Below are 121,896 nucleotides of genomic sequence, written 5' to 3'. Positions count from 1 at the left end.
AAGCATACAAGGGGTTTATTAGAGTTTTTTCAGTGGAAACCAAGTGACAAACTCCGGGGAAGATGAAGCAGAAATGCAGTTCTGCAAATGACCACTAGAGGCTTGCTTCAAAAGTGAGTCAATCCCCATAGACTCCCGTGTTATAATGTCTAACTTCACAGCACAAAACACATGTTTACAGCCTGGTACAAAAACAGTTTTGGTCTCCACAGATAATTTCTCCATTTATGCCAACTGTACAGGAGATAAATATTTATACAACTCTCTTGTTTAAATTGTATTAAGGCTTAAAGTTGGGTATAATTCATTGGCTAACTGCTTTGCATGATAGGTGAGTGACATTACAGGACATCCATCGTCCAGCTGCATGGTCCACCTCAGCTCCAAACAGTCCACTTCTGGTTCATTTTTGGATTAGCTGGGCGATAGGAGCAGTCAGGCACTGCCAAGATGGAGAGAACCGGAGCTTCAAAATCGCTGTTCGTACATCTTTATATACAGTCAGTGGTGGAAACTGTTGCTTGCTACTTAAAATGATGCTGATGAAAGTGGTAAAAGTGAACGAAGACATACAGATCATGAAAAAGTAAGCACATCTTACTTCGGATTTTTTTTCCGAGCAAATATTCAGTCTATTTTGGAACAACACCTAAGGTCAAAGGTGACATGCTTGGACAACATCACAAAAAAAATTTGGTGTAATATTTTTCTGTGGAAAAAGAAACTTGGCCTTAGGAGCTATTGTGTGGGGGAAAAAGCTCTTCAAATCAAATCAAATCAAACTTTATTTATAGAGCACTTTTCATACAGTTAAAAATGCAACGCAAAGTGCTTTACAACATTAAAAACATTAAAAACCCGTCCCTCCCTCCCTCCCTCCATATATACATATATGCACACAACTGCAGAAGCACGCACACGTACGCACGTCCACACACACATACATACACACACACCCATACATACACAGACACACACACGCCCACAGACACACACTCCCACCACTGACAGTAGGGAGACATGGCATGGCACTGACGATTGTGGAAAACGCCTCCAATTGGGGTCGTCCACACTGGGAGGAGTCGCAGGCCATGACCACTGGGGGCGCTGGCACCCAGACCCACAGACCCCCTGACCCCGACAGACAGGGGGACCCCCACACTGAGGTGGGGAGCCCCCCAACCAGCTGGGCCGAGGGGACTCATGGACAGCAACCCCAGCAGCAGACCAGATACAGGACCCAGTGTGGAGGACCTCTGAGGAAACACTGGAGTTAAATAACCAAAAATTTAAAACTACAAGATAGAATAAAAGACCTGTAAGATAAATAAAAAGGTGAAAGGTTAAAAAAAGGTGGTATGTGTTCTGCAGAATTGTTCACCATTTCTGACATCTCTGAAATTTTTCAACTCTCTTCCAGGCAAAATTCTTTCAGTTGCAAGATGTTTGAAGGGCGTCTTGCATGTGGTGCCCATTTCAAATCACCCTACAACATTTCAGTGGCTTCATAACTGGGCTGTGACTATCTATAACCTTCTTCTTTGTGAGCCATTTCTCGGTGGATTTGCGTGTGCATTTAGAACCATTATCCTGTTGAAAGATCCACATCTGCTTCAGCCTTCAGACAGATGGCTTCACACTATCTCCATCACTCTTTGATATGACGCAGGGTTCCTCATTGAATCAATGACTGTATGCTGTCCAGTCCCTGAGGCGTTTCCACCACCATGCTTCACAGCTGACTCTTCTCCTGAGAAGCTGTCCTGGGTCGGCACCAAACGCCTGCTGGTCCTGTGGTCAAACAGCTCTGTCTTTGAGTTGTCTGTCCAGAGCTCATTGTTCCAAAAGGCCTCCTCTTTGCCTATATGTTCACTGGCAAACTGTGGTGTTGCTCTAATGTTCTTTTTGGACAACACAGCCTTTTTCCTGGCTGGCTTTAGATGAGGGTCAAATTTGTGCAATGTCTTCCTGATTATAGACAATGCATTATGACAGTTTCAGAGTTACCTACATATCCTGTGAGGAAATTACTCTCTTTTTTTTGGAAACTTCTTCTTGCAGTAAACGTTCTGCTCTTGGACTGAATTTGCTGGGGTGGACAGTCCTGGACAAATTGGAAGTTGTTTGAAACCTACATCATTTGTAGATGATTTTTCTTGCAGTAGAATAAATTTTTTTGTCAGATAAATTGGAGATCTTTTAAAATTCTTTGCCAGACTCACAGACATCCACAACCTTTTTATCTAAAGACAGTGACAAAGAGACTTCCACAGCAAAGAGAACACCAGACCTTTCATGTGAAAGGCTTAAATAACACAGGTTCTCTCCCTAATGAGGTTCAAATCATTGGCACCTGATATGGAAACCGTGATTCTAGTTTTATGGATTTCAAGGTACAATAGTAAATGTATTTACTTTTCTCATGTGACTGGTCTTGTTAATTATTTAAATGAAATAATGATGGTTGAGGAAGCTGTGGCGAACTGTAGAGTTTATCACTATAAACACCTCTTTGTACAAAAGAGTCTTTTATCCCCATTGATGATAAGAAATAGTGATTTAATACAGTCACAGCATGACCTTTTTTTATAAGACATTTTTTCTCACAGTGAATTTCCCTACCTCAGTTTAATTATATTAACATAAAAGCTATAATACTGGCTATAGATGTATATGCGGTAAAAGAAATCCCATAAAAACCTGTTCAAATCTGACAGCAAGGAGGGCAGAGAAAATATGGCAACGAACCATTAAATAATAACATAAAAAAATAATTTAAAAAAGTGACAATAACTACAAATACAAAAAATAATGATTTTTTTTAGCTGATCTAAATACAGTAAAACAGTGTAATTTTACAGCCAGACATTGTAAAAGAATAAACTGCGATTCGTGGCAGCACTGATACAGTCTAGGGCTGTTGTTTTGTTTATAGTCAAAGTATAAATTAATGTTTTTTCCTGTTAATATACTAGATACTATCTGTTTTAAGAAACCTAAAAAATCTGTAAAATAACTTTTTAGAAATGTATTTACCTTTCTTCAGTCTATAAAATACTTGCACATATCTGTAAAATAACAATGTTTTTGGCTGATTTCAATAGTTTTTTTTGCAGTGAAATGTTACAAAAAAGTGAATTACTATTTGTAAAAATACAGATTTTTGATGTTAATATTTACTGTTTAGGCCTCTTTTGTCAGTGAAAATGTAGATTGATTTTTTTTTTTCCCCTGTGATTTTACTTATCTGGAATCTACAAAAACGGGGAAATTCTGTAAAATAACAGCAAAGTCGTCAAAAATGTAGAATTAAAAACTTTTAGAAACATGTTTTACAGCGCATAAACAAAAGGCACAAACAGCTCTCTAGAAAGGACACAGGGTCTAAAAAGTACCTCCGGGTGAGGACATTAAAACAGCGATACTTGGCTATAAATATGAAGGTTCACATCATCATCTCTTTAGATTCACTGGGTATCGTACTCTTTTGATCTGCATAGTTAAGATAATGTGCAAACTGTGGGATAAGCGTGTTGTGAACGCACCCATCCCATGTGCAGGAAAAGCATTGGTTCCCCACTGGTGTGCTTCATTGTGCCACTTTCCCAATCAGAAGAGCAGGCAGCAGCATCCTGCTTTAGCTGCCCCTGAGACCTGTCAAAAAGCCCAGAGGCAACCCCACTGTCACTCTGTTTATCTGACCTTTCACCTGGTGGGAGGAAACAGGACGTCAGTGCTCTTGTGTGTTTGTGAAGATAACCGAGGGGCCGCCTATTCTTGCTGTTTAAGTGTCAGAGATGGCTCATGCATTCAGAAAGTCCCAGTCCAGGTGCAGCAGAGTCAACAACCCTCCGCTGTCGCTCCTGTTAAATGATTTTGGACTCCCATCAACCACAGCGCTCACAGTCGTCTGATCCGCTTTGATGATGCTTAATAACATCCTTGATTATTTCAAGTAGGGTCGACTTTAAAGCTCCCCGGGTCTCTGAAGTCTGCAGTGTCACAGCTGCAGAAAAAAAATCAAAGACATTGTTTGTTTAAGATAGAAATACAGTTTATTGTTGGCATCAGCAGGTTTTACAATAATTGAATTTTTATAAGGAAACGATTGAAAACGTCCGTGCATAAATCTAAGACATGTACAGACAACAATGTAAAATGCATAGCGCAGACTGAAGATTACTAAAACTAAAAAAAAAAAAATGCACATGTTCAAATTCAGGCACGTAATTCATTTAAAAAAACAATGAGAATCAAGGCCAAAGTTACATTTGATTGCAACATAATCAGAAATCCCATCCAAGAGAAAAGTTAACAATCAATACCTTTATTTAAAACATAAAGAAGCATTTAATCAAGTGTAAAATCTCACAGTGACGTGCTGATTAACAAACCGTTTCACTTATAAGTGAGCCTAGGGACAGTCTCACTTGATCAGAGATAATTATTTAATTCGTAACTTGAAACATCTACTATCTCCATACAGATATCAGCTACAGAACTCGTATATCATAACATGTATTTTAATGCACTGAAGCTCGAATATGGCGTTTTTATACTATATTTCAGCAGATTGGTCCTGCACATTGAATGAGCCTCTCTAGAATGATTGGAAAAACATAATGGGCCCATTTCAAGGCTTTTAAGGTTCATTTGAGACAGAAAATAGAACAAAAAACTGTTATGAATACCTGGAAGGTATGAGAAAAGCCTCTGAGTTTAAACTTTCATGATATGGCACACTAAATGCTCACGATCTTTGGTCAATATATGAATGCAAAGCACTGACTGACTGCAGTCAAGTTAGCCCGAAAGTGCGACAGGAGGGTAACAGAGAAGCTTTAAAGGCTGTGGTTTGTGACCTCTGTCATTAATGCAGGGGCTGAAGAAGGGGAACACCTTCCCCCTCAGCACGCTGGTGAACGAGTAGAGCAGACTCATATCATCTGCGTTGTAGAAAGACACCTTCCTCTCGTCGCAGTCTAAGAAAACGCCGATCCTCTGGGGGAAGGATCCCAGCTGCAGCCTCGTCCACGGCTGCGTCCCGGCAGAGTATTCGTTGCCGTTACGCAGCCGCAGAGTCCAGTAGCCGCTTTCTGGGCTCAGCTTGATCCGAGCGTGACGGTCCACAGCCTCGGAGGCGACGCCCAGGTCCCACTTAGGGTTGTAGCCCACGTCGACCTCCCAGTAGTGCCGACCCGACTGGAAGCCCTGCGTGGCCAGAATGTTGACGCACTGGGTGAAACGCTTGCTGTGGTTCAGATGTTGGCTCATCACACCACATTCGACCGCCAAGGTTTTGTCCCTGGAGACGTGGATGCTTGGGTGCGCCGTGTCGACATCAAACGTTAATGGGGAAGGACCTTCGGGGTGAAATCATCCATTAAATGATAACAATTTCAGTCATAAAATTCAGCTTTTAAAATAAAACACATCCGTTCAGAGGAACAATGGTGTCACTACTGCCATTCTGTCGCCACTTCAGCGTCTTCATACATCGCTCCCTTCATTTTCTCATAATTACTGTCATTGTTGAGGCAGAACCATTTTTCTGCTTGAGTCTTCATGTGTCTAATGAAGCACATCAGAGGGGAAATTACCTGGCTTCAAAGATTTGAACATCTTCCTCCATGTGATGTACTGTAATGGGGCCATGTATTTGTTGCTGAAAGCATTTATATCAAACTCAGGGGCGATATCCACCTGCACACATGGTCTGTGGAAAAAGTACAAGGGGAAAAATGTATTTAGTTCAGTAAATTAAGTAGAAATCACAAAGAAGATGACAGGTGCAACAACGCTACAAGCAAGTAATTAGTTTTGACAGCGAAATGAACTCTTACCTCAGCTGTGGGAGCTAGCGAGGCGGGGAAAAAAATCAAAGAGACATTACATTAAGAGCTTGTTTGTCTGAAAAACTGAAGTCACAAATTAGATTACACTGTAGGTTTTATTTAAGGCTTAGACACGGTGTACAATTTTATCAAATTAACAGCTACTTTAAAGCAAGTTCTCATCTAACCACTTAATATTCACCCTTATTTTTAGTCAAAAAAAGCTGGTGCAGCACATAGTGATTCAACATGTTTGTGCCTCCATAGAAGACTGTGAAGCTAAGAGGCCATTAATGAAGCGCTTTTCCATGACCTGGATGACTCAATCTACGCAGATGTAAGAAATTTTCGTTTTTGTTTTTTTTTTTGTGGCCGCATTCTCATTCTAAAGTAAGTAACTACTCCTGGTGCTGCTGCTATTATACCTGTATGATACAGTCAGTTATGTGGTTTGTATCATGAGGTTCTAAGCTTACAAAAGATGTAGAAATGGGACTAAAAATACTGCAGGAGAACCTTCACTCTGCGAGAAGCCCTCACCTCAGTTAGCACGATATCCTCAGTGGCAGCACTAGCCTGTTGCAGCGCCTTTAAATTGTCCTCCAGATCCCTTACGGCCAGCTCCGCGGCCTCCAGGTGGCGCTGGACCTTCTGCATCTCCTCCTCCTCCTCCCTCCTTAGCTGCTCCAGCATAGAGGTTTCCTCGTCGTGCAGGATCTGATGAAGAGCTCTGAAATCCCCTTTGACACGAGCCTGCAGATCTGCCCCGACTCTCTAAGGCGAGCAGGAACAGTTCACGTTACAGCCAAGGACACAATGTGGCATTTTCAACGCTGCGCCACGATTTTATTGACCCATTTCTAAGAGTTACTTAGGTTGCCAAGTGACTCGGTCCATTAAAGCTGTGAAGAACTCGCAAAAGCACACACATCTAGAAAAATACAAACAAGCGGTAATGAAGCTACAATTAGCATCAGAGGTCTATGTGTCAAACAAGAGAGCGTACAGAGTGTTTAAGCAAGGAACGATTTCCTTTTCATCATCTCAGCCTCGCGTGCACAGCTAAAGTCAAGCTCTTATCTCCCATCTGTCTCATGCACTTTAAATGTGTTTTTGTTTCTGTCGCCCCTGCCAGAGCACAGCTGGTCACATGGCTTGATGCATCTGTCTGCTGAGGTAAATATGGAAGAGCTGCTGTCAAGAATGAGACTGTAAAGGAGCAAACATTTACTCCTCACAATATATACACAATTAAATCAGTTTTGAAAGGCCATTACGTTTTACATATCAAAGCACAAACTGTCACTTCCCACAACAGCAAACAATGCTAAATATGCACACTGACATACTGCAAACAGCCATTAGGGAGGGACATGGGCATGCTTATCTTTTAAGTGCTGCCATCCCTTTGCATCTCCACATGAGTGTACCTTTATGATATTCATCTTTTCTTTGTCTCTGTGAATGCTGTTGATAAATTCCTCCTTCCTCAGACGATGGCTCTCCAAGGTCTCTTTCAGTTGTTTCTGTGAAGCGATATGCAAATCAAATCAGTGTGAGGACAGAAACATTAAAACAAAGAGAGACTGGGTCGAGAATCAGAGAAGTCATTAACAACTGTACTGCAGCAACAACTCTCGCCTGAAAGAGTTCTATTTTTCGCTCAGACTTGTATTGTCACTATTTGCGTGTTGACACTAACTTTCTGAGGGTGCACGTTGTCGTGTTGTTGAATTAAACTGCATTACATTCAAAAGGTAGTTCTAATATTGTGTGCAACTTATGAAACACTTTGAGGAGTGAAAACGTCTACAATAGCTTATAATTTAATGACGTCTGGCAGTACAAATTACAGCCTTGAAGGAAGCGTTGTACATTTTAATACGTTTTTGTGTGTGTGTGTGTGTGTGTGTGTGCGTGTGTGTGTGTGTGTGTGCCTTCCTGATATCTTTTGTCATGACTATGAAGTTGCCAGGCAACCCACAAAGAGTGCAGGAAGCCACTGCGCCCTTCCAAGAAAATGAGCCCCAATAGCACTGCAGCTTGTCATTAAACTTCTTCGGATTTTGTACCAATTAAACAAAAAAAGGTATGGCACATTGATGGATAATCTTTAGAGGTTTTGGTAGATGAGTTTTATTATCAGCGAGCTGTTTCCTCTTGTTTGTGGTTGTCATGCTTAGCTATGCTAAAAACCTGCAGGCCTCTTACTTCCTGTAGATGCCAGTTTTCTTATCTGACTCTTGGCAAGAAAGCAGATAAATGTACTTTCCAATATAAAAAAAACCAAAAGAAATAAACAGCACCAGTGTGATAAAAGTATAGTTTATAACAGGTATTTTGGATTGGATTGCCTTGAAGACATTAAGGTGGTTTTATTATTTTGGTAGAAATTGGTCCTCATGCTGTGGTTTGGCTTAATATCCTGTCATACGGTGATATAAAAGGGAGTGGAGAGTGAACTTTGGCCCAAGCAATTCAAACAAGATTTGTTCAGGGTGAAAGTACAGGAAAAGAAACACAGATGTGGACTGAAACAATAAATGCAACTGTATTGAACTTGTTACAGAGTGCTCATAAGTAATCGATCGGTTTACTTTTGAGCTGAATTATTATTTGTCTTAGATTAACAAGCAGTTAATGATGCTTCCCAGATGTCCAAGAGTGAATGCATGGAAGACAGCCAGCAGGATATCGGTTAAACACACAGCGGAGGTGACATAAAAAGCAGTGAACTCACCTCCAGGCTCTTGACGAAAGTGTCCGAGGTGGTGGCCCGGACCTTCTCCACCATGGCTGCCACGAGGTAGTTAGTCTGAAACTGCTTGGAGCTGAACTCCTTGCGGCACTGCGGGCAGGTTACAGGCCCCTGCGCTCCTCTCCAGTACCTGGAGATGCAATGTCTGCAGAAATGGTGCATGCAGGCCAACATGACGGGCTCCCTGAACAGGTCACAGCATATGGCACACGTCAGGTCCTCCCTCAGGCTGGCTTTGGCGGATGGGGCAGCAGCAGCCATGATGGAGGCTTCTGTCTTCTCCAGGAAATGAAAGCAAGAGTCTGAAGTGAAACGGGGAGCAAGGCACTGCCCCTTCCTGCAGGCAGTAAACGAACAAAAAAGCACATCCACGTTAAATCAGCTATTGAGTGTCTAAAATTAGCTCCAGCTGCAACACTGAGAGCAAATAGGTGCATAAAGCTGCAGTTTCGTCTGCTCTTGCTTGCTATAACATGATCGTGGTGACCAGCAGTGGACATCAGCTGATCGATCACGGGGCTGTGTAAGCCAGCTGGTGGTGTGTGTTTGGTTTCAGCACTGTCTGAAGCCTGCTAGCGTTTAGCTGCGACCGGATACACAACACAAACAGTTAACTGACTCACTAATTAACTCTAATAAACACTTTGACGACTCTTTGATGAACTTACGTGGTCTGCCGCGGTGGGAAATTGGAGGCAAACACTTGAAAGTTGCTCCCACTGTTCTCTGATCCCTCTGCTGCTGCTGTTTGGGGACAGGACGTACGAGTGTTGTGCGCATGTGCAGACCGCAGTCCCACCTGTGATTGGTCCTCACGTTTCACCTCAAACAGCAGCTTGTAAACACACGTGACTTCTGGTCTCCTCCACGTGTTCGATGTTTGACAAACGTTCATCTCTGCACAAGTTTAAACTTTCAGTATTTATCATTCAGCCATTCATTTCCTTCTCTGTGTTTTGCCAAATGCAGGGAAGGTGGACTAAGTCAAGATTTTAAAAAATGGAATAGAATAGCTTTATTGCCACCATGCATGACGAAAATGCAGAGTCCAAACCTCATTCTCAGAGGAAATTGCCCCTTCATTGTTTTTTGCTCATTCTAAATAATACATTGTTACAGTACCATTCTTCAGTTTTCAGGCCATTTCCGATAATGATGTAATTCTGGTGAAGACACTCAATCCCTTAAAATAATGTGATTACATTGGATTGCCACTGGGGCTGCACAGTGACATAGTGGTTAGCACTTTCACCCTGCAGCAAGAAGATCCCTGGTTCGTGTCCCCCCCCCCCCCCCCCCCCATGTTCTCCCTGTGCATGCAAGGGTTCTCTCCAGGTTCTCCGGCTTCCTCCCACAGTCCAAAAACATGCTGAGGTTAAATGGTGATTCTAAATTGCCTGTAGGTGTGAATGTGAGTGTGATTGTTTGTCTGTATATGTAGCCCTGCGATGGACTGGCGACCTGTCCAGGTGTCCCCTGCCTTCACCCTAAGTCACCCTGGAGTCTATCCCAGGGGTGGGATAGGCTCCAGGCCCCGCAACCCTAATGAGGATCAAGCAGTGTATAGATGATGGATGGATGGATGGATTGCCACTATTCTCCAGCAATGTATGTTGTACTTTCAAAAAGTTGGCATATTTACAAGAGGCATGTCTTGTAAAAAAAATAAATAAATAAATAAATAAAAAAAGCAGTGAGGCTACACTGTTTTTGTTTTTTGTTTTGTTTTGTTTTTTTAAGCACAAATTTGCCTACACTAATCAGCATTTTATGGGACAGAACAAATGCTGGGTTGGTTATTACAGATGAAGATTTTCTGTATAAATGTAAATGTGTGAATGAGCAGGAATTTGTCACTTTAGGTTATGTTAATAAAACTGACAAGATGTAATTTGCAACTCATGGAACCACCTAATAATCATTCTACCTTAAAAAAAAAATGTCATCAAAAGAACAAAGGTAGTCTACCTGTAGGAAAAGATCCATCTGGGAGCACATTTCATTTCAGTCATCATATTGTTAAAGTCACATAAATTAAATATAATGAACAGTCTTCCAATGATGAATAGGTTTATTTCATAAACTCTGAAAGCAGCAGTCTTTTTACTGAGTTAGCTTCTCCTTATAACACACCATCTGCCAGCTGCAAGCATACCCGGAATGATCAAATAATTTAGAATTTGACAAAACTCCACAACAGTTTTACAATTACTTAACCTATTTAAACTATTGTTTTTTGCAGGGTATCCTTAGCTCCCACTTTTCTGACATCCTCCTGGTAGAATTCAGCATCAATAATGAATACAGTGTATAGTAAGTTGTAATTTTAACAATTCCCAATCACAAATGACTGTCTTGTTTTAAATCACTTTTGCTTGTTGTTTGTTTTTTAATCCTAAAAGCACTATGCCCCCATACGTTCATAACGTTACACCAAACTGTGTGTAACATGTATGAATATTACTTACAAATGTTGAAGCATATAGGCATAGCTTTTTTTTTTTTTTAATCAAAAACTAGCTTGTAAACATCTTGTAAAAAACTGGTAACACCCCACCTCAGTTATCACAGACTGTACTTTTTTTACATTGAAGTTCTGCTATTACCACACCTTATTAAGACATATTATGCATAGTAAAGTATGCACATTAGTGATCACGTTACATGAAATGCTACAATCCTGCAATTTCATTTTGCAGATGCTTTCGTCCAAAGCGATGTACATCTAAGAGTAGATCCAACACATGCAAGGATCTAGTCAGGAGAAAAAAACCTGGATAAGAGCCATAAAACAAGTTCTGGTGTGATAATAGGACCATGGTATCTACAGACAGTGTAGACATAATAGATTTTTTCTGTCAAGTGCAAAGAGGGGTTCAGTGAAGAGCTGGGGTTTTTGTCTTTTCTTAAAGACTGAGAAAGACTTTGCAGATCGAACAGAGTTTGGCAACTTGTTTCACCAGCAGGGAACCACACAGGAGAAGGGTCTAGCTATTGACCTTGGGCCCTGCTGTGGTGGTTGTGGTGGTTGGATCAGGAGCCTTTTGTTGGCTGAGCGTAGCGAGCTGGAGGGAGTGTAGACCTGAATGAGATAGTTCAGGTAGGAGGGAGCTTTTTGTCATTGTAGTTTTGAATGCAAGTGTCAGACTTTTGTATTTTAAGCGGGCAGTAACTGGAAGTGAAATGCTGACTTAAAGAACCAACAGCTGCAGATTAGTGCAACCTGCTGACCCACTCTGAATGAATCCTTTGCAATCCCTTTGACCTAACATGAGCAACCCACCAGTGTGTTTTCACAGGAAGCCTTTTTTGATTGCAGGCTCCTGTAGAGGTCAAGAAAACAAAACACTTCATCTTGCATTTCTTATAATCAAAATGTCTTTCATTGGAACCTTCTACCAAGGACATGATCATGTCTTACATTCCCAGACCGTAAAAATAGATTTTTTATGCTGCACGTTTTCCAAGCTCAAAGTAAGAGAACCGTGATCAGGGTCATTTTTTCAGACTTTTGAAAAGCAGCTTCAGAGCCTCAGAAGACACTGTAAATGGATGTCACAGGCTGGGTAGTACTTTCAGTAACCAGTGAACTTAACTTGATGTTCACTTGATCAGTAGATAAGAATTCAGTTTTCCTGATATCCACTATCTAGAAAATGTTTGTACAGTAATGGTATAATATAAACTCTCTCTCAAGTTGTTCAAACTTTTAAATGTGCGTAAACAATATTAAGGAGATGATCTTTGGTCCTCAGTGGTAGAAGCTGCACATTTATAACCTGTGCTTGCTGGCTGCACTAACCTCCCAAGTGATGATTGTCCTCGTATGCATTTTTTTGTCTGATTTCAGTCTGCTATTCATTCCTGTCACCCCTTTATCCTCACCCCAACCAGCCGAGGAGGACACCTGCCCTCCCTGAGCCTGGTTCCACCAAAGATTTCTTTCTGCTAAAGGGGAGCTTTTTCTTCCCACCGTTGCCAAGTGCTTACACAAAGGAAGATTTTGGGTTTGATGGGATTCCTTCCATAATTTTTTCACCTTATTATGTACAATGCCTCTGGAAGACATATGCTCTGAATAGACTGGTAGCTACAGGCATGTATACAAAGAATGTGCTAAATTCTTGTTTAATGGGACAGAGACAGAAAAAAAGCCTTGAGAAAGAAAGAGAAACAGAAACAGTTTTGCCACCCTTCACCTACTGGCCAAGTCTTACGTATAACAGCCAAGTTCACCAGGAGGCATAATTGGACCCTCCCACATAAATGTTTACCTCAGGAATCCAGTTTGCAAACTTCACAGACTCTCCATCATTACAAATCAATATTATTAATCACTGAGGATTACAAAAGACATCATTTGCATTACACAGTTCCCAAATGTGAAGTGTAACCTCCGTGAGAAACAAGAAAACAAGAGCAAAAGGAAACCTAATGGAATGGGCTTTTCTCTGATTGTGTGTCCTCTACTCTCACATTCATTAATTCACACAGCCTGCACCTAAAGACAGGCAGAGAGATGCAGCAACAACCATTGTGTGTGTTGTGCAACGTGAGGACGCCACAGTCTGTGATTGTGTCATCGGATCAGTGGCACTGGAGGAGATGGACTGAGGCAGCAACCAGATGGAGGCCAGTAAGTGCAGCAACCTCAGCCATGTGGAGGTGAATCCTAAAGAGCTCACAAACAGGGTACATGAAGATGGATATCAGCCCAGGTTGGTTAACATCACAGCAAAGACACCCATGAAACAAGTAGGGAAAGTGAAAGTAAATGACAATTTACTGCACCACCACACCGCAAAACTTCCTCACCACTTTTTCTGTAACCTGTTGGAGATAAACAAGTTTGTCATCAGTGATGTACACAAGCCAAGCAACTGAAAGAAAGTGTCAGCCTTGACTGCAGTGACCCAGTGCATGTGGAGGCAGGGGGATGGCTCTTATAATTGAAAGAATAAATTGAGGTGGAGAAGCAGTCTGCCTGAAATCAATAAGGCTAACCTCTGTTTCCAAGACAATCAAGGCACCAATTATTCCATGATCAAATAAAGTCCCGCCGAGAAGATTCAAGGATTTCGTACAGTGCTGCAGCCTGGACGCTTAATTTGGGCTGAAATGGTGAAAAGCAACTCTCAGCAGCTCCTAGGACAATACAGAAACAAGCTCCAAGAGAGGTGTACACAATGCTCTCCTACCTGATGGAAATAAGTTTGAACCTGGTCAAAGCTCCTTTGTTAAATTTCATTACATGATCTGATCAGGCGGCCTCATTTCAAACAATCAAGTGGGCTGCAAGTGCTGCAAGTTCCTAAAACAGTTCGATATATTTCAAGAATTTCTGAATCCCATTTGCTCCAGGGTAAATTTATTTCAATCTCTTCACAGACCTTATTTAATGCAATGTGCAGATTGTCACTTTTTTCCAATATAATAATATCAGCCCTAAGAAATTTCATGATATCCAGCCTCCTTTTCAGAAACACCTTCTGGCTTTGCTACACTACATGAAAGAAAATGTCTCTGGGCGCACAACAATGTGACCCCATTCATTCAAACCACACAAGAATTGAAATCATTCGGGTGAATGACACACTCTGAATACTAAAATAATGATTGAAATTCCACACCAAACTCTATTCAAATGTACTACAATTCAGTCTCCATCCCCCCCAGTGATCTGACCCTCAGTCATGCCACTGCATGTGTGTAGTTTTAACTAAAAATAACAGTGCAGAGCAACAACTTTTATCTGTTTTAAGAAGTCACGGGCGCTCAAATAAATGACACTGTCAGAGGTTTGTGTCTATTGTTTTCCAGGGAAATCAACTAAATGTGATTTCATGCAGTTAACCAACACTGACTTGCTGCATAATAAGATTTCATATATCACAGGGCACTTTTGCTGTTTATTGGAGAGCAGAAATGAGCAACAATGATGTGAAGAATCAAATAAAGCAATATAAGGATTTGCTTTACAGCCCTGCAGCTTCCAAAGTCCATTAAAATTGTACACGTAAATAAGAGGAGGAAAATAAAAATCTTTAAGGAAGGAACCGCAATGCTTTTCCTGAGAGAAAGTGAATCATAAATGCAGATAAAACTGCAAAATGCAATCAGCTCAGTCTGCTATGGCACTCTAAAGGATTTTCTGTGATATTTAGCTACAATTTTCACTGTATAATGCAGCTGACATGAAAAAACTCAGATGTCCCACTTTAAAAATGTGATCTTCAAAGCGGAGTCCCTGCGCGGATCTGCACTGACGGTCCCTGGCACAGATGTGGACGCTCACGCTGAATCCTGTAAACCTGAACGCACTGTCGAGCCACAAGATGCGCACTGGACGCTACAGGCTGGGAGGAGCTTCAGGATTTTTCCCACTTGTTTCACGCCACTCTCGGGTGAAGACTCGTTTGCAGAAGGAGATACAGGGAAAAGGTGAGTCCATTAGCACTCATTTGTACTCTAAATCAATATTGCGAGGGTGGTTTTATGACAAAAATGTATCCCTGAGGTGCAAGATATGAATCTCGCTGCTCCTTTGGGGAGAGCGTAACCTGTAGTTACTGGAGTGTTATAGGTGCGTAATTTGGATATGGCAAAAACCTTTTACAAAACCAAGGTGAAGAAGTGTCCAAATGACAGGGGAGATATTTGTGCTGGAGGCAAACGATTTTGCACTTGTCTGTTCGGAAACTGTGAGAGCGCAGTTGGATATCTTTGAATGCTGAGTAAGTTGAACAAATGGCCACAAATTACGCATCAGTGCGTCGTTGATTAGCAGTGAGTTGCCTCATCATAATCTAATGGCAGTGCGTTTCCTTTTTCGCTAGAATCCGGATTGTGTGTTTTTCCTTGCTTCAGGAGGTGTGTGTTTACAGATTGATCAGCCTCAAAATGAAAAATTGTGCTTTGACAAATTACTGATGTTGTGTAAAGTGCAAATGTCGCCTGCAGCCTGATATATCCACGCTCAGTGCGGTTGTACAGCTGTGATCTGGTGACAGAGGCTCCAGGCAGTGTGTACATGCTTTTTGGGTTATTGGCACTGCACCACTTTAGTTGTCATCACCACATGTGGTCCCTATAGATTATAATAATCCTCATGGCACACAGTGTGTTCAGTGTCCTTCGTACCTTTCTCTCTTTTAGGCCTCACACTTGATATTTTTTGTCCTGTGCCTAAATCCAAAGTGATTTTCTTTTCAGGGAATGGCGCAGCAGCTTAGAAGGTCACACACACATTTGCACACACACTTGTTGTCTAAACCTTTGGTGTTAGGTCAGCAGGAGAGAGAGCAATCTGATTAGTCTACAATCTAGTGCCTGTATACTTAAAATATGACTTTAGAGCACATTCTGCTGCACTCCTCAAGTTCAGTCTGAGTAAGATCCCTGGAAAGCAATGATGCCAGCAAACTATAGTGTTTCCAGTGGTTTGTCAAGAAATGGGCTGGATCCCCAGAGCAGTCAAAGAGTGTCTGTCACCAAAGAGGTGACCTCTCACTAAATGGTGTCTTGGTTTGTCTCAGTGATCCAATAAAGAAAAAGTGGAAAGTCGAAAAAATGTGCACGGTCAGTTCAGGTCTGTAAACAGACAAAAGCTAAAAATATCCGATTTTTACCACCAAAAAGTAAATATCAAAATGTTGCAGACATTTCGAAAGCACCTTGCTGGGTTTAATGGTACCTGATGCAATTAAAATTGAGCTGCTAAACAAGAATGCAGAGACTGTTCCATTATTCAAGAGTCAAACAGAGGCAGTAGTTGTTATCAGTGCCATAGCCAGATGTACTCTTTGTTCAGTGGGAGCTCACAGTGTTCCTTACATAAATTGGCAAAAATTACATCGGAGTAAACCACCAAATTTTTTTCTCATTCAAATAGTGTTGTTTAATATTAGATATATGACACAATATCCCCTTTATGAGATTGAGACTGTGCATACCACCAACACCCTGCAGCTCTAACGATGTACCATTGAACTGCCTGTCTCGTCCTGATCACACTGCTTCCTCCGTCATTTTTCTTTTGCCTTTACAGTGACACAAGTGATCGTGTCTCTTGGAAAAGGTGCAAGTTTCAAAGAATCCAAGAATGCAACCTGTAGAACATGGACAAAGAAGTTTTCAGTAGGGACTGGAACAAGTCTGATGATTTTCTATTGATAATCATCTGTTACTGAGCCAGTGTTTCATTATCTTGGCCTTTTCAGAACATCCACCTCCTCAGTGCAATCGTGGACAGTTGTTCAGATAATTAGGCTGCATGCATTAGAGAATTCTCTTATTTTCTAAATTGCAGTGTTTCATCGCTCTTTATACTTGACAGCTTTAATATCAGTGTAATATTTGCATGCATGCTACCCTGTCAGGGTGGTATAAAGAGACTAATGACATAATTGTATATCAGCTCCGTTCGGTTCTATTCCATTACGAAGTTGGTTTGCAGTTTTTCGATGCTGAGGAGGTAATGACCCTGAAAATAAATGATATGGTTTTAACTATATAAATAGTGCTGCTAAGTTGCTGTGCTACACATGCCGACAGGAGCGTCTACAGCTCATTTCTATAATGGAGGGTGATTTGTGGTCAATGAAAGGGGAGCAAATGGGTTAGAGGATGTTATACACCTAGTTCAAGCACTGGCCCACATCCAAAGAGATCAGATTCACGACACGGTAATATTTGGCAATGGGAAGCCAGTGAGAGATCATGCTGCATCATTAACTTTATTGTTTCAGTTGGGTAGGTGTTTCGGAGAAGATAGATAGACTGATCGGTGTTACATCCCTCCATCGACTAGAATCACAAATCGGTGGTGCAAACTGGGGAGAAAAGTGATAAAAAATAAATAAACCCATTGACGGCTTCACTGTCATTTGTTGAAAATCATGTTCTGTCTGACTTGTCTTAAAGACTTATATTGCACTTTATGTTTCCTCTCCTCAGGTGTCGGCCCAGTCTCGAGCATCTCCTGCTAAAATGAGCCCACCAGACACATCCAACAGCACAGGAGAAGGGGAGGCTGGTGACACCGATCCCTTGGTTCTGCTCAACGACAGCATGGGTTTACACCCACCAGGTTTTCACACCGACATCACCAAGCACCTTGGAGTCCAGATCACCCTGATCACAGCTTATTCCCTGATCATCCTGCTGGGCCTGCTGGGGAACGCTCTCGTTATCTACATGATCATTCGCTACAGAAACATGCGAACGGTGACCAACTTCTTCATAGCTAACCTGGCCCTGGCAGACCTTCTTGTGAACACCCTCTGCTTGCCTTTCACTCTGGTTTACACTCTGCTGGATGAGTGGAAGTTTGGGGCCCTGTTGTGCCACATGGTGCCCTTTGCCCAGGCCCTGAGTGTGCACGTGTCCATCCTGACTCTGACTGTTATTGCTCTGGAGCGCTACCGCTGCATCGTCTTCCACCTCGGTCGACGCCTCACATGGCACTCCAGCTTCCTGATCATGGCATTCACCTGGACTGTGTCTGCTGTCCTAGCAGCTCCTCTGGCAATCTTCAGAGAGTACCGCAATGAGGAGATCCCCTCCATCAACCTGCGCATCGCCGTCTGCTCTGAGAAATGGCCCCACGGAACCAGCAGGGATGGAGTCATCTACAGCCTCTCAATGCTGCTCCTACAGTACATTATTCCTTTAGCCATCATCAGCTACGCTTACATATGCATCTGGGTCAAACTGAAGAATCACGTCAGCCCATCCACCCGCAATGACAGCATCAATCGCCGCAAAAACACCACAAAGATGTTGGCACTGGTGGTGGTGGTGTTTGCAATCTGCTGGCTACCATTCCACGTGTTCCAGTTGGCCAGCGATCTGGACCTGGTGCTCAGGTTCAAGGAGTACAAACTGATATACACTGTGTTCCATATCGTGGCTATGTGTTCAACTTTTGCCAACCCTCTCCTGTATGGGTGGATGAACAAGAACTACAGAAATGGCTTCCTCATGGTTTTCCGCTGCGAGGATAAACCAGAATCTTTCCACCCAGAGGGCTCGTTCAGGACTCGCTCTCTGAGAGGACTGACTCTTAATGGTCGTAATGGTGGACAGCCTCCCACTGCTGTATGAGGCTTAGACAGTTTAAAACGCCTGTAGAATATGAACACATAATGTGCACCTCTGCTTTGTGGTGCTTGCGATTCGGCATTTGACTTGAACGGTCTGATCTCGAGTATCTATGTCACTGGAGTGGGCCCAAAGCTTTGCATGCAAATCGCTTAATGTAAAGCTCTTCTTTACTTTGTGAACGGTACTAGTGATATACATTTGTCAAACCTAATTCCAAAATGTGTTTCTGATGTTTATATAGGTGTTATTTAACTTGCTTCAGTGTGCAATGTGTTTTCCTGTAAATGTAGAAACTCTTGTTGGTAAGTAATGTCAAATTTATTATACTCACTGAAGGGAAGATTATTGTGACTGTGAGAATTTTTAATTTTTCACACTTGCTTTTCAATTACTGTAGTTGGCTGTTCAAAATATTTGGATGATTTTCACCTCATTAATCCAAATGATGTGTTTTGGATTAATTACAACGTTCTAGCACAGTAACATTCAATCCTCGTCCAAGACAGCCAAAGGAGGGTATCGCTAATTTTCTACCCTGACAGGAATTTAATTGTCTGCACCTAGCAACCAGATGTTCATGATTAAATGGAGCAGCAGGACTCCAGGTTTCCAGAAGAATCGTATTGAAAGCCAGTGACTTGTGTGTAGAGAGATCAACAAGTTATTGATATCTTCATCACAGAATGGGAGGCAGCTGCTTTAAGGACATGTAAAAAAAAAAAAAAACGGGCATAGAATGCACAATTCTACTTTCATTACACTGCAGCTTAAGTGTCCTTATGTTGATGGGTTTTAAATGAACACAGGAACATTCATCAATCACAGGGCCTCTGGAAACAAAAATCCCAGATCTGATTCTAACCAGCAGGAGAGATTATGCTTTTGTGCCTCCATGTCAAATAAAGAGACCTTGACTTGGATAGGAATTGCACTGCACAAAAGATATAAACACAGCATGCAAATGGGTTTCTGACTAAAAGAAAAATCTCATTTCTTTCACGATGTTAAATTTAGCCAGCAGTGTGGAAAAAATCAAGTAATTGCACAGGTGACAAATTCTCAACCATTGAGTTAATCAATACTCCAGTCTTGTGTGGCTTTTAAGGACAATGATCAGATAGTGTGACCAGCACACAGCACAATCTTTGACCAGTGGCTTAAAAAAGGCCACCTTAAAATGTGGCTTTATTTAAATGACACAATGCCACAGATGAAAAGAAGAGGGACGAGAATGGGATGTCAGTTAGGACCGTTTCCAGACACTTGAATGTCAACAACTCCATCATTTGTTATCAAAGAAATAGTTTCAGACAGCTCTGGATGGACATGTCTGACAGCATGATCAGGTCTGCCAACTTTATCAAGCCCTTCACACATAATGGGACTTCATTCTGCACATCAACATAGACAGCTTCATTAACTCTGTGCGTCACAAATGTGTGACTTGTTATTGACTCTCTGTTCTATGACCCCATTCTCCGTCTCCCCATCATCATTTCCAATATAGTAGCACACTTCATGACATCAGTTCTGTTGTAGAGATGCTTTGTGCTAGAGCCACAAATACATAAGAATAGATAGAATATCATAAAAATATTCCAAACTATGTTCATATTTTCATCCAGTACATAGTTAAGTATGCCAGAAGAATAGCAAATGCCTGTTAGGTTCCTCTGGATGGATTGCAAAACTGAAAACACAGGCATAATGTAAAAATATGTTGATCACCGTACACTGACTCAATATGTTTGGGTGCACATACACTCTATATTTAAAATATACAGGAAACATACTGTGACTATCTGAATCTGTCAGCTGAAAAATCCATCTGAGCATTAAAAAAAGAAGGAAAGAAGTAAACAAATCTAAGCTTTATCAAAGTACACATAAATTTTTCGACTTAATTTAGAAAAAAAAAGTGGGTCAAAGTTAATCCAATAAAGCGTTTAATTAGCAAGAAGACAAATGTGGCCTACAGTGTGATTCATTTTACAGCAGATAAAATACCTATGTGTATTTCTGACACCCACACCACTGTTCTCATGGTTTAGCCTATATTCATTTACAGTATTATAGAAGCTCTATTGGGATGACATTAATCTTAGATCCTTGGCATGAGATCCACTAGGGCATTACACTGGATGTCTGAAAATAGAATAAAAATAAAATGCCAAGGTCAGATTCACAAGAATATTTCGAAGACAAATTGTTGCATGATTTTTTAATCAGCCTGTTGTAGCTGCTTTGACAACATCACAAGAAATTTGATCCCAAATCTTATGAAAAGTGAGATTTCACAAGAGGTCATGGGGGATTTTTGCGGTCCACTGCCGCCCTCTAGTGTTCTGATCTGGCATCACAGCTGCAGCTAACCGGATGTGACGTACTGTTTGACCTTCCCCCAGTCCGTTTGACGTGATTTGTCGTCGGCTGTATCATGAACTTCACCACCGCTGGAGTCTAAAAATGCAAATTCTGACCCTTTAAAAGCTGTCGCCGAGCAGGTAACCGCCTCTGCCTCTGCCTCTGGAATAACCTGGAAATGTGATTGTTGAACACTGGCGGGAGAAGTTTCCGGAGCTCGTAGCGAGTCATTCATTCATGCGGTTAGCCACATGCTAGGCTAGCTCTGGTTAAGCAGGAAGCTAAGAGAGTGCGGACGTGACAAATGTGACGGTAACGTTTTTAAGTCATGTTAGCTTCTCGTTGTCGAACGCTTTATCAGTTTGTGATCTTAAAAAGAGCTATACGGTGAGTTGTGAGTAACATCAGGAGACACAGTGTTAGATTTGTGAAGCTATGAGTGTGTTTTATGTGTCTTTGACTGACATCTGTCAAGTAGTTAGCTAGAAACATCTGCTGCGGTGACGGTGTTACAGTTTAACTGGAGATCAGGTTAACTGGTGATAGGTGCCGTCTCCAGATGTTTAGTCCGCAGATTTGTCACGATCAGACCTGGCTGTGCGTGAAAAAAAAGATACTAGATAAAGAAGATCTGCCGGAAAACGTCGGCATCACTACTTGATAAAGTCTATTCCATGTAAATATCACCTATAGACAGTAAAAAGAAATGTGCTATTCGAAATAAAAAACACGTACTTTTCAAGAATTGTGAGAGGATTTGAAACCACGTTATCCAGAGATAAAATTAGAGACCACAGTCTGACTCATCATGCCACCGATCAGTCCTGTAAACATCCCTCTTCATCCACATAGAGATCTATGTGGATGAACACCTGGTGATTGTTCAGGAAACACGTCCAGGATAACTGGGGATAGTCACAACTTAACACAGGCTGCCTGGTTAATAAGGAGCCACAGAACTAATTATTGTGTCACCAAGAAACCCACAACATAGAAGCACTGCTGTGTTAGTCTGATTTCAGTGGAGCAGAACTTCAGGTTTAACTCGGGTTTGTTCTCAGAAGCACTCCGACCCTCAGGGTTCACAGAAACTGTTAATCATAGAATAACGTGGTTTCAAATCCTTTCACCATTCTTGAAAAACATGTGTTTTTTATTTTGAATAGCACATTTCTTTTTACTGTCTGTAGATGATATTTACATGGATATAGACTTTATCAAGTAGTGATGTCGACGTTTCTCGGCGAGGTCTTCTTTATCTAGTATCTTTATTTCACGCACAGCCAGGTCTGATTGTGACGGATCTGTGGACTAAACATCTGAAGCCAGCAACTATCGCCAGTTAACCTGGTCACCAGTTAAACTGGAACAACGGTCATCATGTAATTCAAAATATCCGCAAATATGCCTGTTACTAAGTCGTGATATTTTTTGTAAATCACTTGTCTTGAAAATTGGCACACTTCTCGACTTTTCTTCCAGTTCTGTCGTTTTAAATGTGGTTGCACAAACCTGGTAAACTGACACGTTTTTTTTTTTTTGTTCTGTTTCTGCACAGGGTTGTGCCAAAGTAAACGAAGGGAACAATGGTGAAATATTTCTGCTGCGCAGGTTTGCTAAAAAACACCTGGGACCAAGTTTGCGTTGCTTACTGGCAACGATATCCCAACCCTTACAGGTAAAACTTCCTCTTCTTTATCCAGTTGTGCAGAGATGTAGAGATAGTTTGGATCGTGAATTAACATCTGTATACAGAGGGGGTTAAACAGTAGTAGAAACAGCATGTATACTCGAGTAGTATACGGTACTGGGAAACTTCCACACACTTGTACTCGCGTTTCTATAATTACACATATACCTGATAGTAAATTGTATATTTTTAGAAGCTGGACTCTTAGTTAACCTAAACAAACAATCAGAATAAGTTTGTTTTTTCAGTATCTGTTGCCATGTAACTGTTCAAATTTTCACTTGGTTAGTTGATACGCAGTTGTCTGAACTCCTGCATTAACCCTCTCAACTCCAAACCGTCACAGTGAGGCTCGTTTTCACTGCAAAATAAAGTCCTGCACCTCTCTGGAAACAGCACAACCACTGCTAGAAGCAGAGAGAACTTAGAATCGTCTTGTGTTAAAATCATAGTCCCATAAATGATAAGAACAGAAACACAAAAGTTGAATTTCTGCTGTTATTAATTTTACAAAAATGAAAAGAAAACTGGAATAAACATACTCAGCAGTTTTTTTTAGGTGCCTCCAAATGTTACCAATACTTAGAAAAAAATGGTGCCTCTACATGCAATAGATGTTTTACTACCTATATTTTAACCTGTTTCCTAGTCTCTTATCTGCTCTGTATAAACATGGCCTTCAGTTCAGCCCAGTTCAACTGGAAAATGTAGAATTCTTGTGATGTAACTGTTGGTCAAAGTGAAGTCACTAATGGTCACCTGACTACAGCAAGGAGTGCAGAGGTTTTTTTTTTTTTGTTTTTTTACAGGATTTGATTAATGCAAACTATTTATTTTTGACAATTTTTATATGACGCATGTAGAATAAAGTGAAATGAAATATCTCAGTGTTAAGTTTTAGTTAATGTTGCCAGCATAAATATTTAATTCAAGGACCTGCAGAAAGTTGCAAATCTGATGATTCTCTCTGTGTACAGTTTCTAGCTCAGATAAACGGTGCCATTTTGTAGTGTTTTATTTTTAAATGAGTGCTTTGTTTCTGTATCTGGTCATTTACACAACCCACCCCTTGCAGGATTGTTCAGACACAATGGCAGCATACCAAACAAATAAAGCATGTGAACCACCATCATCTAACATCATCGTCTTTCACACAGACAGACATTTTTCTTTGCAGCTGATTTATTCCAAAGTCTTACAAAGCTAAAATACAAAACAGTTGAGAATTAATCATTTTTAATAATGTGTTTGTAGTGAGGACTGGCAGAAAAATAGGCAAAATTAAATTTTTGGCCTTTATTATAGAATACAGTGAAGAGAGAGACAGGAAACGTGGGTAAAGAGTAGGGGAAAGACATGCAGTAAATGCTGCGTCGGGAACTATAGCCCCTGTTTATGGGTTCCCAGCTCAGTCAGTTGAGCTACCTGGGTGCCCAAACAATAAGTTTTTTTTGTAATTACTTTGAGTACAGCCACTTTAGACTATTTTTCAAAGTACACGTGATAATGTTGATAATAATGTGATAAACAGACACAAATAAATGTATTACACACATAAGAAAAATGAAGTGATCTCATTTTGATTCACATTAGTTATGGATAGAGAGTGTAGCCCAGAGCCGTATGGACGGCAACTAAGGCAAAGCTGGCCAGGACTCAGTATCACTGGATGGGAACCTTACACCGGCCTCCATGCGCACCCTGACGTCAAGTCCGACAGTCTTCAGAGCAGGGAGTGTGTCACTTAGGTGGAGGTGGTTGGGGGAGAGGGAGTTGTGGGTGGTTTTACGCTGCAAAGCCTATCTTTCATTGCAAAAACTGGTCCCAGTGAAAAGAGATTTAGGCAGCTGTGGAGTAGCGGGAGTAGGAAAGCCAACAGGGAGCGTGATGGAGGGCCAAAGGTCTGTATTATTGAAGAATATGATAGACTCTTTATGAGCCAGGGAGAGAGCACTCTAACCCTAACCCGTTTTTATGGCCGTTTGCATTTAAGTGAAACTGTCAAACACTCTATAGTACAACTTTCCTATTCCTGTTGATAATGTGTCCATCGTATCATGTACACATCAGTTGTTTATCACCCAGACCTTCTAAACTATATTATCTAATTGAAACAGATAACAGACTAAAGTGTTTATAATGAACCCAGTCATTAGATGTAGCCCTACCCAGAAGTTTTGTGTTGTTTTCATCTATCTGCACCTTTTATCTTCTTTCACAGCAATCATGTCTTGACTGAGGATATAGTTTTCCGAGAGGTTACTCCAACCAACTGCCTCATTTCCAGACGTCTGTTGACCAAAACCAGTCGTGCACCTCGCTGGATGGAGCGATATCTTCCAAAGCACATGGCCAGCTCAGCGTACATCATTGAGGACTCCATTGTGGACCCTCAGAAAAGGACCATGACCACACTAACATGGAACATCAGCCACGCTCGCCTCATGGTGCTTATATGTTTGCTTCTATAAACACTCGGCATACAACATAATACCATGGTTTCATGTTTGTTTTTTGTTGGTTTGTTTTTTGCTGTTTGCCCCAGTCCGTGGAGGAGCGATGTGAATACCGAATTAACCCTGAGAATGGCAGCTGGACTGAGATTAAAAGAGAAGCTTGGATCTCTTCCAATGTCTATGGGCTCTCAAGAGCAATTCAGGTCAGTAGAGTAAAGTGGAGCGCCACACTATGTAACAGGGAAAGTAGTGTGGGCCAGCCAAGAGGGAGGCTCACACACCTATCTTTCATTCTGTAATTAGTAACATAATACACAGGGTTAAGATGGAACAGCTGAGCACTTGGAGCTGTCTGCCAGGGTGCGAATGACTGGATGATTTATGACGGTGAATCATAAAATACCTGTACTGCTGCCAGACTCTGGACTGACGGTGAACAAGTGACGATGAGTTATATGTTGTTATGTAGTTCAACAATCTTTTTCGGTCGTGGTTGACATTGTCTCTTCTCTTTCCAGGAATTTGGTCTCGCGAGGTTCAAGACCAGCGTTACAAAGACCATGAAAGGCTTTGAATATGTGCTCGCCAAAATGCAAGGTAAATTATCATTAAAATTAATAATTCTGTGTTTCCAACATTTAATGAACATTTGCAGTTGATGTGGATATAAAACTACAAGTGGGTTTTAAAACAGGAGTGTGATTTTGATCCCATCAGTAATTAAGAGATGTCCCTATCTAATCTCAAAGGTCAGAATCGGGGTTGGTCAGGGCTTTTTTAAAAACATTTTTAAGCTAATTGGTATTAGCCAGAACCTAAGCCCAAACTTCTGTTTGCATCTGCTGTCACACATCACAAGGACATTTGGTCAGGGCTAATAGTGCTGTTATAGTCAACAGCTACATAGTATGGTCTGCAAAGGTGGTTTTCTTAAAAATGCTACTGTGACTATGGAATACTTTCTGAGGCCTTGTCCACACGTAGCAGGGTTTTTGTAAAACCGAATGTCCTGCCCCCTCCGTCTAGAAAAAAAACTTACGTACACACCACCTCGTTTTTAGAAAAAAACTTCATCCACACCTAACCGCATAAGTGCGTTTTTAAGCACATTCATAAGCATGCCGGACCTTTAGGTGGCAGTAGTTCCCCAAATCCTATCCAATCAGAGTAAACTTCGTCTCTAATGTCACTTCCACGAAATATGAAACATGGCGGCAGGCTCGTTCGTGTGGACCGATAAGGAGGCAGAATTGCTCTTAAACGTAGTTTTGGAATATAAAGTCAACAAGTTACAAGAAAGCAGTATCTGGGCTTGTAAAAACAAGCAAGTAAAAAGTGCCTGTACAAGAAACGGCACCCAAAACCTTGTGAGAGCATCCATACTGTTACTGAATGTAAACACAGGTCGCATATGTGACGTAAGAACATATTTTGTCGCAGGCGGTGACGTTTCGAAACGCAAAACCCCGGTTACTGATGTCCACATGCAGACGCATAAAATGGAGAATTCACAAATCTTCACTTTGGTCGGAGTTTTTAAAAAGAATCGTTTTTGATGACGTAAATCTGCGTTTTTGTGTGGATGATAGGTCGAATCGTAGAAAAATATCTTTGTTTTGTGAGATGCCCAGCTACGTGTGGACAAGGCCTTAGTCAATCCCAGACTTTTGTACACCAGAGCACCATTAAGGATCACAGAAATCTTTGTGGCCTATTGTTACCTGAACCTCCATAATGCTATTTGCTTGCCAACACTAAACCGCCTCTAGTGTGGGACGCCTCCTCTGACCGCTGCAGTATTAACCCTCGTGTCGTTCTGCGGGTCAAAATTAACTCGTTTTAAAGTTTGAAAATGTGGGAAAAAAAATTATTTTCACAGTGAAACTTCTGATGTCCACATTTTCAACATTTTTGGAAATCTTTGAACATTTTTTGGTGGAAAAAAAAAAGAAATGTTAAAAATGTTTCTTAAGGACGTTCACAAAAATATTAACCAAAATCCAGCGAAATTCGCTGGATTTTGGTTGATATTTTTGTGAATGTTCTTAAAGAAAATATCAGAAGTTTTACTGATATATACGTAATCACTTTAGATATTTTTAGGATTTTTTTGGAAGATTTTTACTCATATTTTTGAAAATTTGTGGGATTTTTTATTTCTTTATTTTTTTTAAATAAAACTTTTAAGGGAAACTTTTAAGGAATTATTGGAATTTTCTTCCTGAAGGTTTTGGAAATTTTTACAAATTTGGGGAATTTTTTTGCTGAATTTTTGGATCTTTTTCAGACAAGGAAACAATATTTTTGGTGCCCATAAATGAGGACAGCAGGAGGGTTAAACAGTAAGAGGCTCCATCTGGTGGTAGAACCAGCTAATGCAGTTAATCTGCTGTACATTTTCTGGCATGCATGTGAAGAATACAGGTTTTCACCATCTTTTGGAGCTTGTGGAGACAGGGGATACCTTATTGCCACTACATTTCAGACTGTGCCCTTCAGCTTGGATGGAAAAATGCGGTTTTTAACTCACTGCATTTGAGAGCTACTCAGTTGTCAAGTGTATAGATTGACTTCATTTTAATAACTCTAATGTACTTGAAGCATTTGCATCAAGGAAAATGGCATTAGATTACGGCTCAGTATCAGCAGACACTAATTATTGAATTACTTGAAATGGATTGGAGGCAAAAACGCTTGATCAGGATGTTCGTAGTAGTTATTAGTGCTTTGGATTGCATTAATTGTTTATTGTTTATCTTATTTGTAATTCTTTAGATTTTTCTGCTATGACAAGTCATATAATGTGCTCTGATAAAGAGAAGATAAAGGAGAAGAGGTGCTCTTATAGTGGCAAGAAAATGAAGGTTTAGCTAACAGTGAATAATCTACTGTTGAATTTGATGAAATTCGGTAATTTCAGTGAAACAGTTACTTTGACAGCAATTGCTAAATAATGAGAAAGTTTTATCAATTTAGCACAAGAGATTTTTTTTATGTGTATAGCAACTTAGGTAGTTTGACTAAACTTGCTATCCAAGGTAAAATCATACCCCTTTTTATTAGAAAGTTAGTTTGACTGCATTCTTAAACCTGTTAATTCATCTACAGATGTGTGTGAAACTATTATTTGATAACTTGACTCCCTCATTAGACATTTTAATGTGTGCTGAATTGTACAAATTGTCAGTTTTCAGTCATTGCTGGGATAGTTGAACCTAAACAAAGGAAAGGTGTTAATTATACATGTAAAATATGCTTTTTTGACATTTCGAGTGCATCCATCTTTAACTGTATCCTGTTGAAACCCTTCTGACTGACACTAAAAGCTCTGTTATGATTTTTTTTTGTCCTTTAATGTTGCTGGGAAACAGATAAGCTGAAAGCCAGGGCAGTTTTAAGTGCCAGTGGCATTTCACATCTATTATGGAACAGAACCGGGTTTCTGAAATTATATAAAAACTTAATTATTATCTAAATGTTGTTGTTTTGTAGGCGAGACTCCGTCAAGAACCTTAGCAGAAACAGCGACAGAGCGGGCAAGAGAAACAGCACTGGCAGCTAAAGAGAAAGCCAAAGACCTCGCCTCACAGGCTCAGAAGAAACAATATGTGTGACAAGCTACGTGAATCACTAATGCTGGGACAGATTTATAATTACCCCCTCTCTCATTGTTCCGTCAAGCACTGGGGTACGACAAACCGGTCCCAGTCACGGGTGGACACCTCTGTGAGGACACATCCCAACTGAAGTGGTGGGTGGACCATAAAAGGCCTGAGCTGGGTTCAGGAGCCTGTTCCAGCCTCCCTGCTCATGTCACTCTGAGTATATTATACCTCTGCATCATTTCAGTGTTCACCAGAGATCTTAGAGAGGAATGGCCGAGTGTAGCTCTGAGTGCCATAAAATGATGATGGCCAACTCTGAAAGTGTTCCTCAGATGACCAATGTTTGCTTTCTGCTCCGTTCTTTTGAGTACGCCACGTCATTTTGTAATTCTTTACAGCTTCTTGTCTTGTCGGTAGTTAAACAGAATTCATGATGAGTGCGTTCTTGTTCATGATTTGTTTCTGTTGTGTTAATCTCGCATACAATCATGTTGTCTGTTAATTCTGTGTTCAATGTTACCTTAATCATTCTAATAAGACTGATCATCTCATTGCTTTGAGTAGAAGCGCATTTATTGAAGAAGAGTTCGTAGTGTTGGCAGTCAAAGTTTAATTAAAAATATCTACTTGGCCCCTCTGATACTGCAGTAACAGATGGTTGCAGTGGATAGAATTGTTTTGATTTCATCTAAAAATCAGTTAAAAAGGCATAAAGAATGCCTTGCAATGTACTTTGAGCTTAGGCCTGGTGGTGCAAAGATGTATCTCCCTCTATGAACAGACTATGAGCTTGTCAATAAATGCACATTTTCTAATCATAAGGCTGTGACACTTGGAATTGTGTTTTTGTGTACTAGTTTTGATTCATTCAGCTCATTAGGATGATTGAGACACTTAATGAAGAGCACGACCAGAAAGGAAAAAAAAGTCAGCTGCTCTTCCTGTCTCTACGAATTACTAAAATACGTTAAAGAAAAAAATCCTCTACTTTGGGAACAAACAGAACAGACCACAGACAGCACATAAATATAGAAAATATTTATTCATTTAAAAAAAGCTTACACCAGTACAAAAATGCTACATAATATTACTGGGCGGAGAGAAAAAATAAAAAGTAATAAGGCATCTTGCATATACAAAAGTGAAGGGAAAAAAGCACCTTCAGTTATTAAATACATAGAAATGAATATGATACTTGTAATACAGCATAAATTGCATCATCATTACAAGGAGACATTGCCTGTCTGACTGGTGAATTTGTTGTATGCATAATTAGCATCGTAAGTGACAAATGCACAAGCGTTGAAGTGTACAGTTTGGATAGCCAACACCTCTAAGAAACATATCAGTTAATATATTAGCAGTGAATAACTGTCATTAGACCTGTGCAAAAAGCTCCTTAATGCTTTTCATTTCTCTTTAGCACAGGCATCAAGATCCTTGCACACACTGAATTGTGTACGAATACATCAAATTGATATTCGGCAGTGTTACTTAATGGCCAAATATCATTGTGCAAATATGACCAGTTAGTTATTGTCATCTGGATACACCCGAAACCTTTTGAAACACAAGTGCAACGTGTGGACGTTATGTGCAACAGAATAAGAAGAGTGAAATAAATGACTGAACTTAGATAATAGGACAGAACATAGCACAGATTAATGTTTAAGTGCATGCTAAACAAGATGTTACTGATATATAAACTTAGTGCTATGGAAAAGCGGTATAGAATACTAGACCAAATCAGAATTAAGGCAGAATTCAGGATTGACATACTGTAGTAAAGTTTGGAATTAAAAAGCCCTTATTTTGAGTTTACAGGGCCTATAAAACTAACTGCTTGACATCTCATCGCTTTTTTTTTGAGGAAAAAAATGCCACTAATGGTTGTCGTCAGAAAACATACAGTATATGTAGCGTCCATCCCAGCCCAGTGATTTTTACTGCTATTCAGTGCAAATGGACACTCATCACTCATGTTTAGCTTGTAGTCCAACAAATGGTAGTCCTTCTGTAAAGTTTAAAAAAAGTAACATTTTCCTCCTTTTTTCTTCCTCCTTGTTTTTTTTTTGGAATGTTTTCTCCTCTTCCCGTCCACCAGGCGACATTAAACACGGTATATTTGCTGCTGTCATAGCCAGGCCTTGTTCATGCTGGAGTAGCAGTGATCTGCACCAGTGTGCGTAATGCTCAGTCCGTCAGAATCCACGCAGTCAAACACAATGCTTTCCACGTCAACTTCCACATCCTCTGTAACGGAACACAGATCACAGCCATTAGCAGAAGGAAAGATTAGAAATTACAAACTAGGGTTGGGGGATATAATTGGAAAAAACCCAACTCCAAGTAATTTTGTTGCAGTAAGACACGTTGCAGCAGACGCACAAGACTCTTCAATAGTGTAAAATAAAAGTCATTTTGCTAAATAAATGATGAAAGAGCATCACAAGTTAAAAAAAATGTGTCAACTACAAGTTAGGACACCTGGGGAGCTGGTAGGATTCAGTTTTTTACAGAGATGCTTCCTAGTACAAAAGCTCAGGTGAGACCTACCTCTGGCAGAAATGTAAATTCATCAAGTCATAATGTACATGTCCATATATAATATATAAATTCATCATGCCTTGTATATTGTCTTTATTATGTCTTTATTTTTAGCCTTATTGTACTTTGTCTATTTTTGTCATGCCTTATCTGGAACTAGATGGTGTAACATGGAAATCTTACCAGTGAGGGATCAGAAAAGTTTACCTTAAATCTCACTTGCTCTCAGAAAAACTGCTAGCAGGTGTAGTGTAAAAAAAAAAGGATCATCTGCCAGAAACTGGAGCAATATTCAATATTAAAAGCCATATGAAATCAATATATATGGCTGTGAAATAAATTCTGAATAAATAAATAAAAGTAGTCACATATAAATGTATTTATTGAATTATTCCATGTATTTATATATCTCTGACCTCATTTATTTATTCATTATATTTTTTCACAGGAATATTCATTTATGTATTTACATTGTTCCTATGATGAGGTGTAGTTGCTCTTTTCAAGGTTGCACTTTTTTTTTTCTGTTTTATTTCTTTAACTTCATTTAACTTTTATAAAACATCTATTCATTAATAGAATTACTAATTTTGTTGCAAATCGCAATGACAATACAGATATTTTATTCTATGTCTATTCTATTATCTATTTATTTAACAGAAAACAGCATTCCATGGTATGCATTATAACCAGTCATACAGTTGTTCTTTTTTTTCAGTGGTTGAAATAGTTTTAAACCACCAATTCAACTCTTATTATACAGTTTTTCACTTTGCAAATTGTGATTGGGAAACATCCCACTTGGGAATCTTTAACTGCACAAGGCATAGAAAGAGCCTATATTGAATCAGTCCAAATGCTAAAATAATACATTTAGGAAGGAACAGGTATGTACATACATGTTTTAAAACTTCAAATCAGACAAAGCAGCTTTAAGTTGATAATAGACCCAGAAATGTTAGGAGTAACGTACAGCACAAGAACCAACATAACTAGCAACTAATACACTAAATCAGGGCTTGTTTGAAGAACATACTTGAGGAAATACTGCCAGTGATTGAAAAGTACATACATTTAAGAAAGAGCACTAAGATGTGACCCACCTCTGTCGGAGTCGGACCTCTCTGAGGACATAGTGGAGCCCTGGCTGTCGTTCCTCGACCTCTCGGTTCCTCTCTGCAGCTGCTCCAGCCGAACCCTCAGCTCCCTCTGCTCCCAGAGCAGGCGTCCCTTCATCTGCTCGGCGCGTTCGTCCTGCTCCTGCAGCTTCTGAAATGATCCAGCCGAGAGGCAACCAAAGTGAGCAGCAGACCACAGCTCAGACACAGCAGAGACAGCAGCATGACAAGGCGCTACACTGAAAAAAATCCCCCTCTCAAAACAAGAAAAAACTTATTTCAAGGAACTTTTACTTTGAAATAAGTGAAAAAATCTGCCAATAGAACCAGTGAAAATGACTTGGTAAGATTTCTTGAAATAAGATACGATATTTAGAATATTGAGACCTGAAAATTAGCTGGGAAAACTTATTTTAAGCTGTATTTTACCAGGATTGTCAAACTTAGGTGTCTTAAAATAAGCCAGACATGCTTAAAAAAAAATTGCAGTTTTTCACTCAAAAATAGATTTTCGCTTTCATGTAACCTCCTAATTTGAGATGTATTAACCCTCCTGTTGTCTTCATTTACAGGCACCAAAAAATATTGTGTCCTTGTCCGAAAAAAAAATCCAAAAAAATCTGAAAAAATTCCCCAAATTTCTGAAAATTTGCAAAACCTTCAGGAAGAAAATTCCAAGAATTCCTTAAAAATTTCCCTTAAAAGTTATTTAAAAAAAAAAAAATCCCCCAAATTTAGCAAGAAAATTCTTGTAAATATTTGCAAAAAATGAGTAAAAATCTTCAAAAAAAACCTAAAAATATCTAAAGTGATTCCATATATACCAGTAAAACTTCTAATATTTTCTTTAAGAACATTCACAAAAATATCAACCAAAACCCAGCAAAATTCACTGGATTTTGGTTGATTTTTATGTGAATGCTTTTAAGAAACATTGTTAACGTTTCTTTTTTTCCACCAAAAAATGTTCAAAGATTTCCCAAAAATGTTGAAAATGTGGACATCAGAAGTTTCACTGTGAAAATATATTTTTTTCCCACATTTTCAAACTTTAAAACGGGTTAATTTGACCCACAGGACGACACGAGGATTAAACTTATTTTGAGTTTTCTTGTAAAATTCAACTCAAAACAAGATAATTTCAAGATTGTTTGACTTAACAAGATATTTAAGATGCATTGTCTTAAAACAAGTCCCTCTACGTTGCTGAAATGTCTCTTGTTAAGTTTATTTATCTTAAATCAAGTGAGTTGAGACATTTTGACTAAAAATAAGACAAATAGACTTGGTAAGATTTAGAGTTTTTGTAGAAGCTGCATTCTTTGCTGGCAGCTTGAAGGGTTTTGATGCAGAGGTACCACCACACACGGACTTTAACATGGACCTCTGTGAACTAGGCCATTTTGCACTCTGCAATTTATATCTACCATGATATATTCTGTATCTACCTCATTTCCATATTGCACCTACTTTTCATTCATATTTGCACTATGTAAGACATATTTGCACTAGTATTTTACTACAGGGTTTCTGCAGATATCAGCCAGTCAGATTTTATGCTTTTTAATGCCATTTTAATGCTAGACTGTAAAAATTTTAATGCCACGACCGTGAACTCAACAAATTACACAGGTTTGGTTTTTTGTACAAGATGATTTTTATATGAAAACTGTCCCTTTCACTATTTCTGAATCCAGAAACCACCTCTGACCACCAACAGGCTGCAGTCATTCTCTGAATTCCACGTTTTCTAGCCATTTTTGCTGTAATTTGCATTTCCCCATTTCTCAGTTCTCCACTTTCCAAACATGCAGTTTTTGGCAATTGTACCGGACCGGCCGGAACAATTATTGCAATGCTTTGGCATGTTTACGCAGATGCACATATCTAACGAATCGCAGTCTACAATTATATATTATTATTATCAAATATTTTTCTTGAAAACCGCAGAAAGAATTTTTAATGCCACTGAGAATCAAATTTAATGATTTTAATGCCATTTAAGGCCTTAATTTTTGCTCAATCAATTTAATGACAATTAATGCTTTTTAATGCCCTGCAGAAACCCTGTACTAAGCTGTGTTTTTTGTCTTATTTCTCTCTTTTTTATTTTATTCCTATATTACTTGCTCTAGATTTTTTATATATATTTATCCCTATTTCTTTATTACATCATTGTTGCACTGCCTGCTCCTTTGTAATTGCCCCTGGGGACAAATAGAGTTTTCTGAATCTGAATGTGCTCCTACCTTGATGTGGAGCTGGGCTCGTCTCAGCAGGTTGAGTGTGGTGTTCCTCATAGAGTCTGACGACAGAGGAACCTGCTTCTTGAGCTGCTCCAGGCAGTGCTTCAGCTGAGCTCGTCTAGGAAGCACAAAAAACGCACAATAATACAGAATTATTCACTTCAGACAACATTAAAACAGCCTCTTATTTTAATGAAAAAATGTCCATTACCTGTTTTTTTCCAACTCATTGTGGACAGACCTGCAGTTACAGAAAAGACAATTCAGTTAGGGTTGCAAATGATAATTAATTATGCTTTGCAAAGACAGTGTGTGGGAGGTGTTCATGTCTAACAGTGTCAAAACTGAAACTCAGACTGACAGCCACACCCTCTTGTCAGTTGTCTGTTATGTAATATACTCACCTATTGCCACCAGCAGATATCTTCTTGCTCTTCTGTTTGCTTCTCTTATCGGACTGACCTGGACTGAGAGGCTGGACTGAAGCATAGCCATGTTCTGCCTCTGTGCAGGAAACACACCAGACAATAGACTGAGCACAAAGGCAGCAGTGGTAAATAGAAAGTCTAGTCACAGTGTTAAGTGTGAATCCTGGTGCTGTAAATACACATGCACTGCGGTGCGTCTGTGCTGTAAGATGAGATCAGTGTTGCAGGGAAATGACTGGGACACAAACAGTCCTGCTGTCATCAGCTGGACGTTTTGCTTTTGGTTTTTGGCGCCATCAACCCGGCAGCTCTCTGCTGTTATGAAACCCGTTTTGCAGCTTCTCGAGTAAAAACAGCGAACGTTCAGTCTGCGCTGCGAAATGAGTGCATGAATCATGTAGTTAGTGTGTTTTGCAGCCTCCCTTTCATTCAGTGGGGACGGCTCTGCACCGCCCGGATTCGTTTTCAAACGAGCCCAGATTGGCGCCTTTGAGTACAATGATGAGACCGATATGTAGGTCACTGAGTCAAATGGCACAGATCGCCTAAAATAACCACCAATCTCGACGGGATCTCAACTACAGCACAGCCCCGTGTCTGCGCATTATCCCCCGCATGCCCGGCTATCTCCGCTTTATTGTGCATTTTGTTGTTTTAACAATAACCAACCAACTCCCCTCCGGGCTGACAGTTGTCATTAAACACTCACCTCTTTCTCTTCTCTCCAGAAACTCTGCAGCCCGCAGCAGCACCTGAATGTTGCAGACGTTTCCTTCCATCGTTGCTGTTGTTTTGTTAGAATAAGACGAGCGCAGATTGAGCAGCTACTGTGGCAGGAGCGTCGGCAGCCTGGAGTGGATGGAGCTGGGTCTGTGCTACGTCCTCAATCCACGGAGCCCCACAACACCGGTGCCGCATTCAGGTGCCCCGCGTAAGCTCGGACATCTCAGCAGCCTTCATAAGAAACACTTTCTAACAGGCGAAGTGCCCAGAATGTTATCTGCAAACATCTGTACCAGCGAGCTAATGATGGAATGCTGTTTTATCTAGTATTGCATGAATAACACAGTCCAATGAATATGGTTCTGAAATAAATACCCAAAATAAATAAATGAGGCTTTTAAAGTAAATAAAACTAGTCAAACATAAAACTACACACTATTACATTTATTTATACATCTCTTACCTTATTTAGTCATGTCAGGATTCATTTTCTTTATTTCTCAGGAATATTCATTCATTTATGTATTTATATTGTTTCCCTGATACTTCGTTATCAGTCTATTTGGGGTTGTACTGTTTTTTATGCATCTTTTACTGTTTAGTCTAATGTTTTGTGTATTTTAATGTTTTGTACAGCACTTTGTAACCCCATTTTCAAAAGGTGCAACAGAAATGTAGTTTATCATTGTTCTGTACTAAATCATCACTAGTAATGCAATTTTCCATTTTGCAAAAAATGACTGTAGCCCCTACATTGTGACTGAAATGTTTTTAGTGCATCAAAATGACTTGAATTAAATCATGAGGGTTACAATTTTTGCTAAATTGCTAATGATCATTTCTTTATTTTATATACAAAAAACATTCAGACGTCAATAATTACATGTTAATTACATCCCAAACAGGGATATTAGACTTCCCAAACACAGAGGGCCTAAACATCATAATACAGTATTGCCTGTTATCATAAATGCAATGCCTATTCTACATTATGATCAGCAAACATTTTTTAGTCATGCTTATTCAGTTACAAGAAATGTTAAAGTTTAAAGAAGACATCCCTTTGCTGTTATCATTAATATGAAGTTTTCATATTTGTGCTTTATGACTGTTCGATCCAGATAAATGCAGCTTTTTATAATTAGAAACTGGGAAATACAGTTTTAACACGATTGGTGTGCAATCACTTTTTGGCAGATGATCACTTTTTGGCCCAACACCTGTTATAACTACAAATAGCTATTTAATATATTGCCATCTGTTAGCTGGTAAACAATAGTATTCATGTATTCTCCCTACTGCTTAAATGCTGCATCTAATAGTATACTATTTGATTTAAAAATGCATATAATACGGTTATGACACATAAACGACTACTATTACTCAGCACACTGCCATAAACACTATTAAAGCTACATGGTGTCAAAAAGTATAGCATTAGCGTTAGTATTTCGTTTTCCCTGTCCGTTAAGGGCTACAAGTTTAATATTTCCGAAAGTATGTGAAGGCGTCAGAGACAACGCAAATCGAAGAACCTCCGACTCCTCTCCTCATGAACCCCAACACACATTATTTTTATTTTATAGCAGTGCTCACAAGATGGCCATTCATATAAAGTTATAATATTACTTATTGGACGTGTCATGGTCACACCTAAATGTGATTTACCTGACTCTGCTGCTCTTCGACGTCTGGAAAACCTGCACCTTCACCTCAACTCAAGCTTTCACTGCACCTTTTTTTTAAAAAAAAAATATCTAGAGTAGTATATTTTAAGTACAGAAGTCATGTTATTATTGTATAGTATATAATTACATGTTCAGTTAATATTCCCTCATGCTACGGCAATTGTTTGAGAAGCTGGTGTGAGACCCGGTTTAAAGTTTGAAAATGTGGGAAAAAATATATATATTTTCACAGTGAAACTTCTGATGTCCACATTTTCAACATTTTTGGGAAATCTTTGAACATTTTTTGTGGGAAAAAAAGAAATGTTAAAAATATTTCTTAAGAACATTCACATAAAAATCGACCAAAATCCAGCGAAATTCGCTGGATTTTGGTCGATTTTTATGTGAATGTTCTTAAAGAAAATATTAGAAGTTTTACTGATATATATGTAATCACTTTAGATATTTTTAGGATTTTTTGGAAGATTTTTACTCATTTTTTGAAAACATTTACAAGAATTTTCTTGCCAAATTTGGGGGATTTAAATAAAAAAACTAAAACCTTTAATGAAAACTTTTAAGGAATTATTGGAATTTTCTTCCTGAAGGTTTTGCAAATTTTTTCAGACAAGGAAACAATATTTTTTGGTGCTTGCAAATGAAGACAACAGGAGAGTTAAATGAGCTTTTCTCACACCGGAGAAGTGAGAGGGGAGGACTGCCCTCACTAAACATGGCGGCGTGTGGCTTCACCGCCACAGTGCGCCTACAGCTATGTTCTCCGTACGGGAGTGAAGCCTCCTTGCCAGCAGTATCTTTGACCTTTGAACTCCTGAGTGTGCCAGTGCTCCGCCATATTGACTGTTGTCTTGACTGGAGGAGATAGAGAACATTTTGAGGTCCGAGAAGAAACGAAAGTGTGCTCTTAAAATCATCGAAACTGGTGCAAACTTGGCCAAAGCGTATTATAAACTCCGTCGTAATGGCAAGGAAAAAAAGCAAGCAGCAGGGGATCGCCCAGAAGGAGCTTCTGCCTGGACAGCAGACCGTACCGAAGAGCCCAGTCTCTCCCGGCGATGCAGCTGGCGGTGGCGGCGGAGATGCTGGGCTGGATCGGCTGGCCGCCACCAGGGCGAATCAGGTAGCTAGCAGCAAGCCAATCGCTGCCTTTAAAATGGGCTAGCTAGCCGCTGTGCTAGCTCTGCTAATCCAAGCATCCTCCATTGTGCTTTTATTTATTGCAGCTAAACCATGCAGAGGTGAAGTTATGTGCATCCGCTGATTGGTGCGAAGCGATTGTAGTTTTAATGTAGTAGTCGTGGATGTGGAGCTTTACGTCGTTTGATGTGTAATTAAATAAATAATGAGCTCAACTTAGCGAGCAGAATCGTGCCCCATAACAGGCGGCTTTCAGGCAGTGGTGGCTAACATTGCAGTTCATCTCCCCCACCGGACAGGTGACATTGTGCCTCGGACAGGTCGTCCCATTTCCAGCGTTTCCAACTCTTCATCCGCCCAGCTAACGTTAGCCAGGGGGCTAGCCGGGCTATCTTCTTCAGCTAGCGTGCTGCAAACGTGCTTGCTGCCTACACTTGGTCGCATCCATAGGAACCACTCAGACAGCAGCGGCTAACCCTACTAGCAGCTAATCAGCTAGTTAGGTAGCTCAAATGGATAACGGGCTAATAACTGTAAGACGTGGTTTGTATTATTCGACTGTGTCACATTGCTGCCATTTTTAGCCGTACTGTACTCTTATATGGCAGAATAGCAAGAGCTAATGTCAAAAAGTTTCCGTGCAAGCTGTTAACTTGTCAGCTAATGATGCTTAGCTAAATCGGAGGCAGTAAGGTTAGCCATCTATGTTGAGGGTAACCAAACGGCTGCAGACTTGTCTTCTCAACAGCCACTTACGACCTGAATGACAGGTGCTTGAACGAACTGATTCCTCTATCTATCTATCTATCTATCTATCTATCTATCTATCTATCTATCTATCTATCTATCTATCTATCTATCTATCTATCTGTTTTTGTCACAGCCCTGCGAAATTTTACTGTTCTGAACGCTGTAGGTTTAAATTTTTACTTAAACTGTAAGGCACATGTGTTCATCCATCCTTAGAAACGGACAATTTTCAATTGCACACTGCTTTGCATCACTTTTATATTAGATTTAGCAAAGTAAACATTGTAAACGGTCTATAGGAACACACATAATGATTAGTAGATGACAGCTGGAAGTACCTTGATAATTTCTGGATTACATTCATCATATGTTTATGTTCGATGTTGTTCTTCTGTGCATACAATGTATTTTGTATGTCTGTCCGTCCTGGAAGAGGGTTCAACCCCTAATTGACCTTCCCCAAGTTTTTCTTCTGTCTCATTCTGCTACAGGGAATTGTTCGTTGTTGTTTTGTTTTTTTAATTGGTGCTAATGGGATATATAAACAAAATAGGCTTGACTTGAGTCAAAAATCACCTGTTTGACAGGCTTCTGTATGCAGTAGCCAGTTTTAATCATTTCCAGGAAATATTCTGAGACATCTAACTACCTAGACCTTTGTTTTAACATGAGTGTTAATTACCCCCCAAAATGATGTGCTATAGATCCCAGTTTACATGGCAATTAGTCTCACACTGAACCCCTCTCTGCTCTCTCTCTACTTAGCCCATGCACACATGCTGCCTTCTGTGCCATCGTGAATTTAAGGACTGGGGAGCAAGCTCTGTGAATGGACTTCCTGCGGGCCATGGGACGAAGCTGGCCGACGCTGTGCCTGCACTCTCCCAGGCCTTATTGCGGGAGGTGCCAGGGCGTAAGCTTGCTGACGCCGTTCCCTCGCTGTCTCAGTCGCTGCTGGGAGAGGTGCCTCTGTGGATCTGTCAGAGCTGCTGCAAGAGTGTGGAAGAGGAGGAGAGGCGGAGCACACAGGAGCAGCCAACACCGGTAAATAAAGAGGGACTGATTTGGGTCAGATATCTGGATCCTTTTCACAACTTCTGTTTACTATTTAGTTAAACTGTGTTTGCTGCTGAGGCTCTGTCAGCTTTAGTCATCATATAGAGCTTTGCATTTGTATTTGCTTGCTTACTACATAAATCTATTTCTCTAAATGTCACCTCAGACATAAAAACTGTAAATATATATTCTAGTTTTTGTCAAGCAAAATCATTGCTTACTTTTACTTTCTTAGTTGTTTCATATAAATTAGGGCAGATTTTGAAGACGTACTCTATCATCGCGCTTAAAGTAGACTGCAGACAAATATGGCGTTCATGATGTTTTGTGGATATTTGGTTCAAATGTTAAAAATATTAAAAACAGTAAAGAGAGTAGAAATGCTGAACAATGCCCTGTAGTGATTTTTAATACATGTGTTTTTTTTTAGATTTATGATAAATTACTGCATCTCTAAGATGTTTTCCCTTGTCCTATAACACTCCAGTTGTGCTACTGCTGCTGGAATGTAAGCCTGTGCAGACTACCGGATGAGTAACTAATTGGATGTTGTGGATTTTTTATTTATTTATTTATTTATTTTTTGGCTTTTTTTTTTTCTCTTAAAATTCAGGTGCCATTGTCACACTCTTCCTCCTGTAAGTCTCAGAGCTGTGGGAACGGTTACCCGGAGCAAAGTACTGTGGATTGGGACCCGAGTTCCTTCCTGTCAGCCCACAAACTGTCAGGTCTCTGGAACTCAGCCCACACCAACGGAGGGGAACACTGCAACCACAACACTTCTTCACACACACAACAAGGTCTGTCAACATGCTGTAAAACAAAATATTTTAAATGACTGTGGCAGTAATCGCTGAAAACATCACAAACCTTAGTTTTATTTTACGCTGTGTTGCGGATTTAATTGTTGTTTAATGAACACTGCAATGAACATTTTTGTTAGAATCAGCCCCCCAGCTGACTTGTTAGCTTTCATATTTAGCAATAGATGTGTGAGCTTAGACTGCTGCATCTCAGAAGAAGAAGGATGAATCTTGTAAAAAATTAGAATTTTCTTTCTGAGGGTCTTAGAGCTCAGTAATATGGAAGATGGAATAATGTTTAGAGATGAGAATTTTCAATGAGGGTCACCATTTTATCAACAAAACAACTGTGGATTTCTTTTTGATCTAAAGCAATTTTTAATTGGAGAACACTTACAGCGTTTTTTTTTTTTTGTTTTTTTTTTTTATCAATGGCAAGCGAGAGGTTGCAGAAAAGCAGAAGCAATTTTCTGCCTGAACTTCTAAAGCAATACTAAAAATTTCCATGGACCTAATTCAGTCGTTGTATTGCAACATGTCAATCAATTCTACCAAATTATTTAGAGCCACAGAAACTATAGCACTAAGCATGTATTGCATGTGTTAATCTGAGATAATATATCTTTCATAGGTGTGATGCAGAGTACTTGCATGCGTTGTGATTCTTGAACTGTAGGAACTGTAAATTAGTGTTTTTGTTACACCTGTTTACCCACACAACTGCACAGTACAGCTGACAAGCATTTTAACACCATGAACTGGACTGTAATATGTGAGTAACAAAGGTGCCATGTATGATTTACACGCAAGTCCCTGTATATTGAGGACAACAGAAAACTTTAACAAACTCTGTCTTTTTCCCTGTAGTAAAAAAAATCTAGTTGATACAACCTAAATGTAAAGAAGCAGTGGAAGGGAATCTCAGCTGTGCAGTATACAAGCTGTGTCAGGCAAAGACAAACATATTTTTGGAGGACCACTAACATGCAAAATCACAGCACATCACAAGTATTAAAGCTTCTATATACTCTAGAAAAGATTAAAAAAAAAGGCATCACTCATGTCTTTTACAACATATGATTGTGGTAACACTTTTTAAAAGAGCTATATCTGTACCTTATCATTGATAAATAAAAACAGAAGCTAATTTCATTACTAATTTAGAATAAGAAGAACTTGTGATGTATCAGCACCATGTTTTTTCAGCTCCTGCAACATCACAGATAAGACATGAACAAAAAATTGTATTAAGTCTGCCTTCCTAATCAATTATTTATTAGTTTGTCCTTTAACTTGGTGTTATAGTATTGTAATACAAAGTAAGTCAGACACCCTACCTAGCTATGACATTATCTAACAATAACAACTTAAGGATGTACAGAGAAGAAATGAATGTGAAAGTGAGACATGATTGTCTTCTACCTCCAGAAGACAGGTGTTTGCAAAATGTGCAGCGAAGCAGACAGCTGTGATGACTTTGCCTTTGTCTTTTTCCTCCCTGTTTCTTGACTCTAATCGAACCACATTGTAGAATTTACCTGATTTGTAACTGGGGTTTTGTTTTTAGTTTCGCCAATATTCAAACTGGCTAATTTTGCAAAATTGAATTTAAAGAAGAGTAAGTGAAATGATGCATGGGTGCACTGTGAAGGCATCAGTGCCCATCTTTAGTATGCAAAGTTGCATTTAAAATGACACATTTTGCTTGAATTAATTTACCAAGGAAAAAAACGGAAAGGTGGCTAGTGATTATGTTAGAAGTAATATCAAATAAATGTTGGTCTCAAGGTGGATATGAACTGAGCTAATTACAGCTAATTTTTAAGTAGGCATTGAGTTACAATGACTTGCATCAACTTCTGCTGGCAAGAGTGTGTGATAGCCAGTATGGGGTACAATTACTTTTACCCAACAGGAAACAGAGTACGGTAAACAATTCATATGTTATAGTGCTCCTTTCTCAGTTTTTATTTTGATTAGCAGAACAGAGTGTTATCCTTCGTGGTTAAAATATATAATCCAACGGTGCTTTCTTTCTCGTAGCAGTAATACACTAGAAGGCCACTTACAGTGTGCATCCTGCAGTTCTCTGGATCCACACCAACGTTTTATGGACTCTTCCTGTATCTTTGCTTGATTTCACCATCACGGTTCATAAAATAAAGCTTGGTAGCTTTTGTGTAATCTTGCAGACAAACGGAGAAACTAATGGCACTGATTGCATGCTTTGGCAGAGGAATGATCACTGTCCATTAGCTAAACACGCCTAAACATGCCCCCAATAAAGAAAGAAATCGTTTTATAAAACATAGACAGTCCAGAAAGTGAGTGTTGAATTCCCAAAGTCTCAAGATCTGGAAATTGTTTCAGTAAAAACTATTTATTCAAGCTTTCAAACTCTCTGAGACATGATAGTTGTTTGTGGTGTGGACACCAAAGACCACACCTGTTAGCTTTTATATTTTTAACACAAAGTGCCAAATAAACAAAACAACGACTACTGTGTCAAACTCAAATCAACCAAAATTTAGTGTGGAAAACAAGGCTGCAATCTAACAACTGTCAAAATGCATTAAAATTACAACCACTTCCCTTTTAAGTGTCTTAAACATGTTTTTCTTGTGCAGGTGTAACAGCAGGATCAGCCTGTCATGAGAAAAGAGGACTTCATGAAGCTCCCGGGAAATCTGCTAAAACGTCAGGGACCAAAGTCTGTCCCTACAGTCACCCGTCATCCCACAATTCCAGTGGATCTTCTGCTGGGAACCCCCTGTCTACCTCAGCAGACCTTTGTAAGACCACTCCCAAGCACTTCAAGACCGTGTGTCGTCGACCAACGCCGCCAGGTAATTCCTTTTTTTCGTCCCTTGAGCCTCAGTAGCATTTTGTTTAACTTAGTAGAGAATCTGACTTAAAAAAAGAATGTTCTTTGAAAATCTTCAGAATTTATGCATGGAAAAGAAGTAAGAAATAATTATGTATCTGACTAATTTTCTTGAACAGTGTAACTATTACTTATTTTCAACTTGATTTTCAGTTACTTTATAATTTTTTGTAAAAGAGTCCTTTTACTTTAGCACAAAAGGCCCGAAAGAAATATTAGACAAACAAAACGTTTGTTAGTCTGGAGAAAAATGGATAATTTTAGCTTACAGTTAGGACATTAGTGGTAATTACACTAGAAATAATTACACTCTGGAATAGCAATAATCTGTATGGACACAGATAAGATGAAATCTCATGACTCAAAGTGCAGAACTGAATATAAACTGATGCACTTTCTCAAAAAATGATTCAGCATGTGTGATCTACGAGTCATTTTTATTGATGGTTTTCATTGTCCAGGTGAAGCCTTCCATCCCAGCGACCACCATCAACACACAGACCTGTCGGTACCCCCCAACAGTCCCACCGGCCTGTCATCCCAGCATTCCTCTCTCCTCCCTCCAAAGCCGAACTCTGGCCAGCATGGCCATGTAACCTCCTCCTGTGGCACTGGTGTGGCAGCCCACGCTCCCTTCTCCCCGCTGGTACCAAACCTCCACGGTCCTACAGCCAAAATCAATTCTCCAAGTCCAGATAGCCCAACATCTGTCCACAAGCCCAGTCCATGCAAAAACTCCCACATTCCTGCTGTGAACGCACAACACAGCAAACTGGGCACATCTATCATGGGCTGTAACCACTCATGTAATGGGCACAGTCCGGGAACAGTGGCCAACTCGAATGTAGGCCACTTAACAGCTGGGGCCTGCAGGTTAGTGTTATTATCACAACGTTGCTTTTCTTGAATATGCAAAACTGAGAAATTGCTTCTGTAGCTGTGCTGCCTTAGAATACAAATGCATTCTGAGGGCCTCAAATAAATACTTTCTTTTTTGTAGGGATCAAGCATGTAAGGGGCACAAAGTGACGAATGGGACATTGTGTCACCCTTCGTCTGAGCTGGAGGAGGGGGAGGATGAGGACAGCAGCTCTGAGAGGAGCTCCTGCGCCTCCTCTTCCACCAACCAGAAGGACGGGAAGTACTGCGATTGCTGCTACTGCGAGTTCTTTGGACACAATGCGGTACTTTAGCTCTTTTTAAGTAGTAATGCCATTTCCTGTGACGTACTTGTTAAACATTTTCTAAAAGCTGATGTGGTAAAAAGCTACTAATTTTGCTATGTATTGTTTGGTCACAGCCTCCAGCTGCACCAACTAGCCGAAACTACGCTGAGATCCGAGAGAAGCTTCGCTCACGTCTGACCCGGCGTAAAGAAGAGCTGCCTCAGCGTCAAGATTCAGAACTGACAGTGGCGGGTGCCATTGACAACCGGGACGTGGACGAGCTGCTAGACTTCATAAACAGTTCTGAGCCCAAACCTGTCAACAGTGCCAAGGCTGCCAAAAGGGCTCGACACAAGCAAAAGAAGAAGGTGTGGCAACTGTACAAAGCACTTGTGTGTGTGTGTGTGTGTGTGTGTGTGTGTGTGTGTGTGTGTGTGTGTGTGTGTGTGTGTGTGTGTGTGTGTGTGTGTGTGTGTGTGTGTTGGGGGGGTTGTTTTGTTTTAAAAATTGATTACATAATATATTAGGTCTTGGAGATTTTATTTAATATGGTACAGAGAAATATCTATAGTTTCTTCAAACCCCCTCTTAACTTTGCATTTTACAGAGGAAGCTGTCTTTATCTAATGGTAGATGTTGCAAGCAGTTCAACAATAACTAAACACAGCAGCCAAATTCAGTCAAAAGCAGCAGCAGGAGGAAATTAGAAACACTAACAATGGATTAGATGCATGCATCGATTTCTGTGAATCCCTTGTGGGCTGGAAGGCATTTTGAATTCTGTGTAGGAGGAATGGTGGACTCTGTCCCTAATGAAAAATACATTACAAAGAGGGAAAACAAAAATGTAAATTTATTGAATGCCTGTTGCTAAGAAATGCCTGTTATACAAGGTTTGATTTCTTGTCTTGAGAAAAAATTTAAATCAGAGACTAAATGATAAAATATCACACTAAAACCAACTTTTGGTACTTTTTGATAGTCGGGGCTACAGAAATGTTTTCGTATCAACATGCTTTCATAATATAGAATATAGCCTTATATATGGGTCAATACAGCCCTACCGATATATTATCTAAATAATGTTACACTTTGTGGGTTTACCTATCATCACTGTCATACCTGTACTATGTCTGTTCTAGGAAAAAGCTCAACAGGGCACCATGGGCGCTGCAGGCAGTGACCCTCACTCCAATCCATCTGAGCCTGTGGACGAGCCCATCCCTGACGGTTCTGAAGCCAGTCGGTTGCTGGACTGGCCTCAGCTGGAACTCGAACGCGTTAACAGTTTTCTCACAAGTCGGCTAGAGGAAATTAAGAACACCATCAAAGACTCAATCCGGGCCTCATTTAGCATGTACGACCTCAATCTGGATGTCAATGACTTCCCAAAGAAGGCAGCCACATTGGAGGGAAACCATTTACTGTCCCATCTCAATGGTTCCTCTGACTTGCAGCAGATAGACCTTGACCTCTCTCCTCTTTCACTGGGAACCTTTAAAAGCCACCTGGACCTGGTTAACGGATGGGAGGACACAACTGTCGTCTCATCCCCAAACACAACCACCACCACCGTGTCAGCAGTAAGTGCTGCTTCAAAGGACATCCAGCGGTTGCACACTACCCCCAGTCTGTCCAAGCTCATAAGAGTTCGCTCCCCAGAAAGATGCACTTCCGTCGGGTCTGACAACTTACCACAGGTGCCAGCCCAAGCAACGGCTAAATTGAAAGAGGACACCCCAGATCCCAGGAACGCAACAGTCGGAAATGGCGGTGCAAAATCAAAGAAAAACAAAAAGCAGCAGCAAAAACAGGAGCAGTCTGTGTCGGAGCAGAATTCCAACAAACCAACCAAAGCTGCATCTGGGAATGAAGCACAGAAAGCCAGTGAGTCTAAAGAAACAGCAACTAATGGCTCAAAGTCTGGGAACAAACAGCCTCAGCACTCTGCAGACAACCAGAGAAATGGGCCTAAGAAAGCTGAGGAGAGCAGATCATCCAAACATGCAACAAATGGGGCAAATGGTGGCCCCTTGAGTGCACAAAGGGGAAAAGGTGACACAGACACACGAGGACGATCGGAGCAGGATTCAGAAAGCAAAGCTCACCCCACCATTCCAGCAAATGGGCAGCAACAGCAGCAATCCAAGGGGAAAAATAAGAAGAATAAGAACAAGGGTGAAAAATCCAGCAGTGCTATTGGTATGTGAGACAGTCTGTATTTACAGCACTGTGTGCATAATCATTATTATTTCTAAATTTTTCATTTGTCCATCTCATTGTAATCTTTATTTTCATTCCTTAGATGATGTATTTCTCCCTAAAGATGTGGATCCAACAGAGATGGATGAGATTGATCGGGAAGTGGAATACTTCAAAAGGTAAGCTCAACACTGCAGTGTATTTAACCAGCTTTGGTCTGAACAGTAAGATTAACTACTTCACTGACACTGGCATTTTTTTACTCTTCTTTTGTTCTTCTTTGTTCCCTGTAGATTTTGCCTCGATTCTGCGAAGCAAACTCGCCAGAAAGTAGCAGTGAATTGGTCCAACTTCAGCCTCAAAAAAGTTCCTTCCAATGCAGCTCAATAACTTGGACGAGTGCCAGAGAAAAAACTTCACACCACAAACTCTTTCAGTAGAGCCCTATTTGGCCTGAGGCCTTCTCTCATTCCCAGTTTTCTTCTCTTCCTTACTAAGCCAAGGGACTCTGGTCCAAAACATACTGTCCATTCAGAAGACTGAAACAGAACTTGTGGCTAACAAGCCCGGGTTCATTCTCAAGGCCAACTCTACCCTTTGCTATTATTGCAATGTTCACTAAATGAGAGATGCAAAAATGGAAAAAAGTCTGTTGAATCAACTGCATCCATGTGCTTACGTATGTAGTATGTAAACAATTACCTTACATGAAATAAATGTTTTTATCACAAATCTGAGACATTTTAACGTTGAATTCCAGTCAATTCAATTTAGTGCTCATCTTCCCTTATATTGTGCTTTGCTAGTTTCTGACCTACCAAACCAGCCTCAGTAGAGACTGCTACCTTACACTGTACGCACTGAACGAGCACAAGACAATATTTTGACCTGTTTTAAGAAAAAAAAACACATGCATCCTCTTCTGCAGAGAGCAATAGTGACAACAATTGATTTTACTCACTACTAGCCTGCAGTGCATCTGGTGGTAGTTCATAGTTTTGAATTGGAATATTTGTCTCAAATTCCAATGGTTGTTTAGGAACCTATGATTTTAAAAAATGAAATGGTTTCACCTACCTGCTATATGTTGTGGAATTATGTTAAAAAAAAACAAAACGTGAATGTTTGACGGTACATCAGAGACGCTAATAATGCGTTAATAAAGCACTTTGCCCCACAGGATGCATCTTAAAAAACTCAAGTCCAAATACCCCTGCTATGATGTCCCCATGCATAATGTGTGGCTCAGAAAATCTAAACACTGTCCCCTGTCCCCCTGCTTACTATACTGGGAAGTTTTTTGCTTCAGTGTCAAGCCTCCTTTGGTGTTAGTCTTGAGCAATTATCTCTGATAATGACATTCAGTATACCCTCTGTCATCTGTAGAAGAAAATCCTTAATCATAATTTTCTCACTCTTAAACTATTATTTTAACCCGCACGTCCCCGCAGTGACAGGTACACCAGGGTGCAATGTTCATTTTATCGTTGGAACCATGACACCTTGTTAATTTCAATGCTTGTACATACTGAGTGAATACTTTTGGCCCTTTTGAGCCTTTGTCATGCGTTTCTGAGGGTTGTGTGTGTGTGAGATACATTTTCAACCATACTACTCTTTTCCCCTGTACTGTGACTTTGGTGGCACCCCCCCCCCCCCCCCCCCACCTCAGCTAACCTATCTGAAACCCAAGTCCTGATTGTCTTTTGATGGCAAATATCACAGAAGAGACCTTTAGGACTTGGGCCTTGGGTTTTACACCAGTATCAATGTTGGCTTTCATTGAGATGGATGATTTTTTCCCCCCTGAATATGTGCTGACATTTTGTTTAATATAACATCTCTGATGCTTTCCAGGTTATATTCAATTAGAGAAGATTATCTTAATGTTTCGAATGTAGATTTATACTATACCAATAATAGCCAAGTGTATGTTGGCTTGTTTCTTTTTTTAAATTCACTTTTGATACTGTGAAAAATCTTTCGTTCGGAAAGATTAAAAACAATACAGTTTTGACAAGAATAAAGTGTGGTGTTTTTTATCTTTTTGGTTTGGTATTTAAGATACTGCACCTGCACAACCCGCAACGCCGGACTTTATGTTGGGACCATAGATAGTTGGGACGCACCGTCTCGATGAGGTTTGACCCTTGCGGCGTGCCGTAGCCGACTGAAGCTTCCTCTGTTGTGTAAACATGCGGCGTCATTAACTCGTTCGGTTGTGTGACCAGTATTTGGACAAGAACTTCGTTACTAACTTACACACAACTTTAGTGTACTCACGAATAACATGGAGACCGAAAATCGACTGAAAAAGGTGAGTTAGGCGCATTTGTCGTCCATGTTATGAGAAAGCTAGGCTAGCTAATGCTAGCTGAAGGTAGCTAGATGCTAAAGCTGTAGCTAGCTTACGAGTTCTGATGCATTACACGTTTAAAACTCAGACTAACGAATAACGCTAAAAGAAAGTATTTGCAGAACGGGATTCAATTAAATGGTGTATATAATTGTGAACCGTGATCGGTAAAGCTTTACAATTAACGTTAGCCATTTTGCAGTGCTACAACATACATGCTAAATACGTTAGGCTGACGTTTACAGATAGAAAGGTTATAATACACCTCAAAGTATCAGGATCTTCTTTTTCAGAGTTAAACGTATTGTTTAAGAGTACAGGAATGAATTTACAGTTCATAACTGATAAGCTTAGATGAAGGCAGAACGTCTGGAAACGACGCGTTTGCTTTTCTGTTGTCAGTATGGATCTAATATTTTTTGTAATGAGTGTAAAGTCAATAGAGTCTTGTAACATGACTATTCAGATGATTAGTTCTTTTGAAAACAAAGGTTTTCCGGTGTTAAGACAATACAAACTGGCCATAAGGGGTAAGTGCAGAAAAATATGCTGAAGGATCTTCAAGGATTCAAGGATATTTATTGTCATCGCATTTCTGCAACGAAACTTTGCTGGCACTTCCAAAAAAACAAAAACAGCATAGTATGGCAAACAACAAACAGCTGTATAAAACAAGTAATATATATATATATATATATATATATATATATATATATATATATATATATATATATATATATATATATATACACACACACACAAGGAAATAGAACAAAAGTGTAGTAGTGTGGTGAGGTGCAACGTCTGCTTTAAAGTGTCGAATGCAAGTAAAATGCTCGGTATGAATGGTTATTGCACATTAAAATGATTATTGTCCATCAGTGATTCTCTGTTTGAGGGCAGAGGGGTGGGGGAGGGAGGAGATGTAGTGGTGTGATGGATGCAACAGCTCTGGGGAAGAAGCTGTTCCTCAGCCTGGTAGTCTGTGTTCCGATGGCCTGGTACCTCCTCCCTGACGGCAGGGGGACAAACGGAGTATCCTGGGTGGCTTACGTCCATGCAGATGGCCTGTCATCTTCTCTGCATGCGCTTAGTGTACACAGAGTCCAAGTTCAGGAGCTTGGCTCCCACGGTTCTCTGGTCCACCTTTAACACCCGGGACAGATCCTGGCTGTCTTCTGCTGTGCAGAAACTGTACCACACTGTGCAGCCCTGGCAGAGGATGCTCTCCATGGTGCTCCTGTAGAAGTTTCTGAGCAGTTGTGGGGCCAGACCAGCCTGCTTCAGCTTCCTCAGGAAGAACATCCTCTGCTGGGCCTTTTTCACCAGTTTGGAGGTGTTTAGTGTCCATGTCAGATCCTTGGTAATGTGCATGCCAAGGAATCTGACTGAGTTCACCCTCTCTACCTCTTCTCCTCTGGTATGGAGTGGGGACTGCATGACTCTCCTGGTCCTCCTGAAGTCTAGGATCTACCATGATTAACACCAGTAATAGAGGTTAATTTTATAGTTAGACACAAGACGTTTAAAAGGTCAGAGATCTACCTATTTGTAAATCTTTGTGAAAACCAAGCCTAATCTGACAAACATGATGCACTCCCTTCAATTCATGAGAATGTCTGCAGTTCTACAGCCTTTTACAGAAATGTATAGCACACAAATACGTATGTTAACAGCTGTTATTAGCCAAATCTAGTCCCCAACTGATACTTAATTTTTGGCTGATTGCACCCTTCTGTTGTGTACGTCTTACATTTCCACTTCACCCCAGTAAAAGACAACAACAACCTAAGGGCAGCAATCTACAACCCCAAAGTTTTGCTGAAAGTTTGGATCGTGCAATAAAGCAGCCGTGCTATGTTTTTTGGGCTGAATTAATCATTTTAACAGCATTGCTTGCCATGGTGTGTGCAAATGTTTTACCAAAACATTGTCACCATCAAGGGCTGCACAGTGGCGTAGTGGTTAGCACTTTCGCCTTGCAGCGAGAAGATCCCTGGTTCGCGTCCCGGCTTTCCCGGGATCTTTCTGCATGGAGTTTGCATGTTCTCCCTGTGCATGCGTGGGTTTTCTCCGGGTACTCCGGCTTCCTCCCACAGTCCAAAAATATGCTGAGGTTAATTGATTACTCTAAATTGCCCGTAGGTGTGAATGTGTGAGTGATTGTCTATATATGTAGCCCTGCGACAGACTGGCGACCTGTCCAGGGTGTCCCCTGCCTTCGCCCGAGTCAGCTGGGATAGGCTCCAGCCCCCCCCCCGCGACCCTAGTGAGGAATAAGCGGTGTATAGATAATGGATGGATGGATGTCACCATCAATATTTTGAATGAACCCTGTTGCAGCATCCTTGTAACCACACATGTACAAACTATGTCATGACACCATTTTTAAATTAACCTAAACATCTTTTTCTGTTGAAAAAACAAACGCAAATACGTAGTGTCAGTGCATATCAGACATCACATACACCAATATCAGCCGTTTACAATCAGCTGAACCAATATATCAGCCAAGCTCTACTTACAACATGTTTTGTGTAAATCTCGAACATATCTGTATAAAGATTCAGCTTCCCTATAGTTGTTATTTCATTTTTATATGCACTACCGATCAAAAATTTTAGAACACCCCTATTTTTCCTGTTTTTTATTGGAAATTATGCATGTTAATGTGTCATTACACTCTGAAATGAAAGCATAGAACAAATAAAATGATGCCGTTAAAAAAATCAATTTAGAAACCAAAATGTATTCGAAACTTTTGACTCATCAAAGTAGCCATCTTTGGCAGATATAAAAACTGAATACACTCATGGTGTTTGTTCCACAATGGAAATCAAATGTTCTTCAAAGTTCTTCCAACTCTGTAGCAGAAGTTCCCATAAATGTGTGGTTCTTGCAGGTTGTTTTGCTTTCACTCTTCTGTCCAGTTCATCCCAAACCAGCTCCATGAGTTTAAGTCTGGAGATTGTGCTACCACTCCATGTTTTCAAGCTTCCAATCTTGTTCTTTGTTCCTAAGGTAGTTCTGGCAGAGCTTGGACTTCTGTTTTGGGTCATTATCTGCTGTAGGATGAACCCCTGACCACCTAGAACATACCAGAGGGTTCTGCATGGAGCTGCAGAATGCTGTGGTAGCCGTTTAGGTTCAGGGTTCCTCCCACTCTGTACAAGAACCGACCCTGGATCCAGAAAAACAGTCCCAGACCATCACATATCCTCCTCCATGTACGACAGTTGATGTTCCACACTGAGGAACCATCCTTTCTCCTACTCAACAGCGTACAAAAATCCTGTTTGATGAACCAAAGATTTCAAATTTTGATTCATCAGTCCATAATACCAGATTCCAGTCTTCAGTAGTCCATTGGTGGTGTTTCATGGTCCAGTCAAGCCTCTTTTTCTTATTCTGACGTCTTAATAATGACTTTCTTGCTGAAACTCCACCTGTCAAACCTGTAACTCCAAGTCTTCTCTTCACAGTTAAACTGAGACTTCTTACTACGACCACTGAAGCTGATTGAAGCTGTTGTCCTGTGAGCTCCTATCACCAAGCTGTTGACTATCAGAAACTTGTCTTCTGATTCTGTTGTGTCTTTGGGTCTTCCAGACCTCTTTCTGTCAGAGTTTCCTCCAGTTTCTGAGCCTTTTGATGGTGAAGAAAACTGTACTCACTGATGCCTTTACTTTCTTCACAATTTCTCTGTAGGAAAGACCAAAATTTTTAAGTGTTAAAATGATCTGTCTCTCTTCTATTCTTAACACACTACTTTCTGCAGTACAATACTGTTCAAATAATGCTCTGGAGAGTTTGGTGCCACGATGTGTTCCAACACTACTTTTATGCAGACAGAGGGGGTTGGAAGGAATCTAGAAAAGTTGGGACACTTGTAGGATTTGGTAGCACCAACTTTCAAGGCTTGATCAACCTCCGTTGCTGCAGATGAAATTTACATTATTTTTCAGTTTTGGGTAACCTTACCTGTTTTTTTTTTTTTACCTCTGGCAGTTCACCACTTACCTTTTGTACCATTCTAAGCTATTCATTGGACTTGAACTACTTGAATTTCAATTTTAAAAAACTTGCAAAATTAAGGTGTTCTGAAACTTTTGATCGGTAGTATATCTGCATATGAACTCCTGAAAACCACCACATCAGAATTTGCTTTTGTAGAAGCTACTTCTTGTTGTATGGTATACTATGTGGTGAAGATTCCTTTAAAGCTCGGGTTATCTCTGGAGTAAATTTAAGCTGAATGCTGCCAATCTCTCTATCGAGGGAAACCAAATAAAGACACACTAAGGAAGTAATACTACTAATAATGTTAATGATAATGTGTTTGTACAGAGAGCCCATGGGGAGGATGAGAAGTCTGGCTCAGAGGGATCGGAGGATGACGATTACGTTCCATACGTTCCGGTCAAAATCAGAAAACAGCAAATGGTAAGATATTGTTCATTATCCTTCTTTATACTTTAGAATTTACAAGACATTGAACATCCAGTCCGTCAGTTTAGATGTGCGGCCGATACTGACCTTATAAAGTGGGTCAGTGGTACTGGCCAGACGTGACCAATCCACAGTTAGAGGATTGGTCACATTGATATCATTATAAAATTTTGACATTGTGGATTTACGACAGGCATCCAGTCACTCAAACTGCAGAGACAGTTTTCTGCAAAACAGCGTCACTGACATCACTTTAATGTGCATAAAAATGTTCTCAATTATTTAGGGTTGAGCTATTTTAAAATTGCGAACGAATTAGCACTGAATTTGGACTAGAAAATCTGTATTAGCAGATACCCTGAGAGGAGATCAGAATCAGTGTCATTAGAGTATTTTCACATCACATCCAGTTTGCAAATATCATAATTTAACACTTTTAAAAACATTTATCTCCCAGCTACAGAAGATGTTACGTATACGAGGGAAGGCAGTGGATGAGGAGCAGAAAGACATCGGAGAGGACCAAAGGGATGAGGACGAGGGTCTTGGTCCGCGCTCCAACATTAGTCTCCTGGACCAGCATCAGCACCTCAAGGAAAAAGCTGAAGGTATACAGTTAAACTAAACCCACTTTAATTACCTGCTTAATTCTGTTTACAATCCCTGACCTGCTTTATGTTTATGTGTCTGCAGCCCGTAAGGAATCAGCCAAGGAGAAGCAGCTGAAAGAAGAAGAGAAGATTCTTGAGAGTGTTGCAGAAGGCAGAGGTAAAATAATAATGCTGCCGAATTCATGTGAAGACATGTTGAATTATTAATCACATTTATAAACTGCCAGACATTAAAACAGTTGAAGCAGTATATTTAAATTTGCAAAACTAATTCTGCTGACTTTCTTTCAGCTCTGATGTCGGTTAAGGAAATGGCCAAAGGTATCATATATGATGATCCCATAAAAACAAGGTGAGCTGTTGATCAGTAAATTAAGTAAAGTTTTGTATGTGGATCTATTTTTTCCAGTTAATTTAACCTGAATATTGTTTATAGTTGGAAGGCGCCACGCTACATAGTGAATATGCCGGACACAAGACATGAACGCGTCAGGAAGAAATTTCACATTCTGGTTGATGGAGATGGCATCCCTCCTCCAATCAAAAGCTTCAGAGAGATGAAGTTTCCACCAGGTGACGCTACACTCTAACGCATGAAAAACACACTTTATCCGTTTGTTTGAAGTCTTATGTGATCCCACATGACTAACAACTGTCAACGGACCTCTGTTCATCATGTTTCCAGCAATTCTGAAAGGCTTGAAAAAGAAGGGAATTGTGCACCCAACCCCAATTCAAATTCAAGGAATCCCTACAGTGTAAGTGCAGTATACAGGACAGGAATACAAACACTGTGATATACACTATACAATGTGTGTTGAGGATAAACACATGCAAGCTGTTGACGATCTGACACTGTTTGTCTGTAGTCTGTCAGGTAGAGACATGATTGGCATCGCTTTCACTGGTTCTGGAAAGACTTTGGTCTTCACGCTGCCCATCATCATGTTCGCCCTGGAGCAGGAGAAAAGGCTGCCTTTCTTCAAGAGAGAAGGACCATATGGGCTTATCATCTGTCCTTCAGTAAGAAATACAACAACAACCTGTTTCATAGACTGCACAGCTTGAATTACATTACAGAGTGTGACTTTAGTGTCTGGTAAATGTAGCCCTTCACAAAATTTTCTGTGGGTATGCGTGGTTTTCGTTTTGTGGAAAAATATTTTACCATATAGGGACATAAACTTGATTTTTGTAATCTGACGTTTAAAAAACCAATACACCTGCAGTGAACTGAGGTTAAGGGTGACATGTTAGAGTTGAGGTTTTGACTTAATGTAACTCCCTGCAGAATTATCCATGTCATTTGTAAAGCTTGGAAGGATCATTGAAAACATGGAATTAAGTTGCTCACCTACTGCCCTTCAGATATGACTGCTTTTTTTTTTTTATTTTCATGACTCCCTAAGCCCATGTGATTTCATTACCCCCTCTTTTATTCCAGCGAGAGTTGGCGAGGCAGACACATGGCATCATAGAGTATTACTGCAAGCTATTGGAGGAGGAAGGAGCTCCTCAGCTGCGCTCTGCCCTCTGCATTGGAGGCATGTCTGTCAAGGAGCAGATGGAAGTAGTAAAACAGTAAGTAAGATTGATCAGGTGTGTGAAAAAATCTGGATTTTCTCCAGAAAGACTGCCCGATTCAGCTACATTATTCAGAGAGGAACAAAATGGGCAAAGATTAAAATGTTCCAGTCATGTTGCTTTACAAATAGCAGGCATAATATTAAAAAAATCCACAACATTATCACCTGAGGACCAAGGTGACAATTTCACTGTATGTAAAAAAAAATCCCAGTGTGTTTTGAGTTCATTGTCTCGTCTGTTTTCTAGTGGTGTCCACATGATGGTTGCCACTCCTGGAAGATTGATGGACTTGCTGCAGAAGAAGATGGTGAGTCTTGACATATGCCGCTACCTGGCTCTGGATGAAGCTGACAGGATGATTGACATGGGTTTTGAGGAAGACATCAGGACCATCTTCTCCTATTTCAAGGTCAGACACTCATTTGTGGGATTAACTTTCAGTAATTATATCACCATTGCAGCAGTTTTCTCCACCCATTGTTCTTTGCTGTGGTTGCTACAATAATTATTAGACAAGTAGCGTCATCAAGACCAAACAGGACAGTATTAGTCAACAATTCAAGTAGGATACACACTCAGTGCCTTATAGTCTTCTGTTACATTTATTTAACTTAATTTTTTTTCTCAATCTGGTTTGACATGTTTACACGTTACTGGGCTTTCATTGGCTTTTTCTTTCCATTTTCACTCTTAAAAATAAAACTTTTTCACTTTTCTGCAAAATTCAATTCATGATATCTGCCACTCAGTAAATTCAGAGACATTGTTTTTTCACATGGTCCATTTGTACTCATCTGAGTACTACCCATAGTTGTCTTCCAGCTGTTGTGCTACTCAGTTGACGCTAGTGCTTATTTTCTAGACCAAAATCTTGCCATGAAAACAATAGCCTTATTTTTTTGTATTCTTGTCTAGGGACAAAGACAAACCCTGCTTTTCAGTGCCACTATGCCCAAGAAGATCCAGAACTTTGCTAAGAGTGCCCTGGTCAAACCGATCACTATAAACGTGGGCAGGGCTGGAGCAGCCAGCTTGGATGTCATCCAGGTATGTCTGTCTTTCCTTGAAAAAGCTTTTTGTCTCCATCAGGGATATGAATTACAATGAAATAAAATTTCATGAACTAAATATTTTTATTTGTGCAGGAAGTGGAATACGTCAAAGAGGAGGCCAAGATGGTGTACCTCCTAGAGTGTCTCCAGAAAACACCTCCACCAGTCAGTACTTCCACATCTTATGACACTGACATTCCTATAATACATGCAGTGGAACTTGTCACACGTCATCCTTCATTTTGACAGGTGCTGATATTTGCTGAGAAGAAGGCTGATGTAGATGCCATCCACGAGTACCTCCTGCTTAAAGGAGTAGAGGCAGTGGCTATACATGGTGGAAAAGGTATGCAGAACTGTATTCTAATCATTGAAATGCATAGCTATCAGTATACAGTAATAGTACATGCAGGGGATTACTGTATTAGGAGGAATGTCCAATCCAGCATCATGCTTAGCTAGCTTACTGTATATTTGCAAAGCCCTGCTCCTCACATTTCTTGTAGTTGATCATCATTACCACCAGATGCCGTCCTGCTTGTAGATGTCACAATTTCTACCTCAGAGTTTCTGCTGAATTTCTGCTCTGAAGCAGAAGTATATAATTCCCTGGAAATTACAGCTGTGTTACAGTTGCTATTTTTTGATTTTTTTCTTTTTTTTTTTTTTTTAGATCAAGAGGAAAGAACAAAAGCCATAGAAGCATTCAAAGAAGGAAAGAAAGACGTCTTAGTTGCCACTGATGTTGCCTCTAAGGGTCTGGATTTCCCAGCTATTCAGCATGTAGTGAACTATGACATGCCTGAAGAGATAGAAAACTATGGTAAGAGAAATTTTTTTTAATATATATATATGTATATATATATATATATATATATGTATATATATATATATATATATATATATATATATATATATATATATATATATATATATACACACAAATGGCAAATGGGTCCCTATTCAACTGTGCAACTGTGTGTGTGTGTGTGTGTGTGTGTGTGTGTGTGTGTGTGTTTTCAATGGCTTTGCCTCCAAAATGCAAATAAAATGTTGCATTATTTATTCATCCGTAGTTTTTAAGTCTTTCAGCTTATTTGTTTAAATGTTTTGATTTCAGTCCATAGAATTGGAAGAACTGGACGATCAGGCAAGACTGGTATTGCCACAACGTTCATCAATAAAGGCTGTGGTAAGAAAACAGAAATCAAGACAAAAATCTGAGTCATTACTATCTCATCTCTGTATAGGAGACAAAATAGAAGAGCCTCCCACCTTTGTCTTGTGCTGAAGGTATGAAGAAGAGAAAAAAATGTGACAGAAATAAAGTAAAACTTGTGATCTTAGAAGTTGCAATTAGAAACAGTTCAATAATAAATCACAAAGGTTGCAGTTTATGCTATTTAAGGTGTGACTGTTAATGAGACTAATGCTGGAATTCAGTTTTATTTAAGTCAAGCAGATGGAAACTTTCAGGGGTTGTTGATGCTGCCCATTGACAGTGTGGTTTATCATATACACTTTACTTCTTCAAGCATACGCCCAGTCTCATTATTTACTCGTCACACCTTAACGTAGGGTTTCACTTGTTGTGTCAATAGTTATACAAATTCCATTTCTTTTTGTGTGACAGTCGCACTTATGATTGTATCCTATGTTGTAATTCTCCGTTAAATGATATAAATTTATTACAGCGAATGTTGAACTTGACTCCAATTGCAATATCTGTCACAAAAATCACAACTGAATATTTTCCTTATATTGTTGCCCTAGTAATTATACTGTTTTGAGAGGGCTTAAAATATACAGATTTTTGAGATTGTGCAAACTTTCTTAAACTTTAAAACACCTCTACAGATATATCTGCTTACAGCTTATTTTAGGTATTCATACAGACGTGGGAACGGATGGAGTCAGTTGGTTTGGGGGTCTATGTTGTGCTACATCCATAGACTGCATATAAAAACGAGATGTAGCCACAGTGACATCACCCACTGGTTTGTGGGTTAAGATTTGAACCCTCGACTTTGGAATTTGACTTATTCAGTAACAAGGTCACCATGTCCTAAAGAATACCCAGCATCATCTTCTATTTTACTTTAAATGAACCCCTAATTTACAAAATTAACACCATGGTGTATTAAAGGAGACCTGAAACTATTGATTGAGGCCATACATTTGTTGGGAAAATGTTTACTGAGGTAATAAATGAAGTGAGAATGAAGTGCTTTTTTCTCATAGACTTCTGTACAATTAACTTTATGGGAGCCACTTAATTCGCCCCCTGCTGGCTGTTAGATATAATGCCAAATTTAGGCACTTTGCCTTTACTTCATTCTTCAGATCCAGATGCTGCATCCATCTTTTACGTTGAGAATCTATGGCTATTTCTTCACAGTGTACTACAGTGCCTTGTTCAGTGTTGAGTGACTGTAAAGTAACAGTAAATCTATGTTTCCCAATAGATGAGTCAGTACTGATGGATCTTAAAGCTCTGTTAGTTGAAGCCAAACAGAAGGTTCCACCAGTCCTCCAGGTCCTCCAGACAGGAGATGAGACCATGTTGGACATCGGAGGTGAGTTGTTTTATACCACATCCTCTTCACATCTCTTTTTCATGGCCTAAATTCTTGTCTCTCACTTTTTGCTCTGTAATTGCTTTGTTTCTTTTTAAATATTCTTCTTATCCGATCTGGGCATCTCATCTTTAATTCACAGAACCAAGTGTTCAGTGTTTCTAACATATCTGATTGTTGTGTTTTCACAGGAGAGAGAGGCTGTACATTCTGCGGTGGTCTTGGACATCGTATTACAGACTGTCCAAAACTGGAGGCCATGCAGACCAAGCAGGTCACCAACATTGGACGCAAAGACTACCTGGCTCATAGCTCAATGGACTTCTAAGAGCTTGCCATCAGAGGGACGATTCTCCAACGTTCAAAGGAACTAAGAAACATTTCTTAGGAAACTGTACAGTTTAGTGTCTTGTCACTGAACTGAGGAAGTGTATTTTATCATCACGTCACAGTTTCCAGACCTGTCAACTGAAATGATTCGTTGCTTACATCCTTTCCCCCAGTTTTTCCCTCATACTTGTTATGATGTCTTTGTTACGTACATTTTTGAAGCTTTAGTTGTAAATAAAACCAATATATTTCTTACAGCTTTGTTTTGTCACCCTCTGGACAAAATGGAAAGGTGTGGCATAAGTTTTGTCTGGTGAGGAAGTTGCTAAAACAAGCAGAATAATGCAAAGGGAAGTTTGACACAAGAAAACGGCAACACACAGCTTGTGTGCCCTTTCTTTTGCAACAGTTAAGTTTCCTATCAGAGATATGTTGATTTTTAATGAGAATGAAAGCTGCTGGTGACGTAATGGAAACAATAGCTCTGGTGGTATAGGAAGCCTAATTTTAACTCCCTGAGTGTTCGCGTGCTGACCACAAAGCAGCAACGACTGAAAACTGTACTAGAGTTTCAGACAGCGCTCATAAACATGGAAGTGATCTTCAAGGAGGGGATGTTGTACCTGCAGGTAGTCAAGTTTGGAAAAGTAAGTTCTATGCTCACTTCGCTAATTTTTTTTATTACCTGTTGTCTGGTGGGTTTTCAGGTACAAAAATAGTCTTTGTTGTTTATTGGAGGTTTAAAGACTAAAGCTACAATACAGTTTGTCTTAAGTCACTGCTTGCTAAGACAGATAATTATTTTTACAATGTCCACTCTACACCAGAATATTTTGGATGTTGCAAGGCTGAACTGCCAAGACTGTTGATGTAGAATCTAATGCTAATGTTCAGTTGAAAGACACTTCGGGTTAGGTTTAGGGTTAATCATTATTACATATCCTCTACATGCTTAGTCATAATAATCCTATTATTCATCAAAAGTATAAAAGTCTTACATTTTAACTCAAACCAATTTTGATATGTTTTCTGATTTGTTACAGTTTCTTGTTAAGTTTTGCTGAACTTAAGAAGTTACATTATTCCAGAAATACTTAGTATCTTCCAAAGTGGCCTTTTGAAATCGTGCTTCATTTTGTTTTATTTTCAGATGCTTTTCAATATATAATTGGGGTTCTTGAGCTCTGACCTGAAAACTGTTCATCTTTCCCACCAATTTATATCAGGGCAAAGATAAAGATGGTTTCGTTGACCAAATCTGGCATAGGCCCCTAACTGTCACATTAGTAGATGAATGCATGAATAAAATACCAGACACTGACCCATGCTAACAACAATGGTCAATTAGATGTTTAGTTGTCAGTGACTGTAATACTGTGTCGCTATTTTATGATCTCACAGGTTGTGGTTTGTAAAAAGCCTCTCAGTACAATTTATTCTCACCTGCCACTAGCTGTGGCTTAGTGCAGCATGAGAGTTTCATACCATGTGGAAAACAGTCTGACCTCAAATGGTCTATAGCAGAAACACCTTTTGGAAAGAAGTAATAGTATTTATAGTTGCACACATGCTCTTATTTACTCAGCAGACTTCGTTGTATGAGAACAAAAATAATAATAGCTTCATTGATACAGCACTTTTAGTAACAAGGGCTTTACAAAGTGCTTTGACAGACAAAGCAAAGACAGAATATCAGCTTATTTGACCCAAATAATCTTGTAAATGGCGTATTTCAAACAAAGGTGCTCAATACAAAATGTGGGAAAAAAAACCAAAAAATTGTCAGTTTAGTCTTTTAAAGGCAGATTTTTGCAACACTTTATCATGATGGCTGCTTCAGTATGATCTTCACATACAGACAGGTGACAAATTAAAGGAAAAACCTGAACAACATTAGAATTAGGAGTTCTGGTGGTTCTGTTGTGCTACGTGGGACATTTCATAGGGACCATTTGGGTTCTCTTGTCCTTTGAGAGGGAAAGTTCACTGCAAATCAACACAAAGTCATTCAGAGCTATCGACTTAATGTTTTGATGAAACATAGCTATTCTGACGGGAGCTGTCTGTTCCAGGATGACAATGCTCCCATCCATAGAGCTTGAGGGATCATTGAATGGTTTGATAAGTTTGAAAATGATGTGAGTCTTTTGCTAGAATCACCAGAGTCACCAGATCTGACCCTAGTTAATGATCTATACTAGATTTTGTTCCGTGTTAGACAGCGATCGTTTCATCTCCCTTATTGATATTTTCAAGAAAAATCTAAAGATGTGTATGTTTTTAATGACGTTGAGCTTGTCTTAATGGTCTGAATATTTCATCTTTTATCTTATAAACTGATCTTACAGGTTGCTGCCCTCCTTTGCCTGTTTTGGTATTTTTTACTGTTTTGTTTTACTAATTGATTTCGCAGGTTGTATCCTGTCTGGGTGATGCACAACATTTCTTAATGCCTATCTGATTGCATTTAAAGTACTTTTGTTAACTCGTGTCAAAGCACATTGAAGATATTCCAGCACTTAACGTTGGTCTTTTTATTTAAAATTGTCAGCCGTCTGTACATCCTGTGGATGAAATGGTGTGACCTTGCAAGCTCATTAAATGGTGGAGGGCACAGTGATGCCTTAAATATGCACTTTAAATTAAATTCACTATCTAAAATTGCTGCAGTCAGAAATGTAGTGTAGACAATAGGTAGTAAGATATCTATTTAGCATCTCTCAGTTTCATAGAAAAGCTTGACTTAAAATTGTTCAGTTCAACACTGTCAGCAGGATGTAGATTAACATTGAAAGCATAAATATAGAGCTGTGTGTGAGTGACAACAGAAACATGTTCAGTACTTGCTCATTAAAAGTACAGAGAGAAAAGAATGGGGTCCAATACTGAGCGCACTATTAACGTATAAAAGTTGTCTTTTGTTATATAAGAAAGAGAGAGCCGACTTATTAACAGTCACTTGTTTCACTCCCCCTCCAACAGAAATCGTGGCGGAAAACAAGGACGGTGCTTTTTAAAGCCAGCTCTACAGGGGTCGGCCGGCTGGAGCTCTGCTCTGTAGCTGACAGCAGCTCTGTTGCTGACCAGAAGAAGGCTTGTCGACAGAAAACAGAGAGAAAAGTTGTGCGTCTCAGTGACTGCCTCAGTGTCACTGCTGCTCCAAAGGAGTCCTGCCCTGCTGGGTGCTCGGCCTTCTACCTAAACACCACACAGGGCACCTACACGTTAGCCTCCACAACCTGCCAGGACTGGCTGAGCGCCGTCTGTCTCCTGGCCTTCCAGGTACCAGACACATCCCTCTCCCTCCTGTCAGTGTTTAAATTTGGGAAAGGTGAAGACAAACCTTACCCACAGCCAGAGCCAGATAGCGTAATGAGGAAGTTAATACGATATCTGTAACTTCTGCCACTTCACTTCTCTAATTCTTCTGCTTGCACAAGCCGTGTTGTTTCTTGCATCTTACCACTTGGAAGTCATAAAGCAGTGATAAGAGGGAGGTGTACACTTCAGGTAATGTTTACAATGCCACTGTGTTCACAGAAGGATCCTGGAGAATCAGACAAAGGGGATTTCAAAGGAGGAAACGGTCTGACCATGGAGGACAATGACCTTTACTCATCCTGGAAAAGCGGTAATGCACATCAACCTGCAGACAGCAACTGATTAGACAAATGCAATCACAAATAAATAACTGCACTTACAGAACTGTTGTTTCTGTTGTTGGTCATATCTGTCTTATAATTGTAGTGACACAGGTAGCTCTGGAGCCATTGCTAAGGGACTGAATTAGTCATGGAGCTGTGGTCCTAAACTGATTTTTATTTTCTAGTTTGCTCTTTTTTCTTTAATATTTTATTGCAGCTTTCATTTGCAATGTACTTAAAAGTTTTAAAAAGTTCAGTCAAGTAGAAAACTGGCTTTCCCCTGGGTTAAAATTGTGCACTTGGATCAGTTTTATTAATCTATGGTGGCACACATTAGAACTGCAGTTAAGACATTAAACTTTTAGCTGTCATACACAATTTAAAAAGTTGTGCCTTTTCAAATGTTGTTAGGAAAGTTTGTTTTAAGTCGGAAAAAAAGGTTAAAAGAAAGCATAAAAAATGAAACATTAGACTTATTATTACTAACTATAAATTACTCATCACTAAGAATAAATTGATGAATATATTACAATGAAAGAAATAGATGTCATTGCATCATAAATTCAAGACATCAGCAGAAACTTTCCGTATATGTGAGCAGCAGCTACAGCCGCTAATATATTCACACATGAAAGCCAGAATGTATTAGCGTCAGCAAGCTGTGGCTTATACAAATGCATTTCTTTTTATTTCCTAATGGATTACACTTCTGAACAATCCAGGCAGCCCGGTCACATGGAGGGATTAGTGGAAAGCAAGCAATTTTAAATCAGCCCCCTTTTCAATATGAGAATGTATTTGGTGTAATTTTATTTCCTTTCCTGACACATTCCAGCTCAGGCTTCTTATGGAGAGACTTATTCTTTCATGTGGAGTTTTACTGCGCTGACCTCAGGGTTCTGTGATGTTTCCTCATATTTAGATCTGACTCTTCCTCCAAACCAGTACAAAGTGACTGTCCAGAGCACAGAGGCGTCCAAGCGGTGCCGGTTGGCTGGAGAGTATCTGGTGTCTCCAGACAGAGAGGCTGTGATTCTGCTGGACGTCAGTACTGGTCGTATCATCTACTGCTGGCCATACAGGCTCCTACGCAAGTTTGGACAGGTTGAGGTAAAAGTCAGATGACAGATTCTTGATTAAAACTACTCTAATGTTCAAATATAAAGTAACATTCAGGAGTTGGTTGGTCTGGAAGTACAGGAAAACAGCACAGCAGGCCTGGTTTTGTCTAAAGGTGACAAAATCTGCTTCCCAGTGCCTCATTCGTTTATTCTGTACCAATACTGAAGTGTACGTGAGCATATTTTACAAAATATCAAAGATTATTGGGTGTGATTGCAGGGAGGATTCAGCATTGAAGCAGGTCGTCGCTGTGACTCAGGAGAAGGAGTTTTCACCTTCCTGACCCGGTACGGTCCTCAGATCTTCCAGCTCATATCCCAGCAGTGTGCCGTCGAGAAGAACTCATGGGTCCAACCTGTCAGCGTCCACAGAAGATCATTTTCTGACGTCTCTCCAGTTTCCCTTCCTGGTCCTGCAGATGTTTCTGCTGACACAGAGGATGAGTCTGACAGCACCTACTCCACTATTATTCACACTTCTGTGGAAGATATAAAACAGCTTGCCAGACCCAGCAGCAGGGAGGCCGTGGGAGAGGAGGACGAGGAGGAACGCTGTCGCTCCCTGGATTCATTAAACATGGGTAACTCCATGGAGGACAGCATTTATTACAACCTGAGGAGAGCCACGCCTCCTTTGATCAGAAAAGCCGAAACAGACGATTCAGAGTGCCTTTATTCGGATGTGAAAAAACCTCCCTTGAATCTTCAGCTCCAGCCTCTTTCCTCTCCCCTAACTCCCTGCACCATCACCAAATCTGCTCCCTATGCCCCACCCAAGCCCCGCAGCCAGCCTCTGCCCCCTGTCAATAACTACATCCAGCCGGGCTACAATGCACAGGCGGTGGATGACACAAAGGAGACGGAGGAGGCCATCAGCTCCTCCGCCCGTGCTGCCCCCACAGAGGCCCCTGGCAGTTTTAAACACAGGCTGGCAGAAATCATTTCTAAGGACCTGGCAAAGTTCCAGCTGCCTCCTCCCCAAGGAGCAGCCAGCCCCACATTTTCTCAGTAGGCTATTAGTTAACAGACAGACAAGAAGAAGCAATTTTAATCATGATAAATTGTCATGAAGCATAATTAGTTCCTTTATTTCTATAAAACCCCTTCCACTGGGAAGACGCAGTTAGGCACTTTGGGCTGGCAGATGTTTGTATGCTTTTCTAGTAGCTTGTTGTATGAAAAATGCATCTGGAATGCATTGTAATTGCAAAAAAGAAGATTTATTTTGTTTTGTTTATGTCGGAGAAGCAATGTGCTACAATATCTTTTAATGTGATGTTAGCTGATAAGCTGGATGAACATGCAAGTGGCTGTTTGTTTTTATTATGGAAATGCTTTGGGGGGGGATGATGACTCCTTGTTACATTCAATGAGGCACGCAGCATTTTTTGCAATTAGTTTCTTCTACTTCCTAATGAGGGCTTTGTCACATATAAATCAACCGCTTTGCAGAATCCACATTGTTTGTTGTTATGAGTATAGAAATAACTTCAAATGCACACTCAAGTCTTATTATATCTTTATTGTAGCAAAACGTCCCTCATAAAATACCCCTTGGCTATACATAAATAGAAAAATACTTGTTCTCAATTAGACAAACTGGAAAGGTCAGTGGATCAGGATGTGTAAAGTGCATAAAAGGCCTGCTGGAGTCCACACACAACATCTTAGTGGGCGTTTTTTAAAAAGTTTTTCCTGTACTTTTTCTCATTAAGCAGTGCAACATCTAAGCTATAAATATGCAGTAGGACTGTGTCACTCATACAATCATCATGTCTACTGTTGTTTACTGCCATGCAAATGTCTGGAAAACAGTTAAAAGTCAGGGTTTCCCTGTTACTGTCTCCAACCCTGATCTTCCTCGGTGGCACTGACAGTCTAAGATTCATCCTCACTGCTGTTGGATGAAGTCCCTGATTTGTTGGATTCTAAGTCAGATGTAGGTCCCAGTATAATCAGGTGGCTGATGGAGTTGCTGGGGTCTCTCTGCTCTCCGGTCAGCGGGTTCGGGGTCTGCGCACTGGCTGTCGGCCTTATGGAGTGAATCAGGCTCCTCCTGGAGGTCTTGTCCGCTGCGCCCTGACGCGGACTTCTGCACTCCGGATGAACCACTCCAGCCAGCAGCTCAGACAGCTCCGTGATGTAGATCTGCGCCATTTGGAGGGTGTCATATTTGGATAACTTTTTCTCATTTTCCAGGGAGGGGATGACGCTCCTAAGCTCGTCAAACGCTTTGTTGAGGCCGTGCATCCTCCTCCTCTCCCTGGCATTGGCTGCCACGCGTCTGTGTCTCTGAGGGCTGAAGAGGCTCGTCTTGCCTCCATCTGCTGCCTTGCTGGCATCTGAGTCTGAGATGCCTGCAGCAGAAACGCAGTCAGGGAGTTTACTCACTGGCACAAGTTTCTCCAGCGAGATGCCTGCATCTGCGGCTGCGTCCCTCCTTGAGAACGCATGGATTGAGTTTGAAGAAATCCACGTTTTGGAGTTGATGTGCGCCAAATTGTGCTGCTGCAGCAGAGAGAAATCCTCCGGGCATTCTGGCCAGCTTGAGAGCTCTGCTTTTGCGGCCATCACTGTAGTGGCCTGTGGTCGTGTAGCACGGCTGGAAAAGGTCGCACAAGAAGACTTCTCCTCTCTGGAGTGGTTTGCAATGTGCCAAGAATTTATACAGCCTCCCCTCAGTCACCTTGGTGTCACTCCCAGCAGCTCTGACAAGCCTGCAGCCTCAGGAGGCAGCAGCCAATCGCAAAGTCCCCTCTGACCCTGTCAAAGAACAATTAGACAAAGCTCCACTTTTTTTCTCCTATTGTGTATTGTAACTCAATCACGACCTTGTTGTTATCCTCACATAGAGGGGAGACCAAAGTATTAATCATTTAGGAGCGTGTAGTGTGTGAAAAGCTTTTCAGAAGAGGAGAGAAGAAGGTGTAAAGGATCTCATGACCTGAAGCTGTGGGCTGTATTATTACTTATTGATACAAAATCCCATAAATAAATAAAGCAGACCTTGCTTTAACAAGTGGAAACGTCAAAACAGGCGTTTTTTTGTGGCAACTCGTGGACTTTACGAGATATATTTTCATTAAATTGACTCATTTGCATTGGTAATCTGTGGTTTGCTGTGCGTAAAAGCAAACACTGAAGCCTGGATTAACCTCATCATCATCACTGCTCCAATTCTTTATCAGGAGCAAAGTAACTGACTTCTTGATTTGCTCTTGAAAGCTCTGGCAACAAACAAGTTTGTTCTCAAACAAACTGTAAAAGATGGCCAGTCTTTGCTGGATTATTTGCAGAGGAATAATAAAATGAACAGGTGGGGGACCAGGCTGGAGACACACCTGTCTATAACTGATAAGTTGCCTCAGAGCGATTTATGAATCATTTGGCGAGGATGAAAACACGCACTGTGTGTAAAACCAAGCGTTCCATCCATGCTTGTTATTTATCATTCTTAATGTTCCGGTTGTTTATTTAACACGATGGGTTTGTTCTCTAATTAAGACCAAATGAATGAAGATAAATTCGGCTTTTCTTCTTCTTGTTGTTTTCTTGGTTCCAGTTATGTGACTCCAGCCCTGTGCGTATCAGCTGGTGTCCCTTGGCACCACGCTCCAGGTCCACACACCTCTGTTATGGCCAGTGTCACCCATCTCCCATATGCTGCTGGGCCCACAGCGACACGGAGCTTCCACGCTGACACTCCTGGCTCTGACACAGGAGCTAATCACTCATTAGACCATCAATTACTGCGCGGGAGCAGCTTCAGACGTGTCTGCCGGGAGATCTGACATGTCGGAGCCCAGTGATGGTAACTTGGACAAATTTCTTGGCCCCATCTCCCCTCCTTCTTCCCTTCTTCTCTTTCTGTGTTTGCGTGACAGTCGGGGTCGAGTGCTGGTAAAGAAAATCACCGTGACCTGCCTCTCCGCCAGCAGTTTAATGAGGCCTGGTCTTAGTTGAATAAATCGGCACGTTCTTCGTCCCGGGGTGTCCATTCTTTTTTTGGCTACATGAATATTTCATTCCTTCGGCCCCACTGCCAGCGCAACAGCCTGTAACCCTGAGTCCAGGCTTTTAAAAATGCGGCTACATTTCCCATCTGGTGCGGGAGGAGCTGGAGGAGGAGGAGGAGGAGGCTGAGGAGGTGTGAGGAACATTTCTGAGGTCAACTTCTACTGACCTTCTGCAAGAGGAGGGTTCAGTTTATCCTTTCTAGTGCAGCCTTACTGTTGGCTACACTTGTACAAGTGGCAGGAAAACAAGTGAAACACCAAAGCAGCAGCATCCCAGGAATCTCTGCTGATAGACTTCAGCTGCAGTCAGTAGACTTCTTTCCCCCCACAATGAAACTGCAAAATGGAGCCAAAAAATTTGCAGGGAACAAAAACCACTTTAAATGAGTCAAATGCAAAGTTAGGCTGCATATTAATCTGCCACCTAATGTATTTACTTTAAAAAAGGAAAAAAGAAAAAGTTCAATTATTCACCTAAACTACACTGTAAAAACAACACAAAAATTGGCAAATAAACCTTTTTACTAATTATCTGACAGTTGAGACACCAAAAAGATTGACATAATTTCATGAAATTTTGTCATACCGGTGCTTTTTGCAGTCATTTTACAATGTTTAAATCTAAAATATTTGGTTAGGGTAAAGGATGGGGATCATTTATCACAACTATGGCTTGCAATGAAATACAAAATACACGAAATGTATCAGATAACAACTCAGTCATGTCAAACTGCACTTTTTTTTATAACAACTTGAAAAAATGCTGTAAAATAAAAGAAAATAATCATCTGATAAAGATACAATAACTTTCCATAGTTAAAATACATTTTCTAGTCTTAATTTTGCATAAGATCATGTGCATTTTTTTCTTTTTTAAATTTAAATAAATATTTTTGTTGCAAAAACCTTTGTAATTATACAACATAACTCACATTTAAGACCCTATACCTTTTTTTTCCCGTTAATTGTCACTAATTGTGTCTAATTTTAGTAACACGTTTACAGTAAATAACTTCAGTTTCATCTATTTAAAAAAAGTATGTAACATTACACATGTAAATTCACATTATATTTTTTGTAATTTTGTTGAAATTTTTCTGTCTTTATAAAACAGAAAAAAAAATCTATGAAAAATTGTCAGAAAACGACAAACTTTGTATTTTTTATGTACAAATCTTCATCTTATTCTTCTTATTATTAATAATCATTATTATCATTATTATTATTATTTGTATTAACAGTGTAAAAGCAGTGATATGACATCCAGCTCCACTAATAACATCAAATTTACACCAAGCGGCTACATTAATATAACATTACTGCAACACAACAAAATATCTTGTATGATGTTAGTTTGTGCAATTTGCCTCAGCAGTTTCACAACTGCACCCGATGGTTTCACAACGGGTCCCTCATTTGGCAGCCAGAGAAGCAGAGACGACTGCAGCTGCCTCCAGAGTTTGGTGATGGAACCTGGATTCAGTCCAGCTCTTCATCCTGATCCTTGATTGAACACTGTAAACACTGAGGGCTGTGTGTGTGTGTGTGTGTGTGTGTGTGTGTGTGTGTGTGTGTGTGTGTGTGTGTGTGTGTGTGTGTGTGTGTGTGTGTGTGTGTGTGTGTGTGTGTGTGTGTGTGTGTGTGTGTGTGTGTGTGTGTGTGTGTGTTATCATAGGCTGATTATGGAGATATTGAGTGTAATTCCAATAATAATACAGTGTGTTATTGCATAATTCTGAGAACATTAAGTTGATAGTGACATCATTTGACTGGGGGCCTCCTCAGTTGTCTCTGGGGAACCGTGGCCCCAAACAGCCTATAATTTATTCAGCTCATTTTGAAGCTTCAGTTTGAAGCGTTGAGGCTCTATTGTGTATAAATAGGAACTATATCCAAAGCACCATATTGCTGTAACACTCTATTTTACAAGTGACCAATTTTGTAATAAATTTGTTGAAAGTTCTCTGTAAAGAAAGGAGTGATTTGGTACTGTGAAAAAAATTGGAGGTTTTGGGAAAAGAAATGAACAATTACTCACCTGACCTGCTGATCCTTTTGGGTACTCTAGAAATGACAGTACTAATCAGTATTACATGGTTATTTATTTGAATTATTTGGCCTATAAAGCAATGGCAGACTCTATACAGTACCAATAAATGAATCAATGAATAATTTAGATAAAAAAATAACATTATGCATGCAGTGTCCACCTACTGCACCTCCACTCTGATTTACTCTGTTTCCATAATGTTTATTACATGCAAACATGAGTAAACTTCTTAAACACACTGTAGGATCTCCTTCCTCTCAGCTCCACACACTGTTTAATACAGTCCTCCTTGTGTTTTAATTAAAGACCCTTTAATTTCCTAACAATAGAGGCTTTTCTTGTCTTTTTTCACACAATCCTGCACCAAGAACAGTGCAGCTCTTGATGTTGGGAGCAGTCTAGTCTGTAATTATCCCCCCTCACACCCGGAGCTACGGAGGTGCTTCTAGTGAGCAAAGAGAGAAATTTTAATGTCCGGGTTTCAGGCGCAAATTAGGACAATTAGCGGCCTCATTAATTTGGGAAAAGGGAAGTAATATTCTAGTTAAAGGGACGCTTCATTAAGTCAATGTTGTCTGTGGCAAGAGGCTAATTGATGAACTCTGAGAAGGACAATGATAAGAGAAGATGACTTTTTCTCCCCGCAGTGGACTTTGTGCTGAATTTGCATACCTGGGAATAATACGTTCAGGACCAGTTAATTTGTTCCGCACGGGCGCCGCAGTCATCGCGAGAATAGCGGCTCTGTTGCTAAATGCAGTGAAAGGAAATACCGCGATGCCTGAGAGCAGCTCTCTGCAGGGGGTCGTTTAACCAGCGATGCAGGAGATAGACGGAGCCCGCAGGGTCAGCGACTGTGTCTGCAGTTTCCTCAGCAGCACCCAGAGGACAACAAAGCAGGTTTCAGAGTCCAGCCTGCTCCACTGATCACAGGTCTGACCACAGGTGTGACCACAGATCTGACCACAGGTGTGACCTCATAGCCCTGTGAGACACGTGCCTTACTGAGGTATGTTATGAGAACACACTGCAGTAAACACGCTCTCAAAATAATTTTCAGTGTAATTTCATTCAACAGCTTACTATTTTACAAATTTTCCATGTTTTGCTTGAACACAGATAATAAAACTACAATAATAAAGGTATTCATTTACATAATCCTTAAAAAGAAAAAGAAGCCACAACTGTGAATAGTGTCCAAATAATGATAAAAAAAAATCTTATTTGTAGAAATAGTAATTTATTCTTTTACAACACTGTACCAGAAATTTACACTGGTTTAACTGTATTCAAAACAGCAAAAAGTGTAATTATTTTACACATATTTGCTGTTATTGGAAAAAAGCGATGCATATTAAGGACTAAAAATGGTTTATCTTTATTCCCCCCAGAATTTCTGCTTTGTCAAATTACAGACAGTAATTAGTAAAATCACAGCAAGAAAAATAATAATTTAAAGACTGTCCACAACCAAAATCTGTATTTACTACAGATAGCTTTAAAATATATATATTTATTTTTGTTTGTTACTGTTGTTGAACATTACTCCACTGTTTTAATCATATTTACTTGATGCCAGATTTTCACCATTTTTAAAATATAGTTATTTATTTTTACATTGCACGCTGTGGGGAAAATGATGACTGCATAAGAATAAGCTGATTGGTTCTGTAGTCCACAAGTATCATCATTTCTGACACACTTAAAGGGTACTGTGTTAGAACATTAGTGCCTAGCACATTGATTTATTCATTATTTTTTTCTGATTTATTGTTGTAGGCCTAATGTTTCTGAAGCAGATATAGGTAAAATCCCTCTCTGGTCATTGATTAAACCTTGAAAAACTCACCTCCATATATCAATGTTGAAAATGCATTTAGTTTTTACAAAAAAAAAAACAATTTTTTGTCCTTAAAATGGCTTAGATGTAACTGTACACTGTTGCTTCCTCTACAAGGCGCAGCTCTATGAAGTCACCGCCTCTCTCCACTCACAACTCCCTGCAGCTCTAGCACACCAGCTCACCTACAGCTCTGTCCAAACACATGTAAACTACACAATGGTACACAATGGTAAACTGTAAATATTGGAGTTATTTCACCATATATGTGCTTATTCTGCTCATGATTTTTCTTACAGTACATGGACATTGGAAGTTTTTTTATTTGTTTTGTTGTTTTTTGTTTTGTGTTTTTTTTTAACTAAATTTGTACTTATATTTCACTATATGTGAAATACAAATATTATATTTTTTTACTTTACCATATTAATTTACAAATGATATGATTTGCCTTTGTGACGACCCTTCCCCCATCTTGCCTCTAGTTGTGTGTATGTGTGTGTGTGTGTGTGTGTGTGTGTGTAGGTGTGGTTCTCTCCCTGTAGGTGGTGCAGTAATTGTGCCTGATAATCAGCCATTGGCCACACCTGGGCCAGGTGTGTGCCAGGGCCTTTATAAAGCCTTCCTGGTGATCATTCTCCCTCTCTCCCTCTCCTGAGATGGCTACTTGTTTTGCGTTGGTATGATTTGCTTTCTTGCACCATCCAACACTGCATACACCATCCTTTCACACATGCACTCACCTACACTACTGACTTTACTGATGACTAACCACATTGTTAGTTTAAGTTAATCCTTTGTTACTTAATAAAAGTTTGGCTACAATGGTTTTGTGTGCATCTCCCCTTTGTTTGTCATGGCCGTGCAGCCGGTTTATGACAAGTGGGGGCTCGTCCATCTTAATTTGATTGTTTTGTCGCTGTTGGAGACTTTTTGGGAGATTTGGATTGAATTTGGGCTGCAGTTCGTATTGGGTGTGTCCTGGGTGGGAGATGTGTTTTTGTTAAAATGTTGCTTTGATGGTTTTGTTTGATGGTTGTTTCAATTAGGTGAGGCTGGTCCTGCATTTAGCTGTGAGGTAGTTTCTGTGCAGGCCTGAGCTATCAGCAGTGAATGCATGGTTCTCTACTGTGGTATGTTTCAACATTGTTTAGTTTCCCTGCAGGTATAGCAACGTGTTCCATCTGGGCTCATTGGTTTGTTTGTTTTTTTTTTTGTTATTTTTGTGTGGGGTGCGGCTAGAGCAGTTGTCTCGGGTACACCTCTAAAGTTGTCAGGTGGGTAACCAGCTCGCTGGGGGCCTAACTGCACTACTGGGCTTGGTGTTTAAATATCCCACTGCTGACCCACATGAAGACTAGGGATCAGGTAGATAGATTAGTTTCATTTAAGCAGGTTAGATAGAGGGAGACTTCCGCATTTGTTCAAGTCCAAATTTATTGTCCTCTTTTGTGCCCTGAAGGACTGAAAGTGTCACTGTCTGTTGGTTCTGGCTTGTTGTGTTCTGGTTACTGGGCCTAAGGAGTAACCATAATGGCAGGGATAGAAGAGTTTGTTGCTCCATCTGAAGCCTTTTTGGATCGCTGCACCAAGGATCAACTTCTTCAAATTGCAGATGAATATAAGATTGATTTAAGTGATCTTGGTGATAAGCGGCGTAAGGACATTATAAAGGCTGTGGTTAAAGTACAGTTGGTAGAAGGTGAGGTGCTGGTGGTAAAGCAACAGAAACAAGGTCAGTCACTGATAGCACAGCCACTTGTTTCTGCAACGGGAAATTTAACATTTGAGCAGCAGAAAGAATTGCTTTTATTGCAATTATCCCATGATAAGGAGAAGCAACGGTTTGAAATGGAAAAAACACAAAATGGAACTTGATAAAGAAGTGGAAATCGAACGACTGCGCTGTGAGAGAGCAGGCACAGATAGCCTTGCAGACTACAAAGTTGGGGTTAATAAGAGATGGTAAGCTGTTTGGTGATGGGCTGTAAGAGGAAGGGAATTCCTCTTCTCTCTCTTGTGGGTCCTCAGATGTAATGAGTAATTTGCGACCTTTGCCTAAATTTAATGAGAGGGATCCAGATGTGTTTTTTGTCCTGTTTGAGTGCATTGCAGAGGCAAGGAAGTGGTCAGATTCAGACCAAGTATTGCTGTTGCAATGTGTGCTGTCAGGAAAAGCACAGGAGGCTTATGCATCGTTAGCCAGTGATAATTTAAATTATAAATCTGTAAAGGTGGCTGTGTTAAAGGCTTACGAGTTAGTTCCTGAAGTGTATCGCCAGCGGTTTAGGACATGGGACAAAAGGGCTAACCAGTCTCATTTGGAGTTTGCAAGGGAGCCTTAAAATCATTTTAATCGTTGGTGTTTAGCCTCTGATGTAGATGATTTTGAGACTGACCAATCTTATAATCTTAGAGCAGTTTAAAAACTCTTTGCCTGGTTGGGTGACCACCTATTTAACAGAGCGCAAGGTTGAAACTGTCATGGAGGCTGCAGAACTGGCAGATGAGTATGTGCTCATCCATAAGACTCATCTTGGTGAGATGGTAAGGGAGACAGCGGTACACACTGACAATGGTGATAGGTTGGCTGTTCATACTGGCGGATCTTCAGGTAGGAGGTCCCAGGGATGTACAGGAAAAGGAGACAATTTGTGCAACTATTACAGAGAAGGTGGCAACTGGAAGGCAGACTGCCTGCTTTTACGGGTGAAAAAGCAACATGTTAAGATAAGATAAGATAAAGTTCTTTAGAGGTGGACATGTAAAACCTGCTGCACTAGCTGCAAGTCTTCCTAGTTCTGTGGTAGTAGGTCCACAAAGGCTGAGGCCTGATTTAGGCATGGCTGACAGAAAGTGTAAATCTTATCAGCCATTTGTCAGAGAAGGGTTTGTAACACTGCCACATTGTGATAAGAAGGTGTCTGTTAAGGTTTTGAGAGACACAGGTGCATTCAACTCCTATGTGTTGCAGTCATTTCTGCCATTTTCATATGAGACTGATACTGGGGATAAGATCCTTATGCAGGGAATGGGAATGGAAGTTATACCAGTCCCAATACAAAAATTAAATCTGGAATGCGAGTTGGTGCAGGGTGCAGTGTCAATGGGGGGGAGATCAGCATTGCCAGTGGAAGGGATTGACATCATTTTGGGCAATGATTTTAGCTGGCTGTCATGTTTGGGGGAATGTGTCACCGGCCCCTGTAGTTATGTTCGACTCTCCTGGGTCAGAACCATTAGATGAAGTTACCATGTGTTATCGAGAAGTTTTTCCTGCGTGTGCAGTTAAACGAGCAATGAGTTGGGCTGAATCTAAGGAGACAGACGAGAAAGTGGAAACCATGTTGCCATGTTGGTCTGAGTTTCCTTTGTCTGTGTCCCACAGTGAGCTGAAGAGGGAGCAAAGAGCTGATGCATCTTTGAAAAATAAGTTTGAGTCCATGATGTCACCTGGAGGGATAGTACCAGCAGCTACTTTCTTCAGAATGAGATTTTGATGAGGAAGTGGTTACCCCATCGGGACAAGTTTGTGGGAGAACCTGTTTTCCAAGTTGTAGTTCCGACTAAAATTCGCAGTCATGTGTTAAGGCTTGCTCATGATAGGTCAGGGCACTTGGGCGAGCGAAAAATATATGATGGAATCTTGCGCCATTTCTTCTGGCCACTGGTACCTGTCAGCTGACTGGTAAGCCAAATCAGGTTATTAAACTAGCTCCATTGCAGCCAATTCCAGCTATAAGTCAGCTGTTCGAGTATCTAATTATGGACTGTGTTGGGCCGTTGCCTCGGGCAAAATCAGGTAGCCAGTATTTGTTAACAGTTATGTGTCAAAGTACCAGGTACCCAGCAGCTTATCCTTTGTGCACGATAACAGCAAAATCTGTGGTTAAGGCTCTAACACAATTCATATCTGTGTTTGGTATCCCCAGGATCATCCAGAGTGACCAAGGATCCAATTTTTTCTCCAAGCTTTTGGCACAAGTGATGAAACTGTTGGGAATAAGGCATAATCACTCATCAGCTTATCACGCACAGAGTCAAAGTGCTTTGGAGCGTTTTTATCAAACGTTCAAGTCTCTGTTGCGTGCATATTGTACAGAAATAGCTTGTGATTGGGAAGAGGGACTGCCTTGGTTACTTTTAGCTGCACGGGAGGTGGTCCAAGAAAGTACAGGGTTCAGTCCAAATGACTTAGTGTTTGGTCACATGGTCCGGGGACCCTTGTCGGTGTTTAAGGATGGGTGGAAGGAGTCAGATCCCCCCACCAACCTTATTGACTACATTAATGGTTTTAGACATCGTCTGTATGTTGCAGGAGAGTTGGCAAAGGAATCGTTGGCTGCCTCACAAGCTAAAATGAAGAAGCGATATGACCGGAGAGCGGAGCTGCGCGAGTTTAGTTCTGGCGACAAGGTTTTGGCTCGGTGTCCACTGGTGAGTTCCCCCTTCCAGGCCAAGTTTTCTGGTCCTTATACAGTGGTCAAGCATGTTTCAGACCAGAATTATTTGATCTCGACTCCGGGTCGTAGAAAACCTGTCAAATTGTTTCATGTAAACCTGCTTAAACCTTTCTATGGTCAGTCTGTTAGGTCACCTGGAGCAGTCCAGCAGGGGTCATCATCTGTGAGTCCGGCCTTGATGACTGACATGGTGGGGAAAGCTTCAGGTGAGAGTCTGGAGGATGCTGTTTTGGAGCCTGATGAGGGTTGGTTGTCCGGTCGTTTGAAAAACTCAGAGACCCTGAGGAATCTAAAAGGACTGCTTTGTCACTTTTCAGAGACACAGGCTATGGAGTTTGAGCAGCTTATTCGTAAATATCCAGGTTTGTTTGGTGACGTGCCGTCTCGCACTGATTGGATTGAGCACAATGTTGATGTTGGTGACGCATTACCTACTTGTCAGTATTTTTATAGAGTTTCTCCAGAGAAACGTAACTTTCTAGATGCTCAGGTAGAGTATATGATCAAGAATGACATCGCGGTGCCTTCCTCATCTAGCTGGGCATCTCCATGTCTGTTGGTGCCAAAGAGTGACAGAACATCTAGGTTTTGCTCTGATTTCCGTAAGGTAAACAAGGTCACAAAACCAGACTCTTTTCCGCTGCCGAGAATGGAAGATTGTGTTGATCAGGTTGGGGCAGCAAAGTATGTTAGCAAATTTGATCTGTTAAAGGGATATTGGCAGGTGCCTTTGTCCAAAAGAGCACAGGAGGTGACAGCTTTTATTACTCCTTTAGGGCTGTTTTCATATAAAGTTATGGCATTTGGACTAAGGAATGCGCCAGCCACCTTTCAATAGCTTATGAACTGCGTGGTTGCTGGGTGGCTGGCTGTGCTGTCTGGATGATTTGGTGGTCCACAGTGATTCCTGGTTTTCTCACATGCAGCAGGTGAGGGCACTATTTGATAGGCTGACCGAAGCCAAGCTCACAATAAATCTGGCAAAATGTGAGTTTGCCAGGGCCACCGTTACTTACCTGGGTCGTGTTGTTGGTCAGGGGCATGTGGCTCCGGTGCAGGCTAAGGTGATGGCCATTGATCGGTTTCCACAGCCAGTGACCAAAAAAGAGCTGATGAGGTTCTTAGGAATGGTGTGGTATTACAGTTGTTTCTGTAGGAATTTTTCCACAGTTGTGGCACCACTTACTGACTTGTTGAAGGCCAGAGCTCAGTTTGTGTGGTCAACAGAGTGTCAGGAGGCCTTTGAGAATGTCAAGTTTCTCTTGTGTGCAGCACCAGTGCTTATGGCTCCCTGCTTTGACTGTCCTTTTGTGTTGCAGGTAGATGCAAGCCATGTTGGAGCTGGGGCAGTGCTGATGCAGACAGATGAGCAGGGGGTGAATAAACCCGTCTGTTTTTTTTTTTCCCAAGAAGTTCAACCGTCATCAGGTGAATTATTCTGTGGTGGAAAAGGAGGCACTGGCTTTGATCTGGGCTGTGCAGTATTTTGCAGTTTATGTGGAGTCAGGAGCGACACCAGTAGTAGTCTATACAGACCACAACCCCCTGACCTTTCTACACGCCTTGCGGTGCCCTAACCAGAGGCTGATTAAGTGGTCACTGTTCCTGCAGTCCTATGATCTGGACATTCGACATATTAAAGGACGTGACAATGTTGTCGCGGATGCACTGTCACGAGCTCCAGTTTTTGACTGAAGGGTGAACGTCGTCTGATCATTTGACGTTACATTTGATGTATTTTTGAATTTGCATTTTATAGGTGGATTTGTTGCTGTGGGGACGGGGGACCAGTGGACCCCCGTCTTATGGGGGGGGTGACGACCCTTCCCCCATCTTGCCTCCAGTTGTGTATGTGTGTAGGTGTGGTTCTCTCCCTGTAGGTGGTGCAGTAATTGTGCCTGATAATCAGCCATTGGCCACACCTGGGCCAGGTGTGTGCCAGGGCCTTTATAAAGCCTTCCTGGTGATCATTCTCCCTCTCTCCCTCTCCTGAGATGGCCACTTGTTTTGCGTTGGTATGATTTGCTTTCTTGCACCGTTCAACACTGCATACACCATCCTTTCACACATGCACTCACCTACACTACTGACTTTACTGATGACCCACCACATTGTTAGTTTAAGTTAATCCTTTGTTACTTAATAAAAATTTGGCTACAATGGTTTTGTGTGCAGCTCCCCTTTGTTTGTCATGGCCGTGCAGCCGGTTTATGACACCTTTAAGATGTAATTATTCACAGCATAGTAAACTGCCCTGTTATATATAAAGTAGGAACATTTAAAAAGTTTACACCCAAAGCAACCACAATATTAATAATAATCCATTAATGCCATAATAGATAATGCATTACACTGATAACACTTATGTTTTGAATTCAAGGCTGTTAGCGGTCAGAGAGTGCATTTACACTGTAATATTTATACTTATGATCTATATTCTCGCTGCAGGAGTGGATACAGGCCGCAGTGTCCTTCCACAAAAACATATTTTTCTGTTTTTGTCTCCTTGGGATTGAAAGAGTTCACAGCTCATCAGCAGTGTAGTCATCTAGTCAACTTCCAGAGTGCCTAATCAATCCTAAAAACATTAAATGGTTGTTTTAATGGGCCATCCATAGGTTTTACTTCATGTACGACAGGCTAAAAATGCAGTTTTGAGTCTTTTTATGTAGCAGCACACCATATGGCAGATAGGCAGCCGTGGAGTAGGCTGTAAAGACCTAGTCCATCAAAAGAAGAAGAAAGGCTTCCAGACACTTGAGCATCAGGGACTGTTAGAGCTGTCAGCGGTGGATAGACACTTACAGTGTGTAATGGATGCTCAGGCTATTGTGCTTGTAATAACACCATTAGGCTATATGGGGTTTTGATGCACAAACACATGAGTGAACTAAAATGTCCACAGTCCTGATCCGTTTCCATTAAGGGCTTTAGTAGTTGCAGAAATTTGGGCCAAAGATTTTAAATAACACATTTTTGCAGCATACTGAAGATAAAATGAGATATAAACTGTGCAACCAGAATGTAGCAAACCACTTTTTCACTTTTGTAAAACTTATTTCTAGTTTGTTGCGATGCCACCTGGTGACTTTCTAGCTGTTAGTGGTGCTGCTGTGTTGAAAAATGATCATATTCTAAGATGTTTCCGAAAGTTTCTGCCTTCATGTATTGAAAATTCCACGTACCAGAGAACACAGACACCAGTTAATCAATAGTTTTACCAGAAACTTTAGATTTTAAGGAAGCTTTTATTTACCGTGGGGCTGTTGTGTTGCATTACATTACATCATTCAAATGTCTTTGTTTTTCTGTTCACTCAGCAGCTTGAATTTTTCATTGTACATTTGCTGGAACATTTGAAATATGTATCATATAATGCTGCATTTAAAAAAAGGAAAAAAAAGAACAACCATTATGATCACAGATGTCTCTCCTGCTTGCTTTATTTATTTCATGGGATTTGAGGCATCCTGAATATGTCTCACTCAGTTCTGGTTGCAAACAAGAACAGAAGGTTTTAACTTCAGGTGTAGAGGATAGCAGGAGCAAATATTTTCTGGTAATGTCCATATGAAGAATCCCTGAGTTGATTTAAAAAAAGCAGATTAAAAATAGTGTAATGTCACCAGATGCCACCAGATGGAGATAACATAATACATTTGCCACCATCAGTCATTATAAAACCAAATAAGTGAGGTTCATTCCTCACTCAGAGAAACAAACATGATGAATATTTAAAATCTATAACACACTTAAAAAGCTAAATGATCCTTCCAGTGCAGATCCACCAGCAGTCTGCCTGACATAAATCCTGCAGGAGATAGACAGTTGTCTGAGAGGGAATATCTCTGGAGGCTTCAGCCACGGTCAGCAATCAGAAAGCTATTTACTGTGAGGATAAAGATGTGTATCCTATAATAATAAGGCCCTGCACAGTTCACTGGGTATTACATCTGTCGTGATACCAGCCATGACAAAATGTGATCATATCTCCAGCACACCAGTTGCTAATCTCTGGGGGAGAGGGGGAAAAAAAAGCAAAAAATACTGAGGGTACATTAAAACTTTCTCCAGTGTGTGAAAGGAGTCACGGTGTGGCTGTGTTTTCTTGCCTTTTTAATTATCAGGATATCTCGATAAGAAAGCAGTGTTGTGACACACAGCTGTCAGTAGAGAGCAGTAGCGCTCTGTGTTCTGAGCTGAGCAGCATGTGGCTGCTAGTCAGTTCAAAAGAGCAACACTTTGTCCACTCACCTCTTTGACCTTGCAGACTGAATTAAACTTGCTGCACAAAGTGAGCGCTGTTAAGAAGTCATGTGGACATCGCCACATCATGCCAGGCTGTTTTCAATTACTGATCCGTTAAAAGTGCACGACCTTCAGTGTCTTCAACGTCTGGCGGCGCACTACTCATGTCTTCCTCAGCGCCCACTTTGACTCGATCTCCTCCCCTTTGTCTATTATAGGCGGAAAATGTTGGGAAACAAAGTGAGACTCTCATGTTTTACTGACAGTCTCCATGCTGACAAGAGAGTGGGATGATGTGAGGAGTTAGCCACAATGTTTAGGAGAAAAATTTGATAATTATGTCTGTCATGATCACGGTCAGAGGGGTTAGTTCAACAAGATTATTTCATTAGACAGATACTGACAGCCACAACCGACTTCAATTATAATCATGCGATCCCTGTAATTTGGCAGTAAAGATTGTTCATCAACCTTCAGTATGGATTTTCTATGGTCGATTAATGTAATTGGATTGAGAATCACTGATGTCTCAGTCTGAATTGACATCTGAGCGGCTGTCAGATTTTGCAGCGACAGCCTTTATGTTTGCATTTACGCCTTTAAATCACGGTTGTCTGCCAGGGTTTATGCACAAATGTGTGCAAGAGGCAAGGATGTGAAAGGAGTGAATGGTGGAAAAAGAAGGAGCCTTGAACCTTGAGTCTAGGTAACAATGAAGCAGCATGTCCATCCAGCTCTACGAGGGGCCACGTATAAATAACCTTCATTATGAAAAGAGCAATTTTCTGCACTTGCCAACTAATTGTTCCCATGCTGACACTCCAGATTGGTGTGATCTCTCCTTTAAAAGCGCGACCTTCAGTTGATGGTGGGTAGGGGGTGTGAATGAAAAGGAATGTGGGGAGGTAAAGAAAGGGTTGGGACTGCTGAGGGTGAAGCGTGAAGCTGATTTTCTGTTATAATCCTTCAGTGATTTCCATCTGTAATGTGAGCTGGTGGGGGTGCCAAAGGATTAGCAAAGGTGGTCATGGTTCCTACATGGCACTCCCCGTCCATCCCCAATGCCCTCTTCGTGAACGTCCCACACTTAAAAGAAGATAAAATGTTGGTGTCATAAATCTGAGGATTTATCCACGACGTATATTCCAGAGCCCCAGAGGCTAAACTGAATGGAAATCGTTAGCACCTTGTCCTTGGTTGTAATCCTCAGTCTGCACTGTGCTACTGAAGGCACTGAGGGGAAATGCCATGTAGGTGAGTGTCTGGGCTGTGGAAAAGCAGCGAATAGAGATAGATGAGACTGGCAAGGCAAAGGTGAGGGGTGAGTAAGAGAGGGATAGGGGGAGACTTGTTGGCGCTGGGAGGAAGTGTAATCTGTTGCGTAGGGTGAGAGGTGTGAAGGATGCGTTATTCTTGTGATAGCTCAATAATTTGCAAGCACAAACAACTTCCCCCCTCTCATAGCTGGAATCACAGCCTTTATCAGCTGTGAATCAGATCATTTTCTAGAGTGGGTTTGCTGTCAGAGATACAGCAAAGTTGTGTTTTTATTTTATTTTTTTGAATCGTCTTCAAAAGGGAATCTCTAAGTCAGAGTCCAGCTGCATTCACATTTGTGGGAGATAACGAACTAAATTTAGGCCGTATGATTAACTCAACTGGAGGTAGAAGGTAAACTGACAGACAAGCAACGCTGGTGTGAAGTGCTGACTAACGGGCTTCTGTGCAGAGTGAACTTTCTAACAGATGAACAGATGAAATTTAATTTCCTGTATTTTCTCTGTGCCACAGCTGAAGACGAGGAAGATGAAAATGCAGCAGAACCAGTGGATGTACATACATGCTGTTTCTTTGATGATGCCGAGAAGAGATTTCTTCTTTTGCCAGACACTTTTGAAGAAAAGCATAAAATTGAGACTTCTGGTAAGTATTTTAGCTCAGTAGTTTGACATTTTGGACGACCTATTTGATACAACTTGGTCATTAGTGAGCCTTTAAGGTACTTGAAGGTGGATGTTGTTACTGTTAAACAGAAAGACTTGGTATTTCTCCAACTCTTGCAGCGCTAAGCTAAGTTTACTTTAGCAGAATGGTCTGACTGCACCTCATTAATATTGTGCTATAGACAGTAAAGAGAAAAAAAAGCTCTGATATGTTTGTTTCTTATGATCATCTTAGATGGAGTTGCAAAACAGCGGCAGGTGGGATTGTTGTGGTGAAACATTTCAATGCAGGCAAGCGTGAAATGGGAAGCATATGCTCAGTAGTTTGACATTTTGTAAAATCTATTTCATGCTGATTGTTAATTAGTAAGCCTTTAAAGTATCTTAGGTGGATATTGTTACTGCTGGACAAAGCAAGACTTAGTGTCTCTCTAACACTTGCTGTGCTAAACTAAGTTTACTTTTGCAGAATGATCTGACTGCACCTCATTATTATTTAGTAATACATGGTAAAGACAAAAAAGCTCTGATCTGTTTATATGTCTTTAAACCAACCAATATTGTCTTACATAAAGCTGCAAAATAGTGGCAGGTGGAATTGTTGTGGTGGAACATTTCTACACAGGGAACCCTAAAATGGCAAATTTATTGAAATAAAACCAGCATGGCTGCCTCGTTGCACCATCCAAGTCCTCTGCAAAACTTTCTTGTTTGGTAGGCCGCTAGCCTGGAGGTTGTTGCTGTTGTTGTTTCCCACAGTGAAGAGGATTTTGTGAAGAGGATTTTGAAAGCAGTAACACATACATAGCGTAGAGACAGGAGGAAGCTTATACCTGCAGTCTACATCTGGTCAGTCTTGTGGCTGTAGCTTCATATTTTATTTACAGTCATAAGAGGTCTATCAATCGTCATCTCTAACTCTCAGCAAGAAAATGAGCCTGTTTATTTATCAAAATGTCAAATATTGTAAAATAATTTTTTCAAACTTTGCAGCGGTTGACATTTTGAAATTAAATCAAGTATGGAAATAAAATATCAGATTGTTAGTGACAAAAGGCGAGATGAAATAGGGACATTTTCACAGCATGTGTTTATGTTTTGGTCCACGATGCCAGCAGCCCAAACCCACCTGATTCTAGCTTTTTATTGTCCCAGAGAAGAATATTGATTTAGCATCCTTTTGTTACACGGCAAAGAAATGACTGAGCCAAGCCTGTCATTTTCATGAAGGATGGCACACCAGATATCAACCCAAACACATGACAGACAACCTCACACAGGATACAATACTTTAGATCTAAAAAGTAGTCGAGGACATCTGCAGGGCATCAGTAAACTAGGAGAGTGAAAACACAGAGTGGAACCATTGCTCTTTTGTTTTCTCGCTTTGGGCAATGCTTGTTTTCCTTCACACTCACTCACTCGCTCACATGCTCGAACACAGGTCTACAATAAAGCGTCCAAGATCAGATATATAAGAGAATTCTGCCTGACAGTGAATTCTTGCTTTACTTTGACAACCATTGTGGAGCTATAAGCTTTTCCAGGGGTGAGTGGCATCCCTGCGAAGAACAAAGGATGGTTGTTAAAGATAAAAGAGCAAGGGAGTGTTGTTAAAAGGAGGCAGGGTGCCCAACATGCCTGGCATCCCAAGGTCAGGAGTGATGCCCTCTGGCAGGAAGCCCTGTTAAGAATGGCAATGTCAGTCAGAAACCTCCCTCACCTCTCTGGACCTGTCAATTTGCTGGTGATAATTAATCTCTCTCTGGTTAAATATAAAGATTGTAAATCACAGCGTGATCCCGCACCATCGGGGGGCCTTCATCTGTCAGCTGCAGACCTTGGCTAATGGCCCTTTGTAAGCAGAGTGCTGGCTGAGGCAGCACACCAGCCACCTACCGGTCCTCCACATCATTTGTTTCTCACAGAGACAAGCTGCCTTCAACCAGCAGAATAGAGGATCCTGAAGCTGAAGGCAGTTTTAAAACCACCAACCTCAAAATCTTCACAGTACACTCACCACTACTCACTGCTAATGAGGTATAAATTATAAAAAGGTTTAAATGTTGCTTTTATTAACAGTTAATACATGTTTTATAACTTTTGGCTCAGTAATGAGACACTGATGGGAACAACCTTTGAGGCTGTATAATCCTACGCTTATATAACCTGCCTTGACCTCTTGGTCTTTAACTGACTGTCTAGCTGGTTGCAAAAGGACCATTTTACAGCTCAGAAAAGTCAAGAAAAGGTGGAAGAAGTCTTAATTAATGACTTAATAACATTCAGAACTGCAGACATGATAGCTGCCATTTAAGGGTCTTTATCAATTCATTTTTCTATCAGCTATGACATAACATCTGCATGAGTCAGTCAATTAACCGGCTGCTGTATTCTAATGCTCTTATAAGCCATCCATATTGTAAAAGTCAACAAACTGAGTTTAGTTTAAATGCACTGCAGCTGTTTTCGAAAGGGTAAGTGCCTAAACTGTCTGATGGGAAGGCGATCCTCTTGATGAATTAGCAGAAGACTAAATAAAATAAATCCAGCCATTCAGTTCACTCTGGAATAGTGCACACTAGCAAAAATGACATCCATGGAACCAAGGTTGTACAGTTTTGCTTCATTCATTTTTGACTGTTCTCTAAGGTTAGATCCTTTCTGTCTTTTTTAGATCTAGAAAAGGTCATTCATGCATTCATCACCTCCAGACTTTAAAGTTCTTCAGTCCATGTCACTGAGGGAAATATTCATAGGTTTAAATTAATCCAAAATTCAACTGCTCAGCTTTGAAATCAGTCCAGTAGATGTTGCTTCTGGTTGCCAGTTAGTTTTAGAATATATTTAAGACTGTATTGCTTGTTTTTGTAGATAAACTTTCTTTTAGCTCCTTATAAACCTGGTCGCTGCTTGAGTTTCTCCAGCAATAACCTTCTTACTCAGCACCTTCTCTTTAAAACGTTTAAAGCTTTCTTTTATCACAAGACTTTCTGTGAATTGGTTTTACTGCGGTTATTTAATTTCGCTCTTTCTATTGCAATTTATTCTTTATATATGCTGCTATGTCAGCCAGCTTCATTTCTATCCTTTGCATTGTATTTATTTGACTTTGTGCTTTATATATTTGGTGTTTTGTCTGCTTGGTTTTGTCTCCGTTGCTTCAACGTCTGCTGTGTTCAGCTCCTTGAAGCTTTGTTTTAAAAATGTGCTAAATAAATTATTATTATCGAGACAATACCCAGCTAAATGGGATTTTTTTGCAGCCTATGCTACCCAAACATTGTCCTTACAGGGCTTAATACACATATAAAACATTAATAAAGTAATAAGTCACCATTCATAAACCATTTATGAAGTGACCTTATTTTTGTAACCCTGAATTCTTATTAAGTGCTGTTCTCTGGCAGATAAGTGTGCAGTTTCTCTTAACAAAATCTTTAATTAATGAATTCACAGCAAGACAGTAAACACATCCAGCTTCACTTCCTCAGGCACCACATCATGCTTAGGTAACACTTAAATACATCTAATTTACCATCATGCATTATGTAATTTAATTATACAGCAAGTAAGGTAAAGTGAACTTGACAATCTTTAACACATTACCTAAACATTTGAACAAATGTCTTTCGTTTAGACGGCAGGTATTTATACCCATTTGGAGAAAAAAAGCATCCAGGATGTACTTACGACATGGCTAACATTACCTAGAAATTGTATTTTTTTTTTTAAAGGAAACGCTGTAATCAAATGTTTAAAAAACACTTTAAGAATAGTTTCATTTTTCCTGTTTTCCTAGGAAGATAATGTAATGTTTTGATTTCAGCATTTAGAGGTTGTTGTCAGGAACAGAGTTGATGTTCTGATACTAACATTAAAAAAATGTTTTCCAAATGTTATCAAGGCCTAGGATGACAGAACGTTCTTTATAAGATATTCCTGTAATGTCATATACTGTATTAACAAAAGTGGAACGTTCTGACTGCAATGTTCTAAGGAACTTTTGCAGATATTCTGAGGAAACACATTAAAGATTGTTCTTTTAGAAAATGTTTCCAAAATGATGATAAGTTAAGGATGTTCTCATTCTAACATTCAGAAATTGTTTTCAAAATGTTACTGAGACCTGAGATACTTTTTAAACAAACGTTCCTGTAATGTGATATATTAAAAACGTTTTGGAGATGTTGTTGAGTAAATACATTATAGAATGTTCTTCTGGAAAACATTTGCACAATGCTAACAAGAAAAGCACTCAGAAAGCGTAGTACTCCACCCAGGCTGCTCAGTCGCTGTATCATTTCTGACAGCTGAAATCTTGAAAAAATTTGTGGCAGAAATCACAGCACTATAGAATGTGGTCATTTAAAATAGATGTACCCAGAAACAAAATGGGGGAGTTGATGGAACTCAGAAACACCCCCACAATTTAATCAGTTGTTCCTTTTATCATTTCCGACGGATAATCCTGATAAATCCGCAGCGGTGGATTTGTAGTAGGATCACAATCATGTGATCATCAGCAGGCAGCTGACGCAGTGTTCACTTGTTGTCATGGTTACAGTGACGCTGTGCTGCTATCTCTCAATGACACACAAATCCGTGGATCCAAACTATAAGCTGCATCACTGCCAGAATCTAATCACTTGGTCCCTGAGTCATTTCTGACCTTCCCCGGAAATTTCCTCCAAATCCATTAGTCTGTTTTTGAGTAATGTAGCGCACAGACAAACAAACAGACAAACAGACGGACAGACAAATGCATGCCAATTGTCACATAACTTTTAATAGCAAAGGAAATATGTTCCCAATGCAACATTTTGATGATGTTTTCAAATTGCTATCCAGTCCTCACATGACAAAACATTCTTTAACGACGTTCCTGTAATTTGATGTATTAACACATGTGGAACATTCTTCCTGCCATGTGCTTTAGGAAACACATTGCAGAACGTCCTTCTATAAAACAATGAAGCAAAAGTAAGGATGTTTTCAATGCAACATTCAGAAAATGTTTTTAAGATGTTATCAAGTCCTCAGAGATCAAAACGCTCTTCATGAGATGTTCCTATAATTTCATATAACAAATAACAAAAGTAGAACATTCATCCTGCTGTTGTCTGAGGATGCTTTGTGGATGTTCTTGAGGAAACAAGTTATAGAACGTTCTTCTAAAAAACATTTCCAAAATGAAAGGAACAGAGGTGAACCAGACCTCAGATGGCAGAAGTTCCTGTATTGAGATATAACAACAAAAATGAAACATTCTGCCTGCGATGTCCTGGAGATGTTTTGTGGTTGCTGTTATGGGAACACATACAATGTTCTTCTATAAGACACACTCACAATGTTCCATGATAACAAAGGAAGAAAGTTCTCAATGCAACTTCTAGTCTGGAGAAAATAAGGACATACCAGACACACATTTTAGAACATCTTTAGTCATGCTAACTTTAAGAAGAACATTCTAGGAACTGAAAGAGAGCATCCCATCTATTAGAGATTTAAAACACCTTTGTAGAAAGTTTTTAGAATAAAAAAAAAAAAAAAATCTAGCTGGGTTACTGTCACACAGCTTGGTGACTATTCCACTCTGAGGTCTGCAGAATTATCTGAATGGCAAATATATAACCTTTTGTGGCATTAAAATAGAACTTTTCAAGCAGCTACACAGGCTCTTTGTGGTCAGCACTGATGGATAATGAAAATGCATTCAGTGAGAGGAGTAATCTGTGTGTGTGTCCTTCACATTTACACACTGGAGTGCATGTTGCCGCAGCGTAAATTTCTCCATTGAATGTCCTTGCCGCTCTGCAACTCTGGACATATTCAATAACAGCAAGCGCATTGTTGAACCTTTAAATACTCGTGCACAGCTCTGCGACCCACTTCACGGTGATCAGTAAATGACTGCACTGTTGATTTCTGCAGAGTACTTTGTTTTTGTAAAAAAAAAAAAATATTTCTCTCTCCCATCCCCTTGGACTCAGCATTACATCAACTATAATAAAGCTGTTTGTTTGTGTGCTTGTAGGGGGTAAACTCTGCCATAGTCTTTGAACGAGCTGTTAGCACTGTGCACTGTTGTGCTTGTTAAATGCTTTGTTGGAAGTTTGACACTCAGCTTCTCAGTGCTGCACTCAACGCCGCCGCCGGTATCCTTAAGTCATGAGGCTGTTTCATGCTGGGCCCCCATGGGTGAGGGAAGGATGACAGGATAGCAGAAGAGGCAAACAACAAATGTGGGCACGCACACACATACACAGAGTCACCTTTAAAGTGTATGAGAGCTTCCTGATGCCAGTGCTGCCATACTGCATGACTAATGCAGCCCGCGAGTCACTGTTTCTCCTCGCTGAGTCCCCAAGAGCTGAATTAATTGGCTGTCATCATGGTAGCTCTCACTCCCTCTCTCTCTGTGTGTCACACACATGCATGGAATGATCAAGATATAAATAAACTGAGTCAACATGGCATTTAAGTGACAGGCAACCATAAACACTTCGGCTGCATTCAATGACAGGCCCTTACTCTGAGGCCCCCATCAAACATATAGACTGCCTGCATGACACAGGCATGCACATAATCAGAGCTATCAAGTGGTAGTTCAAAGGAACACTTCAATATTCTGAGGACTTCACTTCCCTGCCTTTTTTGCCACAGGTTCAGTGAGAACATACAAACATATATGGCTTCTTCAAAAAGGAAACATCACAGGAGAAAGATTGTTCTTGCATTATTTTTCAGCCTCATCTCCTTTAACTTCAATGCACTAGTTCCACTGATGTTCAAGCTTCACTATCTCTTTGTGAGGAAAGTGACATCTTGAGCCTCCAGATTCTCCTCAGTAGAGTGCATGGCGTCATCATCGCTCTAAAAAATGGCATCCACGCAAGTGAGATTTCAGTTTGTGAAACAGAAGTCAGACCAGGTGAATAAGGTGCATGAGGCAACAGTTCAAAGCCACATTTGGGTTCTTCTGCCAGGACACTAGTTCCCAGTCTTTCTCTCCTTGCAAAGAAATGCTGACAAACGTGAGTTTTTGTGGACAGTAGTATAAAGCTTTATACTGTACAGTTCTGCCCCATAATGGGAGTTACGCCTCATGTGTCCGGAGGGCATCGACAGCTTTTTGAAGCACTCTTGAATCACTCATGTCTGTATGTGAAGTAATGAGCTGGAGATAGGAGGTGATAGATTAGCTTAGCTTAGCATCAAGCACAGGAGCAAGATGAAACAACTAGCATCTCTCTAGTTAACTCGCTAGAGATTTGCCAGAGGTCAAAATCACAGCTGCCAAAATTCACTACCTTGTGTATGATTATTTTGCTGGTTTATCTGTTTTATTCCTGCAGAAAACTATAAAAAAGGGATGGAATGATGGTGCAGTGCACATAAATAGGATGTTCTGAGTTCTTGTAGAGCATTTATGTTTGGAGTTTGCATGTTCCCCCTGTGCCTAATTCTTCCTACGGTTGAAAGACGTGCACGGCAGGTTAACTGGTGATTCTAACTTTGCTGTAGGTTTTAGTGTGCATGGTTGTACATCTTTTTGTGTTTTAGCTAGGGATCTGTTCATGTTGAAACCTGTCTTTCACCTTACATCAGCAAAGATAGGCTCTAACATCCCTCTACAAGTTAAAACAAGGATAAAGGATGGATGGACAAACTCTATCTGTCCATTTTCTATACGTTATTTTATCTTCTGTCGGGTAGGATGGAAAAACTGAAATCAAAAAATAAAAGTTGATGTTTTTAGAGTTTCTCCTTTTGGTTCTTGTTCACCAAGAAATTGTTAACAAATAACAAATGATGCCGTTTTTATATTTGGATTAAACACTTGAAATATGTAATTAGTGCAACAAGTAATTTAGAAGTAGGCAGGTGGATTTCTGAACATTTTGTTGTTCAGGCTAGCTGTTTGTCCCTGTTTCAGCCAAATCAGGTTTTGGATCCAGAACTTATGTTGCATTCAAACACTGTTGGCAGAATGGAAAGTAGAGGAGAACTTGCTCACCGAAACACTAAAAACTTCTCCAGGCTTTAGTCCAAGATGGTTACCCCCCACTGCTCCTCCTATAGCTGTGCATGTATAAAGTCTAAATTTACTGCTTTTGTTGTGTGTCATATTTATAACAGTTTGTTAAAAACTGAAGCAAGACAAATTAACAGTCCACATCTTATTATGTATTAGCAGGAAGTTCTTTCTTTAATGTCTGTATGTGTATTTTATATTACAGTACATGTAACTGCCCAACTAATTGTCATACCCACGAAATCAAATACTGTCCTTTGTCAAAGATGCTGGCCTCTCAGAGATACTCAGAAAGTGTCATGATGCCACTCATGTCATTAGGCCGTTTTCCACTGCAGGAACTTGCGGATCATTTTAAGATGGCTGAACCTTTGTGTATGTATCGACTGCAGGAAACACCCATTAGAACCTTTTTTGGCATCATTTTCAGGTGTTTTTTTTTTTAGGTAGGTACTCCTAAGTTGCCCTAAAAAAACTGCTCTGTGGGCCTCGACTCTGATTGGTTAAACTTGGAAAGGGCAAAAGTGTAACTTTTCTGCCAACGCTGCAATTCGCTGTAACAGTGACGAGCTGGAGACATTGGTGAAGACTGACAAAACATACCATGAATGCAGTCTCCTGTGTTTTACTGAAACCTGGCTGAATCAAAACAACCCAGACTCAACTGTGGATCTACCTGGCTTCACCCTCATAAGGTCAGACAGATGCTAAAGCTAGTGGCAAGAAGAAAGGAGGAGGTCTGGCTTTATTTGGTTACCAGAGATGGTGTAACTCTTCACATATAACTGTTAAGGAGAAGTTGTGTAGTCCAGATATTGAACTGTTGGCAGTTGCCCTTCCGCCATATTATGTTCCAAAGGAGTTCAGTCATATCATAGCAATACTTGTATACATCCCATCCAAGGCAACTGACTTGGTTCCGTGTGATGTTTTGCAGGATACTGTTGCTAGGATATAGACTCAACATCCTGAGGCACTTGTAATAATATCAGGAGATTTCAATCATGTCAGCCTCTCCTCTCACCTGGCTGGATTTACACAGTTTGTTAACTGCCCTACCAGAGAAAACAAAACCTTAGACCTGCTGTATGCCAATGTCAAAGAAGCTTACAGAGCTACTGCCTCACCACCACTGGGCAGGTCAGATCATAACTTGGTTTATCTGGAGACCTGTTACAAACCTTGTGTGCTGAGACAGCCTGCAACTAAAGTCAAAAGCAGAAGATGGACTCCTCAAGCTAGTGAAGCTCTAAAGGACTGCTTTGAATCAACAGACTGGAATGTGCTGCTGGAAACAGATGAGGACAGTATGAACATTGACAGACAGGTTGATTGTTTTACTGAGTACATCAGCTTCTGTAGAGACACGGTCATACCTGGAAAGACTGTTGGCTGTTTCCCCAATAACAAACTCTGGATCACAAGCGACATAAAGGCAATCCTGAACCAGAAAAAACAAGCTTTTAGAGACGGTGACAAAGAACGGCTCAAAGAAGTACAACATGAGTTGAAGAGGAGACTGAAGATGGCAAAGCTAGAATACAAAAAGAAGATAGAGAGGAATTTTCAACACAGCAACATCCATCATGTGTGGAGAGGAATCAGTACCGTCTCTGTACATAATAAAAAGAAAAGGGAGCCATTAGTGGGTGATGTGGAAAGAGCTGATAAACTCAACCTGTTCTTCAACAGATTTGACACTGTGGACACACCTACTTCCACTGCTGCTCCTCCTTCTTCTCCTCAGCATATGGAAATCCCCACTACAGCTCCTCCTTCTCCTTCTCTGTCTCCTACACATGTCTCCACAGCTGCAGCCACTTCCCTTCTAGCACCTGTGACCTTCTCTGTCTCAGAGACAGGGCTGATGTTGGAGCTGGGAGACTTTGCTCTGGGAAGGCAGCTGGTCCAGATGTTGTGTGTCCAAGGCTGCTTAAAGACTTAAAGTGCTGCACAACTGTGTCAACGTCTCCACAGGATCTTCAACCTCAGTCTACAGCTGCTCTATGGAAAACATCCTGTATTGTACCGGTACCAAAAATCAAATGTCCGGCTGAACTAAATCACTGCAGACCTATTGCCCTTACCTCTATTTAATTCTAAAGTAAACAGATGACACCAGATAATTGAATTTCCCTTTGGAGATTAATAAAGTCATTGTATTGTATTGTATTGTATTGTATAAGGAAGAGGAGTAAGTCACCAGACTTTCAGAAAGGAGATTTTTGTCCCTTGTTTGACCATTATTACTAGTGTCACTTCATTTTGTGGCTGAGGTCTCATTTAACTTGCTGTTTTGTTCAGTTTAGACACCAAAACTACTTATTTATGGTAAGGAAAAGATCATGGTTTCGGTTAAAATACATCCTTCAGCAACATTAACCGCGTGTTACAAGACAAGCTTCTCATCACCAGCAGAGAACATCTGGCTGTGGACTCACAGCATCTATTTCTGACATTCAGGCATTTCTATGGGTCTATCAGACCACCCTGTGCATTGAAAAATGATGTTAAAGGACACCCACTGTGTTCAAATGTTACTCCAAGGGGTCCTTACAAAGCGGCAGTGTGTGACAGGTTGGGAGTGAGTCCAGGCTCACCTGTCAGAGGTGGTGTCTTTGCAGCCCCTTTGAAAACAGTGTGAGGCCAGTGTGTCTTGTCTTGCCACACAAAAGATACTGTGACTGTTTCAAGCTCACAATATCTCAAAAAACAAATTGTTGGTGGTTAGATAGACTATAGATCCATAGACAGATAGATAGATAGATAGACTATAGATAGATAGATTATAGATAGATAGATTATAGATAGATAGATAGACTATAGATAGATAGATAGATAGATAGACTATAGATAGATAGATAGATAGATAGATAGATAGATAGATAGATAGATAGATAGATAGATAGATAGATAGATAGATAGATAGACTATAGATAGATAGATTATAGATAGATGATAGATAGATAGACTATAGATAGATAGATAGATGATAGATAGATAGATAGACTATAGATAGATAGATAGATAGATGATAGATAGATAGATAGATAGATAGATAGATAGACTATAGATAGATAGATAGATAGATAGATAGATAGACTATAGATAGATAGATAGACTATAGATAGATAGATAGATAGATAGATAGATAGACTATAGATAGATAGACAGATAGATAGACTATAGATAGATAGATAGATAGACTATAGATAGATAGATAGATAGTTAGATAGATAGATAGATAGACTATAGATAGATAGATAGATAGATAGATAGATAGATAGACTATAGATAGATAGATAGATAGATAGATAGATAGACTATAGATAGATAGATAGATAGATAGATAGACTATAGATAGATAGATAGATAGATAGACTATAGATAGATAGATAGATAGATAGATAGATAGATAGATAGATAGATAGATAGATAGATAGATAGATAGATAGATAGATAAATAGATAGATACTTTATTCATCCACTTGGGGAAATTCAAGACAGAACTGAGAGAATATTGAGCCTTTTCTTCCACTTCCCTGCATGTGTATGCTCTGATATGAATATGTAATCATTAAAATACATTTTTACTCTCAGGTGATATGTGCTCACTATTCTACTAATATACTGCTATATTGAATCACAGTTGTACCTTGAATTTCTAGCAGTTGAGATCCTCACTGATGAATAAAATCACCAATGTCGGATCCGATGTGATTCACAGTACTTTGCTTTAAGAGACTTAAAAGCCAAAGAAAAAATCATATTCTGAAAACTGTGTCACAAATAACAGGCTCCTCAGCTATTAGCGCTATGTGCAGTGCTTGTACAGATTCATTTTTGTACTGATCTTCACAGACTTGTGTACAGCTGAACTGAAGAGAGGCAGAATCAGCTCGGGCTATGTGAACAGTGATGTGTTTGTAACCAACATATCCAGTACAGTGCATTTTAGCATGATTCAAAAGGTGATGCAGCCACTTAGATCAGGAAAATCAGTGAATGGACCATGGTATCAGTGAGTATGAATGAAGTGAACAAAGTGATGTGAATCAGACACATCTTCCACTTGTACACTCTAGATAGATAACATATTGTGCATCGCTCCTTTGTATACAGGACAATAAGCAGATCAACTCCTTATATGACCGGTGCTGAATTCCGATTGTAGTGCACTTACAAGACAAAGCACTCTTCCCTTCTGTTTGCAGGTGCTTTGAACCTTGAACAACATTTGTTTCTCAATAGCTTGCTCAGAATGAGAGCAGTGTCATTCAGATTGTCTGCCCTTGCATAATGCTGTCGGAGTAGTCATGCAGTATTTTATCTCCTTTGAAGTGATTCTTTTTTAAAAGGATTTCACTTTTGTTGTGAGCACTGATCATCAGTTTAATGTGGGTGCAGTAGCAAACTTTCTCGTTGTCCAGCGATGGCGATGTGTTGTGATGTGTACATTATTTCAGACTGGGAGGGTTTTACCTTTTATTGACCTCAGGCTTGTTTTACTCGTGTATGAGCGTGATGAGCGTGCATGTCTGTGTGGAGGAGGGTGTGTTCTGCCGTTCGCTTTGTCCTCAGAGCTTTTCCTTTCCATAAGACTCCAGATGTTGCCGTTTGCTCATATGGGACGAGACAGAGCAGTCAGGTGTGATAGACAGTCTCAACAACAGGATTTGAACGAAAATGAAGCTCTGCCATGTGCTGCTACAAGTTTATGTGTTCACACTTATTTAGTGAGAGTCAATACTTATCAGAGAGGTTATGTGAAGGTTCTGTGCAAGTAGTGCACAGCTCCTGTGTTGCTTCACTAAGCTGCAGAAGCTTAAGTGAGAATTGCATATTTTTTGAGTTGGAATGTTTGCAGGGTTTCGAAAAAAATGAACAGAAAAGGAATGCAAAAACCTGAATACCAACAGAAACCTTTGAAAACATCAACATTACTTCTTTGTAGTAATCATAAAAGAGTAAAATTATAGAAATATCTTTCTAATTTTCTGTTGTTTTTCTCAAGATTTGGCCTTATGATATCTTCTTCTTATTGCAAAGGCTTGAGAATAGTCATTTTCAGTATGTGCATTTCATTGCACATACTGTATGACAAATAAAATCTCTTGAATCTCTTAAAAATACAACTACTGGGATGATCCCCCCTTCTCAGCAGTGTAAATCAGCGGTTGGTAAATTTAGATTCATTAGAATTAGTATTAGTGAATTAATGGGGTAAAAAGTAAATTGCCCCATAATATAGAAAAAGTGGCTGCCTCAAAGTGACAATATGTTAAAGATAATCCAGAATAATATTGTCCCAACTCTCTTCATAGTTCTGATATACTGTTTGTTAACCCTTTGATACACAACATGGGCCAAAAGTGACCCAAATCCAATGGAAAATGGGTATCTCCTGACCCACACTGCGCCTCAAAGGGGTAAAGACCCGTCTGGCAAAAATTAAGATTTATACCTTGTTAATATGTATATGATGTTATTAGAAGCAAGATCATGACTGAAATAAGCAGTCAATGTCCATGTCTCAGCATTTCAGCCTTCAAATTTCAGTGTACAGATTACAGTCTCATAAACACCTTTTCAAATTTTAGATTTTTATACATAGCAAAACTAAGAATCCATTGTCAACTTGCAGGGTGAAGCGTTCTGTATTCTTCTTCAGAATCCGTTTCTGATTTGACCATGTAATGCTAAATTAAAAAAAAAAAAAAACAACTTTCTATTGTGTACCACAAAGAAGTTCTACATTATTTGAACAGACTTCTAGGAGAGCTGGTGTGCTTAAGTGTCAGTGAGTAGGAAAGGGTGGAGTGGAAACATCATAGATCTGTGCATCCCAGAGGAAGAAATGGCATAGTTAGATCAAATATGTAGCTTTGATGAACAGAGAAAACATTTTATGAGTTCAATGAATGACCAGAGAGGGACTTTAAATAACGTTAAAGATTAATTAACATGGAAGTTCATCAATTGTTATTAGTCTTGCAGAGACCCAAAGTGACAGAGGTCAACCTGCAGAAATTCATTTCAATCTATAGTTGGCTTTTTGTCATGGCAAACTGATCTCAGGGTTAAACTTGCAAAACTATGCATACTGCCCAACGTGAAGGAATTCCTGACTTTCTGTTTACTATAAAAGCTGTTTTTGGACTTACTGGTTGTAGGATGCGGGTTTAAGTAAAATATGCATCCAACATCTTAAGTACAACATATATACAACCGTTTTCTTTGCTGCAGGAAACAACAATAACCTCCACGCTAGGAACCTATCACACTGAAAATTTTGCAAAGGATTTGATGCAGTACTGCTAGATTTTTTTCCATTTTAATGATAGAGCTCGCCTCTTTGCATGCAGATGTTCCACTGCAACAATTCCAAACATCATTATTTAGAGGAGACACCTTCATTTATCTCCACCCATGACCTGTGATTGGTTTAAAGAAATACAAAAAAGCCAGACCTTTTTATTCCCCCTATACCAGAATAACAGTGTGGTGCAGCCAGACCTTCTAGTTCTACAGATTGGGCTGGAAAAGCAAAACTATTAGAGCTGTTACATTAGAGCTTCTTCTATGTGGTTCTTCTCAACCCACTCATTCATTCATTTTACATATTGTATGCATTATTATATTTACAGATGAGCCAGCAAAGCGTTCTTGTATTTAACAGTTGTGGTAATGTTCAATGACAGTGCAGCCAAAGATCTGCAGGGGCTTTGTTTTTCAAGGTGCAGACATTTTTCCAGCATTATTAGTACAAAACACTAAATTACACATTCGTCACACAAATAGAAAGTATGCATTCATCATTTGTGATTTATCCTGGTAGCTAAGTAACAGCTCAGATAGTTAGCCTTGGCATAGTTATCCTGAAGTCCTTTCAGCGCTGTCTTGTTACTTCTCTCCTCCAGATGCATTCATGGTTACCAGGCAACGTTTAAACTGCTTCAGAGGACACTGAGGAGGTCTGGTAGTTAAGGTGCCTTGGTCAAGGACCTTTCAGCGACCATGAAGAGGTGAGTGTACTTTAGCAGCAGATGTGACTCCAGCTAACCTCCAGTAACTAACTGGCAGCTGGTGCGCACCCTGCTCCAAGTCGCAGGGATCAAACTGACAACACTGGTAATTGGGTGGCTTCTTTACCTCTTGGCCAACTCAGCACCTCTCCAGAGTCCAAAAGCTCTAATCCACTTATTTCTCATCAGGATCATGCAAGCTGTTGACACCGCTTCAGAAAAATCTAATCACAAAGCATAATCTTGTTATCCTGGTTGGGGACAAATACAGATCCTTCCAACGTGCCTCACAAACAAAGAAAATGATAACTTTCGTCTCTATTTTGCGGACTGAGCGAAAGATTCAAGGTGCTGCGCGGATGGGGATGATGTATCACCATGTCTTTTAGTTGTGAAAGGCAGAGAAATATTATCACATTAACACTTGATTTCCATTTTCCATGAATAATTTCTTTTCTGTTCCATTTTTGGGAACATATTTCATCCTTCAGCTCAAATGAAGAAAAATATATATTACCAGTGATGCTGCTTACCATTAAATTATGATTCACAGTTGAGATGAAACATGAAACATGCCTGAAATATGCCCTGTGGAAATGTTCTTAGCAACAGTCCACTGTAATTATACAGCCTGACAAGTAGCTATTTCTATTCTATTATCAGGCAAAAGTGTGACAACGGTCCAGGGCGTCGGCAGAACGTCCTTTAATATTTGTTTATTTTTCTGCCATGTGTGCTGTGACAGCCCTGCAATGTGAAAATCATCTTACTTGTTATTCACAGGGTATTATGGTATTTGAAAACAGATTCCAAGAAATTAATTCCAGGAAACAGGCTATGGGTTGGTGACAATAGCACCTTTTTTTACTGACAGGGTGTTCATATGGATCAAAACTTAATGGGCTTCATAATTAACGGTGATGATTCCTCTCCCCTCTGCTTGGCCTTTGTTGGGGTACAGCACAATAAAAAGCTGACATTTCTCTGATTACTTGACATTGATCTTGCTCATCCTACTGTGAGCGGCAGATGAGAAGGGCTAACTAGCTTTGACTTTGAACCTGTGGAGTACAGGTTTTGCAGGAGTCTGCAAGAAAAACATCTCATTAAATGTGTGTGTTTCGCTACATGCCTTGCCAGATGTAGCCACCTGTTAGGCTAAAACAAACGAACACGAAGAAATATTTATTGCTTGGTTTGATTTGATCTACTGTCACCCTTCCATAGTTTTGTTATAATCCTTTACTGTGTTTTATGATCTCTGTCAGATGAGCAGAACAGTGTCCATGAGAAAACTTACAGTAAATATTTACTTATGAATCAATACACAATGTGGCAGAATGTGACAATATACAGACGCCAATCGTGTTTTTTTTCTGTTTTTTTTTTTTAACTTCTACTACTGCTTCCACTACCCTCACAAAATTGGGCATGAAGGGAGCCTTCCAGTAATTCAAATTACCTACTTATCCTCGTGGGATTCACAGGAAATGGTGCATTTATTTAATCCATCTCCACGACTTTTATCTCACTGATATCTGCTTCTCTCTTTATTATTCATTCTCCTATATCCATATTCCATCATTGCTAATGTGAACCCAGTGTTTCCTATCAGTGTAAGCTCGCATTAATCTCTGGTGAAAATGCTTTTGTTTCTGCTTTGCTAACACGTCCATTCTATATGCTAGGAGATCGAAATAAGAAGTCTACATCGTGGCTGAGCATTTCCACCTTTAAAATTCAGCACCGACAACAGTTTTAAAAACACAGATTCACACTTAGGAAGTTTCATACCTGATAAATATTAGGAACTCATCCTGTCAACTTGCTGGGTGGAGCATTCAGTATCATTTTTCTTTTTCGACTTCCTGTCTGAGCACGTTTGGATCAATTACATCAATTTTGCAACTTGTCCTTGTGAAGCGTGGAGTATTTCTACATCCTTGGAGAGTTGTGGGTGAGCTGGTGGGCTAGAGCTGCAGTGAGTGGAGAGGGGTGGCTGGAAAGAGATGCAGGGACTTCACACACTCAAAGACGAGAATTGTTGGATAAAGTCAAATTAATTGTTTCATGTGGTACACAATTGAATTCAATCAAAATCAGAAATATTTTATTGATCCCTAAGGGGAAATTACTCACGTTCCAGTTGCTCCCATTGAAAGCATTTGAAATTTAGGCAGTACAGAAAAATATAAGATAAACGTAAGTAGAATTGTCCTAAAAATATAAACATGAATAGAAAAGCATAAAATAAAACTAGAAGTATATCGGGTATTTCATTGTAATGGAATTAGATTTGCTTTATTGCACAGAGAAGTAGTTATTGTACATTAACTTCAGAAGCGAATATTAGTTAATTGCTTGCAAGTTAATTTTTCCAGTTTTTGCAATGCAAATGATTCCAAATGATGTTATCAAGCAATATTGTTGCAACTGGTTCAAGTTAGATGTTCATAAATCATTTGATTCCTCTAAATTAAGCATTGTTGCAACTTAACTTTGAGGAAAGTTAACTTGAAGTTTCCAGTATTTCCAACTTAAGTGTTCATGACGCTCAGGCATAAAGTGTAAAACATGAATTTGTCATTAAATTTCTCATTCTTTTCTTTTCTTAACTCCGTAATCCTACTGCAATAAAACAGCAGTTCAGTTGCAGTAGAAAAATTTAAAGAAGCGTCCGCATCGTGGTGTCAACACTGAAGGAGCCGTGAACCTAATTATTGCACTTTTGTAGAAACTAGAATATGAGTCTAAAGGGACAAAGTGTAATTTCAAATTGATAGAATCCACAGAAGAAAACTGCCATCACTAAAGCAGTATAATAAGGACGATTTAGTCAAAACTGTACTTTAATTCAATGACAGCTTAAATATACTTCTTACAGTGTAGATCTGCACAATCTAGAAGGAGCAAAGGTGTTGATTCACATCAAAGCAATTCTGAGACGGGAATTGAGATTGTTTTCATGATAAAAACATTCTAAAAATGTAAGTCTGATGCACAGAGATACATTTTTAGGGTTTCAATCTATCACCAGAGATTTACTTTAAAATGTGAATAAGTGGGAAGCATAACTTGGCATTAATTTTGGCATTAATTTCACTGTAAATGTAATGTATTTGTCACAGTGTTAACCATGATTATTCACCAAAATTGTCTCTTGAAAATAAGCTAATTTTTGATCGTTTCTGATAAAAAAAAAAAAATTAAATCTTAATGTGCATTATAAATGTGTAAAAATTCCACTCCATCAATGAGGGACCAGAGAAATAGCACTGACCACTTTTACACATCAAAGTCTGTTTACCTTAAATCTGCTCACGGGGAAAAGTTCAAGCCATTTGTGGCTCCACAGAGAGCTGTGCGAAATCTAATAAATTGTCACTCAAGAATTTATCAGCGTAGGTTGGGGCCGTGTGGAGTTAGAAAGGAGCAATCTTCCAGAGCTCTGCAGCTCGTCATCTCTGCTTGTGGCTTGTGGCTCTAGACTTCATTAGCCACAAAGTCAGTCAGAGCAAAGTACCAGTGGTTGAGTTGCATAATGGGTAATAAGACGTCAAAGTAGAAGACGTTTTCTGGTCTTTTTTTATGTCCCTAAACTGTATTTTTTCCCCTTTCTCTGACTGAAGCAAACTTTTAATACAAATGTCCTCCATGTACCTTTGTTTTCAGGTAACTTCTTATGTGTAAAAATAATGAAGACAGGTGCAAAATGCTTTTATTTTTTTAGGAATAAAAACATATGTGGCAAGCACTGTGGTGTCTAATCACACAAGTGTTCTTTGTTGAGAGGATAAAACATTCACTGTTCACCAAGACAAGTGAGCCAAGAAAAGTTTCTCTTGCCAAGACACAACACTGAGATTAAAAAAAAAAGCCTTCATTCAATGTCTCATTCACACAACATCTAACCAACATGCTTCAGCTGCTGGCCTTCATCCAGCCAAAGAACTGGGTCACAGGACGGTCCAGTTTTTTGGTTAATAAAACCAAAATGTGGCTACTTTTTGTAACTGGAGGCATTGTCACTGACATCGACATACAGCAGTAATTTATTGCAGCTTGTTGCTACATAGAAAACGAACAGCCACTTCATTTGCTTTCCTCTGCTTCCTTGTCGTTTGAAAGCTTCATTCTCTGTGCATCTGTCTAACTTTTAACAACATGAATTTGCCCACAAGCCTTCCAAACAGTTGTGGACCATCTTGTTATTTACCCCCACAGTGTATTAAAATGCCAAGCAAGGGAATCGTAATGAGTTTTTGAATTGCAGTTACTGACCAAAAGTGGGAGGTTGCAACTGCAATTTCCATTTTCATTTTCGGAGACTCAGAGAAATGCCTTCTCTGCTATACACTAATGTGCAGTGTGTCTTTTTTGTGTGTCTGCATCTAAGATATTGTTTTACAGTAATTAGACTTCGCACTTGAGCAATTCCTTGTTTTAATTAAATGAAACTCAAACTGAACCAATGTGCCAAAAGTGTGTTTTCAAGGGAAGAGGGATACTGCAGAAATAAAATAGGATCTTAGTTATTGATTTGTCTCCCAGTGTTGGAGACAACTCGCCTGGCTATCCATCTGAGGTGGCTTTTGACCCAAACAATGACAGGGTGTGAACCTGCACTGCAGACAACAAGCACCGAGCAGCGAGTAATGAGCCGCATGTTGGCAGTCTTTGTGTTCCTGGGCGACAAATTTTGTTTTTCCCACACACACTCCTGTTTCCCTCTTGTCCCTTTAGATGCTACTCTTAAGAAAATTGCTCTCATATGAAAATAGCACACCATCCTTTTGTTCCTCCAATAAAAGATGTAACAGCTGCTTCTCAGGGAGTGAATTCTAAATGAGGCTTGGCATTGCCCTCCGCTGTCAGATCCCACGATGACCTGGCCTTCTCCTGCTTCCTGCCTCCCCTTTCGCCCGCCTCCTCCGTGCCTCTGTCATCCTCCACCTATCTCCTCTGTCTCCCTGTACTCCTTAAGACGAGCCCCTTGAGGTGAGCGTGTTGACAGGGCGTTCTCACTCGGATGCAGCCATAGGGAAGCTGATGTGTCCCAGGCCACGCAGAGGCATCACGGCATGCGATGGCACCTCAGCCTCTGCTTTTAACACAAATCACAGGGGTGCCTGATGTGAAAAAAAAAAAAATTAAGAAAAGCAAAGATTTCCTCAAAGACTTCACGGACAATTACTGCTGAAGCATTGATGAGTTGTGATGTGTTTGTGGTGCAGCTCAGGGTTATGACCGGGTCCTTAGTGTGCAGGTTGCCCTACTTCTGATTGCCATTGTCGGTCTTCATTGCTGCAGATCAGCACCAGGTGACACCGGAGGGACGCTGCAGAGCCCAAACATGCAACCATCTGAACCTTGCAACCAGGGCGCTTGAAAAGCAACTCTGAGATAAATGATTTATCCTCTTAAAGCCCGCCATTGTCACACATAAATGAAACAGCTATGTTTGTGACATTTATCAGCATGTGGGTAACAGTGAGATATGATTATTGAATGACTGTATTGTATATGTGAACATACAATGTGAAACAGGGCGATGTGGTGCAAGGGAGGGGAGGCAGCGGAGTAGAACAGTGAAGATGTGACAGAATCAGGGGATGTGTGAAAAGGGAAGAAAAACCAGGCTGTGGGAAGATATTTAGGCCATGCTGGGGTTTTTTTTAATCGCTTGCACAATATGCAGCGTGTCTGCTACCTCGGATGTCCAGCTGCCGACATTCTCCAGGGTAACTCAACTGCAGTGAAATTATGCTGTGACTCCTTATGCAGAACATGCTATTATTCTCCCAAAGCAGCAATCTGATCATTCAGCGTCCCTAACCAGCAGGCTTACAAATCCCTCCGTCTTTGTAGTATTTTTCTGGATTTTGTAGCAAATTGGGCTGAGGGATTGAATGAGCTTAACCTTTCACCAGTAATCATAGGTGATTATAAGCATTTGGACATCCTGTTATTCAGAATTATAGAGATGGGTGGCCAGCAAAGCGGTAATTACACTGCAGAGGGTTACCTGACTTATGTGGTAGATTTTGCCCTGCACAGTTTTCGACTCAATAGGTAAAAGGTTCAGCTGGACTGCAATAAAAGGAATTTGCCAGGTTTATTTACAACACACAGGATCCGTTTTTATATTAATAACACCAGTAGCAAAATCAATAAAAACCCCTTTCCCCTTTGGAAGATTTATTTTATTGGAAGCACTCATCCAACTAAGCTCAGTGCTACTTTTTCCTTGTTCCAACCAAGTAGATGGATTTTTGAAAGAATTTCAGCAAACACATTTTTTTCCCATCTTTGTTTCCTTGACAACACATCTAAACAAGGAATGGTCTCCCAGACAACAGGTCTGAAAGTACTGCAAATACCTCGATGTGTGTGTGAGCAAAGAGGTGAGAGAAAAACAGGGAGAGAATGTGGTGTGCATGAAATTTTTTTCCCCAGTCCCATTTTCCTCTGTGTGACCGTGGCTGCATGTGTTGATTCATCTATTTACTGCACTGTACGTATATAACACACATTTGAAGTGATGGAGATGCACTACAATAACAGGATTATCTGTTTAGTCGAGGCTCTGCTTGCTCTAAACTGTTAACTATGATCCTTTCCAAGAAGCGAAACATGGCAGAGTATGCCAGCTGGATCCATTTCATCACTGAAACAATGCTCTCTGTGAAACAAGTAGTATTTTTTCTAGATATGCAGTGGAATACGTTACCGTCACAGATAATGCTCGTCCTTATCTCAGATCCACTCAACAGTGCCAACAATTCATCCGTCCATCTGTTATTGACCGATCCTCACTCCTGTAGATGCCTGCATCAGCTGACAGCAGCTCTTTGTTTTGCTGGAAATTTCTCCATCTCCTCCTGCTCACTCTACTGTATCAGTAGTTATTACAGGATTGTTACGACGGTTTACTCAGTAGGAAAAAAGGCCATTAAAGTGCTGATTGTGAGTGTTTGCATTGAGGTATCGTCTCTCATCTTATGACACTTGTGCGCAAGACTGTGAAGCTGTCTTAGATAGATAGATGCATAAACACAGAGGGTGAGTGCCTTTCATCCAGACGACAGAGGACATAGATGCATCAGGCTCTTAGTGGCCTCTGAGCATTAACGGGATGCTTTGCACAACGTGAAGAAGTAACAACTGAAATGGATGGAAATAATCAAACCAGGGTGCAGGGACCTTTGCATTGCGGAGGAAAGTGTTTTCGTTGCAAAGCGAATTAATTTCATTGATTTATTCATTGAGCAAGCAATAACTCTTCTTTATTTAGGCACACTACAACCCGAGTATGAAGGAAGAACCCTGCTCTCCCTGCAGAGTACAGACTGGTGGAAGCTGAGCCCCTGTTGTACTGCCTTCCTGTAGAGCTTCCTCTGTCAGTATGGATTAGAGTAGTGAGCTGGAAAACTTCAGAAAAAGAACATCACCTACCCAATGCTGCTCCAAAATCTGCAGCCTTGCGTACAACAGATAGAAGGTTACTTTCAATATTATTTATACATATTTAATGAAAGGCAACACATGCATTGATATGTGAATTCAGAGACACATTGGAGAGATGGTGCAGTGAAGCACCAGATGGAACATTTCAGTCAAGAGGAAGCAGAGCATTTGAAGTAAAAAATAACCACCTTGAATCTTCAATGTACCCATGACATAATGTCAACAACACTGATTCGGACTTCCAAAGTTTCATTTGTAACAAACCTAAGGGACCAATCCTATCAACTTGCAGGGTTACAACTTGCCAGTGAGTAGCACAGAGTATGTTCACAGTGTTAAAGCAGAGTCGCAGGTGAGCTGGTGTGCTTGAGCTGCAGTAAGTTACAGTGGGATGGATGAGGATTCTTGTCAGGTCGTCACACTACGACAGTCTAAAGTCAGAGCCAATCCATGCGAGGTTAGGAAGACATAGCCATGACCAATATAGATCTGTTGGGATGGTGGTGTTTTTCTTGCGGGAAATTTTCATGCCGCAACAAATATTTAATGGTATTCTGGTGGATTTTTATGAGCAGGACTTTCGTGGTAAATATAATCTCATGATCAACTGTTTAATAGGATCAAAAAGGATTCTCTTGCTTTGTGTTCCATTTGGAATAGCCTTCAAGACCAAAGCCATAAGCTGGACTATATGCAGAAAGTCAATGTGTAAGTACATGTATATTTATAATAACAGCTTAAGAGTTTGCCTCCAAGCATCTCGTCCGTCAAGTGCATGAATTTATTATTAAATATAATAGCTGAGGTAACAGTTTATTCTATTTCTTCAGCCTGCAAAATGCCATTATTAAAAAAAATCTCATAAAATTCCTAGGCTATTTTATTAGAACCATTTTGAAACTTCAGATCTCTATTCTACTTGGATTAGGCTATCTTTTATTTTTGTTGTACGACTTATCGTACTTGCTCAATGAGTTCTGAAAGTTCAGTGAACATACAATTTTTTCTTTGTTGTGATCAACTATTTTATCTAAAAAAAAGTATTCTGAATGTTGTGTTTTGCATTATTGTGACAGACAACTACATGTGGTTCAGAAAATATCACTATTTGACTTGTGTATTATCATTTTTCAATGTGTACTTTTAGAACTCATCCATAATAAGACATTGTTTTGAACTACTCTTCCAATATTACAGATTCTAAATCATGGACATGATAAGAAAAAAACTCTGAAAAATTCAGGCTTTTAACTTCAAAAGTTCCTAAGATCTTGATGTTCAAACAGCCTCAACTTTTGATGCATGATGGAACATGTCAAAAATAGGTTGGTGGGCAGTTTAAAAAAATTACCTATACATTATTTGATATATCAAACTAAAATTTCACTGACACTATTTTAAATATCTGTAGTATCAAACAAATCAGAGACGGTGGAGCAGAAGACCCAAGATGATCCCAGCTGTCAGTATTGAACTGCTTAGTGTTGCACAAAAGACTTGCTTCACCTTTGATCTGAAGTGGCTTTTACCTTTGTGGCATTGAACTCTGTGACAGCACTTATTTTCTCCTGAGCTCAGTGCGTAACATAATGATGTATGTATTGTGAGCAGCGACTTCACTTGCTAACCTCCTTCTTGGTGCATTCACAGTTGCTACACCATCTGAGATTAGCGAGCCTGCTGCCAACCACCAGCCTCTTCAGCGGCTCCTATTTACAACTGTCCAATGTTTGCTTGTTTGTTTGTATGGATTAGATTTACTGACAACATACAGTAGCTTGTCAGTTCTGTTGTTCTTGGCAGACGATCATTGATTTGAGTTCTTCCTTCAATAAGAATTGTCAGCAATAATACCAAAACACAACTTCATTACAAAGCAGAAATGCTTAGGCGAGTGGGAGAAGCAGTTTTCAGATTTCTGCAGGTTAATTTCCAATGCAAGCACAAATTAATGGAAATCAAATAGCAAAAGAATGTAATTAATGCTTTGGAAGATCCACAATCCACCACTATCTAAACCCACTTTATTCAGAGGGTCTCGTGAGGCTGGAGCTGATCCCGGCAGCTGCCTTTGGTTAAGAGGTGCGGTACACCATAAACAAGTCACTGTGGAGCATGTAAAGTAGTAACGTATGTTTTCAATATATAGTTAATGAAATTAAACACGGAAAACCAGTGGTAACCTTCTAAAGTTGGTGTTATGTTTTTTGCCCAGTAGTTTGTTCAGCTGTGCAGCCAAGAGACGACTTTAATCTAAACCGCTTTAAATCCCAGTGGAGCCTCCTCACTGCAGGTGAAAACCTAGTGAAACTAGATGTTTCACAAAGTTTTATTCATAAGTTTTGAGCCAATCCCCCACTGAGCATAATAAATTATCTATGTTACACTTTCAAACACCACCTATATACAACACGGCAGAATATAGTCATTTGCAGGAGCCGCATTACAGCAGACACTTGAGCATTCGCTAAATATTCATATGGTCGTACAGGTGGTAATCTGGGCAGAGAAATATCTGTGACCACTACATCTGTCAGTTCAGTTTGCGGTGCATCTGGCCTATGTTGTACCCACGCCAGCTCCTCTAAATAAAGACAGACTTTTTTGCATCCCCATCTCCCCCCTCTGTTCCTCGCACAACACTTCCCCTCGGTGCCAAGCAGCCCAAATTAAATCAGGCTTAAACAAGATATATCTCCATCTCTGTATGCAAGGATAGACTGATCCTCGCGGCAGCGCTTTGACATTTGTCTCAGGCCGCGGGACGCCTCTGAAGGATTACCTCAGTGGGAGTGGGCTGCATTAGCTAGCCCATGACGACTCACTCTGCTGATAGCCGTGGCAGGTACACCTCAGCAAGGAGCCCTTGTGCGGCCTGTGGAGAGAGAAGTGAAATGAGTATAAATTGTGGGTGTCAATTCCAAAGGGGAAAGCTGGTCATCTGTAAAAGAAAAGATGTATGAGCACATAAGGATGGGTAATTCCGCTCCTCTGCCAAGAGAGGACGTGGAGACAATGACATTCCCTCCTCTGGCCTGTGACGGGCCTTCACAGTTTCTGCTACTTCTTCCTCCGTCATGTTTGGATTTCATTCACTCACAAATATCCAGACTTTGGCTTCAGACAGCCACATACACATGGACACACACGCACCCTCGTATTGATTTGCCTTCTGATTTGTGCGTCGCCGAGCCGTTGTTTCTCCATGTTAGAAAGTGAAGGGAGCAATGACCCAACTATCAATCAACGGCAAGACAAAAGCAACACCTTCTTCGTCAACAGGCGCGCACACTATTTGTCAGGCAACGCATCGCATTCTCAAGGTCGCATCAAACTGACAGCTGTGCCAAAGCAAATGTTGAACACCTTTTGATGCAGCCTTTACAAATTAGTTTAATGAGGAATTGATTTTCTCTCCTCCTCCTCCTCCTCCTCTTTTTTTTCTCCTTTTCTTTTCTTTTTTTGTGAGTGAGGCAGGCTGTCCCCCAGGCCTGGTAACAGCAGGCGATTCAGCTCCACAAACAATCAGGCAGAGAAGGAGAGCTGCTCAACCTGAGAACAGGCAGCAAGCAGCTGCTCACTGGGTGGAAATGACTCACAGACTGGGCCATTTCGGATGCATGTGACGACGGCTGCAGCCTGCTTCTCTTTCACAAACACACCAGGCTGCCGGGCTCGGAACGGATAGACCCCTCCGATGCTAATGTGTTGTATGGCCTAATGTTGTGGAAACAGATGGAGCTCAGTCATCAGGGTTGAATGAAACAGAGAGGTGGAAAACATGCTTCGGAGTGTGAGTGATCTCATCAAAACATCAGAGGGATCAAATACATCAGGTCTGCTGCTTTTAAGTTTGGCTGCCTGGACGGAAGAATAGTGAATAAAACATGGGGAAGGTCTGAAGTAACATGGCTGCCAACCAAATGGGAGGTTTGGAATTTTTAAGCAAAACATTTATTCATGACCGGCGCAGTGAATACAAAATATTGTTTAAGGGAGAAGAACGGCTCTGACAAGAATAGTGAAATACAATTGATGGATCACAGCGTTATTGATTGGCTAAACACGGGGATTTATCTGCCATTGACTGAAATGCATATAAATCATCATCATCATTTCTATTCCGTATGATAACAGAACGAGGGAAAAAGATACCAAACTGAGAAGACGTCATCTTGGCTAAAGGATGCGTTTGGCCTTCGTACCCTTTCACAATAACTCACAAAAGATGGTCAAGTCTTTGTAAATGGGTTAATGAAATCTTAGACTTCACCCTTCAGAGGAAAAAGCCATTGATCCTGGTGTGGGGAGGAAATCCTATATTGGTGTGCCAGTTCAGATTAATCTTTGGCTGTGCTGTCTGTCGTTTGGTTTGCATAACGGCGCTGATCACACCCTTTCTGGGAGAAGTTTGGAATAACAATCAGCAAATGATTACTCAAAGTCAGAATACAAGAGCAACAAATATAGACGAGAAAGAGTTCCGAGGTGGTCAATTCAAAGGAGAAAAATCTAATCAAATGATTTCCAAAGTTTCTCGCCTCTATTTCATCTCGCTACTTGTCTGGTGAATAATGGGCAATTCTTGTTAATGGTGGCTGGAATAATGCATAATATGTTCCAGCGACTGCAGTGAGTGGCTTGATTATTTTCATTCTGAGAAACTCAGACTTTTCTTCTTTTGTAACAAACATCTCTGATTGACCTGCTTGCTTTTCTGGGTCATCTAGCAATTCAGCAGCGGTGCAACATTTATGCGAGAAACATTTGCTGCATATTGCTCTCCACTAACAGGAAAGGAGAGAAAAGAAGAAGAAGTCATTTTTGTTTCATAAGGGAATGTCCCCGAACAGTCGTGATTGACACGTCTTCAGACATGAACAACTGGAGGTGTGGATCTGTCAGCAGTGATCCACTCTAAGCCCTAGTAGAATAAGCTGGGGATTGGAGCAACTAGAAGTCCAGCTGGGGTGGATGTCGTCGCTGTGACATTGTGGGCTATGACAGGCTCCTGTTCTCACACAGACAGGGGAGAATTTATGGAAATGGAAGCAGAGTGTTGAGACGGATGGTAGCTGATCATTGTCTGTCCCATGCAGCAATCAGGTGAAACCCTGCAGGGCTGAATTTAAAGCAAATGTGCCCTATAAATCTCTGGGTTTCCTTGGCCTGCCTAATGAAAACTAATAGACAGACTGTGAAAGGAGCTATCCATCCTCCTAGTTTCCCCGCCCAGTAACGGGTTACTCTCCTGTTGGCGGAGAGGTAAAGCTGTAAAGTGTTTACATGCAAGTTTCTCCGGGGGAAAAGTAGCGTGAAAAGTAAACAAGCTCGAGCTACAAGGCTCCTTTAACTATTAACATCATCTAAATATAGATATAGATCACAGCCTGCGTTAAATATGGAATTTACTATCTATTAACCTACTTACAGCCTCAGGAAAATTAAATGCTACTCTTTTACTGTCCTGCAATGTGGAATTTATATGGATATTGTTTTTCATGCATATTCAGCACATAAAGTATTTCACAGAGAGAATTTGCTGCATTTCTGAACATATCTGGATATTTATGTGCACTCCTTTGCACTTAAGGAAAATATGTTATTTCAGAGAGCAGGGCCCATCCTGTGTGAAACCACAGGGAAAGAGGCAGAGAGATGGCGGGAGGAGAGAGGGGGGAAACATGGGGGGAGATGGGGGAGACTGTTGGTGATCTCAGCCTGCAGATAGGCACCACGGAGACGTTCCCAAATAGAATGTGACTTTGATTTCTCACCTCATTTCACTCTCAGCTGTCAGATAGGTTTCTGCTCAGATGACATCTCCTTCACGACGATGCGCAAAAATGTGGAACGGCTCAGAAATGAGGCAGCTGCTGCCCTACATGCCAGGCAGTCTCCGTGACATCATCACCTCTGCCGCTCTCCTGTGACTCACAACACTGACAACAACAATTACAACAACAAAACTTAAGGCACAGCCATGCAAATGATGCAGTGCAGCTACTCTAACACCCCCACAACACCCACATCGCCCCCACTGTTCCCCACCTCTGTCTGCTCCTCTGTCTCCCTGTGAGCAGCCGTGACCCATTTACCTCTGTCATATCAGCCTCTTGACTTTACCTGTGCAGACATGTTGATGCACAGCCGTCTACTCCTCCCACCGGAGCTCCATTAGCGCTGCAGTAGCCTCTCTGAAAATGGGGAAAAAGGCAGATTTTTTTGATCTATTAATTTTGACCTATTAATACATACAAGAATGAACTTGTGAGAAGCAATGGCTTTATTGAATGAAAATAAGTAATTTACTGATGCTTTATAAACCATAACAATTTGGCTTAACACACTAACCCAAATTCACCAACCGTCCAATAAAAGCATGTCCAAAATAGATGATTTTCAGAGAATTTTTCTGCAAAAGCTGCAAAGATTTGGGTCTATTCATGAACAATTCCTCTGCTAAGTAAATGAATGATGAATAAATCAAATGGAAGAGATGAAAGCGTTGAGATACTTTGTGCCGTACCTCAAACATAATATTGCACAAGAATAGTACCGTAAATATGATGGTAATAAATAAAAAAATGCAAAGATTGTGGCCCAACATTCAGATAACCAGTCAAAGTGAGTTTTCACAATCCAAATGTTTCTAATTAATAATGGTATTGATATATAAAGCATTATTTGATTTTTTCTAACCAATAATAAAGCCTTCACAGAATGTGTCATATTAGGCAGTGGTACCTGCATGCCTGCACCACAGTTCATGCACCAATGTCAATTTCTGCTGCAAAAATCAAAGCTACAGGAGTGTTTCTTTGCTCTAACATATATGGCCCCTATAACAAGAACCAGATGATGTCCAGACACCCTTCAACATGTTATAGGTGTATAATTCACTTCAAAATGTGTTTACAGTGTCTCAGGTGTTGTCAGCTGAAGGTGTCTGTGTTGGACAATGATGAAAAACAACACCTAAAAATGGTTATTTCCAGCTATAAGCCCAAACCTCCCGTGCAGTCTGACCACATACAATAAATAAGATACATGTCTTGTTCCGTAACTTCATCCTGTCTTTGCTCTTGATGGTCTTCTCATCTGGAATCCCAGGAGTGTTTGAATCTGATTGGGGAGTACAACCCGAGTCACCGACAGGCAGACTGGTATAGAGGATAAACTAGCTCTAACTACAGTCTCTGGCCATAGATTTCTTTTTCGCCATCAGGGACAGCACTGCAACTGAATCCACTGGAGCCATCCAGTGAGAACATATCAGACTCATATCTCTGATCAGTCGGCTCAGTTTGTGTAAGAGACACCACGAAACTGCTGCTGTCCTTGTGAGGGATTATTCTGGAAATATCGACACTAAAACAATCTGCCTGTGCTCGCTGGACCAGGTCATTTTCAAACCTGTTAGCAGTCGCCCCAATGGTATCATGAGGCTTACATACCACCTGCTTGGCTTGTATTCTGACCAGATCTGCTCCACTTGGAGATGAATACTATCTCAATGAGACAGCTGGGTACTGCTAACTACTCTCCAATGTTTCATCAACAGGGATTCATGTGTTATTCATTTGCCTGGGCTGCTGGCCGATGGCCATGTAATGACTGTTGATCACTGCAGTTGTATACTGGATTGAGATTTTCACTCTGGTAAATTCTGCTGTTCATTATTCCTCAGACATCCCTTAGCGGGGCACAGAGCCGCAGTTTAAACCATATGAATAACCTAATCAAGTCACCATCCTCAGGAACTATAGCCGGCTTATAATCAAATTATAATCAAATTCTCATGGACTTTGAAAAGCATCATAAAACTCTGTTCAATAATTCACATGGCAAATATGATATTACCAAGTCTTGTTTATAAATTCGCTAGCCTGCCACCCATCAGTGTGCACTTTTTGCCCCAGAGCAACTCTGGCTGGTCCTTCAGCTGCAGAAGTTGGAGAGGGCTGGCAGCCACAATATTAAAAAGGGAAAGCCACTTGCTGGTTCTGCAATATAAGTGTAAATATGGGAACCTTAGAACAGCTGGGTTATGAATAATGGAAGCAGGTTGCCCTTGGTATTCAGGGGAGGGGGAACATTCTGCCACTCAAAAACTGAGAGAGAAAGTTCACAACCCCTTGCTGTACTTCCTTTTTCCTTGCTGTCTATTTGCACATGCGACCGTCAGACTCCGGTCAGAAGTGAGACAGTGGCAGCAGGATGCTGCAGGCCTTTGGTTGAATCCAATAATCTCTTTTATCCCCATTTTTCCTTAAGAGATGCATCTAAAACTCTGCTGCTGGAGACCGCTGGCTCCATTGCAGGTTGTGACAGTAACTAAACAGATGACGCGCTGACTTTGCCAGCTAGCACCTAGAATAGAAAGAGGTGGTCAAACTCTTCAGGGTGGTAGACAGTGCAGAAGGGTAATTTTGCAATGACACTGCCGATCACATCGCAAAGAAATATAAAACAGCCCCCACAGCAAACTTCAGTAAAACTTAGAAGAACTTGAGGGGGGAATAAATGTCTCTGCATAGTCCATGTGGATTTTATGTTTTTCCATGAACTGATTACTCCCTCAATGCTGAATATCTGCTTGCTGATGAGTGGGCTGCAGCAAACCAGCAGGGTCAGCAGTCTCATTAGATAGTAGTTAGCGAGACTGAGCCGAAGTGAAAGTACAGCAGGAGTATAGATGACCTCTGATAAGTTGTTGTTGACATGTGGTCATACAAAGTTTATGCTTGAGCCCTCAGGTTTAAGGTTTATTTCAGTTGCTAACTTCTCTCCAAAACAGCAGCAGATCAGTGTAGAATGTATCCAACGCTGAAGCTCATCCTCTGCTGAACTGCACACACTTTATGTCACTAAATTAGTTATTGACTTGGTAAGGAAAGAAAATACATTAGAGGCCAAATCCTCCCCAGATACTCTCACTGCTAAATGTGTTGTGTTTTACTTTTGTGGTGTACCCACTTCCCTTCAACCTTCCTCATTTACTTCTGCTTTTGCAGTGACTTCTTAAAGAGAAAATGCATCAACTTCTGTATTTTCAGCTGTGAGACGGTGAAAAAGGCAAAAAGAAGAGTGATAGCAGAGAAACCACGAGTCATGCCACTTTCAAAATTACCCTGCATATGTCTGACACAGTGGTTAGCGCTGTCGCTTCACAGCAAGAAGATCCCCAATTCACGATCCGACCTGGGCCTGGGATCTTTCTGCATGGAGGTTGCATGTTCTCCAGTGCATGTGTGGGTTTTCTCTGGATACTCCGCTTTCCTCCCACAATCCAAAAACATGCTCAGGTTAATTGGGGTTTCTAAATTATCCATAGGTGTGAATGTGATTGTTTGTTTGTATATGTAGTCCTATGATAGACCTGTCCAGGTGTCCCCTGCCTTCACCCTGAGTCAGCTGGGATATGCTCCAGCCCCCCATGACCCTAATGAGTATTAAGCAGTGTAAAGATAATGGATGGATGGATGGTCAACACACTTTGGCACTCTTAGAATTTAAGTTTAGCATCGTACATTTGATCTCTAACATTAATGGCACAGCTGTTATATTTAAAAATCAAAGCGCTACTTTGAGCATTTACCTTTAGGAGGAGGATGTATCTTGTGTTTTTTCACTTGTTCTGTACGATTATTACTTTGTCAAAGAGGCGGAGCCTCGGTGGAGTTGTGTGACAATCAGCGTACTTTTGTCTGTCTGTTTGTCTGTCTGTTAGCAATATTACTCAGAAACGGACTAATGGATTTGGATGAAATTTTCAGGGAAGGTCAGAAATGACACAAGGACCAAGTGATTAGATTCTGGCAGTGATGCAGCTTCTAGTCTGGATCCAGGGATCAGTTAAAGATTTCTGTATCATAGTGAGACAGCAGCACGGCATCACTGTAACCATGACAACAAGTGAACACTATGTCGGCTACCTGCTGACGATCACATGATTGTGATCCTACTACAAATCCACCACTACTTGACTTATCAGGACTTATCCATCAGAAATCATACAATGACTGAGCAGCCTTGACGGAGCACTACGCTATGAGTGCTTTTCTTGTTATATAAAGAAGCGAAGGCAGGTGTATTTTTATTAAATCAGTCTAATGCACACATAGAAAATTGGATACTTTACAATAAGATGGTGCGTCTTTCATTTGAACAAAATTTTCTTACTGATCAATAATGAAAGATTTTGCAATGAAATACTCAGATGTTGTAATGGGTCTAGCCAGCCCCGCCATCCGTTCCCCTGCCGGTGTGTCGCCGGTCTGTGAGGCTCTCTGCAGCTGCTGATTACTGGATTAGGTACAGCTGCGAGAGCCGCACACCTGCAGCTGATTCCATCTGCTGCTATATAGACCGGCTTCACACTGCAGTGGACGTGGGACCATACTGCATGTGTGCATATGTGAGAATCATGGCTGTTTGCAGGACTCTCTTGAGACAATGGCAGTCTGGGAATCCCGTGGAGAGTTTCTCAGAGAGTTTCTCACTGTTGCTTTAGAGTTACAGTAGCTCAAATGTACAGAGTGAATGTTGTCCCTTTTAGAAGTGTTTTTGGACATCTTGAAGATCCACTGCCATCATGATTTATGTTCGTAATAGTAAGCAGTTTTATTCCACATCGGTCTGCTGTTACATTCCACCAAAATGTCAGAAATACAGTGAAAATGAGTTAAAATCTCTTCTTTTTGCTGTTGAACTTCTCTATTTCTGAATGTGACAGCCTGGTAAAGTAATAGTTTCCTGCTTAATCTTTATTTTGTGACATGACTACAATGATCCACAAATGATCCAAAAAGAAATTAATGAGAATAAACAGTAAACTGGGGAGGAAACCAGCGGTTCTCCACTGCACCAGCGTGACATCAGGAAGGTTTCAGTGCACAGCTGGATTTGTGTTGTTGTATCCACACTCTGCAACAAGGAACAAGGGGGACTGCTGTTTTTCATTTTGCAAACTTTGCTTCATCACTTTTAATACTGTAACATTTAGGGGCAGTAAAATATTGATTCATGCAGGAATTCTTCCAGGTGGTTCTTCTACAATTCAGAATCGATTAAAAACTTGTCAAAAATCTAATTTCAACATCCCACTCTTGAACATTAGTTACTAACATTGTTTTGAAGGAATGAAAAAGCCCAACTCAGATGAGACCCTGCACATCACACACAAACTAGAGTTATTTCACAGATCATTAATAAAAAGTTGAATGTTTGAGTGGATTGTGGAACTAATGACAGAATTATTTTGTTAAGCACCTAAACCCAGCACTAACAAGCGAGACCGGCAGACCAACACGCTGCAGCATTTTCCAAAGCTTCAGTCAACTCTGATGGGTCAAAGAAATTAATTTGGTTCATGTAGTCTGATTTGTTTGTAAAGATCAGCACCCTTACAGCGTTTCTCCGCTGCTCTTGTTAGAACTTTAGCAACTCAGCTGAGCACTTTTGTCTTAGGATGAGAGAAAAGTGACACAAAGACCTTGAATCGTGTCAAGGAAAATCAAATCATGAGATTGCCATTCTTTTTCACAAAGTAACCCATAAAATGTAGAAATTCATTTGTTTCAATCATTCGACTTGAAATATGGAACGTTTTTTTTGAGTTGGTATGTCAATTATTTGCCTAAGTAAAAGCAAGACATTTTTATTTTGACTTTTGACCCAATTTTTCTGGGCTTGTGCACGTTGCCGTTGCAGAGAAAGCATATTTTCGGGTTGTCTGTCTATCTGTCCACCTGTCCATCTCTCGAACATGACATCTCTTAAATGCCTTGAGGGAATTTCTTCAAATCTGGCACAAACATTTACTTTGACTCAAGAATGAACCGAGTAGATTTTGGTGTTGACAGCTCAACTGTTCTGTGACCCCACAAAACACGCTTTTGACCATGGCAATTTGAATTTTAATGAAGTTTGAAAGAATTAATTTACCAGTTCTAAGAAAATGTCACACAAACTCTGAAAAGATAAAATGTTGACATTTTATATCCATAAGGTCAAAGATAAACCTCACTATGGCATCGTACTGTCTTGCAAAACCACTTTTCTGGACGTTGTTTAATACCAGATCTCTGGAGCAGAAGGAGAGATAGATCCAAGTTGATTTCCAAGGTGGTGGTAGCGTTGACGTGTTGGGCCTTCAGCTGGTCTCAGGCTTTATGCTTTGATTCATAGCACCTGCCTGAGTATAAATGCAAACTGTTGTTTACAAGGTGAAATAAATGTGTCAGTGCTACGACTGCATGATTTTCCATTCATTAAGTAAATATTTGATTTCAATTTGCTATTTCTTAGACTGACGTAATAAACACAGAAATGAAGAAAAAGTGGTGACATTTGTTTTATTTTGCAGAACATCTCACTTACTTAGCTTGATGTCATGTATTTATCACCTTTATCATTTCAAATAATTCATTTCTGTTTGTGTGAGTTTGTTTAAGGATCCGGTGAAGTTTAAGCAAAGAGAAAAAAAACAAATAAAATGTAATTCCTCTGGAGGCAATAACTTGAACCAATGTTCAAATAAGTTTCTTCACGATGAGCGTTCATTGATCTCTTAATAACTTTTGTCTCATTAACAAACTGAGACACCATTTTGTTCCGATTACTTTCTGAGTGTCACGGTGCTTAACAGGTGTTTTGTTCCCTCCATAGATACAGATTCCTCAAGACGTAACAGTTGCAGTTAATATTGGGCTACAAGGGCAAAGAGAACTCTCATATGTCTTCTGCAACATCTGCATTTGCCGGTTGTATAAGCTGTGGCTGCTAATATGATTTGTAAGGAGAGCATAAGACGTAGCATCCCATTGCGGCTGACACATTTGAATACAGAGTCAAGCGATTAACAGAGAAATCATGCATGAGTGAGCTTGCTTACCAATCTTCCCCGTGTATTTGCCAAAACATCCATATATTAAAGCTCGCTGAGCCTAATGAACATCCCGCTCTTATTGATGATCCCATTGTTGTGTGGAGAAATTTACATAATCGCTACTTTACTCAGATTAAATTTACCTCCATTAAACCGTACCTCTCTTCTTCTTCCACGCTTTAGCCGGGATAATATTGTCACGTGTTTGTATACTGAGAGCATTTTATTCTTTCTTCTTTAAATCACCGTTTTTTTTAAACACATTGCATACAGTGGGACACAAAGTTTAGTTTTTTTGTTTTTTTTTTACTCTCCCTGCGTCGCATCATCATTATATCTCACAATATTTTCTGCTGAGACAGGGACTTGCAGAGAGTGTTTTTATGTTCTTGGGGTGGGAGAGACGGGGGGAGGCAGGAGGGGAGACGGTAACGGCGGAGGGGGAAGAGGAGGAAGGAAGCTGAGAGATAATAGTTTGAAGGCTGTGTCAGTGGTAGGCAGGCTTCAGAAAACATCAGGGCAGCGTTTGGAGATAAAAACAGGTATACCACCCTATCATGTCCTCAGAGCAATTGCACTTTGATATGTTCTAAAAAATCCATTGATGTCTCTGACAGCACTTTTCCCTTTTTTTTCCTTCTTCCTGTAATGACAGTACGCTCTGCAAATGCTAAATCAGAGCCGCTTTGGTTCAGTGTGTGTGAATTTCATCAAATTCACTGAGATATTAATCAGTGAGAGAAATTTATTTTTGAAGCCCTATAAATTATTAGCTAAACTATATTTAGTCATTTCTGTGAGAATGAAACCATTGGCTTTAAAAGGCACAAAAAAACAGAAAAGCTCCTGATTTTCCTTGAATTTTAGGAAAGTGTCAAATTCAGGCACCTTTACAATCAAATACTAGTCCAAAGATTTAACACAGTGTTGCATAGAAATAGCACATGAGCAAATTACTAACAATTTGACATAATAACATGCACCATAAAGAAATGGACAACAATATAAGAAAAAACTGAAATGTGCTGCAAGTATGGAAACAAAACCACGTAACAAAGTGCTGGAAAATGACATAATTAGATTGTTTTTTGATTTATCATTCTGCATGATTCATATATTATTGCAGATATTGAATGCTCAGATGTGTTCGTTAGTTTTTAGTGTTGCCTAGAAACATATTTAGTTTCACATATCTTCTATATTTGATAGTTTTCTCCATTTTTGTTGCCTACTAGAAATTGCTTCACATATCTTCTTTATTTGTTCTGTGTATTTTCATCTTTTTTTGCTGTTGTTGCAGCTCTCAGGGCCACAAAGTATAAAAAAGTCCAACACGATAAGGTATATTAATTTGTACTTGTAAACAAGTTGGCAAAACTTGTTCAAACATAATGACTTCTGAATGTTGTTGCAGTGAAATTGAAGAGATGAGAGATAGTATAAAATTTGCTGTCTGTGGTCAGCGGATAAAAGTGAAGCTTCTGAGGAGATCAGACGTGTGAAACAAACAGTGGCATTTTGCTGTGTGATCATTTCCCTGATGTTCCTGTCAGTGAACTCATTTCAGGTCGTCAAGTTTGCAGACAGGGTCGTGCACCCCAGCTCATCATTATGAAACCATACATGCCACCCTGGCCGCCCACAACACACAGACAGGATGCATTAGGCGCCTGCACACACACACACACACACACACACAATTGTTGCACAGTTGAATAGAGACCCATTTGCCAATTCTTGATTAATTCGTTTGTCCGTTTACTCAAAGGCATGAGGAATTCAATTAATTTCATAAAGTGGAACAATACTGGGCTTAACCAAAATAAATGAATCCACAAAACCATATCATTGCTATTTATTACAAAAACACATTTCTTCAATTTGGTACAATGCTTTCCAATATCCACAGGCTGACCTGTTATTTGCACTCTCAGTTATGCTTAACTTAGCCCTTCAAGTGGTATATCACAGCCTGAGCTGCTTTTACAGCAAGTTAAATAGGCGTGACGCAAGTCTGCCTGCACTTATGCCTCACTTTCAATGCCATATAGTGGAAAGTCAGGCCGACTAAGTTATGTTCAAGCTCATTTGTTTCTGTAGCCCTTTGAAAGTAGATCCCAAGAGGACTTTACAGACAGAAAAACACCAGGAGGAAAAAGAAAAACACACAAAGTCTTGAACAACAGGAAACTGAAATGGCATGTTGAAAGTACAGACTGACCGCAAATGTCTCAAAACTGAGTGGAAGGATAAAGAAGAACAAGAACCGTTTTAGCCTTGGCTGTAATTTCAGTTTTTAGAGTTTAATACTGAAATTTGCATCCCACTATGTTGAACCTATGGACATTGAACTTAGATGTTACATAGTGGCTACAGCAACACAGATACTGAATATAGATGCTGAAATTATCTAAACATACTGTTAATTCCCTTTGTATTTGTTTTTGTTAAAGTGTAAATGAAAATACATTGAATTACTAGCAATTATTATCAGGATTTCTTTGTGAACTACCTTACATTACAAGAGCTAACTTTATACTTGAATACATAACTTGTGACTTATGGTAGAAATCTGGTTTTATCATGTTTTGTGGTTGCTACAGAATTAGAGGTGTAAATTAAAAGC

General features: G+C 40.3%; 8 protein-coding genes across 10 annotated transcripts; 5 read left to right on the top strand and 3 right to left on the bottom strand.

The window, feature by feature from the left end:
• Window positions 1-4,029: 4,029 nt before the first annotated feature.
• On the bottom strand, window positions 4,030-9,408 carry trim105 (tripartite motif containing 105). The gene is made up of 7 exons (XM_023285731.3): window positions 9,261-9,408; window positions 8,575-8,929; window positions 7,265-7,360; window positions 6,375-6,608; window positions 5,844-5,857; window positions 5,601-5,716; window positions 4,030-5,363 (listed from the first exon to the last, which is right to left on the bottom strand). The coding sequence occupies exons 2-7, from the start codon at window positions 8,851-8,853 to the stop codon at window positions 4,804-4,806; spliced, it is 1,299 nt and encodes a 432-aa protein (XP_023141499.1). The 5' UTR covers window positions 8,854-8,929; window positions 9,261-9,408; the 3' UTR covers window positions 4,030-4,803.
• Window positions 9,409-14,929: 5,521 nt separating this feature from the next.
• npy7r (neuropeptide Y receptor Y7) lies at window positions 14,930-20,656 on the top strand. The gene is made up of 2 exons (XM_023285736.3): window positions 14,930-15,033; window positions 17,548-20,656. The coding sequence occupies exon 2, from the start codon at window positions 17,581-17,583 to the stop codon at window positions 18,694-18,696; it is 1,116 nt and encodes a 371-aa protein (XP_023141504.1). The 5' UTR covers window positions 14,930-15,033; window positions 17,548-17,580; the 3' UTR covers window positions 18,697-20,656.
• Window positions 20,657-21,074: 418 nt separating this feature from the next.
• prelid1a (PRELI domain containing 1a) lies at window positions 21,075-29,632 on the top strand. 3 transcript variants are annotated; one of them, XM_023285727.3, is made up of 6 exons: window positions 21,075-21,200; window positions 22,619-22,738; window positions 24,972-25,197; window positions 25,296-25,409; window positions 25,725-25,803; window positions 28,699-29,632. In XM_023285727.3, the coding sequence occupies exons 2-6, from the start codon at window positions 22,647-22,649 to the stop codon at window positions 28,818-28,820; spliced, it is 633 nt and encodes a 210-aa protein (XP_023141495.1). In that variant the 5' UTR covers window positions 21,075-21,200; window positions 22,619-22,646; the 3' UTR covers window positions 28,821-29,632. The 3 variants fall into 3 exon arrangements, with proteins under 3 accessions (XP_023141495.1, XP_054872829.1, XP_054872828.1); XM_055016854.1 differs by lacking the exon at window positions 21,075-21,200 and adding an exon at window positions 21,218-21,372; XM_055016853.1 differs by lacking the exon at window positions 21,075-21,200 and adding an exon at window positions 21,227-21,447.
• A 202-nt stretch (window positions 29,633-29,834) lies between these two features.
• mxd3 (MAX dimerization protein 3) lies at window positions 29,835-36,043 on the bottom strand. Its single transcript, XM_023285735.3, has 6 exons — window positions 35,860-36,043; window positions 35,127-35,226; window positions 34,934-34,963; window positions 34,726-34,840; window positions 32,462-32,627; window positions 29,835-31,064 (listed from the first exon to the last, which is right to left on the bottom strand). The coding sequence occupies exons 1-6, from the start codon at window positions 35,927-35,929 to the stop codon at window positions 30,946-30,948; spliced, it is 600 nt and encodes a 199-aa protein (XP_023141503.1). The 5' UTR covers window positions 35,930-36,043; the 3' UTR covers window positions 29,835-30,945.
• Window positions 36,044-38,399: 2,356 nt separating this feature from the next.
• On the top strand, window positions 38,400-48,299 carry fam193b (family with sequence similarity 193 member B). The gene is made up of 10 exons (XM_023285725.3): window positions 38,400-38,684; window positions 40,217-40,495; window positions 41,121-41,307; window positions 43,938-44,156; window positions 44,656-45,067; window positions 45,195-45,378; window positions 45,495-45,728; window positions 46,503-47,562; window positions 47,666-47,741; window positions 47,856-48,299. The coding sequence occupies exons 1-10, from the start codon at window positions 38,526-38,528 to the stop codon at window positions 47,950-47,952; spliced, it is 2,907 nt and encodes a 968-aa protein (XP_023141493.1). The 5' UTR covers window positions 38,400-38,525; the 3' UTR covers window positions 47,953-48,299.
• Window positions 48,300-49,717: 1,418 nt separating this feature from the next.
• Window positions 49,718-60,778, top strand: LOC111578772 (probable ATP-dependent RNA helicase DDX41). The gene is made up of 17 exons (XM_023285720.3): window positions 49,718-49,879; window positions 54,266-54,361; window positions 54,825-54,975; window positions 55,061-55,135; window positions 55,270-55,330; window positions 55,415-55,551; window positions 55,664-55,736; window positions 55,848-56,001; window positions 56,423-56,559; window positions 56,812-56,974; window positions 57,481-57,612; window positions 57,711-57,782; window positions 57,867-57,963; window positions 58,291-58,440; window positions 58,738-58,809; window positions 60,083-60,193; window positions 60,385-60,778. The coding sequence occupies exons 1-17, from the start codon at window positions 49,853-49,855 to the stop codon at window positions 60,519-60,521; spliced, it is 1,845 nt and encodes a 614-aa protein (XP_023141488.1). The 5' UTR covers window positions 49,718-49,852; the 3' UTR covers window positions 60,522-60,778.
• Window positions 60,779-60,933: 155 nt separating this feature from the next.
• On the top strand, window positions 60,934-68,991 carry dok3 (docking protein 3). The gene is made up of 5 exons (XM_023285719.3): window positions 60,934-61,170; window positions 63,506-63,805; window positions 64,064-64,154; window positions 65,090-65,277; window positions 65,509-68,991. The coding sequence occupies exons 1-5, from the start codon at window positions 61,114-61,116 to the stop codon at window positions 66,298-66,300; spliced, it is 1,428 nt and encodes a 475-aa protein (XP_023141487.1). The 5' UTR covers window positions 60,934-61,113; the 3' UTR covers window positions 66,301-68,991.
• On the bottom strand, window positions 66,796-67,859 carry atoh1b (atonal bHLH transcription factor 1b). The gene has a single exon (XM_023285721.3). It carries the CDS (start codon window positions 67,857-67,859, stop codon window positions 67,167-67,169), a length of 693 nt encoding a protein of 230 aa, XP_023141489.1. The 3' UTR covers window positions 66,796-67,166.
• Window positions 68,992-121,896: the final 52,905 nt, after the last annotated feature.

This window comes from Amphiprion ocellaris, chromosome 13 (assembly GCF_022539595.1).
Source record: "Amphiprion ocellaris isolate individual 3 ecotype Okinawa chromosome 13, ASM2253959v1, whole genome shotgun sequence".
Lineage (NCBI taxonomy): Eukaryota > Metazoa > Chordata > Actinopteri > Pomacentridae > Amphiprion > Amphiprion ocellaris.
The sequence above is the reverse complement of the archived record's forward strand: the minus strand, read 5'-3'. Positions and strand labels throughout refer to the sequence as shown.

Excerpts from the sequence above, each read along its gene's own strand:
- atoh1b (XM_023285721.3), bottom strand. The coding sequence starts at position 67,859 with ATGGCCGCAAAAGCAGAGCTCTCAAGCTGGCCAGAATGCCCGGAGGAT.
- mxd3 (XM_023285735.3), bottom strand. The coding sequence starts at position 35,929 with ATGGAAGGAAACGTCTGCAACATTCAGGTGCTGCTGCGGGCTGCAGAG. Across the intron at positions 34,841-34,933 it reads AATGAGTTGGAAAAAAACAG|ACGAGCTCAGCTGAAGCACT; the intron begins GTAATGGACATT and ends TGTGCTTCCTAG. Across the intron at positions 32,628-34,725 it reads GAGCCCAGCTCCACATCAAG|AAGCTGCAGGAGCAGGACGA; the intron begins GTAGGAGCACAT and ends GGATCATTTCAG.
- LOC111578772 (XM_023285720.3), top strand. The coding sequence starts at position 49,853 with ATGGAGACCGAAAATCGACTGAAAAAG. Across the intron at positions 55,331-55,414 it reads GATGATCCCATAAAAACAAG|TTGGAAGGCGCCACGCTACA; the intron begins GTGAGCTGTTGA and ends TATTGTTTATAG. Across the intron at positions 57,783-57,866 it reads TCCAGAAAACACCTCCACCA|GTGCTGATATTTGCTGAGAA; the intron begins GTCAGTACTTCC and ends TCATTTTGACAG.
- dok3 (XM_023285719.3), top strand. The coding sequence starts at position 61,114 with ATGGAAGTGATCTTCAAGGAGGGGATGTTGTACCTGCAGGTAGTCAAG. Across the intron at positions 64,155-65,089 it reads TTACTCATCCTGGAAAAGCG|ATCTGACTCTTCCTCCAAAC; the intron begins GTAATGCACATC and ends CCTCATATTTAG. Across the intron at positions 65,278-65,508 it reads GCAAGTTTGGACAGGTTGAG|GGAGGATTCAGCATTGAAGC; the intron begins GTAAAAGTCAGA and ends GTGTGATTGCAG.
- prelid1a (XM_023285727.3), top strand. The coding sequence starts at position 22,647 with ATGGTGAAATATTTCTGCTGCGCAGGTTTGCTAAAAAACACCTGGGAC. Across the intron at positions 25,410-25,724 it reads GGCTCTCAAGAGCAATTCAG|GAATTTGGTCTCGCGAGGTT; the intron begins GTCAGTAGAGTA and ends TTCTCTTTCCAG. Across the intron at positions 25,804-28,698 it reads TGTGCTCGCCAAAATGCAAG|GCGAGACTCCGTCAAGAACC; the intron begins GTAAATTATCAT and ends GTTGTTTTGTAG.
- npy7r (XM_023285736.3), top strand. The coding sequence starts at position 17,581 with ATGAGCCCACCAGACACATCCAACAGCACAGGAGAAGGGGAGGCTGGT.
- fam193b (XM_023285725.3), top strand. The coding sequence starts at position 38,526 with ATGGCAAGGAAAAAAAGCAAGCAGCAGGGGATCGCCCAGAAGGAGCTT. Across the intron at positions 38,685-40,216 it reads CCGCCACCAGGGCGAATCAG|CCCATGCACACATGCTGCCT; the intron begins GTAGCTAGCAGC and ends CTCTCTACTTAG. Across the intron at positions 41,308-43,937 it reads TTCTTCACACACACAACAAG|GTGTAACAGCAGGATCAGCC; the intron begins GTCTGTCAACAT and ends TTTCTTGTGCAG.
- trim105 (XM_023285731.3), bottom strand. The coding sequence starts at position 8,853 with ATGGCTGCTGCTGCCCCATCCGCCAAAGCCAGCCTGAGGGAGGACCTG. Across the intron at positions 6,609-7,264 it reads AAAAGATGAATATCATAAAG|AGAGTCGGGGCAGATCTGCA; the intron begins GTACACTCATGT and ends TGCTCGCCTTAG. Across the intron at positions 5,364-5,600 it reads GTTCAAATCTTTGAAGCCAG|GTCCTTCCCCATTAACGTTT; the intron begins GTAATTTCCCCT and ends TTCACCCCGAAG.